The following is a 144,179-nucleotide window of genomic DNA, read 5'->3' on the forward strand; positions in this document are numbered from 1 at the left end:
TGCATTTTTTAAATAAAAAAATGACTTTTCTGCAACCAGTATTAGAAAAGTCTTGGCCAGGAGCTTTTGCAATAAATAGAACACATAAACAGGAAGTATAAAGTTGTTTGAACTATTATATAGGGTCTGTTCTGGAATTGCCTTGAGACTAAAATCTCAGGTAATGGGAAAAATTTGGAAGCCCTATAGCTTGGCAAATGTACTCTGAATCAGAAAAAAGCAGTCAAGCAAAAAACGGTACCTTACTGTACAAAAATATTAAACTCTGCCTTTTTACCCAAAAAATCAAGCAAATTTAGTTGAAAGGCCAAGATTAATCCAAATATTTTTATGAGAATTGGATAAATGTATCCTAAGGATACTGCTTATTATACTGCCTAACTAAGGATACTGCTAATTTATCTTTTTAAGCCATGTTAATGATAATGTGTATGAATCTATGCTAATTTTCAAAGTAATTGGCGATAAGTCACATTTTTGAGAAAGAACATTTATTTGTGAGAACAGTCCTGATTATTAGGGAAAAATTGCAAATTGGCAGGATAGAGGAGCTTAACCTCAAGGTCACTGAGCACCATCTATGCGACCACTGGCACCAGATATTTAGCAATATTTCAAAAAGTTTCATAATGGCTTTTTTGGAATTCTCATGAGTTGTAAAATGCTAAATTAATTTTTAAAATTATGTTTGAATATACAATTTTTATAAATATCTAATGAGATATGCATTAGTAAGCTTACTTTATTGAACAGATAAAGTCTGTTTTAGGGAAATTGCTATTCAGAATTTTATGAACCAAATAAATTGCTTGTTTTAAAATTTTTCATATAGGTACAAATGATATGACAAACTGAAAATTTTGACGCAGTGAATAAGGGCAGTCATCTTTTTAATGATAAAAAATGACCTATGAAGTGACTCAATTTTCATAGGTATTTTCAAGGCTAGACACACGTGAGTGTCAACTGCAATGCAAGACTAAGTATTTCAATGTCTCATGACAAGGTTGTTTTAGAGAAAATAAAATCTAAGGGCTATTTAAAAAGAGGACAGATATACCTCTTTTTAGAAACATAGGTCATTGATATTAGGAAAATGACAGTATCATGGTTAAAAAATATCAATATCAGGTACCTGATTCATGAAAGAATTTATCAAAATGCATGCAAAGAGGGACAGGTGAATCAGCAACATTTCAGTATTCCACAAGATACAAAATAACTTGATCTCTCAACACAAATAAGATTCAAAATTTCCACAAATCGTATGGAAGCGTTGAATTAAAACTCCATTTTTAATAGTGTCTTCTGGCCTGTTGCTCCTTGTCTGCTCCGAAATAGGCCATCCATGTGATAAGTATAGAACTATTGATGCATGTGGATACACTTGCCCTTTGTATACATGATCCTGTTTTGGAAAACACTATGACATGGAGGAAAAATAAGATCCTGAACTAAGCTAGTATCTTTGTTGCTCCTCAGTTCAGTACAGATTTCTAGAAATTGAGAAACTAAGTTTTTACTCTCCTAGAGAGTGATAATAGAAGAATTATCACTAAAAGGCATGCATTTGGAGTAGAATGTGAAACCTCTTTGAACTTGTAAAATGAACCCTAATCTCGAAAAGAAATTCGAGCTTCTGAAAAGATGCTTGGGGTAATGCTTTTAGGCTTTGGAAGGCAAGTTTGTGCTCTCTTCTGCCGGGAAGATGAATCTCCTCGGAAAGTAGGAGAGATGCATGAAGTCCAGACATCTTACAGTCTCTTAGCTTTTTGATTGTGTAATTAGTAATGAGATTTATTTGGTGGGACTTATTTAAGTAGAGACTAGATCGCTATTTTGATAAGGTACTATAGGGATAAATCAAGTAGATTTTTATCTGAATTCAGTAGGATTGGAATTCTCTCCAGCTTCCAGAATTAAATAAAACTAGGTCATCTTCCTGTCACTCCTTTAAAGAAATGAAATGTTACATGCATTTTCAGTACTTGGATCTTGGTTTTCTTTTATTCCCTTACCTGACAACCAAAAATCCTTAAAACTTCCATTTTTCACATTAGTATTTCAGAATTTAGCATGGAAAAGTAACTTCTTTTTTTTTTTTTAAGTTTTGTAAGTGTTGATGAAATTCCTTTAATACTAATACGTATATGGATAATGATAGAGACACATTTATATACATATAACAGACATATGTACACTGATTTTCTTTTTCATTTCAGCAATATATTTTGAAAAGCAAATAACAGTAGGTTTCATGGTAGCGGTAGTTCTATAATTTCTGCAGTGTTTGAATTTATTAACCATAGCATAAAATTCATTAAATTAAAAACTGATTTTCTAACATATTTTACTGATAGAGAAAAACTAGCTGTTTTTCTTTTCTATCTTTTTCATAGATTCTTCCGTATTTGTGAGGAATAGAAAAGTGTATGTGTAGTATAACCTGCAATTAAAGATATGTGAATGCCTATCACCTCTTACACTCTCTCAGGTAATACATATTCAGAGTTGCATGTAGAGTGTTTAGGGGCTCCAGGATCCTTTTGAATGCTTTGAGCCTTCTGATCACTGGAAATTAGTCATTAATAGCTCAGTTGTCCTCTAACAAGTATTTTTAAAAAGCTGAGAATAAACAGAAATCTCAATGGAAACAATGATTGTTTCCAACATTTAGGGAACCTGACATCTTTGAATTGTGGCCATTACTGATTATTAAAACCCTTTTTGTCTAGTTCTCCTGCTGTGCGTGGCATCTTACTGTGAAAAGCAGGTCCAGTGTGGCACAGCTGGAAACCACACATAACAGGATTCCAGAACCCAAAGCCTCAGAATTTAGAAAACTTTTGTTCCACAGAATTTAAAGTGCAGTGGTGAGTCTGGTTGTGTAGGTAAATTCTCTCACTGATTGGAGTTGAAGGTATGTTAACTATTTCAGGACATGAGTCATTTTTCTTAACAGGAAAATGCAGGCTATGCTAAGATCTCAGGTCTCAGACTGTACCTTATGTCTTCAAGTTTCTGAATTTATAGGTCCTTTTGTGATTGTTAACAGAAAATATTTCTTACTTTGTCTTATTTGAAAACCATAAATATTGAGTTCCTGTCTCTTCACTATTTGGTTTCCTCTAGAATAAGATAGTAAAAGCAGGCTCATTATTTATTTGGGGTCTTTAATATATTCAGAACTTACTGTAAGTATCTGATGTGGTATAAGTATGAAGGGAGTTAAAAATACATTGGGCCATACTGAAAATATTTGTCAGTGCGTGGAAAGAATATGTAAAATGCCAAGGTTATTGCTGTGCCTCTTCTATTTTGGAAATGATTATGTTAAAATAATGAAATTTATAATTTATTTTAAAATTTTTGAAGTCATGAATTTTTTTTTTCAGGGGATATGGGGTGCAAACTAGTAAAACTTAAACCTTAGGAAAAAATTTGACCCACTTTTTACAAACTAAGACACTAGATACTAGATCTAATCCCCCTGAGGCTATAAAAAAGAACATACCTAAACCAATTAATGCTAAAACCTATGCTAATTAAATGAACAATCAATCTCATGCAACATGGACAGAGAATTGTGAAGATGTGGGATACAGAAATGGACAAAAACATAAATAACTCCTGATCATTAAATTATTATTAGGAAATAATAAAATGTTTGAGAACGCTCAATAGCTTTACATAGCATACTGCTACTAACAATAACGATTTTATCTAATGCTCTTAAGCACATATTTTGTGTTGGGCACAATGTTTTAAATATTTTAGGAAAAAATTTACATAAAACCCAGTGAGAAAGACACTATTTCTGTCTCCATTATACAAAGATAAAGTGAAGCACGAGAGAGTAGGTGATTTGCACTTTGTTTCACAGTTGGAAAATGGCAAGAGCTTCAGGGACGTACGAGTGGGAAACATTTATAAGCTGCAGAGGCTAGTTGGGAAGCCATTTTTGTTACTGAATCTATTGCTGCACTAAATTTAGAAGTCACTATTTGTCCCATCTTAGCTTAAAAGCCTAGTCCTGTTGGCCATCCCTTGCTTTTTAATATAAAATTAGCTTTTTAAAAAAAAATTTACCTTGGGCAAGATAGGTTTGTTTTGTTTTGTTTTACATTAAAGGGAAGATTGTTCAGCTTCCATGGAAGGTCAGAGAAAAGACAGCATCTATTGTTTGTTTCTAAACTATGGTTAAAACCATGGAACTTCAGCTTTTAAGGAAGTATATTGGGTTTGCTAAGTGAGGTTCCTTTGGAGACTTGATTGTTTTGAATTATATGGGATCCCATCATGGCTTTTTTCTGTCTGTCTCCCTTTCCCTCTCTCTGGCCATCTCTCAGTTTCTCTCCACATATATACATACACACACACATACACACACATGAGGTTAATTTCATCTGAATCTTTTACAATTCTGCTTATCTCTAAAGAATGGAGTGAAAACATGGTGCAAACCATGACCAAATCTGAATAGAATATTCTAACTAGTGATTGGGGTATTTCTCGGTTAAGGTACAGAATACACCAGGGATCAATCTATACACCAAGGAGCAGCTGTCAGCAACTTTTAAATAGAAAATAGAAGACTGATGGATCATATTTGGTTCTTGTTTGTAGTCTTAGTTTCTGTTATTGAAACTGGTCATGCACACTTGTTTTGCCTACCTAATTAGAAGGGTATAAAATACTTTTCTGAGGATGACACTTATTTTTTTATTGAGATCAATGTATCTCACTCAGATCTTGTTGGTTTGTGGACTGAAGATGTAGTGCTTCCCGTGGGATGGAGGCAAGACTCTGAAAACTATTGGGCGGTATGAGACTTCTCCAATGTTTTCTTGTGGTTTCTTCAATTGTATTTTTTAACTTTTAAATTTTGGCAAGGATGTGGAGAAAAGGGAACCCCTGTGTACTGTTGATGGTAATGTGCATGGTATAGCCACTATGGAAAACAGTAGAGGTTCTCCAAAACAGTAAAAAAAAAAAAAAAAAAAAAAAAAAAAATAGAACTGTCATATCATTCATCAATCCCACTCCTGCGTATTACCTGAAGGAAATGAAATCACAATCTCTAAGAGATATCATCTGCACTCTGTGTTCATTGCAGCATTTTTTCTCAATAACCAAGGCATGGAAATGACTACGTATCCATTGACAGATATATGGATAAAGAAAATGAAGTATATACACACGGTGGAATATTATTCAGCCATAAAAAGGGAAATCTGCCATTTGTGACAATATGGATGGACGTTAAGGCCATCATGTTAAATAAGTCAGAGAAAGACAGATACTCTATGATCTTATATGTGAAATCTAAAAACAAAACTCAGAAACAGAGACTAGAATCATGGTTGTCTGGGGACTGAGGGAAATGGGGACTTGTTGGTCAAAGAATACGAACTTGAAGTTATAAGATGGTTAAGTTCTGGGCATATAATGTACAGCATGGTGATTACCTTTAATAATACTGTATTATATTCTTGAAAGATAATCTTAAATGTTATCACCACATAAAATATTATGTGAGGTGATAGATGTGTCAACTAACTTTATTGTGTTAAATTTTTCACGATACATACGTGAAATCATCATGTTGTACATCATGAACTTACACAATGTTATGTGTCAATTTTATCTCAACAAACCTTGGGGGAAAGTTTTAGGAGTTTTTTAAAAGACCAGAATTGGCATAATTAACACAACTATGATATATAAAGATATGCATATATATGCATATATACACATGCTCATATGTATACATAGTCACAAACATATCTGCTTCATTTTATTATATAATTAGTGAGATATTAAATTCAATATTGAAAAAACGGTGCAACACAAGCAAAATGTGATTCTGCCCTGAGATACTCAAACTTTTTTTTTTTTTTTTTTTTAGTATTTTAAAGTAAACTGATAATTATGATATCATGTGATTAGTTTTTTTGGTGACTCAAAAAAAAAAAGTCCACATATTTAGAATAGGGTTATAAAGAAAAATAAATATGATTTGGTCACATAATAATTGAATATAATAAAATGATCCTTCATAACTTACCATCAGATGGTTGAACCAAGGTTTGTTTTTATGCTGTGTTTTCACCCCAGCGGTTTGCAAGTTCTGAGTCCAACCACTTGCTGTGCCTAATCTCACTGTACATTAGGCTTCAACCATTTCCTTCTACAATAATGATCCTCAAAGCCATTTCTCTCATCTTAATCTCTTTTGAAGCTCCATAGTGAAAATTTTCAGATATTGACTGATTTAAGCCAATTGGTCACAACTATTTAAACTAGGGGAGGGTCCCAACAACCCTACTGTCAGGTTACAGTAAAAGTTATTTCCAGACCAACACATAGAGAAATATTATCAAGCAAGTACAAAGTAGTTCATATGATCCATTGTCTATCCTAGAAGTTTTGATTCTCTAGCATTTAAGATGATCTGACTCCTCCTTCCAGTGAAAAGGTCCTTGTAGGCAGGTGTTTTTCAACATATTTGTGGTAAGAGAGCATTCTGTTTGTATTTCTAATTTATCCCAGACAAATGCTCTTGCAAAATATATCAGTGTTTTTACAGGGTAAAAATATATACTATTGATTTGTAACAATGAGTGTCCTTTTATTCAGACAACTACTGGTCTAATTCAAGGATTTACTTTCATCAATGAAAACACATTTCTAAGATTTATTATTCAAATACCAAACCAGCCACTCACTGAAAGAGAGAGAAGATGCTGAAGCATCTGTAGTAGCCTCTAGGACAGCTCTTTCTGTTGAAAAATATTTGACTATCCCTGAAGAATGAATCATAAGTCATGATCAATGACTAGCCTAGCTTGTTAGCCAAAACATAATACTATCTAACATGAACTGTTTAGAAGTAAATTGTAGTTACCATCATCCATGGTCTAATACCTGAAACTTAGTCTTATACTCAATTCTTCATATCTTATAAATTTTGTCCTCTTTCTGTATTTTGTGTATATAGCTCTAAGCTCATGTATAGTATTATTGACTAGTCATGTATTGACTATACTCTCCTCTGTTGCCTGTCCTTGACCTGTTTATTCCATTTTGAAAACACAGAATGAGGTGAAAATAAAGCAAGCTGACCTTAGCTTCTAAGTATGTATTTGGTCCTCATACCTAAATCTCTAAAAATATTCTTGGGTTGAGTCTCCAGTAAACAGATGTAGATTTCTAGCTCAGAAATGAATTAAACCATGTTCTGAGTTGATCAGAATTTTGGTTTGTTTGTTGATTCCTGCCCCCCCACCCAACTTGCACCAAGTCAATTGGTTCTTTTTTTTTTTATCTACTTCTTGACTTTTTTTTTAAATTTATTTTTTATTGGTGTTCAATTTACCAACATACAGAATGACCCCCAGTGCCCATCACCCATTCACTCCCACCCCCCGCCCTCCTCCCCTTCTACCACCCTTAGTTCATTTCCCAGAGTTAGCAGTCTTTATGTTCTGTCTCCCTTTCTGATATTTCCCACACATTTCTTCTCCCTTCCCTTATATTCGCTTTCACTATTATTTATATTCCCCAAATGAATGAGAACATATAATGTTTGTCCTTCTCCGACTGACTTACTTCACTCAGCATAATACCCTCCAGTTCCATCCACGTTGAAGCAAATGGTGGGTATTGGTCATTTCTAATGGCTGAGTAATATTCCATTGTATACATAAACCACATCTTCTTTATCCACTCATCTTTCGATGGACACCGAGGCTCCTTCCACAGCTTGGTTATCGTGGCCATTGCTGCTAGAAACATCGGGGTGCAGGTGTCCCTGCGTTTCATTGCATCTGTATCTTTGGGGTAAATCCCCAACAGTGCAATTGCTGGGTTGTAGGGCAGGTCTATTTTTAACTCTTTGAGGAACCTCCACACAATTTTCCAGAGTGGCTGCACCAGTTCACATTCCCACCAACAGTGTAAGAGGGTCCCCTTTTCTCCGCATCCTCTCCAACATTTGTGGTTTCCTGCCTTGTTAATTTTCCCCATTCTCACTGGTGTGAGGTGGGATCTCATTGTGGTTTTGATTTGTATTTCCCTGATGGCAAGTGATGCGGAGCATTTTCTCATGTGCATGTTGGCCATGTCTATGTCTTCCTCTGTGAGATTTCTCTTCATGTCTTTTGCCCATTTCATGATTGGATTGTTTGTTTCTTTGGTGTTGAGTTTAATAAGTTCTTTATAGATCTTGGAATCTGGCCCTTTATCTGATATGTCATTTGCAAATATCTTCTCCCATTCTGTAGGTTGTCAATTGGTTCTTAATGGGATTTTGATTACTCTCACTATGCCAAATGGCTATAGGTGTTAAAAAAGCTCAAGATTCAATTGCTATTTCTGTCCGGGCTGTCCAATGAAAATGCTAGTGAATATGGAGAGATATTTAGGGGAGAATTCATCTGTGTGTTAGAGATCGGACATCTCTACCTTCTGATGTCTGTTAATAACTCTAGGTTACTGATAACACTGCACTTCACTTCCCTAATGCAAAAATTATGCTACCTTCTACTCATCTCTGGACATTTGCTAATTTATCTACTGCATGGACTAAAAACCCATGTTAAGTCCTTTCCTGATCTGCTTTCAGACATAAATTGTGTTGTTAAGCTTACCAGTATTTGACATTCTTTCCATCTATATAAACACTACTAGTTTGATTACTATTAAAAATGGTACTTGTCTTGGCTTTTATCTTGTTTAGGGTTTAAACTGAATGTTCAGTGCATTAGTTCCTATTTATTGATTAAAATAGTTAAAAGCTATACGTTTCATTCAGAGTATACCTTTCTGAAGTAGTATATATAAAGATATAAAGTATATATAAAGTAGTATATATAAAGTTAGTATATGTATATAATGAAGTATAAAGACACCATAAGAAATCATGTATTAAATACATATTAAACACTGTATTAAGGTAAGCACATGTATATACTTACAAATAGTCATTAATGTCTAAGTGGTCTCCATTCAATTTATTATTTTTTAAAAGATTTTATTCATGAGTGACACAGAGGGGCAGAGACACAGGCAGAGGGAGAAGCTGTCTCCCTGTGGGGAGCTCTATGCAGAGCTCGATCCCAGGACCCCAGGATCATGACCTGAGCCAAAGGCAGATGCTCAACTACTGAGGTACCCAGATGTCCCAGTCTCCGTTCAATTTAGATGGAGTTAATTTGTGTGTCATTTAGCACTTTTAAAACATTTTCAATGTTTTGGATTATTTGAGGTTGATTTTATTTGACTAGGATGCAATTAAGATTTTTTTCCCAATGTGTTTACTCTTGTATTATGTTTTTCTTTGGGTGTTTATGGAGATTTTATAGATTTTATTTTAAAGAGAGAAAATGCATGAGGCCACATAGGTGGAAGGATGGAGGCAGGGGCAGGGAGGCAGGCAGAAAGAGAATCTCAAGCAGACTGCACCTTGAGCACAGAGCCAGAGGGCAGAGTTCGATCTCAAGACCTTGAGCCTGACTGACTGAGCCACCCAGGCACCGCTGAGACTTTCTTTACATACCAATGTAGAAACAATTTTAGTAAATAGTTCTTGAACATTAGGAAAAAAAAAGATCTCTTTATTTGTAGGTCACAAAACTAAATAAACATAAATACACAAATATATACACAAACATTTAAAATCAGCCTCTGTAATACAGCAGTCCTCAATAGATGGCCCATGGCCACCTGTGGGACCTAACACTCTTCCAAGAAGTTCACAAGGTCAAGATTATTTTCATTATTACCAAATCTCATCAGAAAAGTCCTTAAGCATTAGGAAACTCAAGCTCTGGGTAACAGGTTCAAGTTTTCCCAATTCCAGCTTTCCCCTGAAAAATAAAAATTTGATTTTTGACTATAATACTGTCAGTTATTTTCTCTTTTAGTAACAGGCTCACTTTATTCTCCTTGGAAATCATATTTACAGCTTCAACAAAACATTCTTAATGGACTTTTTTTTTTAAAACCATGTGTGATGGTAAAGATTATATAAACCTCAGCACTTATGACATTTGGTGGTGATATTAACAAATGTAATTTTTGATGGTACTAAAAGTGCTTAATTGTCATCACAAATGTTAATTATGTGATACTTTATATTAACTATTGAAAGAAAATAGCTTACTCTGATTTATGAAACAATAGTAGGCAAATATGAACAAACATTATAAGATATTTAAAATATTATAAAAACTAGTGAATATACAAGTATCATTGTCACAATATATTCTTTAACAAATTTACATGTATATAATGTGCAAATAAATCTGTGATGGAACTAATTTTCTAAACAAAATGCACAGTTCAATGAACAGTTTTGTTTTCCTTTGGGAAAACTCTAGATAGGTTATAGATGAAAATGAAAAGAGTCAATCTATCAAGGATGACATTATAATTATGGCAAATGTCTTAGTAGAAAACATCAATTGATTCTTATACTTAGGATCTATTTTCCCTTTGGTCCAATTTATCAGCTTGGCAAGTGTGAATAACCTTCATGGCTTTTTAGTTTTGTTACCTCTTTAAACAAGAAGAAATTTTATATTTTATTTTTTTGAACAAGACATTTAGCAAATCCATTCCAGGAAGTGAAGAAGGCCACAAATATAAACAAAATAGTATACATTAAAGCTATCTTTCCAAGGGATGTCAAACTTTGAGCCAACTTTCCACAGTAAGACGATGATTAAATAATCAAATCTGTTCACACTTATACCTGGCTCTTCAGGTGAAATACATAAATAGTGATACTCATGTGTTACTTGAATTGCACACTTATTCTCTACTAGATGCCAACGTGGTTAACTTTAGGTGTGGTAATTATATTTACCAAGCATGTGTGTACGTGTAATTGAGCCTCATGTTCTCAAATTTCAAATTCAGATAACTGTGGGTGATCATGTGTGCCACGGACATGTAGATTTGTGTCTTCAGAAAAATTTCTAAAGAGCCTCCCACTGTCCCATAGGCTGGATAACATATAACAAAAATTGAATGGATACACGTGTCTCAGTACTAGATGAAGTAAAATAAACATATTTATTGCATAGCACATGGTAATCCTTACTTAGGGTTGCAAATGGGAGACTCCATGCAAGACTCAAGGAGGGATACAAAATATATATATGGCGCAGTTCATGCTCCCTAAATTTACAACTTAGTTGAGAAAGATCTTGTCTTTGAAACTTCTGTATAACAATGATTAGGTGTCAGTCCAAGTGTTACCAGGAAAAAAACCCAATGAGCATGTGGTGAACATGCTAAAGAAAACCTAGCTCCTAAGAAATGATTCTTAGCTAAGTAATAAACTCAGCTAAGTTCAACAGACTTTTCCAAATGCTACTGTGAGTATTCCTGAAGGTGACTACAGGAGACATTTTATACAGTTGCTTTTAGAAGATTTTATTAAGGCCACCTTTAACAATTTGTCCTACTCAGAAATCTCAAAAAATAGTACTGAGTAGTAACATATTTTTGTCCTTTTAATCAACACCATAGGTATCACTGTATGTGCCAAATTTGTTGATATTTCTTTTTTCCCCTCAAGTTTTTATTTAAATTCCAGCTAACACAGTGTAATATTAGCCTCAGGTGTTGAATTCAGTGATTTGACACCTACATACAACACCCAGTGCTCATGACAAGTACCCTCCTTAATCCCCACACCCATTCAGCTCGTTTCATAAGGTCCTGAAATCTACCATAGGACACACATATTATACTTGCTAACTCTGTGAAAATGACTGCTGCTTATTTTATACACCTTTATATAAATTATAAGACATCCTCTCAAAATGTTTATTAGTTGAGGGAGGTAGAGTAATGCCCTCCCCCCACAAGGTGTCTATGTTCTAAACCCAGGAACTTGTGAATATTACCTTACATGGCAAAAAGGACTTTGCAGATGTGATTAGGGTACTGACCTGGAGATGGAGGAGATAATCTTGGATTATATAGGTGGTCCCAGTTAAATCACTTAAACCCTTAAAGCAGAGAGCATCTTTCCTGATGGATACGTTACAGAGATGAGAGGGGAAAAGGAAGAGAATTTTCAAGCATGAGAGACTTGATCTGCCATTATGAGCTTTGAAAATGTAAAAGGGAATCATCAGCTAAAAAACACGGGCAGTTTCTTAAAGCTGGGAAGTCCCTCAACTAGTAACTAGCAAGGAAAGGAGGATCTCAGTCCTATAACTTCAAGGGACTAGATTCTATAAATGGCCCAAATGAACAGGAAGTGGATCCTCCTCTAGGATCTCTAGAAAGGGACACAGCCCTGCCAAGAACTTGATATTGCTCCATGAGACCCACATCGGATTTTTGACCTGCAGAACTGTAAGATAATAAATTCCCGTTGCTTTAGCCTCTAAGTTTGTTGCAATTTGATACAACAGCAATAGAGCACTACTACCTTTTACTGCCCCGGTACTCCTGAGGGACATGAGCCTGTCTCATCAGTCGTAGTTTGCTATAGAACTGCTGCCATCACTTGTGCAGCTTAATGTTTTTCATCTTTGCCCAGATGTGTGAAAAGCTAACTAAACCATCTCAATTTTTAATGATTAAGTATGAGTTGTCATTTAAAAAGTTGTCATTGTTCTTATATTTCAGCCATGCCTGGTGGCTTACCAAAGTCCCAACCTTGTTCACATTCATTCACACAGTTAAGTGATTGCAGTCAAGATTTACACTACGGTCATTGCCTTTTGATATCTTTGCTCGTACTAGAAAAAAAACATGTGTTCTGAAGATTTGGTGTTTTGTTTTGTTTTGTTTTGTTTTGTTTTGTTTTTCTCTCCCAAAGGTTCTCATGAAGGTTCTGGACTTTGCATTAAAAAGTTTGTCTTGTCAGGTAAAGTCCTTACTTGGTTGAGCACAGTAGAGTCTTAAATAGTACTTTTTATTAAAAGAAAATACAATGAATTTGAATTATAGGCATATCAAAATTCCAGACATAATACTTTACGTGCACAGTTATGCTGATAAGTCTTTGAAGAGACCTTCTCCACTCATAAATGTGGACAATTACAATAATCACTATTGTGAAAACAACCCATTGTTATTGCCATAAATAAGACATGTGAAAAATAGTTTTCTAATTTGTCTAATATTCTAGCAGTATATTTTATTATTTTAATCAGTAATAAAAAGATACAAAAAAGAAACTTATGAAAAAAAAGAAAGTCTATATTTTAAATGAAATATCTGGTCTTAAGAAACAATTTTTAGAACTCTATGTGGCCTGTGTCTTCCTCTTGATTTCAGCTCAGGTCATGTTCTCAGAGTCTTGAGATTAGACCCCACTTTGGGCTCCACTGTCAATGCATTCTACTTGAGATTCTTTCCCCCTTTCTCTGCCTGCACTTGTGTGCACACACTCTCTCAAATAAATAAGACCTTTAAAATACAACAATAAAAGTACAATTTTTCTCCCCATCTGGAAGGTGGTAAAGATCTATCTTTAATTGTAGATAACACGTATAACTAATTTTGTACTATCAGAGGAATTCATTTGTAAGGAGTGTGTTCAATGGCCCCTGCTAATTCTCAATTTTTACACTTTTTAAGTTACATCATGAAAACATAGACCATTAGTATCATGGGTCTTTCTTTGCCATTTTCTATTTCTTAAAAAATGCATTATAAACACATGATGAGAACATGCATGCTTTTTCATTTGGTAGTTTACTGGATTCCAAGAATATACAGTAACATCTGTGATCTATGGTTTGGTTCTTCTGCTTATCTCTTAAGATTGTGCCAACTACTCTTTTCTCTTGTGAATAACATTCCCTGGTATGATTTGGTTGGGATTTAGTATAATTAATTTGAATTTAATAAGTTGACTACTTATTGACATTATGAAATGAGCAAAGTGATGTGGGATGCAGAGTACTGAACAGTATGAGTTTTGAGCATATATGACCTCAAAAAATGTCCAGTGATACTAGCTCTACAGGTGATGGTCATGGTGGTGGTAAATATTTTGGATAGCTAATTGTTTTTTTTCTTTTTAGTAAGAGTTATTGCAAAAGGTATATTCAGTATGTAGAATGCTACTCACGTTTTTGAGAGTGTTTTTATAACCTCTTGATGCTAAGAAAGGCACTATGATGGTCATCATATACCACAAGAAATGATGGCCCTTTTCTTTGCTATTGTTTTTAAATCTACCCTTATGTATCCTTACCTCCAACTTTTTATTTGTATTAGTAACCCAAATACGTTATAATTGCCACAAAAACCAACAAAATGGATTATTTTTCTGTCTTAATGAATCTTCACCATACACAGATCTTGTAGTGATCATAATCCCGCAGGAATGTTTTCCCAAGTCATTTTAAATGCTTTAGGAGTCGAGCATCTAGCTTTCAAATGTCTTTATACAAGTGTATACAGCTCCTGTTTCTGCTTAGGAAAATGCCTTTTTGAATGTATAGATGAGGTTTCCTGTATTTTTCAGTATACGTGCAATAGTCTTGGGATGCCAGGGTGGCCCAGGGGTTGGGTGTCTTCCTTCAGCTCAGGGCGTGATTCAGGGATCCTGGATCAAGTCCCACATCGGGCTCCCAGTGAAGAGCCTGCTTCTCCCTCTGCCTGTCTCTATCTCTCTCTCTGTGTCTGTCTCTCATGAATAAATAAATAAATCTTTTTAAAAAAGTGTAATAGTTTTGTATAATAGAGTCATGTCACTTTCACTTCCATCTTCCCACTAATTGAGAGTTGCTAGGTAAAAATACAGGACAACCAGTCAAATTTAAATTTCAGTTAAACAATGATTTTAGTATATTTCACACAATATTTGGGTATATTCTTTTATTAAAAATGCTTTATCTGAAACTCAAATTTGACTTGGATAAATCATACCCTAATTGCTATTTCTAAGTGAGTGATGGAATACTTTACCTTTCGTTCACTTCAGGATAAAGTGGTTAATTTTGTCACACTGTATAATTAATTTTTTAATAAAATGTTAGAGAAATAATTGAACATTAGGAGATAACATGGCATAATTGTTAGCTTTTTTACTTGACATGCAAGCCATATAATAAACCTATTATGTTCTGCAGGAAGTTTCTAAAATACTTTTAGAACCACCACTACCACTAGTCATCCTGGACTTCATCCCATTTCACTGAGTTTGCGTGTGTGTATGTGTATGTTAGGAGGGTTGTGTCTAAGTTGGGAAGGAACTGAAGAAAGTGCTGGAGTATGGAAAGTATGTCATGCTTGTGGATGATTTTACCAAGTGAAGAACTAGACTCTGAGAAACTATAAATCTCACTAAAAGTTGATCAACATGTCAACAACGTTGAGCAATGGGTCTTGGGGATGAGGGGTGCCAACTCAACTGGATATTAAGTATTCTGTGGGCAAGGGCTCAGATCTGTGAGGCTCTGGATTGTGAGAAAATACTCCTTATTTTGGACATCTGTTTCAAAACTGGGATTTCTTTCCAGTTTGAGGTACAGTTGGCATACCGCACTGTTTTAGTTGAAGCTGTACAGCCTGTGACTTACAAATATGGTGAATGGTTACCACAATAAGTTGAGCTAACAACCATCATCTTATATAGATAAAAAAAAAGAGAAATTAGAAAAAAAGTTCACCTCTAAGATTTTATTACCTGAGAGAATAAGCATAGCATTAAGGCGTAGGATTTAAGCAGATGCCCTCCATCATCTGACTCATATTTTTTGGTCGTTGGACTGTCAAAAATCATGCATCAATTCTATAAAGTTATAATTTACAGAATTTGGGGGAAATTCAGTGGTGAATTTTTACAATCATTTAATTTTCTAAAAGACTAGTACTTTGGCTTGAATTTTATTACACCTTTGATTTTTATGGCCTGATATTTTTTTTTATTCGTGTCTTCATACCTAATGGTTTTCTCTGGCTTTTGCTCTAACTTATAAATGATTCCATGAGTTCTAAAGTTTTTATTTAATTTTAAAAAGTGACATACATGTATTTTTAATAGCACATTTTAATGTTGCTGCATGCCAAGTTTGTTGACTTCGGTGATTAAAATATGGAGATGGTATTAGAGGCCTGGATTTGGATACCTCAAGAGTCTGGGATGTGCACTGGTGGCAGGAAGGGCAATGCTAGGAGGTGCCAGCCCTCTTTAGAGACAGATAATGAGTTTTTAAAAGGTCATGAGTTTATATTGAGATCTGTTATTTTAACCTAAATTATAGTGTTCCCATCCTCTGCGGTTACAAACTTCAATCCATTTCTCCTTTTTTGAGGTACCAGCTCTCTCCTCTGTTTATAACTTTGCTTTACAAACAGTAACAGATCATGCTTTTCTTTGTGTATCAAGCTACATTTTTCCAATAATAGTTCATTTTCCTATGTTCTATCAAGACTCCGATGCCTAAACACATGTGAAATATTGAGTACCAATAATTGAATTTCTAACATATATTTTGAAGTATAGGAAATAACTTATTAATCAGCCACCTCCTTTTAAAAAACAGATGCTAAAATACAGCCTGAATGTAAGCCTTTGATTTACTGCTCCAACTTAAGTCTATTAGCACAAAGCTGCAGGGAGGCACTGTGACCTCAGGCAGCTCAACTTCTTGAAGGGGCAGGCTAGCAATAGAGCCGGGCAACTCTTGCTCTGTGAAATACATGGTTGAGTCACAACTACCAGAAGCAGATGGCTGGGGAAGTTCTATTTTAAGCAATGATGAATAGTCCATTTCTCTCCCTAATCATAAGGTGAAGGAAAGGAGCAGAGGCATGAAAAATAAATAGATAAAATGAAGGACCCTAGTGGAGTACAAGGACCTTTGAAACAAATGGAAGGGAGATGGATTAAAAGTAATTCACACATTTGTGTGCGGATAGCTCTTGGTACAAGCATTCGGGAGCACTAGAAAGTATAATAACAGACTAGGTATTAACCAGAGAAGGATGCATGCTGAATGATGAGGAGGCTCCTCTCTCAACATTGATTCAGTCAAGAATGAATGAATCAGTGATTAAATGAACAAAGGAACGCTTTAATGAATCACCGAAATGATTTTAATTGACTTGAATACTGTCAAGATTTAAAATAGTGGAGGTGTAGCCGAGAAGTCACAGGTGATTCAGTCATGGATATGGATATGCTAGGCCTTACAATTATGCTGAACGTTTAATCTTAAGCTGTATCCTTTTTGTCCAGCAACAGGAGTGACGACAGGTGTGACAATGAAAATGCAACACCATGTACTTCTCAAGCACTTTTTTTCCTTTTTTCTTTTCCTGTCCAGAATTCATGGTTATTTAAAAGCAGAGCAATATATGACCTAAGTAATGGATTAGACCTATGTGCTAAGGCCCTGAAGCTACCTCTGCATGGTATACAAGAATTAGTCTATAAAATTTTTTTTTTCAAAAAAAAATCTGATTTGATTTTAGCAAGTGCCAGGACACCATACTAGGTGGTAGAAAACCTTGGTGAATCTAGGATACATGATTTTTACATCTTAGAATTTACATGTTAATGAGAATTACAGTCAGCACATAAGTTAATAGAAAAGAAAATGCAATAATTAGTAATAGCTGATATGAAGAAAAAAAAAAGTTACCATATTAGAAAACAACAGGTACGTGTTGTATGTGAGCACTTGATGACTTGGTCAGAGAGGTTTATGGCAAGCTGAGTTTAGACAGAAATCTTTCGTTCTCATATCTATAGATCCCTGATCAAAATGAACTCAGATATCCCAGAAAAAGTTTACTGAAGAGGACATGGCAATTCTAGTTCAATAACAAATGATCATAACATACTTGGATATCTTGCATGTTTTTGCTGTGCTGAGACCAAACTGAGTCATGATAACAATTCATAGGAAATGCCAAGTAATAATATTAATAAATTATTTTATGTTGGGTTTATCTAATGGTTTGACATGCCATAAATTTCAAGTGCAAAATCATCAGATTTTTTCAGTGCATGGTAAGAATGTAAAGCAAGGTATCTAATTTCCTAGAGGAACATAAATCTTTGCTTTTAAATGACCTGATTTCTTTGTTATTATTTACTTATTTATTACAAGTTGCTCTGCGAAGTGGCTGCTTAGTTTTAAAATGGCAGTGTGTAATTTTCTTGGTAGGGTTTAGACTTTGTCCCCAGGAAATGGTTGGAAATATTTCCATTAATTTTAAGCTTTGCATTTGCTTCATCAGTTTTCAATTCCATGTCAGCAATAACCTTGTCTCTGTGCTACATGAAAGAGGGAAACAGCTATTAAAAGACTTGATTATGTCCCAGAATTGCTGCAAATATAGAAAAGTCTTTTACTGATTGATAGCAAGCTTTATATCAATGCAAGAAGCTGTCATTTGTAGGCTTAATATCATTATTGATAACAACATGCAGTTTGAGTTAAAGAAAAACATCAGAAGTGATTCTAGATACATACAAAAACGTTGGTAGCTTTGTAGGCTAAAGAAAATGTCATCTTTGAAGACAATCTGCAAAAAATAGGAGTAAACATGTTACCAAAAAGCAGAAGTTGGCAGCACAAGCATAGGCCTAAAACACTGTTTACTTTCGACTATGAAATTATGTATATTTTAATGGAAAAAAGTGCCAACCTCAAGAAGAGATAAAAATCACCCTTGAGAATAAAACACAAAGAAAGCATCTTTTCTTAAATTTTATTGGTAAGGAGCCTGCATTTATGGAAAATATATTTTTTAAAGATTTTATTTATTTGAGAGAGAGTGTGTAAGTAGGGGTACGGGAAAGAATATCAAGCCAACTTTGTGCTGAGCCTGGAGCCTGACATGGGACTGATCCCAAGGCTCTGATTTCATGACCTGAACTAAAACCAAGAATCAAATGCTTAACTGACTGAGCCACCCACGTCCCCTATGAGAAGAATCTTTAAATGCATTACAAATATCAGTAGCAATAGCATGTGTTGTGCAGGGACAACATGGCAAATTCATGCTAATCACTTTACACACATCCTTTACCATGAGACAACCGACCCCTAGGCAGGATAGGTAAGTTGACTTAACGTCATTAAGCTATTATGTGCTGACCTCTCTAAGTAGTGTTGCGTGCTTTCCCTGTGTACATGATATCCGTAAAATGTGTTTGGTTTTGCTATTAGGATGGCCAAAATGCATCCTCTTTGCTCATAGACACACTTATTTGACGTAAGCATATGCTCTAATTATCCTACAGAATCTGGTTCTCGCAATTGCCTTCCTATGTTAAGAGCCATTGGTGAATCTTCTCTGATATGCATTAATATTATTCATTAAGCTTTCTACCCTGGGAGGTATTATGCTAATGCTTAATTAGTTGTTTTTCCCCAGCTTTACAGAGATACAATTGAAATAAAATGTTGTGTAAGTTTTTAAGGGGAACGAAGTGACGATTCGATATATATATATATATATTGGAAATGAATACAATAAGGTTATTTAACACATCCTTCACCTTGCATAAACCTCTAATAGCAGCACCTTAATCCCATCCCCCTCTTCGATGGTCTCCTGAGTCCTTCCAGGCAGCAGTGAGTCTATACCCACATTTATTTGTTCAGAGCCTGTCACTTTGCCCTTTCATTCCATCTTGTCTCTCTACAACTGAGAGTATTTGCAAAGCATTCGGGCATGCACACAACAAAATAACTTAAAGATCTTTTGTTTTTTTTTTCTGAGTATAATTTTTGGAAAATTAATTTTGAATTGCAAAATCAGTAATGGAAAAAGTCTTTTATTTTTTTTCCCCTCCCAGAAAATGAAACATTATGGAGAAGACTAGGTTTACTTTTGTTGCCCTTTCCCCAAGCCCAATCCACTGTCTCCTGAGTGGTCTAGAGAGAGATCAATTTGTCATACATCCTTTCAGACCTTTCGTGTGTGTGTGTGTGTGTGTGTAAAATTCATTACAGTTTAATATAACTATATATATATATATATATATATATATAGTCAATTGCTTTTTACTCAGTGCGCCTTAGGGTTCTTTCTTTCTGAGTGGCTAACATGGTATAGTTTACTGGGCTCACCCCTCTGGGGACATTTATATAAACATTTACGAATATGACCGGTAGTGCTGAAGTTGCCTTTCAGAGTCTACACCAAAGCCTTGAGGGGTGCGATAGGCCTAGTGATCCTTATTTCCTCTTTTTTGATGGCTACATCGTACTCCATCATTTGCATGTGCCATAATTTATCTAAACATTTCCCCCATTGATGGGTGTTTATATAGTTTTGGGCCTTTGGCTACAATAAACATTGTGTACTGAGCATTTGAGCTGTCAAGTGCCCTGACTTCTGCTGACATGCAGCCGTCTCTCCAGGACAAATCCCTGCAGTAGTGCTGCTAAATCAAAGACTATTCAAATTTGCGATTTAACAGCTTTTGGCAAATTGACTCCTACAAACAGATTTTAAGAGTGCCATTTTCCTCGTATCCTCACTGACAGTATGTAATATGGAACTTAAAAAGTTTGCCAGTCTAATCGGTGAAATATAATCTGTTATCTTGATGCATATCACCTTAAGTGTGGCTAAATTCATGCACTCTTTTCACCTGTTGCTCAGTCATGCGTATTTCTTTTACTGTAAAGTGTCAATTGGTATAATTTGTCCTTTTCACTTTTTTCTTAGTGATTTGTAAGAACTCTTTAAATGTAAAGAAAATTAGCTCTTTTTCTGTTAAGCAAAAAAAAAAAAAAAAATCTTCCCAGATTCTTTTTATTCCCCCAGTTTTAATGCTAAATATTTTACATATACTATTTTATCACATAAACTCTGCAGAGTTAATGTAATTTCCAGTTTGAGATGAAGAAACTGAAGCATGAGTGAGTTCCTTACTCAAAGTTAAAGAATAATTAGGTGGTAGAGAGGCTGAAAAGTGAAAATCAGCCATCACATGTTAAAAGTCTCATGTGTTGACATATAATGATGATGGTGTTCTGGTGGCCAAATCAGTCCACTAGTATTCTTCTCACCTGGGAAAGAAAAGCAATATAGAAATAAAAGGCAATAATAATATTTCCTGGAACAAAGCTACATCTTGTCAAATATATAACATTCATCAAGTGGCATCCATCAATACAATAATTATGTCAAGCAAGAAAAATCTTGATGCTGTAATTGTGGTTGAATATTTAATGATGAAGAGATCGTATATACAATTATAAAATATCTCCTACCAATTACGTATCAATTACAAAGAGGGAAACAGTAAATTTATGGTGAATAGATTGGGGAACCACCAATCTTTGGACAAACTAACAGTCCTACCTGTCTCCTGATAAAACCTGCTGACAAGGATGCACATTACCTCTCTGTTTTCCTGCCAAATACACAATCTCAGTCTCAGTAAGAGGAAATAGCACTCATGTCCAAATCGAGGGACACTTAATAAAATGGTTAGTTTTTACTTTAAAAAAATAGTAAGGTCATTAACTATAAAAAATAAATAAGAAACCATTCTAGATAAAGCAGACTAAAGAAATAGGATAACTACATTGAATGCATAATCCAGGGAGAAAATAGTTATAATACACATTTTTTTGCAACATCTATGAAAATTTTATGTGGACTGAGGATTAGATAATAGCATTGTATCAATGTTAAATTTTCTGATTTTGGTTATTACACTAGGGTTGTAATGTAATGTAAAGAGTATCATCATTCTTAAAACACACAAGTATTTAAAGGTATGATGATATGATACCTGTAATGTGTTTTGAAATAGTTACAAAAGTATCTATGTAATTGACTTGTTATGTGTACATTTTGGGTACATTTATTTATATAAATATACATATATATATATAAATATATATATATACACACACACACACATACATACATACATACATACATGATGCCCTGTGGCTTATTGGTCATTTGATTAGATAAGAAATTATTTATACTTATTTAACAATACTATATTTATTAGTTAAAATATACTCACTACAATTATCTCAATAAATATTTGTTTTCATTTTCACATAATAGTGTTAATCAACTTTCAAGTTAATATGTTTCTGTATTCACCTAAAGGATATTTTATAGTACTATGTATGCATTTTGCCTCAAAAGCTTTCTAGAAGATCCAGTTGACTTTACATCTGTATATTTTTTGCCTAGACTGCTCAGTGTTTACTACACATTAGAATCCTTAGGAACTTATTAAAGTGAAGGTCTTGATTGAGAAAGTCAGAGTTGGAGCCTAGGATTCCTCATTTCTTCGGAGCTCGGTCATTATGCCTTTGTAAAGACCTTTCTCTCTAGACTTTACAGATTTCCTTCCTCTGAATGAACCCTCTTTAGTCCTCCTAACAAGTTATTGAGAAAATGTGATAGAGCCCAACATAGGCACAACTAGATTTACTTCAGAAAATATTAACTAGGGAATAATTTCCTTTGGAGTAAGTTTGGATGAGGAAAATGACTGGATTAGAATGGAAGAGCAAAATGAAGTTGCTGAATAGAATTGTAGGAAAGTTTGGAGAAGAAACTTGTCTGTTTAGCAACTACAGTGATAAAATGTGTGCAGAAATTTCTCAGGGAATGTGACCCAGATTGTTGCACTCCAGTAGCCAGAAACTTAATTTCTTGCTTATGAGAGGTCTTTGCAGGGTTCCAAACCTCAAAGAAAAGCATCCAGTGTCCAGCAGTTCCTGAGGAATTATAGCACGTTCAAGAAAATCTTTTTGTCTAAAAGTCGCCTTTGGGGGGCACCTGGGTGGCTCAGTCAGTTAGGTGTTGGCGTTGCCTTTGGCTCAGGTCATGCGGGGATCGAGCCCTGCATCGGGCTCCCTGGAGTCTGCTTCTCCCTCTCCCACTCCCCCTTCTTGTGCACACATGCACACATGTTCTGTCAAATGAAATACATAAAATCTTAAAGTAAAAATTGCCCTTATTTAATTGGACTTTCCTTATATTGACCTGCTGCATTTGCAACTCTATAGTTATTTGCTACCTAAGTGCATAGGATTCTTTGGTTTACTTAATTTTCTCTTTATCTCATATTTAGAAAAGAAGTAAACCCTGGGTTATCTGTGGTTTGTTGGTTAACTTGGAAATATAACAGTGGGATCTGTGTTCCAGCATATAGTGTGCAGAAGATAAAAGCTGAAGACACAAATAGACACCTTAGGTACTTCATAAAACTGTCTAGAAGTTTGTTTTGCATTATGGATATTTTTGTCAGTCATTTGTGTTCGGTTGATTTGGAGTCTTGACTCCTTTGTGATATTGCTGATGACAGGCTACTCTTAACAACAGAAAAATAATTGAATTCCATTCTGCTCTTCAGGTTCTCCTTTCTTCCCTTGGATATTTATAGGTGTGTTATTTACAGCACCATTTCATCTATTAGTTATTTGTGTGGCTTCAGATCTCCACCAGACAAAAGCAGTACACCATGAAAATATCTAGATTACATGAGATACATATCACTTGATAAATTAGAATGTTTCTTCCTTTTTGTTTTGACAAGGCCACAGATATTTTATCATGAATTCCTCCTAATAGTGAAAACACCTATAAAATGACTCTGGTAAAACTGGAGGTAAATATATGTCTTTTGATACATCTAATAAAATAATGAATAAAATCGCCACTAGTGCCTTCAGGATACCATATCATCCTTATTAAAATGAGAGCTTTTAAAGTACTTTTGCTACTATCAAATTGATTGCTGATTTTAGGAGAATGTGTTTTGAAGTCACTTGAATGTTTAGACATTTGCATAATATGTTTCGTAATATTAAATTTCACCTCACTGATTTATCTCAGTATGTGCAGTTTAATTAAATTAATAGGTGCACGATTCCATTTCAGAGAATAAAAACTAATGTTCTGCTTAATAAAAAAATTAAATAGAACATCTTAGGTTTTTGGACACGTATATCATGAGAAGAACAACTGCTGTTGGGGGTGCTGCTAAGATATTTATCTGGCCAAAGAAAGAGAAAATATTGAATGTCAAAAAGAACCAAGACATAATAATAATAAATTAATGTTAAGCTAAGAAAGGGGAAAAAAAACAGGCATAGTTAACTATAAATTAGGCAAGAGATGTAAAATAACTTTGGTTCCTGACTACCAATTCTGTAGGGCTCCACTGATTGCAGTGAGTTTTCTAGAACTCTGGAGAGGACCCAACCCTGACCTCACCCTGTGCTTTCCCATACAGCTTGTGGTATGAAATAGGAGAAACACACATTCACTCATCTTCTCAGAGACTTTTTTTTTCCTAATGAGTTAAGCTAGCCCATTAATGAGTCTTTTGTCAGAATATCATGTCGAGTAAAAATTTCGCATGCAAGTTGATCGTAGAACTGATGGAATTTCAGGGAGGGGGAAAGGGAGAGAGATGTAGCATGGGAGAAAATTAAGTTGGAAAGAAGAGTTTTTATCTACTTCAAATAAATGCTTGTTTGGGGAAAGAATTTATTGACCTTAGATGATAAATGAATTGGAAGAGAAAAAATCATAATGTCAATAGCAATTGAAGGATCTCTTGATTTTTCCTGCAGCTACTTAATTAATTTCTCTTTTCCCTTATACAGAAATTAAAAAAAAACGCACAAAACACACACACACACACATTGCAGCATCTTGTATTCTAGGATTTGAAAGCTTGAAGAATGACTACAATGCAAAATTATTTTTTTTATTATTTGAGCAAATTGAGAAAAATTTTCTCCTGTTTGAGACTTAAGGTGATATTGAAAAACTACAAATTGTTATATTTAATAATCAAGATACTATTTTAGAAGTTTATTTTTTTATCAATCTGTTTAAGTTTTATTGTGCTGTTTATTAATTTTCATATCACTGAAGTCAGTTGTTGCAAGTGTACAACCTCCTGATTACAGTAAATTAACACTGAAAGTACCACATCCCAGGAAACACTTTCATCTGAGGCAAATCCAAGTGGTTGTTTCCTCTTTACACTTCCATCATCCTGAATGGCGCCCCCTCTCTGTTTACAGTTAATCACTCCCATTCTCAGCCTTACAAAGCTACTCCTCGGTATTTATTTCTGTAAATTTGCCTTTTCTAAGCATTTCATTCAAAAAGAAACCTATAATACATGTTCTTTTGTATATTTTCAGCTCTTTCACTTAGAATAATATTTTTGAGACGCATCCATGTTGTAGCATTTATCAGTATTTCTTGGAATTATTGAATATTATTCCATTTTGTGAATTATACTCCCTTTTATTTTTCTCTAAATCATTACTAGAGGTTTTTAGATGGTTTCCTGCTTGGTCTCTTATGAGTGATTAATATTGCTGTGAATCTGCATACATGTCTTTGTGGACTTAGAAAAATTTTTCTTGGATAGAGTCCTAGAAATAAAAATTTCTGGCTTTATGATCCTTTCTGAATTAAGTTTTGTATATGGTATGCATAGGGGTCTTTTTCCTTCCTTTTCCTCCTCTTTTTTTTCTCTTGCAAGTGTACATCCAACTGTCCCAGCACCATTTATTAAAAAAAAATACACTTCCCTTATTAAATTGTACTGACATCTTTGTCGAAAATAATTTACCTTAAAGTGAGGATCTTTTTAAGAACTCCCAACTCTCTGGGATGCATGGGTGGCTCAGTGGTTGAGCACCTCCCTTTGGTCCAGGGAATGATCCTGGAGTCCCGGGATTGAGTCCCATATCCGGCTCCCTGAATGGAGCCTGCTTCTCTCTGCCTGTGTCTCTGCCTCTCTCTATGTGTCTTCATGAATTAATAAATAAAATCAAAAAAAAAAAAAAAGAATTCCCAATTCTGGTCCATTTACCTATATGCTTATCAGTGCTCTGACTGTCCTCTGTCTTCATTACTTTAAAGTAAATTGAAAACAAATACTATAATCCACCAAATGTGTCCCCCCCCCCCCCTTTTTCTTTCAATGTGTCTTAGGTATGCTCGTTCCTTTGTTTTTCTATATAAATTTTGGAATAAACTTTTCAATTTCTATAAATTAGCCTGCTGAGATTTTGATAAAGATTGTATTGAATTTATAGATCAATTTGGTGGTAATTGCCATTGTGACAATATTGAGCCTTCCAATCAATGAACATAAAACATCTCTCCACTTATTTAGATCTTAAATTTTCTTAACGTTTTGTTGTTTTCAGTATATAAGACTTATGCTTCTTTTGTTAAATTCATTGCAAAGTAGTTTACTCTTTCTGATGCATTGTGTATAAAACTGTTTTCTAATTTTCTTTCAGATTGCTGCTAGTATGTAGAGATAAATAGCAGTTGAATATCCAACTTGTATTCTGTGAGTTTGTGAACTCATTTATTAGTTCTAGTCATTTTTTCCCCTTAGGATTTTCTACATATAGGATCATGTCTCCTGCAAATGAAAACACTTTTACTTTTCCTTTCTGATCTGTATGCCTCTGGTATATTAATTTCTTTCAAAAAAATCTTCTGCTATCTAAGACCTTTAATACAGTGTTTATAGAAGTTGACAAAATGGATATCCTTGCTTTGCTCCAGAAACTAGAGGGAAAGCATCCCAGTGTCTTCGTGCCTACACTCTCTCTTGTGGGATTTCGGCCATTTCTTATGCAAGGTCAACCATTTATCTTATTGATGCTCCATAAATTGGTCCATTAAACATACATTTTCAAATTTTTTGGCATCATGTTTTTGTATTTTCACAATAGAAAAATGAATCCTGAAACAACTTAGCTTAGGCTTGAAAATAAGCAAGTTTGAATAAGATATAACGAATTTACATTTTAAGAGAAAAGATGATATGAGGGAGAAAGAAGGATTAATACAAAGGGTAGCAAGTTTAGGACAATTAAGCATTACAAAAGCCAGAGAGATGGCAGGGATGCAGAATAAAATTTAATACTGAAAGTTGTAAATTCAGTTATAAGGATAGGTCAGGTACATTAGGTATGTGGTACATTAGGAAAAAGAAAGTGATCTTTTGAATGTCTGAAAATATATGCCTTATTTCATAGAAATTAATTAGGGGCTTGAATAAGAAAGACTGTGTGTGTGTGTATAAATTATAAATTAAGCCAAATATAGTATTTTAAGCCAAATAAAATATTTTTGGTTAAGGACATAAACTGTTGATACTGAAGGCATTAAAAGTTAAAATTCTTTGATTTTTGTTTCATTTTAAAACTTTATATCTTATGCATATGAAGTCTAGAACATGTATATCATATATGTGATATATATAATTATACATGTTACGTGTATCCTTTATGTAAATTACACCTTTGAATGTCTAAATGTCTACCATTTGATATATTCTAGAACCCAGCATCTCCAAGTGTGGGTGAGGACCAGCAGTAGCATCATCACCTGAGCTCTTATGAAAAATGCAGAATCTGAAACTTAACCAAGAATCTGCATTTTCAAAGATCCCTATGTGATCTGTGTTGACATTAAAGTTTGAGAAGTCCTGATTTAAAATAATATGCTTTCTGGGGCACCTGGGTGGCTCAGTGGTTGAGCATCTGACTTTAGCTCAGGTCATGCCCCCGGGTGCTGGGATGGAGTCCCACATCAGGCTCCTGCATGGAGGAGCCTGCTTCTCCCTCTGCCTAGGTCTCTGCCTCTTTCTCTGTGTCTCTAATGAATGAATAAATAAAATCTTTTAAAAAAAATAAAACTGTATGCTTTCAACTAGCAATTACATCATCTTCCTGAGATGATATATATGCCATGCTAGACACAGTGAGTATTAAATTATTCCTTCGTGGAGGAGTCTCACAGTCTAGTAGGAAACCAGGCACGCACGCATAGTGATAGAGGGCTAAGGAAACACGACTCCTTTGTGATTGTCAGAGAAGATAGAAAGATCGACATTTTAACTGGGCTTTCAAAGATGGGAGTTTTCCCCAAGCCTTCAACTCTTCATCAGCAGAGGGTATGTGGGAATTCTGCTTGAGAAAGACCAGCTTTTTTTTTTTTTTTTTTTTTTTTTTTTTTTTGAGAAAGACCAGCTTCTGACAAAGCTTTCAGTTCCAACTATACAGTCCTAGCCATTGTCTGCACAGCCTCTGACAAGATCTTTATTCTTGCATGTTGGGATCCTCACTGCTTCACATCCTGCAGGGACCACATTTTTGCTAAAACTGTAGAACTTGATTCCACCAGGATTGAACTCAGGTTATTTCTGTAGTTGCCACAGGAAGCCTCAGGGTTTCTCATTCCTCCTGAGTGGTCTCCTGCTTATCATTTAACCCTGAAAAAGCCAATCCCCTTCTCACCATCTCTCTTTTGAATTTATCAGTAGCAAAATCTCCTATATTGTCAACTTCCTTTTTTTTGAGCATTTACTTTACCATTTTACTTTGAAAGAAACCTGAATCTCCACTGATGATATCCTTTCTCCTGAAGCTCTTCCAAAGACCACTCATTTTTCTCACACCCCAATACCCTCTGGGCTTAAAAGTGGAGTACTTTTTCTTTGGTTCCTCATTGAATTCCATTTCCCTCTCCTTCTATTTTCCTTACAACCATCTTAATATTTTTTAAAATTATTACAATTCATCACTACTATTCCCCGTAGTGTTAACATCTACAAGTATCTGAGCATTTGCTTCATCTCTCAATGCTTTTTCACCCTTTCACCATTATGGTGGTTTCCTCCAAACCTACTGATGTCTTATTTCTTAGTGATTTGAATATATGAAGAGAGGATCCTGCTAATTCTGGCCTCTCAGCTTCTTTAATCCCCTGCAAAGAGTGTAGCCATCACTTACCACAGCCAGTCATTCCTTTGGTTATACCCTAGGCCACATCAATCCCTACACCTGCGACCTTTCCATATCTCATTTTTATATAGCTAGTTATTGATTATTCCTTCTCCCTTCCAGTTCATTCCTCTAGAATTGTATGCCCAACAAGCTTTTGTTTTACTGCAACTTCTTGTCCACTGAGCCTACCAGTTTCATTGCTGAACCTTCCTCTTCTTTTCATCACCACTTGTGCCTTTTTTTCCTCTATCTACCCTTATTCCCTTGGTGATCTCATTTCATCTCATGCATTTAAATATGATCTCTATGTTGATGATACCCAAATTCATATCTCCAGCCTATATTTTTCTGTTGAGCTCCTAATGTGCTCCTTGGAGGCAATTATTTTTGCTTTCATTTTGTTAATTTGTATATCTCACCTGCTAGAACAGTGTCTGGAACATGGTAGGCCTTCAATAGATCCATGAACATATTTTTTTTGGCCAACTACAGCAAAGAACTTAGAATATATGGTTTACTGAAATAACTTTGGGCAGTAGTCTTTGGCTGAAATGAAAAGTGCCTGTGTGTGTATAGGGATGAGGAGTTTGCACTTGACCGTTCAGAGAGAGCAAGATGTCAGATGACTTTGTGTCTGAGTTTTCTATCTTCTGTCAGTGGATAGATGGTGACACTGTCAACACAGATGGTAACAGAGTAGGTGAGGTAATGTTTGTCAGGTGAGAAGAATGTACTTGTTATAACTTGAATTTGAGATTTCTATGAGATGACCAAAAGATGAGCCAGGATGTCAGCTGTAGATCAAACTGGGCAAGGAAGATTCAGATTTACATTTTGTGAATAATTTTCACTAGAGTATGAATTTTCTTCTCATAGAGTGCGTCTTTCTATCCATTTACTCATGTGATTCACTGAAACACTTTTCTTCTGAATAGATATCAAACAAAAGTAGAGTTTTATGGCAAGTGTAACAAATCTTTGAAAGTATGCAAAATTAATTTATTTTTAAGAAAATCAACTATGGCTATAAAATAAGATCCTTTGTTCTTGGCTAGTTTGAGTTCATTGAACAAAATTATTCAATTGTTTTTAATGGATATGTAAATGTAGATAGACATGGACACCCATTCATCGACTCCTACCCCCCATATTTTTGTATGTATGTGTGTATATATATATATATATTCAGACTATACTTTTCTGAATATATATATTTGTTCACATTCATAAGGGTTTCATGAATCAAAAGAGTAAGCCTCTTACTTAGATCATAGTATTTTAGGGTTTTATAGACTCATAGAGTCATACATCATCTTCAGAAGAGAATTCATAGCCTGAATTCTGCATGATCTCTGGTTATCAGGCATGTCATGTGTATCTCTGTGAATTTAGTAAGCAAATAACCTGACAAACTATAACTGCAAAAAGCAATATAGTAGGCAACAAATACATGGAAAGATATAAAATGTGCATGGACAGATGTATATAAAATGAGTATCATCTTTTAATTATTATAAAAATTTTAAATTATTGGCAGGAGAAAATTCACATTTGTGTGTGCTTCAAGGGAAGCACTTCCTAAGATTTTAAAAAGTATATCATACTTTATGCAGTTTTATTCCAGTATGAAAATGTTCCCCTATGGCTCTAATGAATGGCCCATTTTGTTACCAAGTAGAGATGAATGTGCAACAATTGAGCAGGTTTTATTGTCAGAACCCCATGTTTTCTGGTTTAGAACATCATCATAATACCACCCTGAACTGCCATTTCCCTTCCTAACAGTGTATCCACAGAAATTATAATTGCCCATAGGTGGGGGGGGGGTAATTAATAAAATTTCTTGGATGTGGGCTACAGGTAGAGAGCTGTGCCTCACTGAAGCAGGCATATCTGTCTTTACACATCCCAGCACTTGGTGCACAGTCAATAGAGCAGCAGAATTATGTTGATCAGATTTCAATTTTTATCCGGTTCCTCTTAAAAATATGTGTCTAGATATTACTAACTGCAGAGTATCCTTGGAAAAGTAGTTAATGGTTAGTCTGTGAATATCGTGTTCTTTTATATACAAACTCACTGTGTTTATTACATGTGTGTTCGCTTTCTACTACCAGATTACTTTTAAAAATGTTCCAGTACGTTTCTTGTTTAATGTAATTTCAGTTAATATACTAAGTGGAATTATAATTCTTTTGTTTATAGTTAAAATAACACCATTCTTTGAAAATGGAGACAGAATAAATCCTCATAGTCATATCACCAATATCATAAAGGGATATTCTCATCATCTTTATGCAAAAATTGACAATGATGAAAAGGACAGAAATAAATGATAAAACCTTATCTTCTATCTAGAGGGGGCTCTGACTGCACCAGTCTTTGAGTCTGGATTGGTCACGTGATTGATTAGGTCAATGGAACTTTAGTCAAAGTGGCAGATGCAGGTGCTTGAAATATGTTGGACATTGAAGCTCTTTTGCTGTTGTTTCCACAAGTAGAAATCTTAGCCACCAGGTGAATAATCTGGGTCCTGTGAGAGGATGGGAGGATGTGCAGAGGGAATCCAGAAGGATTCCAGCACATGTATGGAGACAGTTTGCCAACCTCCATACATGTGAATGAGGACATCCTAGATCATCCAGCCACCTCAGGGCTGGGGAGCTGACAACAGAAACACGAGAGGGTATAATAGAACCCTCCCACAACCATCTAGATTGTAAAAATCACACAGTTAAATTCAGAATTATGAGATAACTTAAATATTTATTTTAAACCACTGAGTTTTGAGATGATTTGGTGTGAAGAAATAGCTAACTGACAAAGCAATGTATTTTTCTTATTTGATACTCTCTTTACTATAAAAATAAGAAAAAAAAGAATTGTTCTTTGCTTGTAAATTATTGTCACAGGCCGATTTAATTAATATACTGATATAACATCCTTTCCCCATTTCCAGCTGGAAGATGAGGGAGCTGAAATGGAGGTGGAATGAGGTTCTAGATGTAGGGTTAAGGATCAAAAGAATGAAAATGCAAACCACATTTTTACTAATTCAGCAAGAAATAGAAAGACATCACCGATCTTTATGTATAAAATTACCCAGTTGGAACTGTGTTTAAGAATGTGTTTAGGATGAAAAAAAAAAAAAAAAAGAATGTGTTTAGGATGAACATGCACGTGTAGAGAGAGATTAGTAGAGGGAGAAGGGATAGAGACTGTATATGGGGATGTAGTAAAGGGGATATAAAGGTTGGAGGACAAGTTATAAGGCCCTTGCACTAATGTGAGCAAGAAAATAATGCATTATTCTAAAGGAAAGTCTGCATTAAAATGGACGAGGAGAATTAGAGGTCCATGACTGCTTCAAAAAGGTTGTGTATGGACTATGAGCTTATCAAAAAATTGCTATAAGGGCACCTGGGTTGCTTAGTGGTCAAGTGTCTGCTTTCGGCTCAGGGCGTGATCCTGGAGTCCTGGGTTCAAATCCCACATCGGGCTTCCCGCAGGGAGCCTGCTTCTCTCTCTCTCCCTATGTCTCTGCTTCTCTCTCTGTGTCTCATGAATAAATAAATACAATCTTTAAAAAAATTGCTGTAACTCAGAATCTGGTATTACCAGTGGTGAGCTGAATGAAGCAAATTTTTTTTCTGGGAGAAAATAGCAAAGATTAAAATTAAAATTAAAATTAAATTAAATCTAGAAAAATAATTTTCATACATATTAAAAGCTATAACTGTACATTTTATATTAGCTTATATTTATATTAAACTCCATTAAAATCATACATCTAAGTAGTTGTAATAGCATTTGTTTTATCAATATATTTTTTCTTTACTTCTTGGGTCTCCTGTTACTTTCCCTTTACTACCTCTTTTTCCTCCTCCTCCTTATTTTTATTTTGCATAATTTTTGGTTGTAATGTGGACTTGCCCCCATCTGTTTGCACTAAGCTGTGGGATACAGTGACCATAGTGGTGAAGAGAATGGACCCAGTGTTCATGCCTACATCCAACACCTACTAATTTGGTAAACTTGGACATGTGACTGAAGTTCTCTGCAGCTATTTCCTTTCTCTTTTTCAAATTTTTATTTAAATTCCAGTTAACATAATGTGCAGGGTTGATTTCAGGAGTAGAATTCAGTGATTCATCACTTACCTACAACACTCGGTTTTGTATATGTTTTCTTATTCATATATATGGAGTATTATTGGAGCTCACTTTGCTATGTTATATTAAATATTATGTAAGTTAGTACATCTAAAGCACTATATTTAATGTTCTTGGGGCTGTAATCACTCAATGTTATTGATTAATTGGCTCTATCACTATACTTCATGGAAAGTGCTGGAATAAATGATAGAACTTTCATCAGTGTCTGCCAAACAAATATACTCAGAACCATAAAAACATTGTTAAGTATTTTATTTCAGTTTTCAAGTACCACACCAAAACAACAATGAAAAAAAACAAAATCCACTTAAATTCTACCATCCTGACTCATCACATATCTTCAGTTTTTCCAAATTTGTTTTCATTTTTTCTATAGCCATACAATTACATATTTTGCTTAATTCTGACTTATTTACTCTAAAGGAGCTCTGTATGTTCCATTAAGTTTTCATGATTATGATTTTAATAAATAGGCTTTATCCAATAGTCATAATTTACTTGACTCTATTTAATTTTTTCATAATTTTAAATGTGTAAATGAAGATATTTATGCTGAGCTTTTTTAAAATACTGAGCAGATTTTTTTTTTTTTACTAAGTTTACACCTACAATAAGAATTGTCCCTTCCAAAAAAAAAAAAAAATTACAAAATGAACGGCAACACATTTAGCTGAACAACCTATGTTGGAAGCAGCAAATTCAAATAGAAATATATGCCAATAATAAAATTTTATCATAATTTGTTTCATAAAAGAAGAAATATTAGAATACTAAATAATGGATGCATCATTAAAATGAAACAATCTAACTTAAATTTTGAGTACTTGGATCTGGTTAAATATTTTTAAGACAGAATGGTAATTCATCACCTAAAATATAATAGAAATACCTCCAATCTCATGCAGGGAAGAACACCAGTACTTACTAACATTTAATTTTCCTCTCCTTCTGGATCTATCGGGAAGACTATAAACCAGAGATAGATAATTAATTCTGTCCAATTGGCTGTGAGAAGTGTGATGAGTTTTGCCTCTGGGATAAAGCTTTTGCTTTATAAGATTTGTTTCCTTTTGGTGAAATAAAGAAGGTGAATTCATGATCTAGATAAAAAATAATAACAAAAGACAGCATAACTTCCATTAGCCTTGGTCTCTTGTGTTTGTGAAAGGCAGAGCCATCTAAGACATGCATTACATGGGTAGGGTAAATGCAAAATAAACAAATGTTTACATAACCCTCTGTTGTTTGGAAGTTTTTGGAACTTTTACAGGTTCCAGGCTCTCATTGGTTGAGCAATACAATACAATATCTGATGTGTTTACGTATTTAATCAAATAATTCTCTCTCAGAATTTTCTCCATTTTCCTTCAAGCCTAAATTACTTAGTTTAATCCTCTTTGAATTAATATTATGTAGTAATAGTTTATGCTCCCTTTCCTGGTACTCTTTGAATATGTGATCTTTTCTCAGTTCCTTAACATTTTCCTATTTGAAAATGTTACACATAATAAAAATTACACAGCTTTACAAAAAAACACACAAGATTTTCAATAATAGAATAACTTTACAATATTATGATTCCAGATTGATGGAGTGAATGATCCCCCTTTTTAGACATTTCTGAATATTTATATTAATTGCATAATAAGGATTATTCCTATCCATGAGAAAGTGTGATAACATATTTAATTAGTTTATCCATAAAATATTTTCCTTTTAGTAAAAAAAAAAGAAAAATTTCCTTGCACCTTGCAGCAAAGTAACGGGTTAAACCTGTGACACACTCTAAAGTTTGAAATGGACGTGTTGTTGAACTACAGATTATGAAAATATTTCAGAGCAAGAATATATTCCCATAACTTGATAAAAATTGCAAGCCAATTACCTGCAAAAATAAGAAAGGGATTAAGTTTGATAATTTAGAAATATAAATGTCAGGAAATATGTAATTGTTTTCAATTTCATCTCTCATAACCATATAGACTCAATGATAGTTTTCCATTATAGAAGACTAATTAGTTTTGCAAAAACTGGCATGTTTGCAATGCAAGGTATCATAATTAGGATTTCATGTTTTAACTTATAAGTGTGTATCATTGATTTACTGCTGTGTGCTGTCTTCTTTTAGATACATCTTTTGAACAGCTATTTCTGAAATAGTCATTTTTGCTCTTTCCTTGAACCATATTTGTGTTTAATCAGAAAGCAAAGGTGCTATTTTTCAGAGGAATATTTAAAAATTCAAAAATAAAGAAAATCTTCGAAGATCAAGAACAAATTTTAAAAATTCCATCCTATATATTTTCAGTCATTTGTGCTGTTTTTTATTGTCCCAGAAAACTTCCTACTAAATTACAATTTCATCTCCATTTTGAAGAAAGATTATTAGAAAATAAAACATATAAAACAAGAGAAATGAATGAAATAAAACACATGGCATTGCAGAATGAGTGAAGAGGAAGATAATGTGTTGATGAATGTTTCATTAGGCAATATCTTACCTCCCAAATTGCTGCATTGCTAAATTGGATATTATTAATGTGAGTAAAGTGTGTCTAATGGGATATTAAAGCATACAAATACTTTCTTGAATTGACATAGGTTTAAATCTAGTTTAGAAGAGGATGAGGAGATAAGAAAACAGCTAGTAAATGTAAGCAGTAACTGATAATGCTACTATAAGAAAGAAGCCATCAGTAGAGGGAGAAATAATTGTGATATGAACTGGGTTAGTTCGTGTATGCCCTTTTCCTGCAGCTGATGAAAAAAAATTAGCTCTTTCATAAATAATCAGGAATTTAAGTGTCAATATAAATATCCTTTTTTCTGAATCTGGATATTTGATGCTTGTGTGTAAGAGTCAATGTATGCTCATGGTAAATGGATATGATATTTGACCTAAGATAGGTTCAATTTTGGAGTGTCTGGGTGGCGTGGTTGGTTGTGCATCTGACTCCTCATTTGGCTCAGGTCATGACATGAGAGGCTCCATGCTCAGCAGGGAGTCCACTTGAGGATTCTCTCCCCCTCCTCCCTTTACCCCCTCCTACTCACACCCTCTTTTGCACTCCTCTCTTTCTCTAAAATAAATACATCTCTAAAAAATATATAGGTTCACCTTTTCTAACATAATATACACCTGAAAACACTTAGTTTTATACTGTAATTAAATCTCTTGGAGTATTCCTTTCTGAATAAATTAATCAGAACACATATGTAAGAATTAGTGTAATGTCATCAGAGCTTAACTTTGTGCTAATGAAACTGAACTTAGTGTTTCTAATCATTTGAACCTAACTCAGCAGTTTAAGTTTAGGGGCAAGTATCACATTCTCACAGAGTGAAAACAAAATATCAAAAACAATAATCTTAACAGTGAGAAAATAAAGCTCCAAGATTAAAAAGATAGCAAATACTTGAATATAATTTCTAAAACATTGGAAAATATATCTTGGATTTTAAATACTACTCTGCTGAATTTACACTGCAACAGTGGTGGTTTATTTGATTTTTAATTTTTAAAATTTATATTGAAAATGGCAAGAAAATAGGCCATTGTTAAGAAGATCTTCTAGTGCATGTTTTGTGGAAATTAACAGTAACCTAGAAAAAAAAATAAAGAAAAAAAGGGACTCCTGGGTGGCTCAGTGGTTGAGCGTCTGCTTTTGGCTCAAATCATGATCCTGGGGTCCTGGGATAGAGTCCCACAGTGGGGTCCCTGCAGGGAGCCTGCTTCTCCCTCTGCCTATGTCTCTGCTTCTCCCTGTCTCTCATGAATTAATAAATAAAATATTTTAAAAATAGGTAAAAATAGTTTGAGTTTTTTAACACACAGCTGGCTACATAACACAACTGTTTACTTTGGATTGTTTACTGTTCAAAAGCTAATATTTTATATTTTATATACAATTTGAAAGAAAATTAGAATCTAAAGTTTTTTTGCTTCTGGCTACTATTTTCAGAACTGCACAAGAAGCAGATCTTCAATAGAACGGGGGAAATTCTGGGCAGCAAGGATTGCATATATGTGATCAGTTCAGTTAGATCAGTTTAGTTTGATTAGTAGCCAAATGTGAAAGGAAATAAAACCATGGATCTTATTTGACTGATTTGACCATATGATTCTTTTGAAATGCTTAATCTGGAGTTCCCACAAGTAAAAAAGAAAAAAAGAAACCCAGTATGTTTCCATAATGATATTTTCTTAAACTTTATCTGGGTCAACTTAATTATTTTCAGAATTTAGGAGAATCCTTTCAGTTCCTAATCTCAGTTGTGAAGTTGTCTTCCATTTAACAATGGAAGTATCCTTCCCTTGATTATCTTTCAAAAAAGGCATGAATATATATTCTTAGATATTCTATATTATATAAGAATATATAATATATAAAAAGGCATTTTTTTTCAAAAAATTAATATATTTCTAATGATTGTCAATAAACTCATTCCTATCATAACAGAAATGTATTTCCTCAATATAAGTAGTTTTATTTTGGTCAGTAGATCACCATTTCTGTTCTTGATAGTCGTGGAATCACAGTGTTTTGAACTATGCATTTTATAAATCATATTTATTTATTTATATAAAATGTCCTTGGGAAATTAATCTTTCCTTGTTATTCTCATGTAGTACTTCACCTTAAAAGGGCTTTTATTTTCCCTTTCTTGAGAATTACTAGAAAATGGATTTTTCCCCTAGAATTCTTGCATACTTCTAAACATGGCACATCAGTGGAACTTATAGCATGCCCAGTCCTTCTGTTTAAAATTCTTTGTACATAAAGTTGCCATTGGGTTGCATTTTTGTATGTAAAACAAAATGATGGGGAGAGACTACTGATTTGACATTATAATATAGTATAGCATGATATGTTTTTGTGGAACATAAAAACCTCCCTTTTGTTTTTGTGATGTAGAGTCACATGTGCCAACTCTAGGGATAAAAGTCGCATGATTGGTAGACCAATGGAATCCATGAGTGCCAAAGTCCTTCACAGCTAAGAAATCTATGATAATTTGTAATTTAAGATAATGGACATTCTTTGTAACTTTTTAGCACGTTGTTCTATTTTCTTTTCCTGGAATGCCCTCTTTAATGCCATGGAAGTTTCTTCAGAACCTATCCTTCAAATCCAAGGTCAGTTCCCTTTTCCCAGAAAACTTCATTGTCCTCCAGTGAAAATTTGTCTCTATAGTCCTTATGCTTCTCTAATCAAAATTGTAATCAAAATTGGCTATATCATGAAATGTTTGCATAATTGAATTGTGGAGAGAGGAAACCAGGAATATCAAAATCAAAACTTTGATTAAAGTCCTTGTTACTGGAAGAATCAGGTGACACGAAGAGTACAGAAAGAAGGCTTTAACATCCACTAAATTTGCTCTGTGTTACACATTTTAATCACCAAATCCTTCACGAACAGTTGGCCTTCGAAACCCCTGTTGTCAGTAACAAACTCTACTTGATGTTATACCATTTATGTCATACTTTATTTTTTTGGTAGTAGAAAAAATACATCAGATGGCTTTTTAATGTAGTACTTCAAGTTTCATGGACTGCTCCAAGTCAGATGACATCTTAGGCCTCAAAGAAAGAAGCAGCAAAGACTTCACTGCAGAGAGGTGCCTTTCTGCATTAAGCCATCGGCTTTATCAAGAAAATACATGCCTCAGCAATGTGAATTGGAATGAAGGTCTAAATCTTTACAACATCTTATTTTATCTGTTTACTTCTTGCTACCAGATAGCCTTGGACATTTGAACATGCTTTAATTCCTTGGGCTTATTTGTCTAAAATCTGTATTATAAAGAAATTCTGCCTAAAGGAAACCCGGAATTTGCCTGAGGGCTCTGTGATATGGTAGGAAAAAGATATGCTAGCCGAGTCCAGAAATGCATTTTTTATTCAGCTGCATTACAGTAAGGAAAGTAAGAAAACTATTAACATGGGGCAACACAATTGATGTGCTTACCTCATGAAACAAGCATGATATCACAGTTACATCTATCTTGAATACTCATTGTGTTTTGGCATGGTAAATATCAATACGGTGTGGACATAAAAGACTTCCAAATGTTGAGTAGATAAATCCCAACCTGATTTATCTTTAAGGAATCTAACAATGCTAGCAAGTAAATAGTGGAGATTTCCATTAAAGATAATGGAGGACTTGCAATTTAGCACAAAAAGAGTATTTTTTCTTATTAGAGAAAAAGGGATATGTATCACATTCATGGATTTATGTTGTTTTATATGTTTATCAAGATTGAAAGGGAAATGGTTTTGCTCTGGGGAAGAGGGTTCCACGTTTTAAAAATAATATCTCTCAATTATTCATCCACACATGCTGAAATAAAAAAATGGTTGTCTCTGAGTCAATCATATAAAAAACAAACTTACTATAAGACTTAAACCTGTAAGAGCCAATAACAAAATATAGAAGCAAATCTTATGACTTTGGCATGTAAGATTCCTCAAATAGAACTCCAAAAACAGAATTCATAAGAAAGAGTTGATAAGCTGAACTATAGCAAAATTAAAAACTTCTGTTCTTCAAAAGACACTGTAAGAGAGAAAGTGGTTGCAAAACACGTATCTATTCAAGGACTTGTTTTCAGAATAGAAGAGTAAACAAACACAATCTCTCCAGAAAGTCTCATGATGCAATAGTAAACAACACCAAATCAATATTGGGCAAAAGATTTGAACACACATATTAACAAAGGAGTTTTAATTTGTATTTCCCTAATGCCTAGTGCTGTGGAACACCTTTTCATGTGCTTATTGTTCATCTGTGTGTCCTCTTTGGTGAAACATCTGTTCACATCTTTTGCTCCTTTTCTAATTGAATTGATTGTTTTTTAAATGTGAGTTTTGAGAGGTCTTTATATACTCCAGATGCTAGTTCTTTATTGGATATGTGGTTTGTAAACTTTTTCCACCAGTTTGTAGCTTGTCTTTTCATCTTCTTCAGCCAAAGTTTTAACTTCTTTAAGTCCATTGGATCATTTTTTTTTCCATTAATGGACTGTGCTTTTTTTTTTTTTTTTTGTCAAGCCCTGGATCTTGAAGATTTTCTTTTATTAGAGACACAGACTGCTAGAGTAGGGTAGGTATTGTCAAAAAGGTTGTTTTTGTTTTTTGTTTTTTGGCGTGAAGGAACAGGGTTTTCCTATGGGTTTTCTTTCTATGCCTTATGGCTGTTCCAGGTTTGATGTCACGCACATGCTCTGGCTGGTGCATATGGGAGGCAATAAGAAAAGCGAAGGGATTCAACACCATCAAGTCTTTCCTTAAGTCCTGTAGTCCCTCAGCAGCCCACTCCTACTTCCTACCTTTGGGAGACTTTGTATGGGATTCCTTGAGTCCTTGAGGGCCTTCTATGACATTTGCCTGGAGCAGCCATTAGCCATTCTATTGGAAAATCTGAATCTAAACTTTCCTCTCATTCTCAATAGACTTTTTAATAGTGCAATTTTTATTCTCATTAAAGCATCATATGTTGAAGATCTGTGGGTATGCAATGTGTGTCAGTATCTCGAGGGTGGATGGATGCCCGGTATACCATAACATAGCTTGGGCTGTCAAACTGTATTTTTTACGTAATAGCTCAAGAGAAACTTTAATTTCTAAGACCTCTACTTTGTTGAAAGAAATCATGATTACCTCTACTCATTTCTTAATTAATATATCTCAGCCAAATTTCCTTTCAAATTGCCCTTTCAGTCTCCTTATTAGTGGGATTGTTATTCCAAACTCCCTTCAATTTGTCTCTGACCTAATGTACAGACATACTCAAATAATAATCTAATGCATCTTAATTGCACTCTGCAGGATAGGGCACCTTTTACAAGGCTCTGTAGACAAGACATGCCCAGTATCTGCATCACAATTCACGGTTCTCGGAGAGCCATCAAACACGGATGGATACTAGGATCTGCACTAAACACATGAAAGCACCATTTAATGATTATATACAGTGATGCAATTAACGTAGCAATGACCTTAAATACACTTGAGTATTTCTTGAATGTTAAAAAAAAAAAAAAAGGTAACCGATAATATATCATTTAAAAATAAGTTTCAGAGGGTAGGACTTTCGGTGATGACCAAGTGATAAATATTCTCTCAGTAAATACTCTATGAAAGCAACTATCAACTTTTACCAAATGAACAGTAACAATTAGGTCAATACACTAGAATTTGACTAGATATGTAGAAAAACCTGAGGAGGTTTGTCTTTGAAGATATGCTGAACATTAGAGTACAATAGGGAAGCCGATGACAAAGCAGAACTGTGCTTTACAGAGGAGTATGACAAAATCAGAGCAACTTTTTGGCTTGAGAACAATATCTACATAATTCTACATCTCAAGCTACGCAAGGTTAACAGCAACTGAAAAGCACAATCCACTTATGATAGTATTGATGGCAAAGTTTTCTTCTTCCCAAATCAAGGGGAACCCAGTTACCTGTGTGTGCATATGCAGTAAATACAGGGTTGGAAACATGATAGAAATATTTATAGAAACAAAAAGGCCCAGAAGAAGAAAACGTATATTTTCTAGGAAGCCTCAAGAATGGGAAGAAAGACTTCCTGGACATGATACTTGTAAAAATCCTGAAGTGGGGAAGGTGGATGGCTGTGGTGATATGTGTGGGCTCTTTCAGGTAAAGAGCCACAAGAGCAAGAGGGTGGGGTATACAAGTAGCTGGAGGGGAGTTGTCCTGAATTTTAGAGGCAGTCAGGCACTAGATCAGGATGGTTTTTAAACCTTGTCACCAACCTGGAGTTTTCCCCTACAGGGATAGAAAGCCATTATTGAAAGGTTGCTTACTGGGAAGTGTTGTATCAGATGCGTGCGTTAGAGATGCCAATCTGGTTGCTGGCTGCATGGGTTAGAATTAGGGAGACCACTTGAGGAGTTTGTTAGCATAGTCAGTTGGTGTAGGAGGAAAGGATGGACTTAGAGCAACCCTTCTGAAGCTGTTTGGTCTTGGACCCCACTACACTATTAAGAATTATTGTGGGCAAAGAACTTTTGCTTTTTTTCCTTCAAATTGCCATAGCAGAAAGTAATACCGATTTTTAAATTACTATTTTAATTATCGGTTATGAAACCACTACAGAGATGTTCTTTTTTATGGAAACATAAAACGTTACAAAAAAAATAATTCCAAATTAAAAATCTGTGAAAAGAGTGATATTATTTTATAGTTTTAAAAAACTCTTCAGCGTCAGACTTAGTAAAACAACTGGGTTCTCATATCTGCTTCTGCATTCAGAGCAATCTTATTTTAGTTGATGTATATTAAAAAATGTGATCTTAGACATGAGATGGAAGAGGAAGGAATGCTTTAATAACCTTTTCAGATAACTTTGGATATTCTTCTTTAATACTCCATTAAAATTTAACTAAAGGTAGTTTATTAAACTTGAGCTCCAGTGTAAAATCGGAAACTATATCAATAAATTTACACGTATTGTTACATTAAAATCCCTCCGGTGTCTTGCACTTTGAATGGATCTTCTCCCCGTGAATGATCTTGTAAAAAAAAAAAAAATTGTTTGGAAAATACTGGCTCATACCACATTAGTCATAACTTTCAAATTTTGACACATTTTATCGTATGGTATTTTAGGAAATCATACTTGTTATTACCTCTGATCTCATCAGAATATCCTTTAAAGAATCTAGAAGCAGTCAAGCTAATAGCGATAAATACTCGTTTTCCCAAATTCTAATTTTCAGTTGAAGGAAAGCTCAAATGTTATCAAGAGCAGTATATATTGTCATTTGGCTTACTTGAAGTTATAGGCTCACATTGTATATTTTTGAGAAAATGATTGACAAATACTCAAGTCTGAATGACTGTTGTTTTGTCATTCTAACAAATAGGCATCTTGTTCTATGAAAAGTGACTCAAAACTCAATCACAGAGAGGTTTTCTTCTAGATAACCATTGTACTGAAGTATACGACAGACATGTCTTGTGTGTATTTTCCATCTTCTCACACAGAAGATTGGAAAGAAATGTACTCATTGTTAAGATTTAATTAAATTTTACTCTTTTATCAAGGACAGTCAAGGCATGAAAGTGACGAATGAAATGATTGCTAATGTGCTTGGGTGTTACCAACCGCATCGTTTATAAGCAGTCGGCATCTTAACCACTGCTGCTTTTGCACCATTAGTTAAAATACCAATATGGTGGGAAAAGCACATAACATCATAAAATTACTGAGAATGTTTTTTTGGTCTTCGTAATCCCTGGAAATGTATCAGAGATTCCTAGGAGACCATAGACAATACTTTGAAAACCGCTGACTTAAAAAAGATCAGAAAAAAATCAGGGTAGAATGGATGCAAGAGATTTGGATAAATAAAATGTGTAAGAATTGTCTTTTTAAAAAAATCTCTCTCAAAATGCCTATGCAGTGTATTAGAATAACACAGTGCAGCCTTTTTTGTGTGTGTGGTTTTGTCTTGTCTTCTTTTCAGGTGACTTTTCTGTATCATTTGTCTAACTGATCAACTTAATGCTTTGTGAAACTGTACCTGCCTTTTCTATACTCACTCAGGATCTCCTGCGATATTATTACCATGTAATAATTAAGCACACAATCAATAAGACTCGATTAGTGGATTGGTTTCTAGCTTTTGAAACAGACTGAAAAAAAAATGGGCAGTAGACCTGCACTCTTCTGCAACCTAACATTATTATATTAAGCACAACTCATATTATTTTTAAATTAGTCTAAAATTGAGATGTATTCAAATATTAAAGTTATTGGCATCCTAATTCCTTTTCCACTTAATTACAATAAAATACCACAGAACAAATGGGAGGGTTTGCACAGTAAACAAAGCCTGGAGGGATAATATCTGCCTCACCTTTTCAGTTATTACCTTAAACATCTGTCTCTATGTTTGTGACCTACTTAGGGTTATAGGTTTTGCATAGTACTATATTTTGAGCCAACTTGGAAGATGGTAAGAACATAACAAAAGACATAATTGCTGATAGGCATAAGGCTTTATTCTACCACAATTTATTAAAAAGAGGAAAAGGCCATTTATCTCTGTTCTAGGTATAGTTTTGTTCTGATCTTGAGTCCATGACTGTGGACATATCAGTTAGTTGCTATGTGCTTTAACTGACTCATCTATAAAAAAGGTAAAGCTAGATAATTTGCCAACCCCTCTCTTCTTTATTATTTAAACGAGCTACAATCATCAATCTCTGACCATAGTGACCAAAATGATTACTTTATTATGTATTGAAGAACAGTCCATGAGCTGTTACAAAATGGAAAAAAAAATGAATCAGTTTGGTCACCTCTGTAATGCTGTGGTAATCTTTAAATTTCTTCCAGATTTTTAATATGTGCGATTCAATCCTACATGAAATTATTAGATGTATCTATTTTATCTCTTTTTAGCAAATGTAAATTTTCAGACTACATTTCTTTCCTTATCCCTATTAGAAAATGGTGGCTTTATTTCTACGCTTGTCCGTCACTGTTGATTGAGCTGCATAAATACAAAATTGATTTTGTAAAGGAATAAATTAAGCTTATTGAGTCAACATATGATGTTTTGGAACCCCAGACTGTCCTCCAAACTTAATTCTTTGAGCCCTTAATTATACAGTGTTGACTAAAATTTAGAGTTGGAATACAGCAACAACAAAAAATAACAGGTAAGTATAAATAACTAAGAAAATAAAAAGTCATAGTCTCTATTTCTCTATTTCTGCATAAGGAAGGGCCTACCTTAGTGGCTCTGGATGATAATTAGATAAATTAACTAACTCTCCCTTCTAGAGTGGTTAAAGGGTCTTCCAGGAGCACGGAGAATAACTTTTAGAATAGGTTGGTAGACCTGCTCTGAGTTACTTGATGATTTAATTCTGTTTTATAATCTTCTTTTTAAGTGTGTGATTTGTGACCAAAAAACCATGAGAGTGGTGAGCACAGGGGAGGAGCCCCTCTCTCTTTCCTGTCTCCTTCCATTCTCCCTCTCCGTCCCCTGCTGCTTCCACCGATCCTTAACCATTTGGCTTCTATTACAATAGGCAGCTGTGTGTGGTAAAAATTAGGCTCTCTTTCCAAACATAAAGCAAACCAATGCTAGAGACATTCAAAATAGGCATTTCTCATCCTGATCAAAACGGAACATTGTGAACCACACAATAAAGCTTACCTGCACTTGCTTATAAAGTGACCCCCATCAAGTTACTTTATCACTAATAGCATAGGAATTGAATGTATAGCACTTTTTGAAATAGCAGTGAGTAGTTACTGTTTCCTCTTTGTCACACAAAGAAATCCTGATTTTATTTTGAAGGAGCCACCTTTCCTACTCTGAGCCCAGTGTCACTGGTAGAGTTGACTCTATCCAGCATCATTGTGTGTTGCCACCAGAACCCAACCAACTGGTGCATCTCCTGGGCAGAGTGATTGTTTCAGAGAGGGTTTCTCACCTACTTTGGGCCAGCTTCCCCCAAAGCCCTACTTTGTTTTTAAATTTAAGTTCAATTAATTAATATATCGTATATTAGTTTCAGAGTAGAGGTCAGTGATTCATCAGTCATATATAACTCCCAGTGCTCATTACATCACATGCCCTGCTTAATGCCCATCACCCAGTTACCCCTTCCCCCTACCCCCCTCTCCTCCAGCAATCCTGTTTGTTTCCTATGATTAAGAGTCTCTTACGGTTTGTGTCTCTCTCTCTAATAACATCTTGTTTTATTTTTCCTTCCCTTCCTCTCTGCTCCTCTGTTTTGTCTTAAATACCACATATGAGTGAGATCATATGATTGTCTTTCTCTGATTGACAAAGCCCTACTTCTTATACTTGCTTTGAAGACAGCATCTCTCCTGCTGTGATTATAACTGAGAGAGACAGAATCCTTGAGCTACGTAGTAGACATCTTTTCCTATAGGGGAGCCAGCCTGTAATGTTTGATGGATGGGAGGAACAGTATAAAATAGTTCAGTCATAACAGAACTCACAACGAAAAGTAAAATTTTCTTTAAGCCACTTCAAGTAGGGCATCTTATTTTACATTTGAAATTTCTGCTCTAATAAACATAACATCCTACAACTCTGTGTTTTATTTACCTTTGTATTTCTTTGTGCATTACCTTAATAGGATTTTTTATTACTTCTATTAAAAGTAAAATTTGTCCAGTGTCCCTATGAACTGAGGACACACAAAATATTTATATACATAAAACAGATCACAAAAAGTCACTGTGGGTCTCTTGAATAATTCATTTAGTTACAAACACGGCCAAAAGAAATCGAATAGTTTATTTTTAGTCTATGATAGAAATTTGGTCTTTTAGAAGATTTTAGCTGTATGTTATCAAATTCTAATTGTAATATTGAGTTTCAAGGAGTATTCTGTATGCAATTATTTTTAATTTTTTTTCCGCATAGCTCATACTCTAAATGAATAGTTTTAAAAAGTGAATTTAAAAAATGGTAAAGACTTAGTATGCACACAGAAGTCCCATGAGGAGAATTTAATTTGGTCTTTTCTCCTGTCTTGAAAAATAATTTTTGATTATAATAAATGTAGCTTATGTAATAGCTAATAGAGTAAAAGCTAATTATATCAAAACTTCTAGCTATGTGGAACCTTTACTTAACGTTGACCTTGAAATAGTTTTTCTAGACTTTGCCAAGAGAAGATCTACCCATACTTTAAGTGCTGTAGCTTTCTGAACCTTGAAGGTTTGAAACAAACCCTCTGAAACCTCCATTATGCTATTTTCCTTGGAATGGAGCAATATTTTCTGACAGAGTAATTCAAGTTGTAGTTATGTGTTGATACTGAATAGCCTGAGGCTTAAAAGTTAGTGCTAGGCAAATTCTTATTATCTGCACTCACCAAAAAATAGGTATGACAGCAAAAAATTAATCTTATGCCTTATATCAGGAAGATGAAGGAAGCAAAAATGAAGAAGTTGAACCTTCTTATTTCAGATTTGGGAACAAAAGTTAAAACCTTCCCATCATGTCAATATGCTTGACTTTACAGAAAGGTGGGAAAATAGTGCGTGGAGAAAATGTATGTATTTCTAAAACAAAAGATGAGCTGACAGTCCTGTGAGTGTACCGTGATGATTTTTTTCACTTAGACAAGCATTTCTCAACATGGTTCTCAGACCAATTACACCAGAATCACCTAAGGAGCTTGTTCAAAAGACTGCTTTTTGGACTATTCTTGAGCTGCTAGATTTTCTGGGTTGGGAGTGAAGGGTCTGAAGTTTTAATAGGAATCTCCAGGGGATTGTAAACTGCTGGCTGAGAGTTTGGGGATGCCTGGGCCACAGTTATCTTTATATCATGATAGGAGTTTTGTTCCCCAATTTTGCACCTTCTTCGAGATAGGATTTTATACAGTTCACACTCACATATTTACTATTCTATAAAACTTCCTTTGTGCACCAGACTTGGACTTACCTATATCAGCCGGTAAAATCCATTATATTAGAATTGCCTTTCAGCCAACAGTTCTGCTTCACCAGAGTCACTTGCTTTGTCTTGACAGCGTTGCTGGCGTCCTTACAGGAGTATTACTGCCTTCATCCCATATGTAGCAAAAAGAATGTAAAACAAAAAAAGATTAAAAGTGAGGATTCTCAGAGGAGTAATGCCTATGAGGAAAAAAAGATTATTACAAGTACTTTAAATAATGACTTTTAATATTATCCTGACATAAATGTACTCTATTAAATTTGCAGGAAAAAATAAAATGAAGTATGTATATGACCTGTTAGAAATACATTTTTCAAAATAGTGTCTAAGAGACACCTTGTAATTAGAGATTTTTAAAGAACATTTTTTTTTTCTCTTTGGGATTGGACTCTACCTACCTACCTGTCATGCATATATACATATGTGTCATTCTAACTGCATCTCTTGCGGGAAGTTATTATGCATGAAATTAAGAGATTGCCTCTGTAAGCATTGGGTTTTTATTTAACAAATATTCCTCAAGCACCTATTATATTGCAAGCAATATTCTAGAAGCAGTATATAATGTAGGGAAAAACCCGGAAGTAATAAGCCTGAGGCCTTCTCATGTAGAAGAGCAAGTGTAGAAATAGAAATATTGTTCCAAGGCTTTTAGAATAGTCTCAGTTAAAGGGAATATTGTCTTGGTCCAGGGCAGTTGCAGCGGAAGTAGGGGGAAATGGCTGGCTTCCAGTTATATTTTTTAAACATGTGATTTGCTGTTAAATAAACTGGGAATGCAAGAGAAGGGGAAAAGAGGACTCAAAAGTTCTTGTTCTGCAAGATTGGGGTTGTTCCTTGCTGAAGTGAGGAAGACAGAGGAACATATGAGGTTTGGAGAGGGGAATGTGGGATAAACTGTTTCATTTGGAACATGGCAAGCTTAAGGTGCCTGTTGGTCAAAAAGTGGAAATACCAGGTAGGCTGATGGTTATATAGGACTGGAGTTCAGGGGAAAGGTCGGCTAAGGATATAAATTTGGAGTGATCAAATATAAAGTCTAGTCAAAGCCAAACAACTGCTGTGACCACCTAAGGGGCACCTTTAGACAGAGAACATACCCAAGAACTGAGCCCCCCTCCCCGCCCCAGCATACTTCAATGTTTAGAGATGCAGGAGATGAAATCCATAAAAGAAATCTGGAAGAAACCAAGAGTGTAGGGGAGCAAAACAGATAGTAAGACACCTGAGCAGACAAATGCATGGTTGATAAGGAAGGACTGAAAGCCTGAGGTTGCCAAGGTGGTTTGTCAGTGTTCAAAAAGCCAGTCAGGGAAGTATGTAAAAGTGGATTAAGAGAGGGTGATTTTACCAACCATTCCTGAAAAATGAAATTCAAATGCTATCACTACCTTGAGGTGCACAAAATGTGTTAATTGCACATGCCAATGTAATCTAACAGAGAATAGCCATTGTTTATACAAAACAAATTGCTGAAAACCCAAATATCAGTAGCTGATGTGTGATGTAATTTATGATAGCTTTTCATTATAATTCTTGGGGCAGATAGATAATAAATAGTAGTATACTGGTTAATATTATAAAGATATTTGTTTTCCTGTTTTGAAGAATCCAGTACTCTGGTTTTCTGTCTCATCGTCTGGCCTTCTCATTTTTGTATGTGTTGTACAAAGGTAAATAAGGTTAGTACTGTTTTTCCATTCCAGGTTAGAATGCTTTTTGTACAGGTTGTCATATGGATAAAAGGAGGTGAAATGAAGTAAATATTCGAATTTTTTAAAATATGGGTTATTTAAAGGATAAAACAAATCTATAAATTCTTAATATATGTTTTGAAATTTGTATTTTGACAGAGGCTGATGAATTTGATTGATAACCAGCTCATATGCTTCACTGTCCTCTATTAGACTGTGACTGATCTGTTGGGGTAATTAGTAGGTTCAGCTCTACTCCAGTATGTAATATTGACATTCTGAGGAGGGTAAATTTAGGTCAGGAAATCTCTGGATAGAGATGTCATGTTCCCCTCAGGCTTCTCCTCATAGGCACAGAACACCAGGGATTTCCAAATTTTTCACTTAGCAAATTTAAAAATGTGCTTGTATGCCTTCTTATAATTTCCAAATTTATAAGAATTTCATTTAGGATGGTCAGGCTTTTGTGCTTTCCACAGAGGAATAAAAATTCTCGCAAAAAACACCAAGTTAGAATTCCTAATTCCCTCTTGGCTAGAGATGGCATTTTTGCAAACCCAGGCCTCTGAGAGTTGCCCAACACCATGCATTTTCAAAACACGTGGTAATGCTTTCTAGATTAACATCTTAATTGAGCCTTGGGAAAACAGTATAATTAATGAGCTCTTTAATTATTTAGGCTTTAAAAAAATCACCCATTCATTCTTGGTCCCCACTTACAGTAAACAATAAATTAATTGGATCTCGTGGAATTTCATACGGACAGAGTAGGAATGTGATAGTTCAGAATGCTTCCTGAAAATCAGAACTATGAGAAGGTAAAGTGATAGTGTCGTCCTGTAAAACACACAATATTTGTTGTAATAATTACTCGTATACTTTTGTGTTACTGGGCATTTTCTCTTCTTTTTTAGAATAAATACATCTTTATACCATGCCAGAATAGATCGGTCTTTTTATAGGAAATAGGTTCTCTTTTTATTTGCTTAATTACACTTATTTATACATCACTCTTGAAGATTTACATTTAAAGCTAAGTCAGAAATTTTAGCATAAAGAATATAAAATTATAGTGTAATTTTTAGGCCATTTACCTGGCCATAACTGGATCATAACTTTTAATATGGCTTTTGGTAGACTAATTTTCTCATTATATTTCTGTTTAAGAATATCGTCTTACCAAGTGGACTTTTTCCATTCTGTAGGGTAGGTGATGAAAGCAGTGAAATCAGTGACCTTATCATTTAAGAAACTGGGACAGCCTTCCCTGACTACCTGGGTAATAGCAAATTATTTTTTGTAGCTGTTAGCTACAGTTCATGTTATTTCACCCAAAAAATAAATTCCAAACAGATATCCCACAATTGGCTTTGCTTTTAAAATCCTGTATGTCACTATATATTCATGTATCTTCCTTCCCCAGCTACCTCCTACAAACATTAGAAACGGTGACTTAAGGAAATACCTCCTCACTTATACTAGCATGTTGTTTATCAACTTTCCAGATATAAGTTAAGAGGGAGAATATAGTTGGTCTACAAGGGATTAAAAAAAGAAAGGTGGTGGTACAGACATGGCCCCAGGTTGGAGCAGAGTCACTTTGAGCCTCAGCCCATGGAGTGAGCAAGTGTTCAGAGAGGACCCAACCTCAGGGTCCTGTGGTGTGTCTTTCCCTGGTGGAAGGTTCCTCAGTCCCTAGCTGTGTCCAAGAAGAGAAGAGACACATTCCTAAGTCACTTCTGATTCGTCCCTCTCCCACACCCATATATATTTTCTTTTATTTTGTTTGGTTACCTTTGAAGGATGAACCATTACAGCCACTGAATTATGCGAGGGTACTGAAAGATGTGGTAGATTCTTTTTTTTTTTTTTTAGTTTTTATTTATTTATGATAGTCACAGAGAGAGAGAGAGAGAGGCAGAGACACAGGCAGAGGGAGAAGCAGGCTCCATGCAGGGAGCCCGACGTGGGATTCGATCTCGGGTCTCCAGGATCGCGCCCTGGACCAAAGGCAGGCGCCAAACCGCTGCGCCACCCAGGGATCCCAGATGTGGTAGATTCTAACAAATAATTACAGCAACTGCCTGGCATTGCTGTAAATTTTTCCTTCCACTTAAATTATGGCAAAAGAAGGAGAATCAGGTGGCAAACCTGGAGAAACAAGTATTTAAGGAAAAATAAGACTCATCGTAGCTTTAAGCAATTGTTTCCAAACCTTCATTTTCAGCCTCAGAAATCTTTGTAGATGTGAACTTCTTGCAGAAATTCGTTATGTGTCTCATAGTGGCGCATGTGGGTAGCCCACCCAACATTCCTCTTCCCTGACAAGTCTGCTTTGTGTGAATATAGCAGCCAAAGAACCTGCGACACATTTTAAAAAGCAGTGCCTTATGGTGTTAAATTTTTTTTTTTTAATTTTTTTAATTTTTATTTATTTATGATAGTCACAGAGAGAGAGAGAGAGAGGCAGAGACACAGGCAGAGGGAGAAGCAGGCTCCATGCACCGGGAGCCCGACGTGGGATTCGATCCCGGGTCTCCAGGATCGTGCCCCGGGCCAAAGGCAGGCGCCAAACCGCTGCGCCACCCAGGGATCCCTGGTGTTAAATTTTTAATATCCATTTTGACGATGATGATTATGAAATCTTTCTAACACAAGTAAGTATTTTGTTCACTTCAATTTAACAGGTGTTATTGTCCGCTCACTATGTTTTAGGCCTGTTGCTGTGGCCCTAAGAGTACTCTTCTTCTAGTATTACCATATTTTTACAAAAGTGTTGCATTGTATGGAAGTTTGCAGCTCTAAAAGCTTTTAATTGAACTTCTTGGTTTACTCCTCCAGATTAATGGGTTGTTTCTTCTGTTATTCTCCTTGTGATTTTTATGTGGGCTTGTGAAAGAGATCACAGTTGTCTTAGCTCAGGCTGTGGTAACAAATTCCCAGACACTGGGTGGCTTGAGCAACAAATATTTATTTCTCACAATTCTGGAAGCTGGAAGCCTGAGGTCAGGGTGCCAGCAGAGTGGGGCTCTTGGTGAGTGCCTGTTGCAGGTTTATAGATGGCTATCTTAATTGCTGTGTCCTCAGAGAGTAGAAAGAGAACTAGCTAGCTCTCTGGCCTCTTTAGGAGGGCTAACCTGGTTCGGGAAGGCTCCACTCTCAAGACCTAATTACCTCCCAGCCTCGAAATAAATACCATCACTTTGGGATTAGGGTTTTAATATATGAATTGTGGGACACGTATTCAGTCCACTGCAATAATGTTTTGAGTGCTTTGAATAATTTGAATGATGAACTGGTTGCAGACCGGAGGAGAGGAAAGGTGTACACAACATTGATGTGTGCAAAAATTCCCCCAATTTAGCTAAACATGGAAACATAATCTCTTCAGTGGCCTGTTTATCAGTGGTGTGAATCCTGGCATTAGAAGATAAGAATTCAACTCCCAGCTCTAAACTGGACTTCCAGTCCCTCAGCCCACCCTTTCCCTAGTCTTCACAAGTCAGTGGGCAAACCCAGCCTCCCAGCTGCTCAGTTTCTAGCAGCAACCTTAATTACTCTTGCTTGCACCTCCCACCCTGTGCCACCTATCCACATTCCTATTGACTCTCAAGCCAAATCACATCTTCGTTGCTCATCATTGCTGCCATCGTCATCCAAGACTGGAGCACATTCCTCTGAGCCTACTGCAGTGAGGTCTCAATTGCTTTCTGCATTTGTTACTCTTGCTCTTGTACAATCTGTTCCCTGCAACACAGTGATTTTTAAAGAACATTGTATTACATCCGCACCATAGCGTCCCTCTCAACCTTTACAATTCACATGAAATCTCAGCCTTTACCCCCAATTTTTTTTTACAAAGATTTTCATTTATTTATTCATAAGAGACACAGAGAGAAAGAGAGGCAGAGACACAGGCAGAGGGAGAAGCAAGCTCCATGCAGGGAGCCCGATGTGGGATTCGATCCCAGGTCTCCAGGATCATGCCCTGGGCCAAAGGCAGGCGCTAAACCGCTGAGCCAACTAGGCTACACCTACCCCAAATTTTTAAGCCCTAAATGACTAGTCCATCTACTGCTCTATCCTCTTCCCATTCCTTCCTTCCCTTTGCCACTCCAGCCACGCCGGCCTTTCTTCTCTTCATCCAAGGTGGCAGTCCTGCCTCCCAGCCTTTTCCTTTGCTCATTTCTCCCTCTGGAATGTAAGTTCTCCTGATCTCAGCAGATCTTACTTTATCTAGTCAATCACATACCAGTTAAAAAGCCACTTGTTCGAAGAAATCTCACTCTTTGGTCAATTAGGTTAATTGCATAGTTTGATTCTTTGTATAGTACTCGTGCTATGACTTTGTTAAATTAAACTTATTAAGTAGAGCCCCATGGTACCGGAGGGGGAGCGACCATTCAACAGAAGACCATCAGAGAAACAGAGATAGAGAGGTTTATTACTCACAGGTCCTGGAGGAAATATACCACCCCACCCCTCTGGATACCTGGGTGGCTCAGCGGTTGAGCACCTGCCTTTGGCCCAGGTGTGATCCTGGAGTCCCGGGATCAAGTGCCACATCGGGGTCCCTGCATGGAGCCTGCTTCTCCCTCTGCCTGTGTCTCTATCTCTGTGTGTGTCTCTCATGAATAAATAAATAAAATCTTTAAAAAAATTTCCATTTATTTGTGACTGTGGGTTGTCATTTAGGGCATGTGCTTGGACGAGGGGGCTGGTCTTAGTTTAAAGGTTCTGCAGGCCAAACACAACGAATACTGAGCAACAGCAACATGGACTAGCTTAGCTAAACTCTCTACAACTTGACTTTATTTGTTATTTGATTTCTTGGCTTGCATATTTGCTTATTTATATTATCTGTCCTCCCTACTAAAAAATAAGCTTCATGAAAGGAAGTTGTGCATCTTAATCACTGTAGGATCTCTAGCCTTCTAAAAGAGTCCATAGTAGTCTGTCAATTATTATTTACTATGAAAAGGAAGAAATTCCTCACATACAAAAAGGCCAACACAGTTTTAGGGATCTCATTGGTATTCTATGATAGCCTTATAGACTTCAGCAAAACCTGGCAAATATGAGGAGGTTAGAAAAAGTTAGCATCGTTATTGTGTCATTATCAAATGGATCAAGAGTTCTAGGGCTAGTTGATCACTTCCTGGAACCGGGTTTCTCTAGGTTAGTTCTTTCTAAAATGACCTGATGGCTACACAGAACTACCATTGATCATTCTAATGCTCTGGAAAACCAGTTTCAATACATAATTTACAGCTTTAAAAAAAAAAGCTTCAAAAAAATAAAAAAATAAAAGAGCTTCATTTTCAATGGTCCCTCAAAATTTCAGTGGAAATGTCAGCCTTTTGTAAGTTTTTCAGAAGGCTTCTGTACTGCACTTTATTCACAGGTCTTTATTCACAACCTCCCCCCCCGCCCCCACTACCACCAATTCCATTTCTTGAGGAAATGAAATACAGGGTCATAATTTTAAAGGGATTTGCATTAGCATCCTGTCAGCCTTCTCAGTGTTTGCAAGTTAGGATTACTTTTCTAGAACTCTGTTTCTTGAGGCCAATGCCCTTTGAACTCCATCATTCTTAAAATCAGTGACACTAAGTATATTTTTTTTAATGATTGCCTTTTAAGTCAATGGCTTCAGGAGATAGTTGTTGAACAGTCCATAAGGTGCGCCTGCCAGTCATTTGACTGAACTTTGAGCACAGATCTTCATGCCAGTACTTCTAAGGCGATGGGGTTAGTAGGTGGTTGTGGCCATAGTTTACCAAAGAAATAAAAAAGAAAATGAGACCTTGTTCATAAGAAAGAAGCTGAAATTAATCAGGGTAAATAAGGCTGGAATCCATAAGTAAATACTGTGAGATCAAAAACAGCTCTACTTAATATCGATATACTTTGTGATGAAGAAGATTCAAAGATTCACTAAGAAAAAAACATAGTTTAGGAAACTCACTTAAAATACATGCAAAGAATTAATTTGATATCATTAAGCTTCAAAAGTAGTATAACTTAGCTATGTATATGCAAATGTCAAGCGATCATTTTATTTTATTTTATTTATTATTATTATTTTTTTTATTTTATTTATAGTCACACAGAGAGAGAGAGAGAGGCAGAGACATAGGCAGAGGGAGAAGCAGGCTCCATGCACTGATAGCCCGTTGTGGGATTCGATCCCGGGTCTCCAAGATCAAGCCCTGGGCCAAAGGCACGCACCATACCGCTGCGCCACCCAGGGATCCCATAACTGGAAATTTCTAATAGGACTTTCCCAGTGGCCCTTGTGATAAAAAAAAAAAAAAAAAAAAAAAAAAAAAAAGTCTCTCCTGCCTTCCAGCCTTCTACCTATGGCTTCCCTTACATATGACCGCCACAGAGTTTACCAAAAACTTGCTCTCTGTGGCTTGAATTAGCCTATCCAGTGTTAGCCCAGGACTCCAAAAACATTGCATCTAGGACCCTAATAAAGGCATGTGCCCCAGCTCCTGCCTCTCTATGCCTACATTCTGCTTCTACCTCCCCATTTAGTAGAGTGACGTAGTGCCGAATTTCATGTCCATGTTCCTATTATAAAATGTTATTAAAAATGTCTCATTTGGGGGGCGCCTGGGTGGCTCCTTTGGTTAAGCATCTGACTCATGATTTTGGCTCTGGTCATGTTCTCAGGGTCATGAGATCGAACCCCGTGTCAGGCTCTGCACTGGGCGTGGAGCCTTCTATTGAGATTCTCTTTCTCCTTCTCCCTCTGCTTGCATTCTCTCTCTCTTAAAAAAAATCTCATCTGAACACTCTGTTCTCCTCATGTTTGGTACCCCAAATGATGGTGAGGGATTGGTTGGCTCTTAGATCGACAATCTGGATCCATTTAATTTCTTCTCTGATTCTTAGGGCTTTGTGATGAAAGAACCCAGAAGAATTAAATGTGCAGAGGTAGGTGCCAGGCATCCCTTAGCACATTAGTGTTTGGTGGGGCAAAGAGGCAGATAAACAACCAACCTCAACCCCTTCTATGCTATCTTTGCACTTGATATTTATAAAAAAGTAGCAAATGAACCTCGAAATTCCTGCTTTGTCTTTAGTACTCACCAATATTCTTGGCCTTTGTCTTAGCTCACCAGTATCACCTCCAGGATGCCTGAGCTTATGGCTCCCTCCACACTCCCTAATGGCACCCTGAAGAACTGCCTGGACCCCAGGACTCATGGATTCCCAAATCTGTGTCTGCTACATAAACTGAAGGCTCTGTCAGGAATACTGACTGAAGGCTCTGTTCAGTTCAATACTATTCTTATTTGTTGGGTGCCTAGTACATACCAAACTGTCCCCTAAAGGAGAGTTCAGGTAAAAACACCACATAAGAAAACACTTCTTCTTTGAAAGAGTTTACAACCAAGTGGAGGCCAATACGCACACAAACACATGGTTTCAAATTGAAGTAAAAGGGATAATCCAGAGCAGTTGTTTTTAATTTTGTCTACATTTTGGAATCCCTAGAGAGCTTTTAAAAATACCAATATCCAGGCTTCATACTTACCAATTAAATAAAAATCTTTAGTGCTTTCAAACACCCCCCATCTTCCCGTGATTCCAGGTGTATCTAAGACTGAGAAGTATATCCAGTTGCTAGTAGGAACATGAGAAAAATATGGAAGGCTTTTATTTTTTCATTTTTTATTTTTTTAAGGTCATGTTGGAACTAACTCTCATGGAATGGGTGAGAGTTATGCGAGACTGGGAAGGTGAAATGCTGGAGTGTACACTCCCAGGAGAGAAAATGGCATGAAAAACTGCCACAAACCCACTGGCTTACTTGAAATCTTGATATTTGTGTGAATGAACTTTGTAGACCTCTTTCATTCTAGCTCTTATTAGTGTTTCTCCAGCCTGGGTACCTGGATATATTACATAAGTTTGGGGAAGATAAAACACAAATATTTCTGAAAATATGAATATTTCATATTTTTCAAAATATTCTGAAAAAAAACTATGAAATCTGAAGATCTTTAACCTATTGCTTTAAGAAAGTTTCACTCTGTTGACATATACCTAACTTACCTAGACTTCACAAAATAGGTATTGTTAACTTTAAATCCAATTTATAAAATGAATAATCTTATCCAAGTTTTTATTGTGGGCCTATCTGTAAAATACGATAATTTTTTACTATGAATATAGTTTTTCCATTTATACATATGGTTGGGTAGCTGATACCTAAGCCAGGCTGTTTTGCTAGCGTGAACTAAAAACCAAGTAATTACAGAGTTGAATTTGTTTTCTTTGTAAATATAGCCAGATTTCCTATAAAATGAAATTTTTTTCTGATTTTCCTTTCTTTTTTTCTTCTTATCCCTCTTTGTAATATAAATTGACCAAAATGGGTACTTTTCCTGAATGGAGTTCTCTGTATGAGATATAATTCTATTTATTTTTCATATAAACTTGTTTTATATATAGTGGTCATATTCTTACAAAGTTTAAAACAAGTGCCATAATTAGTCCTTTATAACAAATAATCATATTTTTAAACTATTAAAAGCACTTTTTTGTTTTTTTTTTTTCATTTAAGTTTCATCTGCTGTCATATAACACCCAGTGTACATTTTAATACAAATCTCTCAAATACACAACTTATGCACACACACAAAACAGATTTTCACTCCAAGTTTATAACTGGAATGTTGTATCCTACCAAAATCTGTCTTTTTTTTTTTTTTAATTGGAAATTGAGCAAGAGTATGGATTGTTTGAATTTGAAATATGACCACTAGATGGTGCTCCGTATCATGAATATCTGAGAAATGACTGGCTTTAAAAGAACAAAAGTCTTGAACCTAGTGTTACCAAGGCAACCTGTGCAGCTTGGTCTGGTAGCTTTCCCTTGTGTTCCCCCCCACCCACCCCACCTTCTCTCCCTCCTCTATCCATGGATTTTCCTTATGCCTGCTAGGAAAAAAAAAAATGCATGATATACCATTTTGGAGTAACCACTATGCGCTATTTGATTTGAGGATAATCCAATGGAAGTTTTGGGCACAATCTCAAGTAGCTTGTAAGCTTATTTAGGATATAAATCGTAAAGGAAAAAAATACAGAAGCATAAAATATCCTGTTACGGTTTGCTTAAGGAGGCATCATATCATGAATTAGCAGAAAACCCATATGGAACTCTAATATCAGTAACACGGGACAATTTACTTAATCTCCCTAGCGTTCATTTTCTCAGATGTCTGGGTTAAACTAGGTGACCCCTATGACTCCATCCAACATGATACGACATTTCTAATCTCTAGAATTATATGAAAGGTTATGTTGGGCCACAGTCATCAAAAAAACCTGTGAATGGATAGAAAGTTACAGCACATATTTCAAAAGGCAAAGTCTGAAGAAGAGGATTGAGAGGAATCTGATATTGACTAATACCCGGACATGTGTAGACCTGAAGTGTGTTTGTTCAGCTGAGAGGTTTCAGGTGCTCACATAGGAAAGTGTACTGTGTACACTGGGGAGATTTATGCTCCCTCCCAAGTACTTGGAGATGAAGCATGACCTTAAGATTTACAGCAATAAAATAAAAATATAAATGTTTAGATGAACTTTCCACTAAAGTCCTTTAAAATTGTGGTGTCTGCTAAACTAAAATGGCAAAAGTGTAATTATGGTGTATATTCAGATGAAAAAGGGTAGAACTCGTCTTTATCAATGTGGTTTCTGACGATGCCCTGCATCGGAATCACCTGTGTGGTTTGTGGAAACGGTATATACTCAAAACCTACTAAATTAGAACCTCTGGGCGAGTTCTGAAAATTTTCTTTTTTGACGAGGTCTTTAGAAAATTCTCAGGGGCATCATAAATTGAGAAGCACCTGCTGTTACATACAAGAAGGCATTAATAATTTGAATAAAAAATGTATAATGGGTAGAAGAAGGGTCTGAAAACAGGATATTCTGTTTCTAAAGAGAAGATAGAGCCTTGAAAAGACCATCCACTGAGACAATAAGACAAAGGACTCATGGCTCTTTTGTCTCTATATGTCATTAAATTTCAGAAAAGTAGAATTTGATTAAATTTTTGTCCTCCAGTATGTGGCCCAAATCAGTATTGTATCCTGTTTAGGCTATTGTTTAGTAAGTATTTAAATGACTTAATGAAGAAGGAGAAATGTACTACACAGAATTTATAACAAAAAAAGAAGGGAACCTCATGGGAAGCCATTATAATAGCTCACTTTAAGTTCAAATGTCACATTCTCAGATAGTAACCTCCTCTATAACAATCTACACTCCAGCCTTCCCTCGTATATCTGTTACTTTAAAAAAAAAACAAAACTTATTTACTCATGAGAGACACAAAAAGAGAGGCAGAGACACAGGCAAAGGGAGGAGCAGGCTCCATGCAGGGAGCCGGACGTGGGACGCGATCTGGGATCCTGGGATCACACCCTGAGCCGAAGGCAGACACTCAATTGCTGAACCACCCAGGTGTCCCGATAGATGCAAATTTCTAATAAAATTTTAGCAAGTCAGGTCTAACAAAAGAAGGGCACCTGGGTGGCTCAGTGGGTTAAGGCTCTGCTTTGGGCTCAGGTCATGATCTCAGGGCCCTGGGTTGGAGCCCTGCATCAGCCTCCTGGCTCAGGGGGAGGCTGCTTCTCCCTCTCCCTTCCCCTGCTTTTCGCTCTCTCTCCTCTTGCTCATTTTCTCAAATAAATTTAAAAAATCAAAAAAAAAAAAAAAAAAAAGAAAAGAAAAGAAAAAATATCTAACAAAAGAATAGGATATGATGATGGCAAATAGGATTTATCTTTGGGAAACCAGATTGATTTAACATTTAAAAAAATCAATGTAAACTTCAGGGTGCCTGGCTTGCTCAGTCCAAAGACCATGTGACTTGATCTTGGGGTGGTGTTTCAACCCTACTTTGGAAGTAGAGCTCACACACAAACATACACACACGCAGTATCGATGTAAATTATTATGTCAAAATGCCAAAAAAGAAAAATCGTATGTTTGACTTAATAGAACAACAACAACAAAAAAAAAAAAGCACTTGATCAAATAGAACATCCTTACCTGACAAAAATTGTTAGCAAATGAGGAATAAAAGGAAACCTTTCCATCTTATTAAAGAACATCTGCAAAATCCTAGAACTACCATCTCACTGATGAGTAAAAGATGAATGTTTTCTTCCAAAGATCAGAAAAGAGAAAAAGGTGTCTGTTTGCACTATTTATTTTAAACACTGTATTGAAGCTTTTGTCCAGTGCAACAAGGCAAGGAAACAAAAAGTCATCTAGGTTGGAAAGTAAGAAAAAATGATTTTTTTTCTATTTTTCCATTTTTTGTATATTCATCTATATACAAAAGCAATTTTTCCAAAAAGAAAAGACAAAACAACCTAAGTGTTCAGTAAGTTTATTAGCAAGTTTTCAGCTTCAGTATACAAACACCAAATGTGTTTCTGTATGCTAGGAAGGAATAACGAGAAATTGAAACAAAAAGTCTTAAAATAGCATCAGGAAATAAGAGATAAATCTACAAAAAATAAACTTGTATCCTGAATACTATAAAACATTGCTGAAAGAATTAAAGATTTAATTGATTGATTTATATACCATTTTCTTAGGTCAGAAGACTTCCAGCAAAGCCCTAGAGATCTAGTGTATGGCAATTACACTACAGTTACCCAGACTATATTATATACATCATTTTTTTTATTTTTTTTTTATTTATTTATGATAGTCACAGAGAGAGAGAGAGAGAGAGAGAGAGAGAGGGTCAGAGACACAGGCAGAGGGAGAAGCAGGCTCCATGCACCGGGAGCCCAACGTGGCACTTGATCCTGGGTCTCCAGGATCGCACCCTGGGCCAAAGGCAGGCGCTAAACCACTGCGCCACCCAGGGATCCCATATACATCATTTTTTTTTTTTAAAGATTTTATTTATTTATTCATGAGAGACATACAGGGGGGCAGGGGAAGAGTCACAGGCAGAGGGAGAAGCAGGCTCCATGCAGGAAGCCCAACGTGGGACTTGATCCTGGGATTCCAGGATCACACTCTGGGCCGAAGGCAGGCGCTAAACCATTGAGCCACCCAGGAATCTCCATATATATTCATTTTTAAATCACTTTTATTTTTAGAAGAGTTTTAGCAAGATATAAAAATTGAGATGATACCGAGTTCTGATACACCCACACTCAGACTTTCTTGTTAACGTGTTATAGTTTGTTTATATATATATATATATTAACCTAAAATGAGCCAATACTGATAAATTATTAACTAAAATCCATACATTATTCAGGTTTCCTTAGTTTTTACCTAACAACATTCAAAATGACAATTCCATCCAGGATGTCACGTTACTGTTAGTAGTTGTGTCTCATCTCCTTGGTCTCCTCTAGATTGAAAGCTTTCAGACTTGCCTTGTTTTTGATGACATTGGCAGTTTTGAGGAGTACCGGCCAGATAATGTAGGAAGCCTTCCCTAGGGATTTGTCAATGTTTTTTTAGGATTAGACTGAGTTTATGGGTTTTTATGAGAAAGATTACAGAAGCATAGTGCCGTTTTCAATCCTATCATAAGAAGAGCACATCCTTATAACATGCTTTATCACTGTTGATGTTAGCATTCATTATCTAGCCGGGATAATGTGTGTCATGTTTCTCCAATGTAAGTTTACTCAGCTCCTTCTCCTTTATCACTGTAATCTTTGGGGGAAAAAAAAAAAAAAAACAAAGTCACTGTGTTCAGGCTCCACTTAAGGAATAAGGAGTTGTGTTTCCACTTCCTTCAGGGATAAGTAACTGCATAAATTATTTGGAATTCCATGCAAAGTTCTCTTCTCTCCACTTACTTGTTTATGCAATCATTTATTTTGGTTTTGACTCATGGCTATATGTTCTATACATGGGGTCATAATTTAACACTACTTCATTAATTTTGTTGCACAAATTGTTTTGGCTTTGGCTACTGGGAGCTCTTTCATTTGGACCCGGCCTCCTTTGATACTCCCTCATTATTGCAGCATTTACTTTCTTTTTTTTTTTTTTTTTTTTGGCACTTCCATATTTTATGCTGCTGGAAGATGTTCAGGCTTTATCTTATATATTCTCTGTCTCAGTCCTAGACTGAGCCATTTCTCCAATAACCATGGTTTCTTTTCGTGGAGAATAGTATTAGAAACCAAGATATAAACATTAGATACACTTAGTGCTACTTGTATATCATTACTTCTATACCTTGCAGCTCACAGAGCAAAGAAATAAATGCATATTTTAACCTGTACATGTATTTCTACATGTATTCATTTGTTTCTACATTAAGTTAAACATGAGTTCATATTGATGTTTCTAACTCTATCAGCGCCATTTGGACTATTCTTTCCTTTTTCTCTTGTCTGTAACTTCCCATTGTAGTGGGAACCTGGCTCCCACCATCCTCTAAGTTAGATTTCAGTTCATATACATGTATAGTACTTTCACAATTGTTAAACCATAGTGCAGGGGAAACAACTTTATAAACTGCAGGACATTGCTTTTATACAGTTCCTTTGTCTTTGGTCTTGCAGTCACCAATAATTCCCAAAGTTTCTTTAGAAACCCATCCCTTCAGTGAGGCTGTTGCCTAGACTTGTAATATCGTTAGATTTTATTGTCACAGTCTGAATTTCATCCTGAGGTTCTCCAACCTTCTAAATGATTTTTAAAATTTGCATAATTTGGGTTCATTTTTTAAAAATTATGTTTTTAATTTGTTTTTTGAAGTAAAGTTCCATGGGTTTTCACAAATACAGTGTCATGCATCCATCATTAGAGTAGCATACAGAAAGTTTTGCTACTTCAGAAAGTCCCCTTTCATCTACTCAACCTCCCCTCTCTCAAAACCCCTGGTAAAAACTATTTACTATCACTATAGTTTTAGCTTTTCCAGGATATCATACAAATGGAATTATATAACATAGAACCTTTAACTTCTTTCACTTAGCAATATGCATTTAAGATTTATATATGTTTCGGCATTTGATAGTTCATTAACTTTAATAATAATATTTCATTGTTTATTTTCTCACTTATTGAAGGATATCTTGGTTGTTTCCAATTTGAGAGGATTATGAATAAAGTTAAATGTAATTTTGCAATGCATGTTATTCTGTAGACATAAATTTTCAAAAAGTTGGGTAAATATCTGAAAGCACAATTGCTGGATTACATGTTAAGATTATGTCTATCTTTGTCAGAAACTGCTAAACTGTCTTCGAGTGCCTACACCATTTTGTATTCCAACTAGCAAATAATGAGAATTTCTATTGCCCCATTTTTTTTTTTTTTTTTTTTTTTGGATTTTAGTTATACCTACAGGTGTGTAGTGGTATTCATAATGTCTCCAATTTGATATTTTCCTGATGAAAAAGAACCATAAGTATCTTTTCATATACCTACTTGCCATCTATATATCTTTTATGGTGAAGGGTCTTTTCAGTTCTCTTGTCCATTTTTTAATTAGGTTTTTGTTATTGTTGAGTTTTAAGCACTCTGCATATTTTGGATACAAATCATTACTCTAATAGATGATTTGCATGTATCTTTCCCCCAGACTGTGGCTTATCTTTGCCTTCTCTTAACAGTGTCTTTTTGTATAACAATTTCTTCTTAAAGTTTTCATAAAGTTCAACTTGTCAGTGTTTCCTTTCATGGATGAAGGTCTGGCTAGGAGTTAGGCAGTGTTTAATGTTTATTTTAGTTATAGATACCAGAGTCTTCAAATTGCTTGAATGTCCTTGTTTTGGCTTCCTCTCTTGTCTTTGAGACTTTGCTATGTACTGTTAGTGAAAAAGACCACGTCTTACAACTCTTTCATTTGTAATACACTGTTGTTTTACTGGAGGCTTGTTGGCACAGTGGTAGGACATAGGCGAGGTTGAACATTCTAAAGTATTCTGGTTTGGTGGGTCTGTGTGTTGGGGCTGTAGCCTTCACAAATGTTTCTGTTACTTCTCCAGGGATAAATAACTTTTCTCTCCTATCATGTTCCAAATGCGGTTTTTGGAAGGCCTGTTCTCTTTTTGGTTTTTATTTTATTTTATTTTATTTTATTTTATTTTATTATTATTTATTTATTTATTTATTTATTTATTTATTTATTTATTTATTTATTTATTTATTGCCCTTTTAAGTAAGACATGAAGTCTGGAAGGGGCTGGAGTGAGGAAGAATTATCATCCTATACCTGGGATGGTTTTCAGAAATCTGTTCCCATGAAGTCCTTTTGTTATGGACAAGTCTGCTTGTGCTTCACAGTAGTCACTCTTGAATCCTTGAATCCTAACTGTGAAACCATGGTGAGGTCCTAAATGGAAAGCCCAGGTTAAGTGTGGACACATCTTCTCACCCCCAGTAAGAATGGAGACCCTAGAAATGTTTCACTCTCGTTGAGTTCTGGTAACTTTCCAAAATCATCATTTAAATATCCCTACCAGTTCAAGGCCTAAGTGGCTTCTGCTGAGTGGATCTTGGTTAGATGTGCATCTTTCTGGCTGTCCACGTCCCTCTGGATAGAGGTGGCCTTAGGCTCTATGATCTGTTTTCTGATGGATCCACAAAGCCATTGATTTTCAGCTTCTGCAGCTTTTTTTGATTTAAGGATGAGACTAATAATTCCAAACTCTTTACAGTTGGAGCTGAAACTGGAACTTCTCCTTTTATTCCTTTTTCAATAAATATTTTTTTAAAACCTTTTTTGTGCATAAAACTCTTAAGCACTGAGGATACAAAGGCAAACAATTGTACTTTTATAGACCCTGGTTAAAAAAAAAAGTCACACGTATCTAATCTTTATATTTATAATAATAAATAACAAAAGATAAATATAATGAAGGAAAGACAAGGGATGCTTTGAAAATGCATATTAAGGTAACCTGCATAACAGCTATGCTATAGTATCAAGAAATTCAATCAAATTGTTACTGAATTGCCATAATTATAAGATACATACATGTATCTAAGAATTTTTTTTTTTAGCAGCAATTAGGTGAGAGAAGAAAGGATTTGATATCTGTATTTATTCAAGATAATTTCTTTAATGAGTATTAGGCTCATTAAATTCTTGCAATTTTTGGAATATAAAATAATATAGGAGAACAATGTCAAATGCTCAGTTAAAAACATCTAATTTACTGTAAAGAGTATATCAGCTTAATTCTTTTTAAGGAATCAAAATGAACATTTTTGAGTTGAGAACTGCTAATGGAGATGAGGTAAAACGTGTTTTCTTTAAGGACAAAGCAGTTTTATGTAAACAGGTTTTAGCAGTAGCTTTTAAAAAGCCTGTTATGCATTAGAAAAGTAAATTGCATTATTCAAAAATGTTAGGCATTTCCCAGAACAACTGAGCACAAAACCATAATCAACAATTTCATCTACAATTATTCATAAAAATAGATTTTAATAGATGGCAGGATTCTTGGGTGGGTCTGGATATAGAATGCTCTATTTAAAGGTTAAACTGGAATTTTTAAAGCAGCATTTGGTCCTTGACTATTAAGCTACTGACAATGGAGCCAGCATTTCTTCACTAGGTTTACAAGTATTTACTGAGTCCTCACTATTTGCTTAGCCCCAGGGTGGTCATTTTGGCATATACCAGAAAACAAGTTTATGGTTCCTATGTTCTAATAAAAGACTGTATTTGGAGAAAATATGTACAATTCAGGAAATTCAGTAATAAATACTTAAATGCTAAATTGTTGGAGATAATAAGTTCAAAATGAGTTTAGAGAATAATTAATGAAGGATGGCTTCAAGACTAGAATTGTCAAAAAGGTTTGATTGAGGAGGGAGGACGTGTGCCCATTTCACTTGAAATTGCTTGGATCACCAGAAGAGAAGAAAAGACGTTATTTAAGGCAAGGATCCAGTCTGTCTGGATGTTGAGCTAAGACAAATGATCTCTGAAACCATTAGGCTAGGACCTGGGAGGGCCTGAATGGTCTGCATCACGGAACAGGGAATCACTCCAAGGCTTTATTTTGTTTCCCAGGCTAGAAACTACTCCGAGGAGACATGTGTAGACTCATTGATCATTTTGACTCTAGCAGATAAGTCTAATCCAAAACATTGCCAAGAACAGTGACCCGGCTGGTTGATGACATTTACTTGGGTGATTTAGTTTCTTATGTTTAAGTAAATAGACATTTCAATAAATAAAATGTTTGTAATCCCAGAGGCAAGGAATCTTTATCTCATCTTTAATTAGATCACATAGCCCTACTTTTGTTTGTTTTTTACTCTTTTGGTGGCCCCCCAAAATGGAGTATCAAAACAAGTTATTGACTGAATTTTAGCATGGGAATTATTATTTTTTTTTGTAGATTTATGTTTTATTGTTGTTCAATTTGCCAACATATAGAATAACACCCAGTGCTCATCCCATCAAGTGCCCCCTTCAGTGCCTGTTACCCAGTCACCCCACCCCCCGCCCACCTCCCCTTCTCCCACCCCTAGTTCCTTTCCCAGAGTTAGGAGTAGCATGGGAATTATAAGGAAGGGCACTGGTTCTCATAAACCCCTTAGGCAAATTATTGGTAAATAATTCGTAAAATGTTTAGTCTGTGCCAGCCTTTGTGAGAGAATGGCAGTGTTCTGGTAGATTATGTGAAGTAAGAGCCTCTTTTTTATTCCCTCCAGAGTGCTACAGACCTGTGTGAACCACAGGCATTTAAGCACACTATATGTTAACCACAAAAGAACACACATCCCTACAGAAATGCAATTTAGGTTTGAAAACTAACACAAATATCCAGCTCAAACTCTCCATGGAGTCCTTTTCTGGTTTTTGGTACAAAGTCTCTGAGTACAGAATGAAACAGAAAGCCATGCTGAGAGGGGGACCGGAAGATCAAGCTGCCAGCAGAAAAGGATATTTGAGCACCTCATGGAAGGGAGAAGATTAAAACTCCAGCTTTCTCATGGGTGACAAGGGTGCACATTGCTGCCTCACCCACCGCTCAGTGTTGTTGGGGGCTGATAACAAGGCAGGATAAAGCCAATGTAATAAAGCCTTTTCTCCAAGTTGCTCACAAAACCAGCTGGGCCCAAAGAGCTGGCCACAGAGCTGTGCTACTTAGGGCTTGTTTCCTTTTGTTGCTTTTCTTTAAATTTCAGTTGTCAGCGAAGCAGACCTTTGACCTTTGGCCCTGCAAGCCATCCCGGAGAATGCAGGAATGGGCATGGACCAATGGGCTCCTCTTCCTTAATCTTAAGCATAATACATATGTCCTCACTAGAGGTGACATAAAAATACCACGTAACTCTTCCAGAGGCCTCATATCAAGGAGCAGAATTGACATTACACATGAATCAGATTTTCCTGGTGTCACCTGGTTCCCTGCAAAATGGAGTCTACGATTCTTTTTTAAAAACTAGGATTCATGTGTAAAGTTCCTGTAATTGATATGATACTTTGCAGGCATTCAAATGAAGCAGCTCTCCTTATCCTGGAATATAGTAGTACTTTCTGAGATTTACTAAGTAAGCAAAGATACAGAACAGAACTCCTAGTGATCCGGGCCAGGTCCAGGGACCTGGAGAGGAATCCCAAGGCGGTTCTTGGTTTCATGCAGAAAGGAAATCAAATGTGAGCTAGTAGGGAGGTGAAAACAGAATTTATTGAAAATAGAGATACAGACTTGGAAAGGAACAGGAGTCTTGTCTTTGGGGGTGGTGGTGGTGGTGGTGGGGTTTATTGAGGACAGTAGTCTGATGTACCTGTCCCCTCTGGCATCCAGGAACCAGTTAGAACAAACACAAGGGCCCACGTGTTATTCTTTGGAGCCAGAGGGCCTTGGTCTGGAATACTCCAAGGTGATAGCTTCCTCAGGTCATTCTCACCTGGTCCATCCTTATATGAGATTCTAGAGAAATCATTAACTCCTTATCCTTTACTAGGAAGACCTATGCTATTTGCATTACAAAGCACGTGTAAAGTGGGGTGGGGTACAGCTCCTAGCAAGAATCCAAGCAGAAAAAGGAGCAAAAGCAAAACCTTCAGGTTCCCTGTCTCAATAGTAAGGAATATTTGTGTGGCAAAATGATAGATAATGCACGTATCTTATCTATATCTGGAATGATAATAAAAGTGATTCTCTACTATGTTCTGGTACAGGCAGACAGGGGAACCAAAAAGTGTGTGGGCAAGATGCTCAGCTCGCAGTTCTGTGAGTCCCGACTTTGAACAGTGGCATCAAGAATTTTCATATATAAATTTCTTAAATGCTAATTTTTTTTTTACAATGTGACACATGCATATGGAAAAACTTCAGGGAATACCAGGGAAATATAATACAAATATTAACATTTAATTAATTATCTAAATTGCAAATGCCGAGGCTGATTTTTCTCCTGTCTATATTTATAAAATGGTACAGTACTCTACATAAGCTCCTAGGGAAGTTCATGAATCATCATGAAGTTTCAAGAAAAGCAAACATCATGTCCTTAAAATTTCACATATGTTATAGGAGTCAACATTATTTGTTCAGGAGGAGTTCATGGACTCCAATATATGCAAAACAGAAAAATAATAAATACTGAGAGAAGGAAGATATAATGCTAGGTAGATATCGATGGCTGTAGGTTTATTGTGTTTTTTTTTTTTTTACTTCTGTCCTCTGTAATACCTCCTTAAACTCTCTTCCCATTTTAAATTCCCCCCTTTCCTTCCCCAAAAGCATAGAAGTTAGGAGTATGGTACTGTTTAATCATATGTAGTCTTCTGTGTGCTGCTGATAGTGAATATGAAAGTCATATTTAAGATAGGTTGAATATTTCATGATCACCTACTACTAGTTGATACTAGCAAATATCTCTACCTTCAGATCGTAACTGTTTTCTTTCCTCTTGCTGCCTTTAAAATTCTCTTGATCACTGCTTTTTGCCATTTTAATTACTGTGTGACTTGGTGTGGACCTCCTTGGGTTGATTTTGTTGGGGGTTATCTGCCTCCTGGACCTGGTTTGTTTCCTTCCCTGGATTAAGGGAGTGTCCGGCTATTATTTCAAGTAAATTTTCTGCCCCCTTTTCCCCTTCTGGAATGTCTACAGTGTGAATGTTATTAGGCTTGATGGTGTTGCTGAGTTGCCTTCATCTGTTCTGTTTTTCTCATTCTTTTATTTTTCTCCTGGTCAGTGTGAACGCTCTCCATCACTCTGTCCTCCAAGTTGCTGGTCTCTTCTGCTTCCTCTAAACTGGAGATTCCCTCTAGTGTATATTTTATTTCAGTTACTGAGTTCTTCATCTCTGTTTGGTTCTTTTTTACCTCCTCTATCTCTTTGTTGAAGGTCTCACTGAGGTCCTCCACTTTTTTTCTCAAGTGCAATGAGTATCTTTATGACCATCACTTTAAATTCTCTATCAGGCATATTGAACTTAAAAATATTTTGTTTTTTTGCTTAAACCAGGTCATACAGCCATAACCTTAGTAGCTGACAAAATAGTATTGTTATCCAAGAGGTGACTTCTCTGACTTTGCAAATAATGGAATAAGAGACAGTATAATTTAACTTGAATTTTTTTTACCTATTTGTATTTCTTTACTGTTTGCCTTATATAAGAATAATAGCTTTTCAAAAAGAGAAAATAGTTCTGAATTTATACTTGCTATATCTACAGTTGTCTTTGATCTTGCAGGTAAATCTATATAAAACCCTGTAAAGAGAAAAATAACTTTTGGTTTTAATGAGCCTAAAATATAACTCATATATTAAAATAACACATGAATGATTATAAATGTTATTTATTTAAGAATGTTTATGGTTTTGTCTATTTCATCCTGGATTAATAATAAAATCTGGTTGGACTGATACTACTTTTCTCCGTATAATTGTGAGGTTTCTGTATTAGTGCTTTCAGTATACAAAAGAAAATACTTAACAACCAGAGTCTAAGTTGTAGGCCACAGGAGCTACTCTAGAGCTTTTAAATAGAAACAGATTTAGCAGAGGGAGAATTAATGTCTTACAAAATTATTGGAGGGGCTGTGTGAATGGCTCTGGATACCAGGAATGTCTTTTTAAACAAGATCACTGAAGTGCTTACGGTAAAAATGCTGCCTCTGGTAAGGTGGAGAATCAGGGGATTGCCTTGGAAATTGTTAGAACCAAGAAGTCACTGTCTTAGTTTCGATCTAGGATGGGAACTCATCTCCCAACCCTGCCCTCTCCACTGCATCTGCTTCTTGAAACTCACGATGCCCACGTAGAAACAACTATCTGTCATTACAAACCACTGGACTGCCTCCGCAATATCACCTGGGAGCAGCAATCACCAGAGAGAAAAAGATGGTCTCTGCTCAATTCCGCCTTCTAAATGGAGCTGCAAGGAAGTGCGGACGTTTAGTTTTTAGCCTTACAGATTCTTTAGTACAGGAAAATGCACTAGAGGAAATTGAAATGGTTGTTGAATGCCCTGCCATATCCACGGCTTACATATTTGCCAGTCTCTGCTAACATTTTAATATGTTAGGGCCTCCAAGAGAGCACATAGTAATCAGGTCAAACTGTTATTCTGATGCAGTGTGAATTCCTTAAGCGAAGTGATTTTATGTTGTTTGTGGAGCCTTAGAATGTCCAGTGGGACTTGGTAGCGTAATGGCAAATACAAATTAAAAATAGAAGGGTTAGTTTTCCTTTTGGAAAATAAAGAGAGGGTGCCTGAGTCATTGAAGCATCCAACTCTGGATTTTGGCTCAGGTCATCATCTCAGGGTTGTGAGGTCAGGCCCTGCATTGCCCTCCATGCTGGGCGTGGAGCCTGGTTACGATGCTCTCTCTTCCTCTCCCTTTGCTCCTCCCCCACTCTAAAAAAAAAGAAAAAAAGAAAAGAATGGGAAGGACTTCTCTTTCCTCCCTTTTCCCAGAGCATTTACTTTAAAAAACCTGTAATTTTAAGTTCTTTTTCTGTCTCTTCAAAATGTATATATATTTTTTCAAAAGCAAAATAAGCTCCTTGTCAGTTTAATAATACAAAAATGTATTTTTCAAGGACCTGAGAACTAGCTCTTTAGAAAGTAAACACTTAAGAAAGATAGCACCTCTATCTCTTAGTTTCTGTGGGAATATATTTTTTTAATTTAGTTGTACATTCTTCATATAGTACTCCCAATACGTTTTCTTATAAATTGTGTTTGTTCCGTGAGCATTTAAATAGTAATCCCCAAGCTCTGTTCAAATTAATTTAATTCAAATCACTCCATTTTATTTCACTTTTACCTTACTTTTACTAATTGGTTGCACATTTTGTTATTTCCATGCCATGCCCCTTACCCTAAGTATTAAAGTTAAATTTCCTGAACCTGAATCCCTACCTGGTTAACAATTCTCCACTCATCTCAAGGCAATCTCACTAACTAAAACTATTTGCTTTCCTGTATTTATGTATGTATGATTGTTCCCAGGGGTCATCACATAATACTTTCTAACCCCATAGATTCACCTTTTGTGTGTTGTATGCTTTTGAAAAAGATGTCAGATCTAAGACTAGTATGTTCACGAATTGGTTTTGGTCAAGCTGATGATATTGCTAAAGAACCAACCAATGAAGGGCTCCTGGGTGGCTCAGTCCAGTAAGCCTCTGCCTTCAGCTCAGGTCATGATCCTGGGGGTCCTGGGATCCAGCTCCATGTTGGGAATCCTTGCTCACCAGGAAGTCTGCTTCTCCCTCACCCTTTGCCCCTCCACCCACTTGTGTGTGCTCTCTCTTTCAAATAAATAAAATCTTAAAAAAAAAAAAAAAAAAGAAATATAGTCAGTTCACTAGAAATTATGGTTTGGATCCTGGAAAGATCATTGACTTTAAAAAGAAAATATCAGTTTCTCAAGGAAATAGGAGATCAAACTGTGTTCTGACAAAGGGTCTAGGGAGGATTAGCAAATAGGTCAGGGATGGAACCAGTAACACGAAGAGGTGAGACTGTTCTAGAGACATTTCTAGCTTTTGGTAAGAAAGGTTCTTAAAAGTATTTGCTTTCTTTTTGATCCACAGATAGTGTAGGTCTTCCATAATTAGTTCCATTCCCAGAGTTATATTCTTAGGAAAACTTTATGAATTACATTCTTCCCGAGTCTCCTTGATAGAGATGAATGCAATTTCTGTGAGATTGAGAAGGTCAAACCCCTGTGGTAAGACTGTTTAGAAGGTTAAGAAGGTCCAACACTACCCTAGTCCCCTCCAGGTGCTGGGTAGAACTGGGAGCATTTTCACATTAGAAACGAAGCTACTCTGGAAAACTGTGTGGAGGTTCCTCAAAGAGTTAAAAATAGAGCTCCCCTATGACCCAGCAATTGCACTGCTGGGGATTTACCCCAAAGATACAGATGCAGTGAAATCCCGGGACACCTGCACCCCAATGTTGACAGCAGCAATGTCCACAATAGCCAAACTGTGGAAGGAGCCTCGGTGTCCATCGACAGATGAAGGGATAAAGAAGATGTGGTCTATGTATACAATGGAATATTCCTCAGCCATTAGAAACAACACATACCCACCATTTGCTTCGACATGAATGGAACTGGAGAGTATTATGCTGAGTGAAGTAAGTCAATCGGAGAAGGACAATCATCCTATGGTTTCACTCACACGGGAAATATAAGAAAGGGTGAAAGGGATTATAGGGGAAAGGAGAGAAAATGAGTGGGAAAAATCAGAGTAACAAAACATGAGAGATTCCTAACTCTGGGAAACGAAAAGAGGGAGGTGGGCAGGAGGATGTGGTGACTGGGTGATGGGCTCTGAGGGGGGGCACTTGATGGGATAAGCACTGGGTGTTATAATACTATGTGTTGGCAACTAGAACTCCAAAAAAAAAAATATATATATATATACACACACACACACACACAAAAACCCAAAACACTGGAAATCAAGGAAGTCCTTTGTGGAATATAGCCTGGAAATTGGTTTCTCTTGGTCTTCTTAAGGCTGCAGAGTACTTTTATTTTTAATACAGCAAGAATATCTTGACGGTGAAATATGAACTAGTGTCTCATGGGAAGAGAAAGACAAAGAGAAGGAAGGGAAATAAGAAATACAGACAAGTTGCTCCTGAGGCCCTGCCAATCTTTGCGTTCAGTGTTTGACTAACTCAAGACTCCATCACAGAACAGGATCTATACACTCTGGGGCAGGTAGTGGTTCTTTTTTGTGGGTTTGTGTGTGTGTGTGTGTTTTAACAATTCTCTTGTCTGCATTTAATTTGTAAGCATTCTAGTATGTCTGATCATTACCAAGGAAATCAGGAGAAAGTATTTTGCATCCAATTTGGGTTAGAGTATGAAAGAATGACACTGTTTGGGTTCTTACAATTTGCATGAAAGGGTGTGATGCTAAGTTTAATCAGGCTAAGTAGATATGTAAAGACTTTAATCCATTTTGAGTTTATTTTTGTGTGTGTGTGTATGGTGTGAGATAAGTGTCCAGTTTCCCAATAGCATTTATTGAAGAAAGTGTCCTTTCACCATTTTATTTTTTGTCTCCTTTGTCCTCAGTTAATTGATCATATATATGTGGGTTTATTCATGGGACTCTGTTCTGTTAATATATGCATTTTTTAAATAAATTACACATGTATAGTATTTGTATAGTCATATATATGACTGGCATTGTGGTAATATTTATGACATTACATAATAATGGTATAATAATCTATATTCATTATAGTGTGTGTTATATCTCTATGGCTTATTTGCTACTCATTATGTTTATACCTTTAAACACTATCAATCTTATCTCTCCAGTCTCCGTCTTCTGGTAACCATAATTTTACTCTATTTTTTGAAGGTTTTATTTTTTTTCAGATTCCATATATGAGTGATATCACACAGTACTTCCTTTTCTCTGACTTACCTTAACAATGTGATCAAGGCAAATGGCAAGATACCCACCTTTCTTATGGCTGAGTAATATTCCATTGTGTGTGTGTTGTGTGTGTATATATAAATGTATACACACACATATTTTTGATGCACTGATGGGTTATTTTCATATCTCAGCTGGGAATAATGCTGTAATAAACATGAAGGTGCAAATATCTTTTTGAAATCCTGTTTTCATTTTTTTTAGCTATATACCCAAAAGTGGAATTGCCAGATCATATGGTAGACTTACTTTTATTTTTTTGAAGAATGTGCATATTGTTTTCCATGGTGTTTAGGTCAATTTACATTCCCACTAATATGTGTAAGCCTTGCTTTTCACCATTTCCTCACCAGCACCGGTTGTTCTTGACTTCTTGATGATAGACGCTCTAACTGGTGTGAGGTGAAAATCTCATTATGGTATTGATTGACATTTTCCTGATGATTAGAGATAGTGAGCATCTGTTCATATGTCTTTTGGCCTTTTAGAGGTCCTCTTTGGGAAAATGTTTTGTTTTTTTTGCCTATTTTTCTTTTCTTTTTTTTTTTTTTTTTTTTTTTTTTTTTTTTTTTTTTTTTTTTTTTTTTTTTTAAGATTTTACTTATTTATTTCAGAGACACAGAGTGAGAGAGAGAGAGAGAGTGCATAAGCCAGGGGGACAGGAAGAGGGAAAAGCAGACTCCCCTCTGATCACAGAGCCCAATGTCCCAATGTAATATGGGGACTTGATCCCAGGATGCTGGAATCAGGATCACAACTTGAGCTGAAGGCACTTAACTGAGCCACTCAGGTGCCCTGTCTGCTGCCATTTTTTTATTTTTCTGCCATTTTAAAAATCAGATGCCTTTTAAGTTCCATGAGTTTTCCACATATTTTGGACATTAACCCCTTATGTGATATATCATTTGGGAAAATTTTCTTTTATTTGGTAGGTTATCTTCCCCGCCAAATTGTTTTTCTGTGCAGAAGTTTTTGAGTTTGATGTATTCCCAATTTGTTGATTTTTTTTTGCTTTCATTATTTGTACTTTTGGTGTCATGTCCAAAAAGAATCATTGCTGAGACCAGTACTGATGAGCTTTTTTCTTTTCTTTTCTCCTAGGAGTTTTATCATTTTTTATGTTACCTTTTTGATCCATTTTAAGTTAATATTTATGAGTGGTCTGAGATGGGGTCCAATTTCATTGTTCTGTATGTGTTTCTTCTGTTTTCTCAGAACCATTTGTAGGAGAGATTATCCTTTCATCCTTGGGTCCCTAATCACTTAATAGTTGACCTCATGTGCTACAATTTAATTCTGGGCTTCTGTTCTGTTAATCTATAGGTCTATTCTTGTGCCAGGACCTTATAACTATGTTTTTGTAACTATGACTTTGTAATGTAGCTTGAGATCAGGAACTGTGATACCTCCAGCTTTGTTCTTTTTTCTTAGGATTGTATTTACTCTTCAGGGTCGTCTCTAGTTCCATACAAATTTTAGAATTGTTTCTTCGATTTCTATAAAGAATGACTTTGACATTTTGATGGGGATTGTATTGAATCTGCAGATGGCTTTGGGTAGTATGGCCATTTTTACAAATGGATTCTTATTGTCATGAACAAAGGATGTAAAAATACGGAATTTTCCACAAATTTGCATGTCCTTCTTGCACATGCTAATTTCTCTGTATCATTCCAATTTTATGTATGTGCTGCCAAAGCAAGCACTGGGGATCTTATATAAAGCATACTTCTTATAGTATGTCCAGTAATGGAGGCTCTAAAAATTACGGCTGTCGTTAGTCCATAAGGAATCTTTATCCGAATTTAACAAAGCTCATGGACAAGGCCCTAAGCCAAGATGCCTGGTTCTGCATGTGGAAAGTGAGCTGTATTTTACATTTACATATTCATTTTTCCAGGTAGTTGAGTACAATGCATAACCTAAAAAATGCCAGGTATAATCCTTACTAATTCTTCTATTTTTATTCAACTCCAGGCCAAATATAAAAGGTTGGCAATATAATTTTAACAGAATGGGCTATAGATACACTCCTTTTGGTATTGTCCCAAAATCTTGCCTTGTTTAAAAATCATGGCTCATTTGCATAAGGAAAAATAATTCATAGGAAAATCATAACCTTTGTTGTAATCTGCACACCTTCAAAAGCAATAAAAATAAGTTGCTATGAAACAGGATAAGTGGAAGCTCTAAGAGAGAAGTATTAAGGCTTTTGTATATTTCTTACATACCTACTTAATAATTACTCTCTTGAACTGGAATGATGTATGTAATTTCCTGCTTACTCCCAAACACTATCTTAAAAGGCAAGGAAAATATGTTTCATCCTTGAATTCCAAGCAAAAAAACACAGCGCCACATAGTTGGCATTTAATGAATGCATAATGCTTATTCTTCACTGTTTTACTTCCTTTAGGAATACAAGTACAAAGGATCTGAGATAAAAATTTTGAAATAGCAACATGTTGATTCTTTCTAATGAGACAAACATAGAAGGATGGTTTTCTGTATTTATCCATTTCTTTCTAAGACTGCTATAGCTTGGTAGCATACCTTTATAAAAAATTACACCTTACAATACTGGTATTAACTATTTTAACTAATAATTCAATTTTAAAACCCAAGCTCTTTTGCTTTACGTTTTTTCCTATTATACTCCTAGACTTTGAAGAAATATTGTCAAGTTTTGTCAGTCATTACTAATTACAGTTGATCCTTGAACAACACGATGGTTAGGGGCTTTGACCCCCCTGAGAGGTCATGTATACCTTTGACTTCTCAAAAACTTATAATAGCTTATGTTGACCAGAAGCCTTACCTATAACATAAATAGTTGATTGACATGTATTTTGTATATGTATAACATCCTGTTTTCCTTCAATAAGGTTAGTGAGAGAATAGAAAATGTTATTAAGAAAATCATAAGGAGAAAATACATTTACAGTACTGTACTATATTAAAAACAAGCTGAGTGTAACTGGGCCCATGCAGTTCAAACCCATGTTGTTCAAGGGTCAACCGTATATGATATTAATTTGGTACTTAAGGACTCTGAGCTTAGATTTGTATTTCTTTATGTTGGAAATATAGGAGAATATACTTTGACTTGCAATTGCATTGCACTTGTTGATCTTCTACATAAATGCAATGCATAATTATTCGTTGTACTAGTATTCACTAAATATCTCTGGTAACCTAGCTCTAAGATAAAATACAACCTGACAAGTTGTAGCTTGGTTTGGAAATAGGAAAATGGACTTGAAATTGTCTAGCATAGAATTAAACATTGGAAGAAACAGACCGTATTCAAAGTATGATTGTATTCAGCACATATTTCACATAATTGCACTTTGTCCAGTGTTGCCCTTAACATTTACATAATGTAGGTGGTGGTCATTTGTTTTCCTTTTGAATTCATTAAAATATTCTTCTGTGAACTACCTCATAGGAACTTTAAAAAAAAATACAATATAGTAAAAATAGACTGTAAAATGCTTAATCTTATTTTATTCCAGAAGTACCATGATCTCAAGGCAACAATTTGAAGTGATCCAATAAAATAAAACTCATTCCTCCTCTTCTATTTAGGTTTAGTGCCTATAATAGGAAGACACTTTTTGTAGCATTGCCATTGAAATCTACCGGGTTTAGATTCTTTCTACTTGCAAGAGAGCTTCGTTGTGGGTGATAAAGAATCAAGTAGAAAATACGGAGGCTTGGATAAGAAGCTCTCTGGTGATTTAGCACAAGTGAGCATTTTTGTTTTGGGACTGAAGTAAACTCCTTTTATCAATTTTGAAGAAATGCTTATAGTGTAAATAGGTCATTCGCAATTCTTCAAACATGAGCTTTCCAAAATGAGCTTGGAAATGGTCTATATTTAAATCTAAAAAGAACCCATGACGAAATGATACTAACTATAGAGTTTCCAATGTTTTATGTCATTTATAGAGAAAAATATAAAGCTGTCCCTGACTTCCTCTGGTAATTAGTGCCTCTTTTATGGTAGCATAAAATGCTCTAATGGTAATGTTGTGTGAAGTCATTTGGTTTTTATCAACTACTGAAATTAAATGTTGTCACTAAAAATAGTGAGATATATAGGTGTGTCAGACTTTCAGGGTGCAGCAGTTTGGCATATGACTGCCTGAACCAGGCTTTCTTTTGAGGTTCAGACTGAAGGCCTGCCCTGGTAGTTTCATCCCTCATACTACGGGAAAGTTATTGACTGCTATTCATTCAGTTGCTTTTGCGGAGGTAACAGAGAATGTCTGAAAGAAAGGAGATCAAAGTCAAGGAATGAGGAAGGGAGTAGGGAGACACTTGAATATTTTTTATTTATTCTACATTACTTTTACCTTGCAACAAAGATTAATCTAGTACATTTTTCCTAAATGTAATAGCTGAATCCATCCTTTTAATAAGCTTTTCCTAAGGAAGAGAATTTTCAATTCTATTTTTACATGATGGTGAAAAAGACCAATGCCAGAAAAGAACAACAAAGCAAACTAAAGGACAAGAGGGAAAGAAAAGAGAAATAGAGTGAAGAGTTTTCTTCAAGCTTCTGTGTTGTTGGAGACGGTGAGGTTCTCTCTGCTGTTTTTCAGCACAGGTTGTCTGTTAACTTCTTTTACTGCCACTGTTCTTGTCTTTGTTCATTCCTATCTTTTCACTTGCCTTTTTAAACTTTCATGATTGCAAAGGCCCTCATGTTACACTTTACAATTATAATGATGACTGATAGAACTTTTCCCTTTATTCCTGTTTCCATTGGACAATTATGGCTAATGAATCTGTGGACACCATTCCCTTTCTACATCTGGACATGGCAGCCCTGCCCAAAGAAAAGGAGTTTCCTAGAGTTCTTGCCTGAGAGCAAATATTGAAGTCGAGCTAAATGTCACATGATGATGGCCAGTTAGCTAATCTATTTCTGGGAACAGTTAAAACTTTGCCATTGTCCCATGATTATTCAGTGGGTGACATGTAGAGAAAGTACTCCAGATAAAAGTCTGAGATGGTTTGCAAATAGGAGCCCTAAGAGTAAGTTCATAGAAATGAAAATGATTTCAAAGGAAACATTTTATTCATTTAGTAGAGGCAGTTCTAACTGTTCAATGGACTATTCTCATTTTCTGGGAAGAAAGGATGACAACATGCGTAAGCCTAATTCAGAGTGGAGGACTGGGGGGACTGTGCTCTGGCAAATGAGAATGTGAGAGGAAGTGATGTGTCACATCCAGTCTGAGCATTTAAGGGTTAGTGTGTTTCTTCTTTCTTCTCTCTCTTGCCCTGCCTCATCAATCCTGGAAACCATAAATAGCAGACATCAGGAAATGGAGGGAAATCCCTGACTTACTACAAAGAATTTTTCATAAATGAGAAATTTTTATAGTAGTAAGGCTTTGATATTTTAGGATTTAAGATAGCAGAACCTATCTGCTCCTGACAATTACTTTTAATACAGTTCTGTGGCACCTAGTGTCCATTAAATGATAATTATCATTATTATTATAGTAGTACGGGAACCTAGTTGGAGATTAAATTAGTAACTCTTTCACTGATCATGATCTGTTGAAATGAATTAAGACATATTGGCCAAATATCATGGAATACACAGTAAGTTCTTTTGGCTCATTCTGTGGTATATTTAAGGATGAGAGCAATGGAATCATTTTCATTTAAGTATACTATGCCTTTTTATTTATGCAATCTTACGTAAGCAGCAATATCTATAGTATAATTTTCTGAACTATGACCTAAATAGTTAAGAAAAATAGTTTTAGAAGAAAGGGGAGAGAAATAGGAAAAAAAAATAATAGAAGAAAAAAGAAAAAAAAAAAACTTTCTGTGTAATTATATCCCCTACCTCAAAAGACTAGTATGGTACAAATGTATGTTTTCAAAACTACTAACTAGGAGAGCCCAAATCACTGAAATCACTGAGTATATTAAATGACTCAAGTAATAAAGAAGCTAAATAGTGAATCACACACTTTTAAGAGTTGGGGTCATTAATCATGGTTTGGCCACCTATATTGCTGGAGCTATAGGAGAAGATCTAGGAAAAATGACTGCACACAGGCCCTAGAATTAAACAGATATGTCCGTAAACAGATAATTTAAAGTTTAAGTATGACTTCAGTTTTCTTAAGTGAACTTCATGCAGTATACATTTACTATGATCTCAATACCCCAGCCATACACTTTGTTGACACCCTCAAGGTACACTCCACTTAGAAAAATATAGCAGTGTGCTTTAGCAGTGAATGTAAACCCTAGTTTCCCTTAAAATGTTCATGATTAGCTTGACATCTGGAAAATTGCTCTTTAACACAGAGAGAATAGTTTAAAACTTTTTAATACAAGATACCTAGTTAGATCTTTTTGAAACTTTTTATTATGCTTTTCATGTCACCCTGACAGAAAAATGGCACTTTGAAAAGTCAGAAAGAGTTCATGTATCTGTTAGTCGAGTTTGGCTGTGGCAACACCTATTTTTTGCCCTTGGATTGGATAATCAATCTTTGCCTTGGCTGAGATTGGCTAGGCTTGCATTCAGGGTTGCTTTATATGGTCTCATTCTAAAACTTCAGTAAAAGGAATAGCAGTCACTGGGGGGTCTGCTCTTGTCATGGAGGGTGGTAGGAAGGCAGGAGTGGCGGCAAATGGAAACACGTGATGCCTTTCAAAGTCTCTCTGCTTGACCTTGCACCATTTTGTATCTTCTCAGGTTACTTTGGCCAAAGCAAGCCTTATGGGCAACACCCAAAGTCAGTGGAGTAGAGGTGTATAGTCTTACTCTACTGAGAGGTCTCAAAAAGTTTTTGACCTTTAATTCCATTATTGGGAGAGAAGGTAATAGCAATGAACAGAAGCCATTCAATCACACTCGCCAACCCTGCATATGATTGTGGATTCTAGACACACTAACATCTAAATATAAAAGGCAAAAATAGAAAGTTAGTTTAGGAGACCATCTAGCATAGTAGAAAGAACTTCTTAAAAATGTAAAAATACAAATGAAAAGAAAGAGAATTAATACATTTGGTTACAGCAAGATAGGTTTCTTTTTAATAAAGGGCACTGTGTACAAAATTAGTAAATAGATAATTATTGATTTAGATTTATAAGTATCTTCTCCCAATCTAAGAATCAATGCCTGGAATAGTATAAACTCTTATGAAAAGAACAATTCTTATACAAATATATGTAAAAGATGTGAAAAGGGATTTTGAAAAGATTAAAGGGAAAAAGTACCAAACACAAATAAGGGGAAGTCACAGAATTATTAGTAATCAAAAAATATGTTAGAACCATTAGACTGGCTAAAACTAGAGTGCTAAATAATACTAATAATACGACAATGTAATAGGAAACTTCATGCACATCTCCTGCAGGGTAGATTGTTGTGGACATTTGGACCGTAGTGTAGTACCAGCGAGTCAGTTGACGTATACGTAACTCCATGATATGGCAATTCTTACATGGAGTATCTAATCCCAAACCATCCTCACATAAAGTCAGAAGGAGAAATACTGTGTGTGTTCTCTTAGGAAAATTTGGTTGAGGACTAAAATGAAGTAAGGGAGGCAGCTTGGGTGCAAAACTTAGGGTAGACACTCACTCTCAAGGTCACATAAGACATGAGAACAGGGTGGTGTACTTGCTCTGAGAGTGAGAGTCTCCTGAAAATTCGTACTATAGTTGCCTTGCTTGCCTCACCCTAATCTCTTTGTACCCGGATCTCTCTAGGGAGGCACATTGGAGTCGAAGTAAGGGTCTATCCTTTGGACAGTAGGTAGACGACATGAGGTAACTGCATAGGATGGATGGAGAATCACACATCATTTCAAAACAATGGTTTTGTGGTAAACACAACTATAAGAGTGAATTTGAAGTTGTTTAATCATAGGAAACATTCACCGGTTGCTGTGATTTTGAAAATGAATGATCATGGCATTTTATTTTAAAAGCAAATATTAATTAAAACAAAGCAAAATAAATATACCAAAAGGAAAATTAAAATAGTATAACCTATTTAAAAATGTTTATAAAGCAATATCTTTAAAATTGTAACACTAAAATGTGTATCTTTAGGATCATAAAATGAAAACATTTTACGGATCAGGATCTTTTAAATATCCAGGGAAAAGGTTTATGTTGTTACATAAAACAGCAGCATATATCTTTAGATGCTCCCCCAGAGAAATGTCACATCTATTTCTCAGTCCAATTTAAAGCTAAAACACTGTAAACCTGATGAGAGGGCTCACTATCATCTATTTTGCCCAAAGACTTTGCTGAAGTTTTGGTGAAGATTTTGAATGGTTTAAAATAACACTATAAATTTGATTTAAATATGGATGATTTGGAGACCTATTAGCAGAATTAGGAGTTGGAGTTCAATGTTGTGGTCTATTTTAAATCCGACTTTTAATAGCTTTGTTAAGTTTCCCTACCCTACCCTGGATGAGAATAGTAACTAAAGATGGGAACCTGACAATTGCCAGATATCCACAAAGAAATACTGAATGTTTGGAAGTCTCTGAGTGATCCCAAAACAGACAATCTGGTCCATCATTTGCTACAATCCAGATGTTTCCTTGTCCTCATTGCCATTCTTCATTATGTACATTTACACAATATACTCAAATGTGCCATATATCTCCGAGGAAGTTGTTGGCATAACTGGAATTAATAAATTGATATGAAACTGTTTTTAAAAATGTTTATATTCCATATTTAATGATACCAAGGGTTGAAATAGATTAGGTTGCAATATGTTCTCAAATAGAACAGAAAAATAAAATCATAATCTAAATTCTCTTGCAAAAGAGATAGTAACTCTCAACATGAGTTTTAGTCCTAATTTGGAAACTAGCTTATTTGCATACCTATAGCAGCAACCTTCCCTACCCAGAATAAAGAATGACATAATGTCAGATTTAAAAAAATATATATTTATTTATTCATGAGAGACACAGAGAGAGGCAAAGACCTAGGCAGAGGGAGAAGCAGGCTCCATGCAGGAGCCCGATGTGGGACTCGATCCCGAGACTCCAGGATCATACCCTGGGCCGAAGGCAGATGCTCAACTGCTGAGCCACCCAGGCATCCCCATAATGTCATATTTTAAACTACTTTGTTTTCCAAGTACTACAGCATTGTTATCTCCTTCTTTAGGTGTTTGTATTTTTATTTTATTTTTATTTTTTAAAGATTTTATTTATTCATGAGAGACACACCAAAAGAGGCAGAGACATAAATAGAGAAGCGGGCTCCCTGTGGGGAACCCCATGCGGGAGACTCGACCCCAGGATCCCTGGGTCAACCCTGAGCCTAAGGCAGATGCTCAACCACTGAGCCCCTCAGGCACCCCGATAGGTGTTTTTAATTGTAAGGATTGGTGAGACTAGGCCACTGACCAACCTACATTAAATTTACAAGATTTAAACATTCCAAGATTTATAGTTCATAAATTACACTATTTACAAGATTTACAGACATCAGGTAACGTCCTGTGCAGAGTAAAACATGGTAGGTGCCACACTCATTTCCTTTTCCTTCTGCACAGATCTCATGTTCATTAGATTATTGTGATGGCTATATTCTAATTTGGGACAAATGGAACAGACTTCACGCCGGTCTTGTGGACGATAAGTCACTTGGCTGGAGCAGTGCTGCTTCCTGAGAATGCCACAGAGAAGATTCTAGATCTAGCCTGCATACCGTTTCTCTTCTTCAACAGGCACAAGACTCGTAAATGTGAGGGAAAAAAAAATCAGGGGTTACAAAGTAAGCCTCATCTTTCCTTGTTGCAAATAATGACAACTGACTATAACCACTACTAATACCGAATACTTATTTTTAAAAAGATTTACATGGATATTATATTTATAAAGATTATGTGAATTATACTAGGGCTATTTTACAGGTGAAAAAATTAAGTTTGGAGAGGTGAGGTGATTTACTCAGTGTCATACTTTCAGGGTTAAACAAGGAGCATTCTGATTTATGAATTCACATTCTTGGAAAATTATAATGAGGCTATTTGCACCTTTAACATTTATTTAAAGATTTTTTTTTATTTCACTACAATTATGTACTTGTTTCATAATACTATCCCGGAGATTAACCAGATACTAGAAAATACTGTGCACTGTTTCCATGTATATACTATATCCATTTCCTATTAAAGTTGTACTATAACTCATGATTCTATATTTCATTTGATGATGCTTTTTAAAAATGAAATATTTTCTAACTGTAAGCTATAATATTTAGTCAGTCATATAGCTAATTAACATAGATGTCACTATTATTTATGTCACATTAGATAATCGCATGTATCTTATTTCACATTTCCAACGCTAAGAAAAAGTGAGTTAATATGATAAGCTATATTTCATTTAATATTGTTAGAGAATAAGGTGCTATTCTATTAGGTGAAAATTCTAAATTATTATTTAAATGCACTCATTTGCAAATTAAAGTTAATTATCTGCCTTCATTAAAGTTACACTTACCTACAATGATTGACTTGATGAAGAATATTATGATTGAGTTATAGTTAGGCAAATCCCATTTAAATTTATTTTCATGAATTATAACCTCATAATCACAGTAAAGTTACTTAAAATATAGTGTCTTGTAAAAATACAACATAAGAGTCTATGTAGATTTTTGTATCTATTTCAGTATCGTTTATGACTAGAACTTACTAATTTCTCTAATAACAAGTAATATCTTTTATGAGAGTGATGAGTACTGGAGTTTCACTATGGTTGGAAGTATATACGGTGTTTTACAAAATATTACAAGACTAAGTGCACCATCTATGTAGTCTATGGTCTGTACAAGCTTTCCCAACATAAAGAGAAATGCAAAGCCCCTGAGGTAGGACCCTGCCAGGATCGACAGACCTGATGAGTAGAGGAGTGGTGGGAGAGAAGCTTAGGGAGGCAACTTGCTCCCAATCACATGACCTAGATGGTAAATGGCCAAAGCAAGGATTTGTAATTTTTTAAAATATTTATTTATTCGTGAAAGACACACACAGGCAGAGACACAGGTAGAGGGAGAAGCAGGCTCCATGCAGGGAGCCCAATGTAAGACTTGATCCCAGGACTCCAGGATCACACCCTGAGCTGAAGGCAGACCTCTACCACTGAGCCACCCAGGGATCCCCTAGGGATTTGTAATTTTAAGAGATAAATGACAGGCAGGCAATCAGATTAATGAATAAAGCAATGGATGGCTGAATGACTTAAGTAGATGGAAAATTTGATTAATAGATAGCCAATTATTTAGTTAGTCCTTCCAAGAACCTTGTTCAGTCTACTTTGATGTCTAAGACAGTGGGTACTTCTAACAGGAGAAAGAAACCGAGTAACCACGTATAAAGCTGCCCAATATTACAGCAAGTGTTCACATCTGAGTTAGATACAGAACCGCGATTGGAAGGAATTATACCCCGGAATTTGATAGTCCCAAGATACGAATATAAACAGTAGGATACTTTTACATTATACTCTAATAACGACAGTGGCCTTTAAAGCACATATGGGTTTTTATATTTATAGTCTGGCAGCGTCTTACTGTAGATCTGATGCCTTTTTATAGTTCAGGAATCTTTGATTTTATAAAGAACCATGACAGCTTCTATAGAACAGCCTGTTCTGTACCAGTACTGCTCATAGATGATAAACAGAGAAGTCAAACACAGGGCGCTAAACAGCAAGAAGCAAGCTAGAGGGGACAGTAGGACATAGTAATTGGGCAGATCCTGGCCAAGGGGATGAGAGAAATGGAAATCCTCCCTTATATTACCTGAAACTATGGTATTTGTTAATATGGAGCAGTAAAAAGGTGAGCACTAAGAAGCTAGGTCACGTCCTGCAAGAACTAGTATGCTGGTCAAAGGACATTTTTCCCAAGTGTAGGTCGTTTGCAGAATTTACCCATAAGATCTCAAATGGAAAGGTTCTCTATTTTTGTAATGCTAGTTTCTTCGTTGCTGTCAAGGACTTTTAGCCAAAAGTGGCCAGAGAGACGTTGGAAGTGAACAAGGTGTGTTCTCACCTCAGGGAGGGAGGGCATGCACACCATCGAGGAACGGGGAGTGTCTCCGAAGAGGGTGTTCGAATCCATTTCACCATTTAGCTTTGGTCGAAGGAAGAGTGAGCTCTCTGAGATGGACACTCGGAAAGCAGGGACAATTCTAGGATTAGGAGTGGGGAGAAAAGATACTCTTTTTTTTTTTTTTTTTTTTTTTTTTTTACACTAAAAGCGTTCATTCTCTTGTAAATGGTACGATGACCTTGTTTTTTTATTTGCACTTAGAATCATGAACTGGCCTTTCCGTTTCTCATTTGTGTCTCAAAGTGACCTTGGCCTAAGTTGGTAAATTGTGAGATTGTTTATCAAATGGGAGAATAAATGGCCCTCGGGCACCAGACCAGCTTCCGAACATGAGGAGCTCTTGTCTCTCATTTTCTCACATTTCTCAGAACTTTCTAAGGAAAATTAGCCTACATATTGCAGACACGAGTAATTTTGGTAAACTATGTAAATTCTATGCAGAACTCTAAAATTATCCCACTTCCTCAATATACAGAAGAAATAAAAGTGATTTATGTCGTAGAGTTTTCAGTGGACTTACCTTGAAAGTGTTTTTTTTCCTCCATGTACTGAGATATGATTTTTATCCTTAATTTTGTTAATTTGGCTTATTACATTGAGAATTTGTGGATGTTGAGCCATCCTTTTAGTTCTGCAGTAAATCCTATTGCATCATGGGGTCTGAATCCATTCTTTGGTTTGCTGGTATTTCATTGAGAATTTATGTTCATCAGGATATTGCTCTGTAAGTTTCTTAGGGCATCTTTTCAGGTTATGGTCTCAGGGTAATACTGGTCTCACAAAATGAGTAGGGAGTGGTCACTGTTCTTTTACTTCCAAGAATTTGAGAAAGAGTAGAATTCATTAGTGCAGTGGTTTGGTCCTGCAGTTTGGTTTTTTTGAGAGTTTTTTGATGATAGACTCAGTCTCCTGACCATTAATTGGTCTCCTCAGATTTTCTATTTTAGGTTTTTTTCAGTCTTAGAAGGTTTTGTTTCTAAGGGTTTATCCATTTCTTCCAGGTTGTCCACTTTGTTAGTATACTCTTACAGTCCTTTGTATTTCTGTGGTATTATGATTTTATTGTATTTTATTTCTGACAGTACTGGGGTTTTCCTTTGTGAGTCTAGCTAAGGGTCAATTTTATTTGTTTTCAAAGAACTCAGTTTCATTGACTTTGTACTTTTTTTTTTTTTTTTTTTTTAGTATCGATTTCATTGGTTTCTGCTCTGACCTTCATTTTCTCCTTTCTACTAACTTTGGGCTTCCTTTGTTATTTTTCTAGCTCCTTGAGGTATAAACTTAGGTTGAGATTTTTATTTCTAGAAGTAGGCCTTCATAACTATGACATTTTCTCTTAGAACTAGGTTTGCTGCATTCTAGAAACCTAGCTATTTTTTACTTTCAAATATTTTTTTGATTTCTTCTTTGCTTCATTTGCAATTTAATCTCCTCACCTATGAATTCTCCAGTTTTCTTCTCATAATTGACTTCTAGCCTCATACCACGGTGGTCATAAAGGATGCTTTTAATCTTAAATATGTTAATGTTTGTCTTGAGACCTAATGTATGATCTATCCTGGAGAATGTTGCATGTGCTCTTGAGAAGAAAGTTGCTTTGGGATAGAATGTTCTGCATACATCTATTACGTCCATCTGGTCTAACATGTCATTTAAGGACAAGGTTTCTTTATTGATTTTCTATCTGGATGATCTATTCATTGGAGCAGAGTACTAAGGTCTCCTACTACTAAGGTATAGCTATTTCTCCCTTTAGGTCTTCTAATATTGCTTTGTATATTTGGTTGCTTTTCTATTGGGTTCATAAATATTTATGTTCTGTCCTTTTCTTAGATTGACATTTAAAAAAAAAAAAAGATTTATTCATGAGAGACACACAGAGAGGCAGAGACACAGGAAGAGGGAGAAGCAGGCTCCCTGCTGGGAGCCCGACACAGGAATCCATCCTAGGATCCCTCCAGGATCATGACCTGAGCCAAAGGCAGACGCTCAACCACTGAGCCACCCAGGTACCCCGTAGATTGACATTTTCATCAATATGGAAAGCCTTTTATTATTGTTATAATTTTGTTGTAAAGTCCCTTTTGTCTCATACTACCTTTTGTCTCATAGCTACCTCAGCTTTCTTCTGATTTCTATTTTCATGAAATAGCTCTTTTCCGTCCCTGCAGTTTCACTTGGTATATCCATATATCTCCTTATATAGTATGGACAACATATACCTGTATTGTTTTAAATCCATTCAGCCTATGTCTTTTGATTGGAGAATTTAGGTATGTACTTACTGCCTTTTGTGTAGTTCCTCTTTCTTTTTCTCTTATTCTCTGATTTTGTGGTTTGATGATTTTCTTTGGTGGCATGCTTAGAATCCTTTCTCTTTTGCGCATCTGTTGTAGGTGTTCCTTTGTGATTACCATAAGGCTTATGTAAAAATGTTATTTATAGCACTATATTTTAATTTGATAAAAACAAGTTCACATACATTTTGGAACTATTTTTTCCTTTCACAACATTTTGTTTTGGTATCACCTTTTACCACTTTTTAATTTTTTTTTTTATCTATTCATGAGAGAGAGAGAGAAGCAGGCTCCATGCAGGAAGCCTGACATGGGACTCGATCCTGGGTCTCCAGGATCACACCCTGGGCTGAAGGCGGCGCTAAACCGCTGAGTCACCTAAGGATCCCTTTTACTACTTTTTATCTCCTTTCTACCTTAATATAGTTATTTTTACCACTTTTATTTTAATTAGCACCCTTTCTTTACAGCTTAAACAATTTTCTGTAACATTTTTTAAAGGCTGATTTAATGATGAACTTCTTTAGCTTTTGCTTGTCTGGAAAAGTTTGTCTTAATTCTGAATGGTAGCTTTGCTAGGCTTAGTATTCTTGATTGGAAGTTCTCTTCTTTCAATATTCTGAATATATCATGACTTTCCCTTCTGGCCTACAGTTTCTCCTGAAAAATCGGGTAGTTTATTGAGTTCCCTTATATGTAACAAGTTTTTTTCCTTTTTAGATTCCTGCCTTTTCTCTAATTATAAATGTGTCTGGGTTTGCGTCTTTTGAGGTTCATATTGTTTGGAATCTGAGCTCCCAGGAACTGTAGGTCTGTTTCTTTCTCCAGGTTAGGGAAGTTTTCAGCCATTCTTTTTTTTCCCTTTAACTGGCCTTACCCCTTTGTCCTGTTAGCCATCTGAAACCTCAGTCACTCTGCTGTGGTAGCAGAAACTCCAGGCTCAGCCATGCCATCTGGAGCAGCACCTACCCTGCTCTGAATGTCCCTCATCCCCCACTTGTCTCCCAACCCAAATGCTGTCATTTTTTTTATATTCTGACTTTGGTATATTTGCTGCTCCAACTCCCTGCACATACAGCCAAAGGACAGATCCTGGCATTCACTGCTGTGAGGTGTGCACAGCAGCCCCCTGGGTCCTGTCCTTATGGTGTCCACTTCAGCCATTGTTACTTCAAATACGTTTTCCTCTCATCTCTCTCATCTCACTGCCATTACAGTGTTAATCTGCTTGACGTCCTTTATCTTCACTTTTTTCCATTCTTTTTTTGCTGCTCTTGTGGGAGTTTCTCTGCCTGTCTTAAAGTTGACTGGGACACTTCCTTCTGCTTCATCAAATCTGTTGTCGAACCCCTTCTAGGGTTATTGTATTCTTCAGCTCAGTGATTTCTTTACAATAATATAAAACACAGTCCCTTGCAGACCTAGTTCAGATGCTTTTTTTTAAAGATTTTTTATTTATTGAGAGAGGGTACATGCAAGTGGGGAGAGGGGCAGAGATAGAGTGGGGAAAGAGAATTTCAAGCAGACTCTCCATGCTGACCATGGAGCCTGACTTTGCGCTCAATCTCATGACCCTGAGATCATGACCTGAGCCCAAATCAAGAGCAGGCTGCTTAACTAACTGAGCCACACTGGCACCTCACCTGGTACAGATTTTAAAATACTAAATACATTTTTATTTTTCTACATTAGTGTCCAGAAGTTACTTTTATTTAAAATGAAGCTACTTTACTTTTGTACAGTAGTAACTGAATACCAGGAAAACCAAGATAAACAGAAATAAATATAGTTTTCCAAAAGTTGCAGCCTAAAAAGTTGATCCTATATACATGAATGGGTTTCTTTGCTGGAAAGTCCAAAGGATATGAGGAATATAAAAAGGTTTCTTAAGGCAAAAGAGGAAGATAACCCTTTATGCATTCAGTTTTCTGTCCCTTTGCCACATTCATATTCTTTCCCTGCCGTCTGTTGTCCACTTGTTGTCTCTAAGCAACTAATGAGAATGCTGTCTCTGTAGGAGCTTTCACTCAGAATATCAGCTATCAGGTTCTGCAATGGCCTCATCAGAAGTCATTTTAGCTAGTGTGCAGGCAAGGTCTAGGTTATTAAGGATCTTAAAGACAAGTTAAGAGCCAGCCCCAGGCAGATTGTATGTCAATTGCATCTCTATTTTGTTTTTTAACAAAAGCCACTGAGTATGCTCTTTGGAAACTATCATTTGTTTTTGATCATCACCATTTGGAACTTCAACAAAGTGAACCAGAAGTAATCCCCTTTCATTTTCAGAGAGGGCACATTACTCTCTGGATTAGTTATATTGGCTTCAACTACTTATCCAACAATTCCAACACCATGATGCACATGGACTCCAGTTTAGACTCCACTTTGTCCTGACAGTCTTTAATCAGCTGCAACTCTTTGTAGGAGGACCTGTTTTCTGATCAGTGTTGGAGAGATAGCACTGAACAGACCCTTCTACCCCTGACCATTTTCTTGTAGGCCACTGAGAGCATGTTGCACCCCCTGTTGGACAGCTTGGTGCCTTATTTCATCACTGCCTTCAAGGACGTGTCTGTACCATTGTAGTGTTCTGCCTCCTTGGCAGCCTCACCTTCTGTAACTGCTCTATCTTTTCCTTGGGAATACGGAAAGAAGAGCAAGGGCAGATAATGTAGAGGCATGCAGAGGGCATTCATGTGCCCTGTCGGCAGCTCAAGTCCCACCAATTAGATCTGCTTTTGGCTTTACCTGAGGATCCCTCCAGTCTCATCCTTCCCTGGAGCCAAGGGGTGGGCCACCACCAGAGGGAAGCTTTTAAAGTATCCAAATATAGAAGGCAGTCCAAGATGGCAGTGGAGATGAACCCTGAATTCACCTCCTCCCACAGACACACACCATCTACATCTACATTTGAAGCAGTTCCCCTTGAAGAAGAACTGAGATTTGTCTATGCAACAAACCAGAGGCGGACCACATAGAAAAGAGGAGAGACAGAGACACGGTAACAACAGAGACCCCATCTCCAGTGCAGAAATGTGCAGTAGGAGGGTTATCTGTGAAGGGCCCACACCCAGACTCACCTGCCCTGGCACACCACAAAGAACCAATAGCTTAAAGAGCAACTAAACTGTAACTGAAGGAAATCTATGTACTAATCCAAGAGTGTCTGCCAAATTGGCTGGAACTGTTGGAACTCAATACTGTCAACTGAGGCAGGATCTAGGCACTCTAGCCAGCATACTAGGGCTAGACCAGTGTACCCGGAGACCCTAGCTCACATCAGGTGGCCCCAGCTCGTGTCTGCTTGAGCTCCAGCCAGATGCTGAGGCAACCCCAATGCAGCACGCCCTGGCAAGCCTGCCAAAGCTGCACAAGCCGTGGCCCCGACCCAAGACTACTACTTCAAGACAGGGAGAGGTAGAGAGCTGTTCTGCCTAATTCAAACACAAAAAGTCAAACCAAAGAAGTAGACAGAAGATTGACTTTTTCATTGATTTAGAAGTTAAACTCCAGGTTGGGGGGGGGGGTGGGATCTAACAAAACGGAAGTATTTTATCCGACAAAGAGTTGAAGGTAATGGTCACAAAGGTGCTCACTGTAAGAAAGAGCCAATCAGAGCTGAAGAATACAGTAAATGAAATGAATAGACTAGTGGGAATCAAGAGCAGGTTAGATGAAAGACAACAGTGGTAATCACCTAAGAGAATAGCAAAACAAAAACAAAACAAAACATTAAAGGCTATCTATGTATAGATAGAGATCATTTTTAAAAACTTTAAATTCTTTTTAAGAGGCTTGTGGCACAACACCAGGCATAGTAACATTAGACTTCCTTTCCCAAAACAGGCCCCTTCCTGCCACATGTTTCTATCCAGACTTTTTGTCAGTGCTGAGGTAGGAGAATTCTTTACAAGGTCCAGTCCAGGATAGTCTCAGCAGGGGAATAGGATTTTTTTTTTTCCTGGAACCTAGTAATTGTACCATATATATGGATATTACAAAAGGAGATGTGTCCCAGAAATAAAAATATTCTAGAGCTGCAATGCATTTGTTTTATTTACATTTGTTCACAGTTTTAGTTACAAACAAAAACAGTAAATGTGTTGTGCAGTGGGCTTATCTGCTATTCTTGTATATGACAATGTCCATCCTGATGCCTGAAGACACAGGGGCTCAACGATCTCATCTATTAATTGAAAGCTAAGTACTCTCCAGCTACTTGACTCTCTAGTGTTGCTAGGGTTCAAAAATGAATGGTTTCTGGAGTACCTGAGTGGCTTAGGGGTTCAATGTCTGCTTTCAGCTCAGGGTGTGATCCGGGGCCCAGGGACCGAGTCCCACATAGGGATCCCCGCCAGGAACCTGATTCTCCCTCTGCCTCTCTGTGTCTCTCATGAATAAATAAGCAAAAATCTTTAAAAAACAAACATAAAAGAGTGGTTTCTGTTATCTACAACATTAATCTGAATCAAAATATATAGCAAAAACTGTACAGAAAGAATATAATTTGGGTTATAATGGAACACATTGTCAGTGTCCAAAAATTAGACATTATCTTTTGAAACAGGCTTTTTTTTTCTTTTTTGAAACACTAGGAAGATTAAGTTTGTTGGCACTGTTTTCTCACTTTTTCTTGCGACATGAATGTAGATGGAGGCTTTTAAAACTGAAGACTATTGGTGGTGCTGCGAGTTCAGAAAGGATGAACTTGGATTGTTATGAGAAAGTTGATGATTCATTACTTTATCAATGCAGGCGTTGAGAAAATGCACTTATAGAAATATTCTGATTTTTGTGTCAGAGTGATAGAAAATACAGTAATATTCCTAGCATTAAAATGAGTCTATTTGAAGGAGTTTGCTGAGCTTTCTTAAACTGAATCCTTTATAAAAACCCTTTTGGCAAGAAACTTAACTTAGAATAAGTGTATCACTTATTTATGAACATGTATATAGCAAAAAAATTTACTTCAGCTACCTGTTTGGTTCTTCAAAGGTACTTAGCTTTTTGTTTCTTTCTTTCTTTATATTTTGTGGCCACTCTAGATAATTCTTAAACTGCTCTGGCAGGCAGTATTTGCACTTGTGTATATTTAATGGTAGTTTTCAAGTAAATGGAATCGTCGTTGGATTCCTTTCATAGTACTTCTGCTCCCCTTTAGATATATTAGTTTTTGAACTTATAATTATTACTAATAAACTAAAAGCTTTGAAGGTAGAGATTTGCCTTGCTTTTTCATTAACTGCGACACTGGGGATATTTCATTGCTTATTGTAATAATGCAAAAAAATTGGCTAAAGTTTAGTCAAATTTGGTAGGGCACAGAAATAAGATTTAATAGTAGCTAAATCCCGTTTCCTACACGGATCCTGGCAGAGGGAAGCTAGGTAACTCTCAACAGTTACCAGCTAATTTTCACTCCTAGGAAGGAAGCCACTCAAGCCGGTGGTTCCTTGGCACAAGCATTACCGTGGTCTTGTCCTGCCTAGTTTGGGTAGCTTTATTTTTTTAGCTGCACATTGTCCTTTTCCTAAATTCAGAGATTAAATTCTGTCCCTGAGAACTGCCTAAGTTTGAAAAATTACATGAAGTCCTCCTTCTTTCTATTCAATATGGCCAATTCTTGGTGAAATTTCAGTGTTCTATTATGTTCCTTTCCAGAGGGCTTTTCTGTTTATTCTTTGGTTGTGTGTTAGAGTGTTTATTTTTTAGTAGAGCTCTCCGATGGCTTTCTCAAATTCCAGTTTTTACAGTGTATAGGAAGTTGGCTGGCAGTTGAGTAGTGGGTCTTGTCCATAGCGTATCTAGTTGCCTTTTTTCTGTGATTTCAGCTGTGCCAACGCATTGCTGTATCTCAAGAATTTCCCATTCAGCTGTGTGATGGCTGATTAAAGCAAGAGTCACAGGGAGCCACAATTAAATGTGGGATCCAAGTAAGTAATAACTAAGACTACTTCTGACAATGTATAAAAAATATGTTTCAATTATAATGTGGCTTTTCAGAGGACATTCTCGGACATAAATATTGGGAACCACGGAACCTAAAATTGTGTGATAAACCAAAAAGGCCTAATGAACCCAAGGGGAAAAAAAGTTTCATAACCAGAGATTCCAGTCTAATGGATACTGTTCATGTACATAGAGATTATTGAGGTCATTTGTGAAAAAGGTAGACTATTTTTGTTTTGTGTTTTTCCCCCTCTCACTAGCTGTGTGTGTAGGGGATGGAGGGAGTGTGTCCCTGGATTTGGCATAAGCTGTCATACAAAGCTGTATGCCTGTGTATATACCAGGAGGGGTATTAATCACAGATAAGTTCTAAAAATCTTATGCCTTTTTTCCTCCCATCAGCCCTTAGCAAAGGCTAAACAAAATTAAAAAAAAAAAATAGAGCTAGAGAGTTACACTCTACTTTAAGCGTGACTTAAATGTTTGCCAGCCTCCATTCTGCTGCTGATGCTTACCTGTCCTTCCTGAGTAGTGAGCCACCTGCGCGCACACACACACACACACACACACACACAAAAAAAAAAAAAACCCTGGAATAGTCCACATTGAAAAAAGGCAGCTAAGGCTCTCTGTATAATTTAACACATGGGGGTGAAATTCTTTCCATTTTTTTTTCTTTCATTTCCTCCCTTATATTGAGGTGATTGTGCAAATTAATCTGTAAATCCCTTCAGGAGAAAGCATTCTAATTTTCTTTTAAGAAACTCTATTGTTCCACAAGAATATCTCATTAAGCTTTACTTTTCCAAGGGAACACGAAGGCAGCAGGTGATGATAAAAGAAAGAAAAAGATTTTTTTAAAGTTAGGCTTTTTACCAATGAAAATTAAAAGGTGTTAAATACACTTTTAAATTAAGCATTTTCTTAAATTCAGGAATTGAGCATCTGTTTGACTTTCTTTCTAGGAGCTTTTATGGCAATTTCTTCTCTATCAGGTGGCAACGTGAAAAGCTTTGACATTATTAAACCTCCTAAAGCTTATTCCCAAGTTTAGGACTTATCTGGTAAGCTGACTAAAGAATAGTTTCCCTTTTGATTAGACTCCGTTATATAGAAACTTCTCATCTGACTTTTAATATCTTACATTTATCATTTTTATTCAAGTCTAAAGTAGAATGTTTTTGTAGCCTCGAGGCAGAGATTATAAGCGAGATGAGCAGTAAAGTCAAATTCTTATTGTATATTAAAAGCCTAACACGTTTGAAAATCCTTTATCATACAAACTGGTATTCCTGAATGAAACAACAGTGGAGGTGAAGTTTGCATTCCTTTAAATTCTAATTTGTTATTTTCAAACGAAACTTGTCTTTTGCACTTAAACAAACATGCTTGCCCTATCACGTATCACATATTTTTACAATATATTGCTAAAACGTTGACTGATTCTTAGGATTTTGCAGGTGGTATACAGTCATGCAGTATGTATGATTTTCTTTATCTCCTGAGATTAGATACCTCTTATCATTCTAACTTCTAAAAAAAAAAAAAAATCAATTCAAGAAAGAGTTATAATGGATTGACAGTGATTATATGAAATACATTTTCCCACTTAGTGTGTTACAGGATGGTAAACGGGTATTTAAAATATATTGACCAAGTTTTGAATACAATCACACACATAGCTATAGAGAAGTTCAGTAAAACTATAAGTGATCATTGATGAAAAAACCTTGTTTTGTGATAAGTGTGATTTTCTTTATAAATGGAATCAGACCATATGAATTTTCTATGATTTTTAATAGGACCACAACTGCCCTGATGCACAAAAAACCCCTGACTATTTAAAAGAACAGCGAGCATATAAAAGAGCCAGTTCTAGAACTCTATCAAACCAAGAGCTGCTGAAACTCTCTCCTAGGGGAGGGGCTGACAGTCTCCACTGCTCTCCCTTGAAAGCATAGACCAATGCACAGTCCAGGCACCATAACCAGCCTGCCACCTCAGTGATTCCAGGGCCCTTCGCCCACAGCAACCCCGGCTACCCCAAAGCTGCCATAGGACCATGGACACTGAGACAGTCCTGGTTAGAATTCACCATAGCTCTAGACGACTTTTTTGCCAAGGTGACATAGGTAAAAAGCACACTAGAACACTCCAGGCCCTCACCGTTTTGGATTTAGGCGGATTGCTAAGGCATCCCTGGTGCTGAGTGCTCTGGTACCTTCTGGCTGATGTCTTCTTTCATTCCAGCCATCAGAGTGCCCCCTGCATAGAGTACCCTAGAAACCCCTGGCCCATGCCTGCAACAGTTCTAGCCACCCCATCAGGAACCCTCAACGTGACTCCACTTTAACTGCAGCTAGCCAGCCAGAGTGCTTTCAGCATAGAGAATCCTGGGACCCCCTAGCTTGTACCTGCTTCAGCCTAAGCTGTTGTTCCAGGGTGCCCAGTGTGTATGAAGCTCCAGGAACCCCAGCCCGGGACAGCCGCAGCTCCAAACAGCCAGTGAATTCACCAAGTATCTACAGTCTAAGTAGAGAACAACCATCCATGAGACCATTCCTTCAGGATTAGGAGAAGTAGCTCTTCCACAAATCCATAGAAACACACAGAGAATGTTCCAAAAAAGAATAAGACAAAGCCTCAGAAAAAGAACAAAATGAAATGGAGATAGGCACTATACCGGATAAAAAATTTAAAGTAATAATTGTAAAGATGCTCACTAAGCTGGAGAGAAGAGAAAAAGAACTCCGTGTGACAGGGCGACAGAGAGAGAGAGGCAGAGACACAGGCAGAGAGGGAGAAGCAGGCTCCATGCACCAGGAGCCCGACGTGGGACTCGATCCCGGGTCTCCAGGATCAGGCCCTGGGCTGAAGGTGGTGCTAAACTGCTGAGCCACCTGGGCTGCCCTTATTTTATTTCATATTTTTTGAGAAAAGAATTTTTAAACAATAAAATAGGTTAAGGGATTTCTTTAACATCAATGTGGTTCACCTAATGTTTTAGGGATCCCATTAAAGGAATAGAGAAAGAGGCATATAGCTTACTTTAAGAAATAATAGCTGAAAACTTCCCTAATCCAGGGGAAGAACTAAATTTCCAGGTTGAAGAAGCACTGAGCATTCCAAACAAGATAAACACGAGGAGGTCCACACTGCCACACATGATTCAAGTGTCAAAGGGTCAATAGAATTTTAAAAATAGCAAGAGAAAAGTAAAATAAAATATTATGTTTACCCTTGTACCCTTGAAGACTACTGCTTTTTCAGCAGAAAATTTGTAGGCCAGGAAGGTGTAGCATGCGTATCATTTAAAATTGAAGGAGACAAAAGTTTAAAGACTTTTTCACCACTAAACCAGATTTACAACAAATGTTAAAGGTACATCTTAAGTGGAAAAGAATGCCATCATCAGATGTAAAAACAAGAGAGAAAAGATGACAGTATACATATAAAAGGGAAGTAAAAAGAAAACTTAAAATGTATTTGAACTTCAACTTAATAGAGACTATCATATACCTAGGGTGTTGTATATAAACCTCATGGCAACCACAAATCTAAAATCTTAAGAGATACACAAAAAAGGGAAGAAAGCCAAACACTACAGAAACTCATCAATCACAAAGAGGAGAAGAGAAAAATAAAGGAAAAGGGAGCTACCCGCACAACAACCAGAAGGTAGGTTAACAGTGTGGCACTAAGTACGTACCTATCAGTAATTTCTTTAAATGGAAATGGACCAAACACTTCATTCAAAAGGCACAGGGTAGCAGAATGGATGAAAAACCAGAACCATCTATATGCTGCTTATGAGAAATTCACCTCAGATAGAGAGACGTAGCTTACAGAACTTAAGTGAAAGGGTGGAAAACCATTCACCATATACATGGAAACGAAAAAAAAAAAGAAAAAAGAAAAAAAAAAGGGTAGCAATACTTCTATCAGACAAAATAGACTTTAAAATAGATTGTAGCAAGAGGCATGGGAGGGCAGTGCATAATGATCAAGGGATTGAATCAAGGAAAAAAGATTTGGCAAAGAAATCGAAAACAATATTTTAGTAGTGGGGGATTTTAACATCCACTTTTATCAACGGAGAGACCATCCGGGCAGGAAAATCAGCCGTGAAACCGTGTCCTTGAGGGACACACACGGGTTCCGAGAGGAAGCGCTTGCGGGAAGTGCTCAGGGGCACAATCGGGGTGGGTGTGGGCTGCGGCCTTTCCTAGGACTTGCCCCCATACCCGTGAAAGCAGAGACAGAGGCGACCTTTCAGTGTCTTTCTCGGGGACCGCGTTTTCCCTGGACACAGACCTTGCGGGGGCGTTTTCGAGCTGAGAGTGCAGCAGCCCCAGAAAGTACGGCCAAGGGGAGAGCCAGGTTTGCGGGCAGCAAAAAGGAAAGCAGCTTAGGGGCTCGGGGAGGGGCTCGGGGAGGGGCTCGGGGAGGGGCCTGTCCAGGTGAGGCCACGGTTAACCTGCTCGACCTCGGCCGGAGGGGCCTCGCCCCCGGGGCCCCCCGCTGCCCCCCGGACTGCAGCCTGGCGCCACTCGGACAAGGGGTTCGCCTCTCACGAGGTAGGAGGGCGGGGAGGGGTGGGCGGAGGGGGCTGAGCCCGGATCCCTGGAGATGGCGTCTGCGGGAGGAGGGGCTGAGCCCCGATCCCTGGAGACGGGGTCTGTGGAAGGAGAAGGCTGAGCCCCGATCCTTGGGGGGAGCTCCTGGCGGAGGAGGCTGAGCCCCATCCCTGGAGACGGGGTCTGCGGGAGGAGGGGCTGAGCCCTGATATCTGATCCCTGGGAGGAGGCAGCCCCGAGCAGGTCCAGCAGCATAGGGCCCAGATTCCAGGGCACATGTGGGAGCACATGTGGGAACACAGCCAGGATCCTCCTCCCCACCAGGGAGAGGGGGGGATAGGGCGAGGACCCCCCTGCCGGGGAGCGGGGACTCAGGCCGGAGAGGACCCTCCACGTGCCGGGCACCCAGCCATGAACAGCACTCCGGCCCCAGCACCCAGGCCAGTGTGTTACTGGCGGGGAGCTGACCCTGGAGCTGGAGACCTGGCCCCGGTGTGGTCGCTCCTCCATGTTCCACGGGGCGGGGGTGGGGGGGTGGGGGAGGGCAGGGTCCCAGGGGACAGGGCCTCCCGTGTCCACAGCTCACCTGAGCTGCACCCGGCAGGGACGAGGCATCTCCCCAGGTGCACACACCTGAGCATCCGCGGCAGCCCCTCCCCCAGAGACCCGCTGGGAGGTCGGGGAGGAGCAAGTTCCCGACCCAGCAGCGCTGAGAAGCTCCAGGGAAAGTAGAGGGATTTACACTATATAGAACCAGAGAGTACCCCTCCTTTACCCCCCGGTTTTCCAGGATAACTCGTTTTATTATCAGACTATAAATTTCCGTATTTTTCCTCTTTTCCCCCTTTAACTACAATATTACCAGCTCTTGGTTTTTAAGATTCTTCCTTCTTGGCTTTTGTATTTCTACAATTTCAGGTCCTAGATATATTTTCCACTTCTAAAATTCCTTTCAACATATTCAACCTAATTTTGGGAGATATACAAGATACTTTTGTTTTGTGGTTTTTGTTTTCTCTGCTCACTTTGTTCTATGATGGGGGGAAGTTAATTCCTTCTAAAACATGACCAGCAGCACCCACAACCAAGGGGTATACCGTGCAGGTTCATTCTGTGAGGTTATATTTGCTCTTCCTTCCCATCCTGCCCCTCTTTTATCTCCTGTATGTTCTGATGGTCAATGGTGGGGCTCTCTACAAGTATTGCTGGTTTCTATAAATCTGGGACTGAGCATCGCCTAACATACAGAACTGAATACACTCAGAACCAAGAGGATCGCCCTCTAGGACCCCTCAGGTAGACTACTCTCTCCCTCCACTATAACTTCCTCACCACCACCATCTCCCAGTACCCCCTGCCATTCTTCTCTTGTTTTTCCCTCTTTTCTTTTCTTCTCCCTTTTTTTCTCTTCTTCTTTGTGATTTTTTTTTTTTACTACTTTATTTTAAAATTAATTTTTCACTTTAGTGGTCCTTTTGTATTTTTTCATTCTGGTCTTTGTTTTCACTTTCTGGTCTCTGACCTTGTCAAAATCATCTAGGGTGAAATTTACTTAGATTGTGGTTGGTAGTCTTGATTCAGCCCACTCACATAGCCACTCTGCACAGAGCAAAATGACTAGAAGGAAGAACTCACCACAAAAGAATCAGAAACAATACTCTCTGCCACAGAGTTACAGAATTTGGATTACAATTCGATGTCAGAAAGCTTCAGAAGCACATTTATAAAGCTACTGATAGCTACTGATAAAGCTACTGATAGCCAGAGAACGCCAAGAGGGACACAGGGTCAGAAAACATATTTGAACAAATCATAGCTGAGAACTACCCTAATTTGGGAGGGAAACAGGAATTCAGATCCAAGAGATAAAGAGGTCCCCCCCCCCAAAAAAAAAATAAGAAGCATTCAACACCTCAACATTTAGTAGTGAAACTTGCAAATTACAAAGATAAAGAGAAAATCCTTAAAGCCGCAAGAGACAAGAAATCCCTAACCTTTATGGGGAGAAGTAATAGGCTAACAGCGGACCTTTCCACAGAGACCTGGCAGGCCAGAAAGGGCAGGTTATATTCAGGGTCCTAAATAAGATGAACCTGCAGCCAAGAATACTCTATTCAGCAAGGCTCTCATTCAGAATAGAAGGAGAGATAGTTTCCAAGACAGGCAGAAACTGAAAGAATATGTGACCACCAAACCAGCTCTGCAAGAAACTTTAAGGGGGACCCTGTAAAAGAAAGACAAAGTCCAAAGAAATAAGCCACAAAAACAGGGACTGAATAGGTATTATGAGGACACTAAATTTGCATCTTTCTATAGTAACTCTGAGCATGAATAGGCTAAATGATCCCATCAAAAGACGCAGGGTATTAGATTGGATACTAAAGCAAGACCCATCTATTTGCTGTCTACAAGAGACACATTTTAGACCTAGGAACACCTCCAGCCTGAAAATGAAAGGGTGGAGAACTATTTACCATTCAAATGGTCCTCAGAAGAAAGCAGGGGTAGCAATCCTCCTATCAGATAAACTAAAGTTTATCCCAAAGACTGTAGTAAGAGATGAAGAGGGATACTGTATCATACTTAAAGTATCTATCTAACAAGAGGGCCTAACAATCATGAATATTTATGCCCCTAATGCGGAAGTTGCCAAATATATCAATTAATAACCAAAGTAAAGACATACTTAGATAATACTTAAGTGTAGGAGACTTCAACATGGCATTTTCTGCAAATGACAGATCTTCTCGGTAAAACATCATCAAAGAAACAAGAGCTTTAAATGATACACAGGACCAGGTGGATTTCACAGATACATACAGAATTTTGCATCCAAACACAACTGAATATACATTCTTCTTAAGTGCACATGGAACTTTCTCCACAATACACCACATACTAGGTCAGAAATCAGGTCTCAACTGATACCAAAGAGTTGGGATTGTCCCCTGCATATTTTCAGACCACAATGTTTTAAATTAGAACTCAATCACAAGAAATTTGCAAGAAACTCAAACATATGGAGGTGAAAGAGCATCCTGCTAAAAGATAAATGAGTCAACCAGGAAATTAGAGAAGAATTAAAAAGATTCATGGAAACTAATAAAAGTGAAGATACAACCGTTCAAAATCTTTGGGAGGGAAATACATGGCAATACAAGCCTCCCTCAAAAAAATTGGAAAAAACTCAAATACACAAGCTAACCTCCCACCTAAAGGAACTGGAGAAAGAACAGCAAGTATAACCTACACCAAGCAGAAGAAGAGAGTTAATAAAGATAGAGACCAGAAGAACTGTAGAACAGGTCAATAAAACCAGGAGTTGGTTCTTTGAAAGAATTAATAACATATATATGCCATTAACCAGCCTTCTTAAAGAGAAAGACAAATTAGTAAAATCATTAATGAAAGAGGAGAGATCACAACCAATACCAAGGAAATACAAATGATTCTAAAAACGTATTATGAGCAGCTATATGCCAATAAACTAGGCAATCTAGGAGAAATGGATACATTTCTGGAGATCCACAAATTACCGAAACTGGAACAGGAAGAAATAGAAAACCTGAACAGGCTGATAACCAGGGAGGAAATTGAAGCAGTCACCAAAAACCTCCTGACACACAAAAGTCCAGGGCCAGATGGCTTCTCAGGGGAATTCTATCAATACATTTAAAGAAGAAACAATACTTATTCTACTAAAGCTACTCCAAAAGATAGAAAGAGATGAAATATTCCAAACTGGTGTTATGAGGCCAACATCACCTTAATTCCAAAACCAGACAAAGACCCCTCCAAAAAGGAGAAGTATAGACCAATATCCCTGATGAACACAGATGCAATAATTCTCAACAAGATACTAGCCAATAGGATCCAACAGTACATAGGATCATTCACCATGACCAAGTGGGATTTATTCCTGGGATGCCAGGCTGGTTCAACACTTGTAAAACAGCGTGATAGATCACGTCAACAAGAGAAAAAAAACAAGAACCATGTGATCCTCTCAATAGATGCAGAGAAAGCATTTGGCAAAATACATCATCCATTTCTGATCAAAACTCTTCAGAATGTAGGATAGAGGAACATTCCTCAGCATCTTCAAAGACATCTATGAAAAGCCCATAGCAAATATAATTCTCAATAGGGAAACACTGGGAGCCTTTCCCCTAAGATCAGGAACACGACAGGATTGTCCACTCTGACCACTGCTATTCAACATAGTACTGGAAGTCCTAGCCTCAGCAATCAGGCAACAAAAAGAAATAAAAGGCATTCACATTGGCAAAGAAGAAAAACTCTCCCTCTTCTCAGATGACATGATACTGTACATAGAAAACCCAAAAGACTCCACCCCAAAATTGCTAGAACTCATACAGCAATTCGGCAGTGTGGCAGGTTAATCAATGCCCAGAAAACAGTGGCATTTCTATACACTAACGATGAGACTGAAAAAGAGAAGTTAAGGAATCAATCCCATTTACAATTGTACCAAAAGCCTAAGATACCTAGGAATAAACCTAACCAATGGAGTAAAGGATCTATACCTTAAAAACTACAGAAAGCTTCTGAAAGAAATTGAGGAAGACACAAAGAGCTGGAAGAATATTCCAGGCTCATGGATTGGCAGAATTAATATTGTGAAAATGTCTATGCTACCCAGGGCAATTTACACACTCAATGCAATCCCTATCAAAATACCACAGACTTTCTTCACAAAATTGGAACGAATAATCTCAAGATTTGTGTGGAATCAGAGAAGACCCTGAATAGCTAGGGGAATATTGAAAAAGAAAACCAGAGCCGGGGGCATCACAATGCCGGATTTCAGGTTGTACTACAAAGCTGTGATCATCAAGACAGTGTGGTACTGGCACAAAAAAACAGACACATAGATCAGTGGACCAGAAAAGAGAACCCAGTAATAGGCCCTCAACGCTATGGTCAACTAATATTTGACAAAGCAGGAAAGATTATCCACTGGAAAAAGGACGGTCTCTTCAATAAATGGTGCTGAGAAAATTGGACAGCCACATACAGAAGAATGAAGCTAGACCATTCTCTTACACCACACAAAGATAAACTTGGATGAAAGATCTAAATGCGAGACAAGAATCCATCAAAATCCTAGAGGAGAACACAGGCAACAGCCTTTTTGAACTTGGCCACAGCAACTTCTTTCAATTCACATCTATGAAGACAAAGGAAACAAGTAAAAATGAACTATTGGGACTTCATTAGGATAAAAAGCTTCTGCACAGCGAGGGAAACAGTCAACAAAACTAAAAGACAACCTACAGAATGGGAGAAGATATTTGCAAATGACCTGATAAAGGGCTAGCATCCAAGATCTATAAAGGACTTATTAAGCTCAACAGCAAAGAAACAAACAATCCAATCATGAAATGGGCAAAAGACATGAACAGACATTTCACCAGAGAAGACCTACACATGGCCAGCAAGTATGTGAGAAAATGCTCCGCATCACTGGCCATCAGGGAAATACAAACCAAAACCACAATGAGATCCCACCTCACACCAGTGAGAATGGTGAAAACTAATAAGGCAGGAAACAACAAATGTCAGAGAGGATGTGGAGAAAGGGGAACCCTCTTGCACTGTTGGTGGGAATGTGAACTGGTGCAGCCACTCTGGAAAACTGTGTGGAGGTTCCTCAAAGAGTTAAAAATAGACCTGCCCTATGACCCAGCAATTGCACTGCTGGGGATTTACCCCAAAGATACAGATGCAATGAAACGCCGGGACACCTGCACCCCAATGTTTATAGCAGCAATGTCCACAATAGCCAAACTGTGGAAGGAGCCTCCGTGTCCATCGACAGATGGATGGATAAGGAAGAAGTGATCTATGTATACAGTGGAATGTTAGCCACAAAAAATGACGAATACCCACCATTTGCTTTGATGTGGTTGGAACTGGAGGGTATTATGCTGAGTGAAGTCAGTCAATCAGAGGAGGACAATCATCACATGGTTTCACTCATATGGGGAATATAAGAAACAGTGAAAGGGATTAAAGGGAAAGGAGAGAAAATGAGTGGGATATATCAGAGAGGGTGACAAACCATGAGAGACTCCTAACTCTGAGAAATGAACAAGGGGTAGTGGAAGGGGAGGAGAGCGGGGGATGGGGTGACTGGGTGATGGGCAGGGGACAGGATGACCACTGGGTGTTATACTAATGTTGCCAAATCCAATTCCAATTAAAAAAAATACAAAAAAAATGACGGATACAGAATATTCTATCCAAAGCCTACAGAATACACATGGTTTTCAATGCACACGGAACAACCTCCAGAATAGAGCACATGTCAGGCCACACATCTCAGAAAGTTTAAGAAAGCTGAAATAATAAACTCATGCTTATCAATTAATCTATGACATAGGAGTTAAGAATATATAATGGCAAAAAGACAGTATCTTCCACAAATGGTGCTGAGAATACTGGACAAATGAAACAGGACTATTTTCTTATGCCATACACATAAAAATAAACTCAAAATGGATTAAAGGCCTAAATGTAAAGCCTGAAACCACAAAAACCATATAAAGGAACATAGGCAGTAATTTCTGACACATGGACTCTAGAAACATTTTTCTATGTGTGTCTCCCACAGCAAGGGAAACAAAAGCAAAAATAAAGTATTGAGACTATGTGAAAACAAAAACATTCTGTACAGCATAAAAAAACAACAATGAAACAAAGAAGCAGCCTATTAAATGGGAGAACATATATGCAAAGGATGTATATCATAAGGGGTTATTTCCAAAGTACATGCAGAACTTCCACACTCAACACACACACACACACACACACACACACACATCCCATCTGATTAAAAAATGGACAGAGGACCTGAATGGATATTTTCCCAAAGACGACACCCAGATGGCCAATAGACACGCGAAAAGATGCTCAACATCACTCATCCTCAGGGAAATGCAAATCAAAACCAAAAGGAAACCTCACATTACACCTGTGAGAATGGCTAACATCAAAGACAAACCAGTTTTGGCGAGGATATGGAGAAAATGGAGCCCTCATGTACTTACTGTTGATGGGATTGCAAAGTGATACAACCATTATGATAAATAGTTTGGGGTTTTCTCAAAAAATGATAAATGGAAATACCATAGGATCCAGTAATTCTGCTACTGGACATTTACCCAAAGACAATGTAAGCACTAATTCAAAAAGATGCATGCACTCCTGGTTATTTCAGCAGTATACACTGTAGCCCAGAAAAGGAAGCAACTTAAGTGTCCATCAATTGATTAACAGATAAGGAAGATGTGATATGTAGGTTGTGGATAATCACACAGCCATAGAAAGGACGAGACTGTGCCATTTGTGACAATATGGGTGGACCTAGATTTTATTACACTAAGTGAATTAAGTCAGGCTGAGAAAGACATACCATATGATTTCAATCACATGTGAGATCTAAGGAACAGATAAACAGAATTATCCACATAAATTGAAAAAACTGATGATTGTCAGGGGAAGGAGGTGACGGGCAAAATGGGTAAAGGGGAGGGTAGATACAGGCTTCCACTTTAGCCAGTTCTTAGAATTACCAAATATTTTAAACCTATCTTTTTCTTCATTTTTCCTTTATTGTGTGATTGAGGAAGAAATTTTCTTTTTATTTCCCTGATAGCATGTGAGGTTAAATATTTGCTTATATTTAAAAGTAATTTTAATACATTTTTAATGGTTTGTTTAAAACTTTTCCAATTATTGGGTCATTTTTTCATTCCATTTTTTAAATAATTTTTTCTCACATGGGTCTTAAATATTTTCCTCAGTTTATTACTACTTTGGAAAAAAAAACTTGTTCTTGATATACTTTTATAAAAGTTTAATATTATGTAATTAAATTTTTGTCCAATAGTTGTTCTTATAGGATGCCTTCATATTTTAGCTTGTTAAATGGGTTTTTATCCTTTAAGTTTTGAACATTTAATTTTCTAATATTTTTAGGGTTTTATATTTTATGTTTAGTATCTGTAATTTATATTATGAGGCAAAAAGTAAATTTCCAACCCATTTTTCTTCTAGCAGTTTGATAGCTTAACTCCAATCTTTTGGTCTATGATCCATTCGGAATAAAGTTCATTTGTATTTTGTATGTGATAAAGTTTTTGTTTTGTTTTGCTTTTTGGTGTATGTTTATCTAGTTTTTCTAACATAATTTATTGAAAATATTTCCTTTCTTCACTGGCAACTGTGTCAGAAAAAGATGGAAGAAGGAGAGGAGCAAGAACAGGACAAGATGATGCCTGTGGGGAGCCCGAGGGGTAGCACAATAGAGGTAAACCTCTTCTGCTGGTCAAATGTACACATGTGAAAACTGCACAGAATATACATACACACAGAATGCATGTAAAGATTGTGAAACCTGAATAGAATTGATGTAATTGGTGGATTTTAGCTGTAATATACTGTACTTATACAATATGTGACCATTAGAAGGAATTGGCAAATGGTGTATGGGATTTACTTTTTATTTTGTAATAATACTGACCAACATTATCTGTGAAAACACTAAAATAAAAGGTAATACTTTTAACAACAGTAACTTTGACAATTATCGAATCCTTGAAGTTAAAACCAGGAAATATTGAACAAAAAATGTGTTTATTAACGACCAGAGGAGCTACAAATTTTCAAGTCAAGAAGTATTACATAAACAAGCAACTATTTGAGGAAAAATTGTTACTAACCTACTCAGTGATCTCATTTGCTAGAATAAGCTTTTTTATCTCAGTAAAATGGTCCAAAAGGTACAATACAGGGTGAAGAGTTCAATGGAAGTAGTTGACTTTCATAAAACATTTGTGTATCTAAATGGAATGGATCAAAATGCAGTTGCAATAACAAATTAAATGGGTTTCTATTTCCACTGCAATTTTAAAAATTTATCTTTTTTGAGCAATATCTGTCTTCAGAACATATATAAAAATGCCTTCGATAATGATTGTACAACTTCCTAGGATAATTTTTTTTTTTTTTTTTTAATTTTAGAGAGAGCACTCGTGTGAGTAGGCCGAGGGGCAGAAGGAGGAGATGATCTCAACATTGAGTGCAGAACCCAACGTGGGCTCCACCTCAGGATCATGAGATCATGACCTGAACCAAAACCAAGAGTTAAATGCTTGACTGTACCACCCAGGGGCCCCTCCCATGACATTGTTAAAAATATGTTATCACCACATCCAAGGGGATGCAACAGGAAGACAGATGCCCATTCAACATAAAATAAATGTTTTATCATTCAGACAGGATTACACATGAAGCTAACAGCTTTGAAGGTAGTAGGCTCTCTTTTCTGAATGTGTTCATTCACAGATGCAAATGTTCAATCATAGCAGCAACAAATTTGGACTGGAAGTACTGCAAATAGCTTTAAAAATGTAGATTATATAAAAAAAATGGTCCTCATTCATGTATTTTAAAAAGAACTTCACAGCTGGATGGATTGCCTAATTATCTATTAATTCCAGTCCCAAACTACATTTGAAAACGAGAAGAGGCCCAGATATACTAGTGGTGTAGCTCAGAATAAAGCCCTACCTCTTTTTATAAATGAGGTTATACTTTGCAGAACGCTTTCACTAGGTTACCTCATTTGATTATACTGCTTAGAAAAAGGAGACATACGTAGAATTAGTGATGTATAGAAGTTGTCACAAGGTGTCCGTGAGATACTAGCGGAGCCAGAGCTTAGATCCAGCGCTTTTTCCCTGTACAACACTCTAGGGTACTGTTTTGTTTTCCATAATAAGCAGTGCGATGAGCTTGTGGTAGGCAGAGTAATGGTATCCCAAAGGTGACCACTTCTGATCTTTAGATCTGTGAATGTTATCTTGCGTGGCAAAAAAGTTATTTATTTTTTTAATTTGATTGCATTTAGGATCTTGAGATGGGATACTATCCTGGATTATCTAACCTTAGTGCCATCACCAGGGTTCTTCTAAGAAAGAGTCAGAAGAGTCACAATCAGATTCATCTAATGGAAACATATTTGTCTGATGTGGGGCTACAACCCAGCAATACAGGGCAGGCCTCTAGAAGTTGAAAAAGATAAGCAAATGGATTCTTCCTTGGAGCCTTCAGAAAAAATAGATACCAAATGACATTGATATTTTAGCCTTGTGTAAACCATTTCAGAATTCTGACTTCCAGAACTACCAGAGAATTAATTTATGGTAATCTGTTACAGCACTAATAGGAAACCAACACAGAGCTCTTGAGGTAATACTTCTTATTGATAAATACCTTGGTAATTTTGTTGTAGGTTTAATATTCTGACTAGGAATTTGCTTTGTAATAGAAAAATCATTTTAAAAAAGATTTTGATTTACTGCTTCTTGTGTTTTTCTTTCGATTTTTTTCACTACTCAATGAAAAAAAAAGTTTTGATTTCTCATACCTAAGGATGTGTTTTCCACATTGTGAATACTCTTTCAGCCTGTTGATTACTTCTGGGTTATTTTACAGAAAAAAAAAAAAAAAAAGTTACCCTTTCATGGTTGTATGACTTGTTGGTGAATTGTGTGTGGTCCCAGTAACTTAGTATCAGCAGAGACCTATATGGCATGGGATTCTTAGAACCTTATTTGAGTTCTCTGTAAGATGAGGAGTATTAATTTCATATTTATACACATGTATAATAAAAATGTTTCATTTTAAATTATTAAGATTAGTTTTCCATATGGGGCCTCCATTATATTTTGCCTGATTTTTTTAAATGATTTTATTTATTTATTCATGAGAGACACAGAGAAATAGGCAGAGGGAGAAGCAGGCAGGGAGCCTGATGCCAGACTCCATCCCAGGACCCTGGGATCACAACCTGAGCCAAAGGTAGATGTTCAACCACTGAGCCACCCAGCTGCCCCATGCCTATGCTTTAATTAAACTAGTCAACTGAAGAGAATTCTGGCCATATCTATTTATATACTGTTAATACAAGGTTCATTATCATGAATTTGTGCCATACCACCTTTGCTTCTGATATGCATGAAGGTACCAGTAGTGCTTATGCAGGGTCCTAGATTCAAATATAGGCATTTTTTTTTCCTCAGGTCAACAACTGCTGAATTATAAACCAGCCACTCAATCTATGATTAAGGGTCTATAGAGTCATTTCTAAGAGAGAAGAGCCTTTACTGGAGTTATCCTATCCCAATAGGAGGCACTGTTTGCTGGGGAAATAAATGGTGGTCTGAATAAGCCCTGGAGCCCCTCTGGATATTTCTGGATCCATTTACTGTAGATTACAAGTGAACTTTTAAAATTTTCCTTAAGGATTTGAGGAAGAATAACCATAGGACATTCAAATCCTCACTAACTGACCTTATTCATGCATTCAAAAGTAGTAATGCTCAACTTTTTCCTCATTCAGTCACTATGAAACCATGCTTAATTTCTTAAAGCCTTAAGAAGGCTTTCTTTTTTTTAACAAGAAAATAGTATGTATAGGTTATTTAGTTTCTCATCTATTAAATATTCAGCTATAAAATTATAAATTATGATCCTTAACTCACAAATATTGTGTCACACAAAACAACAGTTATGACAAAAACATGTCATGTCTTTATCTGGAGTAGAAATTACAGAAGGAATGAAAAAGACCAAAAGTAGGATCTCTATTTTCAATTAGCAATAATCACGCCTCAGGTAAACCTCATTGGCTATGATACTGCCACAGTGCAAAGCTAGTAGGATCTCTATTTGAAAAAAAAAAAATTTACTCTTGTTCTCATGTATATATGAAATATATTTGAGAAAATTTATTAACTTATTATTTATTAACTAATTCATCAGACCATTTAATAGACCAGCTGGCTTGGACTTGAGAAGTATTAGCCAACTCAGCATTCATTCATACCTTTGAAAAAAGCTGTCCATATTTAATGTATACAACTCAATGAGTTTGAAGATAAATACCCACCTGTGAAACCATCACCACAGTCTATGCATTAACATATCCATCACCTCTAAAAGTTTCCTCCTGCCATTTTTATTCTTGGTCATTGTGGTAACAACACTTAATATTGTATATTGAAAAGTTTGCTAGAAGAGTAGCTCTTATGTTGACTAGAGGTGCTATTCTGTACAGATCTCTAGGACTTATTCATCTTGTCTAACTGTAGTCTTTGACTAATTCTTCCTCCTTTTCCTGAGGCAGTGTTGATTCTTTACCCATACGCTGTATATATCCTTCAAGCATCAAAAGAATAACCCAGTGTTAAATTACCATATCTCTTTCCTGCTATTTACCTTCAGTTGTCTTCTGTGCTTTTATGAGCTCACTGACTACTCTAAATCAATGCACTTAAATAGTCTTATAAATATCCTCTTGCCTACTCATCCAGAACTCATTATTATTTATGTTGAAAGAATAATGAAGCTCTGGTTCATCGACATTATGATTTATATCACTTTGAGGAAGGAAGGAGATTACAATAACTTAAACTCACTGCTGTATAGTTTTTTTTTTTTTCAATATAGACTTCAACATTTTTTGTAGGTAATGCTTTATTTTTTTTTCTAGCAAAGCTTTGGAAATTTGCAGGAAATGAATATATGACAATTTTTGGTTTACTGAGCCCATGTTTTTATTTTTACACTCCTAGATTACAAAGATTAGATTTTATGATTTTCAATTAACTCCACATGCATGGGACTCCGGTCAATAATGCTGATGATATGGGCAAAATATTTGTACTTTAGGATCAAGGCTACATAATGTACTAATTCTTATTGGGGTAAAAAAACTTTCAATAGTTTCAAACATACAGCAAATCAAGTAATACTTTAAAAAATGTTGCAAATGCCATCAAAGGAAAGACAGTGATTAAATCATACAGTATTAGGCAAATATAAGTCCAATAGTTTTACTGTATTCATAATGAAACGATTATGATAAGAAGGGTTGTCTCTAAATTGAATATGGCACAGGAATCCATGTATTCCATAAAGGTATCTATTGAGTATATAATACTGTACCCATTTTTACCTTATTAACTCACAAGTTGTTTCAATACACATTTTCCTTTGTCAGAGTAATCTGTGTGCAAAAAAGTAATCTCAGTTAACTAGAATATGCCCAATAGCATGTTCTCTGGCAGTGTCCATCCAAACTAAGGTTGGAGTTTTCATTTTATTTTTCAAAGGAGAACACAGCTCAAAAAAAGTTTATCTATTAATATAAGCTGCTCACTCCAAATGCCATGTTTGGGAAATTTTATAACCTGGTTATTCACATATAAGCAAACAACTTTTACCCCTGCAAAAGATTTGACTACTCTTTAGCTGAAATTTTAGTCATACACACAAGGCAACACACACATTTATATTCTAAGTGTTTTCAATTGTTGTATGTAGTGCACTTAATTTTGCAACCTCTCATCTAGTTGTAAAATATGGGACACAAGCAAGTAATTAAGTCACTATTTTAGATGGCATTCAGAGAAGTAGAAATATAAAATTCAATAGGATGTACAATTCTCTTGGAAGAGGTAACCCAGCAGTCAGGAGATAACATCTGTAAATATTTATGCACTCAACATAAGAGCACCTAAATATATAAAGCAGATATTAACAGACCTGAAGCAAGACCTAGCAATACTATAAGAGTAGAGGACTTTAATACCATAGTTTCATTAATGCTGATATCATCCAGACAGAAAATCAACATGGAAACATCAACTTTAAATGACATATCAGGCCAGAGGACTTAACATATGGAGAATTTACTATCCAGAAGCCACAAAATACACATTCTTCTCAAGTGCTCTTGGAACACTCTCCAGGATAGATCATATGTTAGGCCACAAAACCATATTAGAAAATTTAAGATTAAAATAATATGAAGCATCTTTTCTCAACACATTGGTATGAAGCTAGAAATAAATTACAAGAAAAAAATAGAAAATTCACCAATACATTTCTATTAAGGAACAGGTTTGAACAGCCAATGAGTTAAAGAAAAAAAAAAAAAATCAAAAGTTAAATTTTAAAATACTTGAGACAAAGATAAATAGAGATAAGATATAGCAAAATTTATGGAATACAGTAAAAGCAGTTCTAAAAGGATGTTCATTGTGTTAAAGCTTACCTTAAAAATAATAGAAAAATCTCAAGTAAAGAACACAAGAAGAATAAAGCCCAAAGTTAGTAGAAGGAAAGAGACAACGGAAAAGTTAAAAAAAAAAAAAAGTTCTTAGTTTTATTTAAAATTTTATTATTTGATTAAGAGAGAGAGCAAGCACAAGCAGGAGAAGTGGCAGAGGGAAAGTAGATTCCTGGCTGAGCAGGAGCCCAATCTAAGGCTCAATCCCAGAACCCTGGGATTATGAACTGAGTTAAAGGCAGACACTTAACTGGCTGAGCTGCCCAGGTACCCCCAAAAGCTTGTTCTTTGAAAAGATAAATAAAACTGAAAACCATTAGTCAGACTCATAAAAAATAATTCAGAAATGAAAACAACTAATACTACAGAATTACAAAGATCATAACAAAGTGCCACAATTATATAGTCAACAAATTGGAACAACCTAGAAGAAAAGTATAAATTCCTGAAAACATAGGACCTCCACGACTGAATCATGAGAAAGTAGAAAATCTGAACAGTTCAAAAACTGGTAATCCGTAATCAACAAATTCCCAACAAATAAAATTTCAGGATCTGACGCTTTAATAGTCCATTCTTTCCAATAGTCAAAGAATAATTAACACCAGTTCTTCTCACATTAGAGGTATTCCCTCCTCTTATATTTTTTTGAAACAAATTCATTTTTTATGAGGCCAGAATTACCCTGATAACAAAAGCAGGTATGAACACAAGAAAGTAATAGATCAGTATCCCTGGTGAACATAAATGCAAATTTTTTTCATAGAACTAGAACATACATTTCTAAAATTTAATGGAACCACAGAAGACCCCTTAAAGCCAATGCAATCTTGAGAAATAATAAAGCTGAAGCATCACATTGCCTGATTTTAAATTATATTACAAAACTGTAGGAATCCGCACACTATGGGATTGGCATTAAAACAGACAAAATGGGGATCCCTGGGTGGCGCAGCGGTTTAGCGCCTGCCTTTGGCCCAGGGCGCGATCCTGGAGACCCGGGATCGAATCCCATGTCGGGCTCCCAGTGCATGGAGCCTGCTTCTCTCTCTGCCTGTGTCTCTGCCTCTCTCTCTCTCTCTCTCTCTCTCTCTCTCTCTCTCTCTCTCTCGCTGTGTGACTATCATAAGTAAATAAAAATTAAAAAAAAATACCCATCTATTAAAAAAACAAAACAAAACAAAACAAAAAAAACAAAACAGACAAAATGATCAAAATTACAGCCCAGGAATAAACCCATGAAAACATGGTCAATTAGTTTACAATGAAAGCAGCAAGAAAATACAATGGGAATGGCATAGTCTTTTCAATAAATGGTACTGGGAACACTGGACAACCACATGCCAAAGAATGATACTCCTTACTACCTTACCCTACACATACAAATAAATTCATGGTGGCTTAAAGAATTTAAGACCCGAAACGCTAAAATGTCTATAAGATAGTAATAGCAGTAAGCTCCTTGGCAATCAGTGTTGCGGGTAACTCTGAGTAAAACACTAAAAGCAAAGGCAAGACAAGCATAAATAATTGGGATTCCATGGAATTAAAAATCTTCTGTACAGCCAAGGAAACCATCAACAAAACATAAAGGCCAGCTATAGGATGGAAGGAAATTTTTGCACATCTTATGTAATAAGGGCCTAATATCCAAAATAAAGAGCTCCTACAACTTAATAGCATAAAATTATCTAATTAAAAATGGATAGAAGATCTGAATAGACATCTTCAAATTGAGCCATATACATGTCCAACAGGTGCACAAGATGTTCAACATCAATAACCATCAGGGAAATACAAGTTACAGTTGAGAGGAGTTATTACTTTAAACCTGCTAGAATAACAATTACAAAACAAACAAAACACCCAAAAAAACAAAACCAAAATCAGAAACCCAATCTAATAAAACCAACTAATAAACACAAAAAACACCCAATGAAACAACTGATAGGGACAAAAATGGAACCTCACGTACGGTCAGTAGGAATGTAAAATGGTGTAGTTACTAGAGAAAACAGTATGGAGTGTCCTCAAAAAATTAAAAATTCAACTACCATGTGATCTAGTCATGTCACTTATGGAAATTTAAAGAAAATGAAAACACTAGCAAATAGATCTTTTCAGAATTCTGTACAATAGCAAAGACATAAAAATACCCGAATATCTATCAACAGATGAAGGGATAAAGAAAATGTAGTACATAGACACAAGGAAGTTTTATACAGCTATTAACAATATGTATGGACCTTGGAAGTATTATGCTAAGTGAAATAAGTCATTCAGAAAAAGACATGCCATATCATCTCCCATAAATGTAGGATCTGGGAAAATGAATCAAAACCTCAGCTCATGGATATAAAGGACAGATTGGTGGTTGCCCGAAGCAAGGGGTACAGAGTGAGTAAAATGGTAAAGAGGGTCAAAAGATTCAAGTTTCCAGTTAGAAGATGGTAACTCATGGGGATTTAAGAGACAGTAAGGGGACTACAGTTAATACCGGATTATCTATATTGAGTGTACCATGTGCATAACTAGGTGTGGTGATGGATATTAACTAGACTTATTATGGTGATATTTTGCTAATATACCAATGTCAAATCATTACATTGCATATCTGAGAGTAATAGGTCAGTTAAATTTAAAAAGTTCACAACTGAGTACCAAAAAAAAAAAGGGGGGGGGGGAGGGGCAAAGAGTGAAAGAAAACTTTCCTGTCTCTTTTTATAAAGACACTAATCCTATCTTATCAGGGCCCCACTCTTATAACCTCATTTAATGTTAAATTAGCTCTTACAGGACCTATTTTCAAATATAGTTATATTGACAGTTAAGGTTTCAACATAGGAATTGGGGAAGGGGGGATCGCAAATCAAGATGAAGCACCAAGTACACAATTTTATGTGGTTATTTTCTTTCATGCCATTATTTTGTGGGATTAATTTAAGCAGAAAAAATATGAGAGTTTTGTTGACCTCTTAAAATTTTTATTTTTTCTTTTTTCAAGTCAGAAGCAGCAGAAAAGTTGGCTTGTTGTCATTGTGTTTTCTGTATTTGGTTTTTCTTTATCTTTCAGTGATTTAGCTAATGAGTTGGTTGATTTATCTTCCAAAAGGCACATCTCTGGTCTAAGTTCCATCAGTAAGAATGGGGGGTAGGCACTCCTTTCTCCGTATGATGGAGTTTGTTACTTTGTTCCAGCAAAGAGTATAAAATGCATGTTGACACCTATAGGGCTTCTGTTGGACTAAATCAGCAATTTTGGTTCACATCACTTTTAGAGCCACTAATAGGTTTTTTAAATTCATAATTATTTATTCTTTTACATCTTTTGCTAAGAAAAGTTAGTGTATCTTATGTTGCAGGCCCCTCACATAAGACAGTGGAATTCTCACTTGTTCTCCTATAAACTGAGACTTGACTTCCAAGACCCACTTGCAGACTCAGAAGAAAATAAGAAATCCAATAACGCACATCAAGGAGCCCATCTACTCCATCTTGTTTGCATTTATTATATCTTAGTTTTACACAGAGTTATAAGCCTAACAATTCTATCCATAGTTTTATAGTTGAATTTACATGACAAACATTTTGACAAAATAATTTAGGCCTATTCTGTGGAGGAGGAAAAGTGGGAGATCCATGGATATTCTGTGGTTATAAACTGGGTCTATTTCTATTCCAACCTCCCGAGTTCTGTATATTAGCTACTAAATTTGAGGAGACAGCACATCTTAGGGATCTCCTGTAATCTGCAGAAACACATAGAAGACTTTATTTCATCCAGTCAGTCAGGGGCTGGGTGGCTCTCAAAAGTTTTTCAACTTGTACAGTAAGCTTTTGTTGAGTGCTATATGCATAGTAAACATGCTACTGTGCTAAGTACTGGTTATCTGTAATCATAAATAGGCTACCTGACTTTGAGAGATTTACAGCTTATAAAGTGTAGCAGGCATGTAAAGAAAGCATGCAGAAGGGGTGCCTGGGTGGCTCAGTTGGTTAGGCATCTGCCTTTGGCTCAGGTCATGATCTCAGGGTCCTGGGATTGAGCTGGGAGCTTGCTTCTCCTTCTCTCTGCCTGCCCCTTGCTTGTGCGCTCTCTCTCTTCCTCTCTCAAATAAGTGAATAAAATCTTAAAAGCAAGCATGCAACAAGATTAGAAATTTCACAATAAAAGCAGGTAGATTGAACAGTAAGAGTACAAAGAAGAATGAGATTGCAAGTGAAATTTGAAAATTACATATGAAATTGGTGGTAATATGATGAGAAAGGCCTATGAAATACACACCTGTAAAACTTCCTTGGATAGCAAAAGAGTATCTTTAGGATTCATGGGCAGCAGGACTTGTGGAGATATGAAGAACATTCCCGGAGTAGGAAGTCCAGGATTAGTTCTCTAGAGTAGTTAAGGTCTGGATGTAGGCATATTTAAAGAATTATAGTTCATTTTATCAAATACATGGTGAGAAGTCACTATTCACGTCACTGGACAGAACTGGCAAAGTGAAGTAGCAGCTTGGTTTTCAAAACCATACTCCTATAAAAATTTAGTCTTATTTTTGGCACATTTCTGGCCTTAATTTTTTTTTTATTGGTGTTCAATTTACTAACATACAGAATAACGCCCAGTGCCCGTCACCCATTCACTCCCACCCCCCGCCCTCCTCCCCTTCCACCACCCCTAGTTCGTTTCCCAGAGTTAGCAGTCTTTACGTTCTGTCTCCCTTTCTGATATTTCCCACACATTTCTTCTCCCTTCCCTTATATTCCCTTTCACTATTATTTATATTCCCCAATGAATGAGAACATATAATGTTTGTCCTTCACCGACTGACTTACTTCACTCAGCATAATACCCTCCAGTTCCATCCACGTTGAAGCAAATGGTGGGTATTTGTCATTTCTAATAGCTGAGTAATATTCCATTGTATACATAAACCTTATTTTTTTAACAAAATTTCTATAATCTCTGACGCCTGGTCAAAAATGATCCAGTGTCAACTACAATGTCAGTCTCAGACTGGAGTATTTTTTCCCCCCCCAAAGATATTTGAATAGTATATACATTCACAAATATTGGGCTGTTCTAAAACTTTACAGTTTTTGACAAAGGGGGAGTAAACTCCCCATGCAGGAATTTATCATTCATTGTGATAGGGAAGCTGGCTTATTTGATACCAAAGAGAAATTGCAGAATTCTGGTAAACACTCTTAAGTATAGTGAGGTGTGATTTCGGTTCATTTTACAACTAATTTTTCGTCAAGTGTCCCTGATTCTGTGTTATCATGAAGAGAATATTCCAGAGTCTTTTAAAGTATTGCAAACAAATGAGAAATGCCCACATGACCATTGATACTCATGATTAAATATCTCAAATAATTGAACTCCCATCATACTATTTCCCCAAATATTGCCTGAAGAAATTCCAGATAGAATCAGATATTGGTAATTAACTAGATCTAAGAAATGTACCAAATACCTTAGTGTAGATATTCTATATATATTTACCCTTTATTTATTTTAAAAATAATTTTACTTATGATTTTTGAGAGAGAACGTGAGTACACATGGGGGTGGGGAGAGGAAATGGAAGGGGAGAGGGACAGTTTCAAGCAGACTCCCCACTAAGCACGGATCTCAACGGTCTTGATCCCATGACCCTGAGATCAGATTATGACCTGAGCTGAAATCGAGAGCTGGCCACTCAACTGACTTACCCATCCATTCAACCCTTACACCAATTTAAAATAAATAAATAAATAAACATCCATTATATCTCAATAAGGTTGAAATTAACACTTTAAGTTTAAAGTGTACAACAGGATGATTTGAAACACATGTATAGTGAGAGATTACCCTAAATAATGTATTTGCAGTTAAGTTTTTAAATCGTCTTTGTGTCAAAAAATAAAATGGTAGAATAAAAATTTATCAGTTCAGCCAAGATGGTTAGATATTCACTTTCATTATCATTAACTTCAGCTCCCAAATAAAATACTTTTAAAAACTGGTGACTTTAGGAGCACCTGGGTGGCTCAGTTGGTTGAACATCTGGCTCTGGATTTCAGCTCAGGTCATGGTCTTGAGGTCCTGGGCAGGCTCCACACTCTGCTGGGAGTCCAATCAAGGATTCTCTCCTTCTCCCTTGGCTCCTCCCCACATCTCTCACACATGATATTCTCTCTCTCTCTCTCAGATAAAACTTAAAAAAAAAAAAACTGGTGAATTTGTTCCCACTTAATAATCACCTGGCAAGTCTGATAGTTTCAGATTTGAACACGTGAAGTAACTCTCCATCTTACATACAGAGTAATTGCACTTTGAATATGTTTCTAATACAGAGCTCGAGTAATTAAAAACTTTGTTTTTGAAACACTGCTTTCTAGTGTTTTTTTACCTTTAAAGCATAATGAAAATAAAATGAAGTAACTTTCAGGTTTTTTTCTGGAATAGTTTGTAACAATTTACCGAGTACAGGACACACAGTGTAACCAGAATACTCATGCTGTTTTAATGCACTAAAGACACAATTCTACTTACTGCATTTTGTATCTCTGTAGAAAAATTATTACTGTTTACGTAAAAATGTCATCTAACACTCAAAGCTTTATTAGGTATTCTTCAAGCACATCTTAGATTTAGGCTGATATTGCTGTATCCATTTTATCAACTTGTTCACAATCTCTTTCTTTAGGTCTCCCCTGACATCAAGAAATTTTGTTTTGGGAATGACTATGGCAGTCAATGAGTGAGCCAAACTAGCTGAGACAAAATAAGTCTATGTCTGGTCTAAGCAACACATCTCATGGGATTTCTCAGACAGGGGTAGTGCCCTCCGAGTTGTCATACTTACAGGTATAGCTCTGAAAAAAGATTCCAGAAGTAATGACTTGCCTTCATATGCAATGCCCTAATATACTTTATTATCTGCTCTATACATGCCTGTTGGAAAAAAATTACAATAATCCAATAAATGAGTATAATTTAATGTACTATTTCTTGGATTCATGAAAGTTCTAGTTTTTTGTTTGTTCGTTTTTTTCCTCTTGTAAGAGGGGATAGTTTGCTGGGTTAGGTTGTTCAGTATTCTCTCACCTATCCTTATTCTACATTCATTCAACCTTGCTACTCCTCATTAACTTAGATAAAAGAAATGAGGAAAGGAGTATCTATTTGTAAACTTTATAAACCTAACCCATTGGGTCTAACTGTGGAGTGGTGTTTACTTCGAGTAGACATTATCTACAACTCTACACTGGTTTTGCCATAGATCCGTGTATTTTAATATATTTTTGAAACCAAAGAGTGTCGTTTTAGGGATAGCTTTTTAAAAGGTAGTAAGAGACAGTCTTTTAGTTAGGATGTAGATTATCTAGTAAGTTCTTTACATAAGAAAGTGAATGAACTAGAACAGCTCTTCTGGACAGAAGGGTATTTGACAAAGTACCTCATATTGTATTCAGAAAGAGAAAGCCGTTATCAGATACTGCTTCTGCTGAGGAGATCACTGTTTTTGAATAGCTTTAAAAGTCTGGACACCCTTACCCCTAATTAGGATACATATCCAAGTCTGATCCTTATTCTAGTCCTTATTCCACTATGTGGCATACTTTTTTTTTTTTTTTTTTTTTTTATACCCAAGGCCATCCACAGTAATTCAAGTGCAGTGTGGCCTCACTGTGCTAGGCATCCTCAGGTAGTTTTCCAGTCTGTATTCACAGAGGGACTGAGTGTTGCCATACAGCAAGTAGCCAAGCCTGGGCCTTTCAGAGTATTGTGCTAGTGTTCCATCGTCTAGGAAACCAAGTATGCAATCCATAAAACTTACTAAAAACTCCTTTTAGCAACCCATACATTCTTTATCTACTTCCCAAATCTTAAGGATTTTCACTACCCAAACTCGGGAAGCCCATCATCACCAATGTCCTCACGGCCATCTTCGTGCTTCAGCCTTAGCACAGCGCACCTTGTCCTCCCTCACCTGCCTATATACCTGGAATTTATAGTGCTGCTTTTGCTTTTACAATCAAGATTATTTTTGTTGTTTCTATGCCTCTACTTTTCCTCAATGGTACATCAAAGATTTCTAGCACTGGGACACTTCTCAGAAGCTTACAGTGAGAATGCACTACCTGAAAGAAGACAGAACTCCCCTTCAGATGGAAAATGAAGGGAAATGAGTGGCAAAAAAAATACATGTTAAATTATGTGTTATTAATTTATTTTTTTCTTCTTGTTCAATACAGCTCAACTTGAATAAAATGGGGATGGTTATTTGGTGACTTGTGGTTAAGTAAAGAGCCCTGAAATCAACTGCTCTTTGGAGTCCAGTAGGTATATATTCACCAAGGACAATTACTGAGTTATTGACTTCATGAAAATTATCGTAACTTAATACCCATTAACACATGAAACCAAAGCAGACTAATCATATAAGACCAATTGGGATGCCTGGGTGGCTCAGCAGTTCAGTGCCTGCCTTCGGCCCAGGGCGTGATCCTAGGGTCCCAGGATCAAGTCCCACATTAGGCTCCCTGCATGGAGCCTGCTTCTCCCTCTGCTTGTGTCTCTGCCTCTTTCTGTATCTCTCATGAATAAATAAATAAAATCTTATAAAAATAAGATCGATTAATTCATTGTTCCTGACATTAAGTCTTCTAGTGGCAACATGGCACAAAAGGAAAAACCATGGCTTTGGGACCATAACGACTCAGTTCTGAATCTGGTTTCTTCCAAATCTTTAGTCCTTTAGCTCAGCCAAGTTTCTCTGAATGTCTGCGTTGCATCTATGAAGGGATAACACTGTATAACAGCTTTTAGTTTTGAAGATAGCACATATTCAGCATCTAGCCATATGGCTAGCAAAAAAATGATGGCACCATTTTTTTTATTTTTGTTAGTTGTCTATGCATTCATGTACCTGTTTATTCATTTTTATTCAAAAAGATATATTTTTTCTGCTATAAAACATAGGTACAACAATAAAGAACCCATTTATTTTAGATTTTGAGTTATAAAGCATCATCTTAAAGGAAATCCCAGGGGACTGAAACATTAAAACTGAATCAAAGAAGGAGGGCAGCTGTTGCTGTTAAAGATAACTAATCACCAATATCACAACTCTCACTTCTGGAGTAGAACTGTAAATACTTAGAAGCTAACGATGGGGCATCTTAAACTTAAAAGATAAATGTAACTAAGGCAATGAATATTTTAAAACCATTAATTAAGTCTGCTATTTGGGACCATATGATCAAATTTTTATTTAATGAATTCCAAAGGTTAAAAGCTTTCAAATCAGTCAACTAGAAATTTCTAAGCAGGTGAACATATGAGCAGTTCAAAGTCAATTGAGCAATGAATATAAAATTAGACTTCATATTTATACACAGGTTTTTTTTTTATTAAACATGCATTTACTCCAATTATGGGAAATTATTGAATGATTTAAGTTAAATCAAAAGAGCAGTTGCTGCTTGAAGTAAAGGAAACCTGCTGACATTTTAGTGGCCTAACTGCTGTTTTCCTGAACTTCAAATAGCCTAGGATATAAATTGTCCATATGTACACCCTTGCTTCAGATTAACAACATACTGCAATTCAGTTCCTTAGGCTCTATGTTCGGTTAATGAACATCTCCAACTTCTAAACATGTGTATCTAATCAGCCAGAAAAAATACTGATCTTGTACTTTAAAGTAGTTCTGAATTTTACAATTAGTTTTTTAAGTGATGCTTAAAGAAAAATTTTTCCATTACGTTCTCAAATTTTATTTTAGCTTTTATGTTTTTCCCCCAAGAATGTCCATTTTGTAGTGTTATATGCTCATTTTTAAAGCTACTATTTCTCAACAACTAGAGTATAAGAAATTTTAGTTGAAAAATCCAATACTGCTTAGTAAATTGGTTAAATTAATGAATTGTCTTTCACACAATTTCTTCCCCAATTTCAACCCCAACTTGATCCCCCAACTTCAGGCTCAATGGTCTCCTTTCTTTCATCTCCCTTATGAAGCTCATTCTGTTGTCTGGCACTTTGCATTTGCCAACTATTACCTGTGTTTCTAATGTTCTTCCTGGAAATATTCATACAAGTGATTCCCTTTCACCCTGAGGTCACAGCTCAAATATCATATCCTCAAAAGCTTTCCTTTCGGGAAGCTCACACCTACTTAATTTTAAGTAGCCACCCACCACCTGACACTACTCTCCTGTATCACTTTGTTTTCCCTTTAAAGCTTTTAGAAATATGCAAAACCAAACAAAAAGTCTTCACATAGTTAATTTGCCTGTTTTTTTTTTTTCTTTTCAAGCTTTTATTTATTTGATAGACAGCACGAATGCTGGGGAGGGGGGAGAAAGCAGAGGGAGAAGCAGACTCCTCACTGAGCAGGGACCCTGACGCAAGCTCAATCCAAGGACACCAAGGTCATGACCTGAGCCAAATGCAGACCCTTAACCAACTGAACCACCTAGGAGCTCCTGTTGCCTGCTTCTATTGTACTTTAGTAAGAGCAAAGACCATATTGGACTTATTGAATGTGTATCTCAGCACCTGAAACAGAGAGTGAAGAACTCAGATGGTTGATAAACAAGTTAGGCACCCTTGAAAATCACATATTCAACAATTCTTTTCTGAATCACTATTTGGTTTGTACAATTATGTAAAATAAAGCAAATGACTTGATTTCTGTGTTAGATCATCAAATCAACCATGATCTCTAAAATTTTGATCACTTATATTCGCCCAAAGTTCTGTAACCACATAGAGGTTTGTTTATTAATACCATAATGGTATCAATATTAGTTTTTGAAATATAACACAGTAGGGGGTACTTCTAAAAGATATTGAATGAATTTTATTTTAGTCAAAGCTATGTAAGATTGTTAAATTTGGGTTAACTTGATCATTTGTGCCTGAGACAGGCTAACATTTTGCATCCTAAAGGCTTAAAACTTTAAGTTTTAAAGACACTTGCCTCGTGGCCTTCTACTGCCCTCTTTGTCCCCACTGGAAGGTATTCACCTGTCTCAAATTTATGCAAGTAACCCTTGAGAAACATCCCACATGATTAAGGATAATGACATCCATATATATTACAGATGCTATCATTTGAATTGAGATAATATGTGTATACACATTTATAATATACAATAACCTATATCAATTAGAATTCAGATACACACATGAACTACCACTACAATCAAGAGTCAGAGCATTTCCATCCTTTCTGCAAATCACCATGAGAAGATTTTTGTAAAGATAGAATGCAAACCATAGGCAACCACCGAGTGGCTTGTTGTCATTATAGTTCTACATTCTCTGGAGTTTTATAACTCTAGAATAATAGAATATTATATTATATATATTAAATATAAATAATATATATTTAAATAGAATAATAAAGTAAATATTTGAGTATGGTTTCTTTTGCTCAGAATACTGATTTTTCTGTCAATCCATGCTGCAGTTTTCAGTAGGTATATTTTAAATTACTCAACAGTTTTGTTATGAAGCTATACCACATTAAGTTTGAGAGGTATCTAGAGGCCCCCCTTTTTTCTCACTGTGAATAAAGGTGCTATGAGCTTTTGTTTACAAATCTGTGTTTTTATTTCTTTTTAATACCTATGACTCTTAAGATATAGGAGGAAAAATTGACAAAAATCCAGAGTACAAAATAATGAAGACTAAAACTTTTTGATACTCCATTTTCAATAGTTGACAGAACCACAGACTATCAGAAGGGTGAAACGAACGTTATTAGTAACACTATCAAACCACTTGACTTAATTGACATTTAAGGCAAATGAATGTAGGATTTGTTTTTAAATCACAAAGGAACATTTTCTTAGATCCTCTGGCTCTAAAGCATATCTACAATTTAGAAATATGGCAATCACACACGGTATGTTCTCTGACCACAGGGAATTGTTAGAAATTACTAACATAAGGAAACTTGGGACATTCTCAATCATTTGGCAAACTGCACAGCTCTAAATAATCCATGGGTCCAAGGAGAATTAGTAAGAAAAAGAATATTCTGAACTGAATTAATTTGAAAATATATCAAAACTTGTGGAATGCAGGTAAAGCAGTGCCTAATGGAAAGCTTATAGTTTTAAACTTTCATATTCAAATGTCTCCAATTAGCAAACAAAGCTCCAGTTTTAAAGCTAAAATAAACATGTAAACAAAATTAAAAAAAAAAATAAGTAGATCAAATTAACCAAAAGCAGAAAGGCAGAAGGAAGTCCTAAAAGGAGTGGAAATAAAACAGAAAATAAAGGAAAACAGAGGAAAAAAAAATAAAAAATAATAAAGGAAAACAGGGATGCGTGGGTGGCTCAGTGGTTGAGCGCCTCCCTTCAGCCCAGGGCGTGATCCTGGAGTCCCAGGATCGAGTCCCACATTGGGCTCCCTGCATGGAGCCTGCTCCTCTCTCTGCCTGTGTCTCTGCCTCTCTGTGCCTCTCATGAATAATTTTTTTAAAGGAAAACAATAGAGAAAAGAAACCAATAGTTGATTGGTAAGCAGCATCAAAATTGATATATCAAAAAAAAAAAAAAATCCACCAAATCTGCTAAATCTTTAGCTAAATTGGCCCAGGAACAACATAGAGGGGGGCAGGAGCGGGGGGAGAGAAAGAAAAAAAAAAAAAAAAAAACACACACAAGGAGTCAAAAGAGGATCTATCACAACTCAGCTACAGAATTTTTAAGATTTTTATCAGAATTATGAATTTGGCTTTCTGCAAAAACTAGACAACTTATGTAAAACAAATAATTAGGTTCTTATTTACCAAAATAGAGTCAAGAAACTAATGGACAATCTAAATGAAACAATTACCAGTGAAAACATTTAATTAAAAATTTTCCCTCAAAATGAAGTCTAAGATTAGGAAAGATTTTTTTTAATAGCTTTATTGAGATATAATTGAGTTATAAAAAATGCACATATTTAATGTCTAAAATATGATGAACTTGGGCAAGGGAAAACATGAAATATCACCACAACTAAGGTAAATACGCACTTTGCCTCCACAAGTTTCCACACGTTTTTTTTGTTGTTGCTGTTCGTTCTTTTTGTGTTAAGGGTGCTCAACATGAGATCTACTCTTTCAAGTTTTTTTTTTTTTTTCTTTTCTTAAAAAAAGTACCAATCCTACAAAACTTTCTCCCAAAAATAAAGAAGATATGCCCTCCAATTCTTTCTAAACCTCTAATATTACCCCAACAATAAAGTCAGAAGAAAAAGAAACCTCAAAAAAGAGAACTTTATACCAAGATCCCTCATGAACCTAAAAACTCTTAAATGTTAGCACACCACATCAAGCAACATAAAAAAAAAAAAATGAGCATATATCAAGACCACATATTTAGCATAGGATTTCAAGATTGGTTTAGCATCTGAAAATAGAGTATTTAATATACATTAATATAACACAAAAATCATATTGCTATCTTCATACAGAAAACATACATTTAAACATACATTCATGATGAATACTCTTTCAACATGATGAAGAGCACCAACAAAGCAAATACAGCTATGATTATATGTAACTGCTAAAAAATCCGAACATTTATAAGATCAAGAACTAAACAAGGAGTCAAGTTCCATCACATTTAGTCAATAATGTACTGGAAATCCTAGCCACTGGAGTAAGGAAAAAAAATAAATGCTTGCTGGAAAGGAGGAATATTGTTTTTACTCAGACAATGTAATCTTTGTTATAGAAAATATTAAGGAGGGATGCCTGGTTGACTCTGTTGGTTAAATGAATGACCCCTGATTTTTGCTCCTCATGGTCTCATGAGTTGTAAGATTGGGTCCCACATGGGGGCCTATGTTCAGCAGGGAGTCGCTTGAAGTTTCTCTTCCTCTGCCCATCCCCACCTCCTTCCCTCAAATAAATATATCTTTAAAAAAAATCTTAAGGATACTTAAAAAAAAAAAATCACTATATATTAGAAATTGTTTTATCAACATCTTAAGATTCATCGTCAGTGTTCAATAGTCCATTTTTAATACATGAGCAACAATCTGAAAAGAATGTGCTTTCATTCTCTGTAGTATTGAAAATGATACTTATGAATAAATTTAACAAAAAAGTACAGTATGTAAACTTATGTGTGCAAAAACCATCCTGGTAAAAATTAAAACCTAAATAAATGGAGACATACCTTATCCATGTATTAGAAAACCAAATATTATATATATATGGCAATTATCTCCTAACATGTAGATTTAATAAAAATCTCCATCTAAGCTTAACAGATTTATAAAAATTCTTAAGTGGGTCATAAAATGTATTCATATAGGGAACATTTCTTGTATAGCCAAGCAATATCAAAAACCACCCCCCCACCAACCAAAACAGGGCACTTTCACTTCATTTCAAACCTTATTGTGAAGCTGAAGTATTCAAGACAGCATATTAATTGCATAAGGATAAACATTTATTTATTTTTAAAGATTTTATTTATTCATGAAAGACACAGAGACACACACACAGAAAGAGAAACAGAGAGAGAAAGAGAGGCAGAGACACAGGCAGAGGGAGAAGCAGGCCCTATGCAGGAGCCTGATGCGGGACTCGATACCAACTCCAGGATCATGCCCTAGGCTGAAGGCAGGTGCTAAACCTCTGACCCACCCGGGGATCCCCAAGGATAAACATTTAGATCAGTGGAATAATATAAGGTATCCACAAATAGAGCTTTACCTATACACTCAATTTATTTTGACAAGACAATGTGACTGAATGAAGGAAGAAATGGTATTTTCCAAAATGGTCTTGGAAAAAAATAAGCTATTGATATAAGATTATTAATCTCATCCCTTAGCTCATACTATACAAAAATAAAGTTGAAATGGATATAGACCCAAAACCATGAATTCAACTTAGAAAGCATAGGAGAAATTTTTAGTCATTTTTAATCAAACCAAGTGTTCTTAAATAGGACTCAAAGTATGATCAATAAATAAAAAGTACATTTTATTAAACTCAAAATGTTTGCTCTTCAAACCCATCATTTAGAAAATGGTGAACATATTTTTAAAGCATGTATCTAATAAAAGGCTTTCGTCTAGAATTTGTAAAGCACTCTAACAATAAAATTGCCAAACGTCATTAGAGCAAAATATTTGAATAGGCACTTCAGTAAAGATGATCTATAAAAGACTCATCATTAAACCCTAGGGAAACATATATTAATGCTACCATGAGACAACATTACAGGACTGTAAAGTAAAACCAAATGATATACTGTTAGAATGGATAAAATCTGAGAGGCTAATAGCAAATGTTGGCAAGAGTGTTGAGAAACTCAAACACTCATACATTGCTGGTAGAAATTTAATATCCTTTTTACAGTAGTTTGGTTCTTTCTTAAAAAGTTAAGCATTTAGTTAAATGATCAAACTCTGATGTGACTAGCCACATATGGGAGAGACTTGATAAGCAGGTAGAAATGGGAGGATCAGACTCCACACCAAGAACCCCTAGCATTGGGGGCCTTCATTGAGAAAAAGTACCTTATATTGTCTGGCTTTGAAAGCCAGGGGAAGAGCTCTGAAAAACAGTGGGGCTTCCCTCTGGGACAAGTGGTTGATAGGAAAATGAATCTCCACTTTTCAAGAGCCAGCCTACTTTGTCAGAGACATGGCACAGAAGGGACAGTTTGGAGAGCACCTGGGATATATGTGAACATTTCTTGACTCATCTTAGAAGATGTGCTGGAGGCGCAAAGATCTTCATATTTCCCCAGGAACACAAGTTCTGGGAAGACACCATTTCTCTTCCTGTATCCCAGCCTAGATAGTTGGACACTTCTGAGAACCAGTGCTAACACTATCCATTGACCTTGCTAGAACTGTGTGCTATAGCCCAGCATTTTCTTGCAGACCCACCCTATCCAAATCCCTACCTTGGAAGGCATTCCTTAAAGACCTTCCTATCCTACCACACCCAGCAGGCAGCCTTAGATAGGACCTGTAGGACTTCAAAGTGACTCCTGTGCTGGCAGGGGGTGGGCAGGTTGGGGGGTGAAAGGGGAGGCAGGCCCAAACACCAATATGCCAAATTATGAAGCCACTTATCTGGCTGAGCAGGGAGCAAACCCCGACCTTCTATTCTCCAGCAGCAGTGGCAAGGAGCCTAACTTCTAGGCTGACTGCCAACCCCACCCACCAACAAGCCCATAGATGCCACAGGCCTCTCAAGGGTGCAGGTATCAGACTCTATCCAGGGTTTCCACAACAAGCAAAGCCTCAATAGGAAGGCACACACAGCACACATAGGGCATCTTACAGCTCTTGGTTCTGGGGTCCAGGGATATTGAGCAATATGATGCTACAGGACATCTTCTACACAAGGCCACTACTTTCAAGACCAAGAGACATAGCTCACCTCCTTTATAGAAACAAACATATAGTTAGACAAAATAAAGAGATAGAGGACTTTGTCCCAAATAAAAGACAAAAATCACAGAAGATCTAAATGAAAGAGAGATAATCAGTATGACTGATAAAGAATTCAAATAATGGTCATAAAGATATCATCATTAACACTAAACTAGCCTCATAAGAAATGTTAAGGGGAATTCTTTAAGTGGAAAGTAAAGGCCATAAATAAAAGTTTTTTTAAAAATTGTGAAAGGAAAATAATTCAGAGGTTAAAGCAAATACTAGTTGACTAAAGCCATCGGAGGTTAACACACAAAAGTACTAAAATAAGTTCTATTTACAAAAATTTGCCAAGAGGTACAAAAAATAAAAAAGATAGAAAATTTGACATCACATGCATAAAGGTGGAGGAAGAAGTAAAAATTTAGTGCAATTAGAATGTGTTTGAACTTAAGTGACCATCAACTTAATATAGACTACTCAATGAATAAGATGTTATATATGAACCCAGTGGTAACTACAAATCAGAAAATTTTGAGATACCCAAATAAAATAAAGGTATCCGAGCATTACACTAAAGAATGCTATCCAATCACCAAGAGAGTAAAATAAAAAAAAATAAAATAAAAAAAAAACAGAAAAAGTACAAAACAACCAGAAAACAATTAATAAAATGGCAATAAGTACATAACGGTTAATAGTAATTGTAAATGTAAATGGACTAAATGCTCCAATCAAAAGACACAGGATGACTAGATAAAAAACAAACAAACAAACAAGGTGTGTCTATTCATTGCCTACAGAAGACTCATTTGAGCCCTAAAGACACATGCAAACTCAAAGTAAATGTATAGACAAATATACACCATGTAAACGTAAGCCAAACCAAACAAGTGCCAGGATAGCAATACCAGGATGAAATAAACTTTGAAACAATCCTGGTAGCAATAACAGGATCAATCCAAGAAGAGGATATAGTAATTTTAAATATTTATGCACCTTATGTAGGAGCACCTCAATACATAATGCAAACATTAGTAGGCATGAGGGGAGTCTGACAGTGATACATGAATAGGAGAATTTAAAGCCCCACTTATATCAATGGATACATCACCCAAATAGAAAAATCAATATGCAAACAGTGGCTTTGTATGGCACCTTAGACCAGATGGACCTAACAGATACATAAAGAACATTCCATCCAAAAAACAGCAGAATATACATTCTTTTTAAGTAAAAATGGAACTTCTCCAGGAGAAATCACATGTGAGGCCACAAAACAAGTTTCAATAAATTTAAGACTGAAATCACATCAAGCCTATTTTCTGATCAGGATGGTATGAAACCAGAAATAAAGAACAAGAAAATACATTGGAAAAAAACATTAATACATGGAGGCTAAACAACATGTTACCAAGCAACCAATGGTCCAATGAATTAATCAAGGAAGAAATTTAAAAAATACAGAGCAACAAATGAAAATGAATATACCATGGTGCAAAATATTTGGGACTCAGCAAGAACAGTTTTAAGATGCAAGCTTAAAGCAATACAGGCCTACCTCAACAAAGAAAAACTCAATCTACCATTACATATAAAGGAACTAGAAAAAAGAACAAAGCCAAAGCTAGTAAAGGAAATATTATAGAAGGGAAATAAATTAGAGAATAAAGAGAAAATAGAAAATATCCATGAAACTGCTGGTTTTACAAAAAAAAACAAAAAAACAAAAAAACAACAAAAAAAAAAGCAAAACAAAACACACACACACACACACAAAATAGACTAAACTTTAACCATACTCAGCCAGAAAAAAAAGGGACACAAAATCAGAAACATTAGCAAAGTAGCAACCAATATCACAAGAATATAAATTACAGGAGATGATTATGAAAAATTATATGACAATAAATTGGACAACTTAAGAGAAATGGATAAATTCCTAGAAACCCACAACCTTACAAAAGTCAATCAAGAAAAAATAGAAAATTTGAACAGACTGATTACTAGTAATGAAATTGAATCACCAATCAAAACACTCCTAATAAATGGGGACCAGATGGGTTCACAGGTGAATTCTACCAAACCTTTAAAGAAGGGTTACCTATTTATTTGAAACTATTCTGAAAATAAAAAAGGAAAACTTTCAAATATATTATATAAGGCCAGAATTACACTAATAACAAAGCCAAAGATACTACAAAAAAAAGAGATGAAGAGAGGGACAGAGAGAGAAAACTATATAGACCACTATCTCTGATCAACATAGATGCAAAAATCCTCCATAAAATATTTGTAAATCTTATTCAATAATAAAGAGCTCCTTCACCAGGATCAAGTGGGATTTTTTCCAGATATACAAGGGTGGTTCAATATTTCAAGTTAATCTATGTGATATATCACATTAGTAAAGGAAGGATAAAAATCATATGATCATCTCAACAGATGCATAAAAAGCATTCGACAAAATACAAGATCTACTTATGATAAAAACTCACCAAAAATGAGGTCATAGGGAACAAAGCTCAACACAATAAAGACAATATATGGAAAAATCCACATCTAACACCTATTAAATGTTGAAAAACTGAAAGTTTTACCTCTAAGATCAGGAAAAAGACAGATGTCTACTTTCATCAGTTTTATTAAACATTACTGGAAGCCCAAGCCATAGCAATCAGACCAGAAGTAAAAGCCACTGTATTGTTAAGGAAAAAGTAAACTGCTACTATTTGCAGATGACATAATATTTTGCATAGGAAATCCTAAAGACTCCATCAAAAAACAATTAGAAGTAGTAAATCAATTTGATAAAGTTGCACAACATAGAATTTACAGGAATCTATTGCATTTCTATATATTAAAAATGAAGTAGCAGAAAGACAAATTAAGAAAACAATCCCATTTACAATTGCACCAAAAAGGGTGAAATACATAGGCATACATTCACCCAAGAAAGTCAGAAACCTATGCACTGAAAACTATAAGCCACTGATGAGAGAAATTTAAGGTGATACAAATAGGAAGACATATCCATGCTCATAAATTAGGAGAGTATCATTAAGATTTCCATATTATCCAAAGCCATCTACAGATTCAATGCAATTCCTATCAAAACACCAATAGAATTTTTCACAAAATTAGGATAAATGATCCGAAATTGTATATGGAATCCCAAAAGACTTCAATTAGCAAAGAGAGTCTTAAAAAGGAACAAAGCTAGAGGTATCACAATGCCAGATTAAGATAAACTACAAAGCTACAGTAATAAAAACATTATGGTAGTGGCATAAAAACAGACACATAGATTAATGGAACAGGACAGAAAGCCTAGAAATAAGCCCAAACCTATATGGTCAATTAATCTACACTAAAGAAAGCAAGAATATACAATGGGGGAAAAGACAATCCTTTTAATAAATGGTAGTATAAAAATTGGACAGCTATGTATAGAAGAATCTAACTAGAGCATTTTCCAACACATATACAAAAACAAAGTTAAAATACAACAAAAACCTAAATTTGAAACTTGAGATCATTAACTACTGAATGGGAGAGGATATTTGTAAATGCAAAAAAATCCCAAATATATACAAAACTTCTACAACTCAGCACCAAAAAACAAACAGTCTGATTAAAAAAGGGTGCAGAGGTCCTGAACAGAAATTTTTCCAAAGAAGACATACAAATGGCCAATTGACATATGAAAAAATTGCTAGTCATCAGGCAAATGCAAATCAAAAACTGAGTTATTGCCTCAGACCTGTCATAATGGCTAAAATCTATAAAAGAAGAAATAATAAGTGCGGTGAGGGAGGATGTGGAGAAAAGGGAACCCTTGTGCACTGTTGGGGGGAATGTAAATTGATACAACCACTATGGAAAACAGTATGGCATTTCCTCAAAAATTTTTGATTAGAGATACCATGTGATTCTGTAATTCCACTACTGGGTATTTTCCCAAAGAAAATGGAAACACTTGTTTGAAAGATATATACAATCCCAATGTTTATTTCAGCATTGTTTACAATAGCCAACCTATGGAAGCAACCCAAGTGTCCATCCATAGATGAATTAAAAAAATGTGTATACATACAATAGATTATTCCTCAGCCATAAATAGAATGAACTTTAGCCACTTGGGACAATATTAACGGACATAGAGGATACTAGGCTAAGTGAAATACATCAGACATTGAGACAAATACTATATAATTTCATTTATATGTACAGTTTAAAAAAAAAACCAATAAATAAACCAATTAAAAAGAAAAAAATACCCTTAAATACAGAGAACCAGTAGTTGTCAGAGGAGAGGTGGAGGGGACAGTGGGTGAAATAGGTAAAGGGGATTAAGAGATACAAATATCTAATTATAAAATAAGTCATGGAGATGAAAAGTACAGCATAGGAAGTAGAGGCAATAATGATGTGGTAACTTTGTATGATGACATTAATTACACTCACCATGGTGAACACTGGGGAATGTACTCAATTATGAGATCAATACATTAAACACTTAAAACTAATATAATGTTATATGTAAGTTTCATATCAATAAAAACCCTTAGAGACATGCAGCAGCATGGATAAATATTAAAGATGCTAAAATAAAAGAAACCGGACAAAAAAGACCATAATTTGTTATATAAAGTTTCTAGGAAAGACGAATGCGGCTTTCCTAGAAAATCCAAGACGGGTAGTACAACAGTATTTCTGAGTGTGTCTGTGAGAGCGCGTCTGGAAAGTTAGCATTTGAATTGGTAAACTGAGTAAAGCAGATGACCTTTCCCAACGTAGATGGGCATCATCCAATCCACTGAGGTCCTATAAAGAACAGAAAGGCCTATGAGGGGCTGATTTACTTTCTCTGTGTGAGGGCAGACCTGTCTTCCACTCTTGAACCCTGGAGCTCCTAGTTTTCAGGCTTGCAGGGTCAGCCCAGGTTCGCACCATCGTCCCTCTATGCTCAGACTTACAGTGAATTGCACCACTGGCTTTCCATGGTCTCCAGCTTGTAGATGGCAGATGGCGGAAGTTCTCAGCATGAGCCAATTCCTATAATAAGTCTCCTCTTATATATTGGTTTTCTTTCTCTGGAGAACCCTGACTAATAAAACTGCAAACCATCCCAAAGAAACACTTGGTGTGATTACAGAGCCCTAAAATTGGATTGTGGTAATTGTTGAACAATTGTAAAAAGTACTAAAAATCCTCTCCTTCTGCACTTAAAATTAGTGGATTTTATCATATGGAGGTATTGAGAAGGACCATCTGTGTTGAGTTATAGTAGAAGTTGGAAAACCCATGCTTTGCCTCAGATACCAAACTAAAAAGGGTGAAGAATGTGTCCTGTAGACGAGACATGAAAATTAGAATACTGGGTTAAAGTGTTTATGAAGAAATAAAATGTGAGGATTAACCACTCCAGTGTAGTAGGAGCTGATGCTAATACAAGATTAGGTTGATAATTTAGGAAACATCTCCAAAATAATTTTATTGAAATTGAATGTTCCATCGACTGAACTGTCCAGCTTTTCTACAGTCGTTTTTGGCAATTAAAAAACTAATCGTTACTAAATGTACTTTATAGATATACTTACATACAAGTATTTGTTTTCATATATATATTCTTAAACCTTTATTGAGTGCTTCCAGTTAGAGGAGATTAAAATGTGTATTTACTAGGAATTTCTAGGAAGGTTGTAAGACTATAAAACAGTAAAAGATTATTTGGTTTTTAGCTACTTTTAATCTATCTTGATTTTTGTGAAGCATCAATTTATATAGTAAAATTCTATACAAGTTTATTAGTCCATATACTTTGTTTTTCAAAGTCCCCTAGGACATGACCTCTATATACTTACTGAGTAAAAAAAAAGAAAAAAAAAAGGTGAATAATAAAATTTTAACTTCCTTCCTAGAAAACCGTCAAGGGAATTCATGGGATACAACCAAAAGTAGATAGAAGGCAGTGAACCATTGAAACTACATTGTGCAATTTGCACAGAGCTGTCAAGTGAACTCACTCAGGAGTACAGATGGTAGGGAGAAAAAGCCTTTATTTCATGGTTTAAAAAACAAAACCAAAAAAGAACTGTTTTTAAATAATTGAAATGGAGGGGTAAAAACGGACTTAACTATATGAAAATCATGGTTAGTAAGTAGTGGTCCCCAGTATTTTTAGGATATAGAAAACCAATACTTGGTCAGTATTCCAAGGGAAATATCACTAGTAGTGTATAAAAAGTTAATTTTAAAGAACAAGCTCTATATGAACTTGGAGATATGCACTGTCCTCACTGTGGCAGGTCACCTCAGAAGTCCCAAGACACTGGAGTAAGCTTCAATAACACTATTATTGGTTGCGATTAGGATATAGTAACTTCTGAATCAAAATTCGTTTGGTTTTCATAGGAGTTTATCCAAACATCTCCCGACCAAGTGTTAGCTGCACAACTGCTGAAATCATGGCTTCTACATCTCCTCTCCTGGTTGAGTTCCAGGTCTATTTCAAACAAATTAAAGGTCTCAGGCAAGTATTAAGAGTAGTGTTCTACTGAGCATGTTCTCTCAAAGTGGGGACTTTCAACAACCATTTTTGGGCAGTTGGTTGGTTAGCCTGTTAATTTCTAAGAGCAGTTTGAAAAGATGTAGGGTAAGCAACGTGCAGGCAAAACGGAGATGTAACAGGTAGTCATTTTATGTGTCACTTTATGGGACACTCCCCCAATTGGCCCTGGGCCATCTCATTTCTCTAGCTTGTTTTCCTGATGCCTCTGTAATAACAAGTGCATTATGGAGTGTTCTGTCCAGTTTAGACTTTTTCTTTTAATTTTGCCAGACAGAAGAAAATAAATCACAAAACAATTCTGGAAAGAACCTTAAAAATATTTTATGCCAGCGTTTTGATGTTATAAAAGTGAACATTTGAGTCCAGGTAGGACACATGACTTATCTTAGCGTCAGAAAGAGGTACAAGCAAAATCTCCTAAATCATGCCCTGAGGTTTTAATTTTTTTTTCTGTTGTTCTTTGAATTTTCAACTATAATGCTACAAGAAGTCGTTTTTCTTAAAAAAAAAAAAAAAAAAAAAGCATATAGCTGAGGAGATCTAGAATAATGTATTGTTTATATTAAATATGTGAATTGTTAGTTTAGACAGTTCAATTGGTGTCTCCTTCCATTTCTTCAAAATTATCTTGAGCTTAAATATCCACAAATGTGGCAAATATTTATATGCCTATAGTACTAAATTTTACTTTTTACCACAGATATCTGAATTATATACTTAAGTGAATTTAACACTGTAATATATAATGTAGATGGAATAATCATTTTTAGAGGAAATTTCAGGTTCAGATTGCATTTAAAGAGATTCACTTACAAAAATCACAAAACTTTAGTATTACATAACATTAAAAGCACGACAAAAGTATCAATTGGTTACAATTGTAGAGTTATAAGAAAACTCTAGGGTATTTGTTTTAATTCTGATTTGGTCCAGTTGATTTTCAGTCCCATTCAGAGAAAGTTTTTTTTTTTTTTTAATTTTATTGATTTATTCATGAGAGACACAGAGACATAGGCAGAGGGAAGCAGGCTCCCTACAGGGAGCTCCATGTGGGACTCAACCCCAGGACCCTGAGGTCATGACCTGAGCCAAAGGCAGATGCCCAACCACTGAGCCACCCAGGTGCCCCAAAAGTGGTTATTTCTGTTAGATAAAAATTACCTTTGTAAACATAGAAGAATAAACCAGATCTTTGAATCTCCCTCTTCAAAAAGAGTAGAGGATTATGTAGAAGTATGACTAAAGCCTTTAATTTTCAAGTGCTTCTGTTTATTGGCTGAGTGTTTAACAGGCCCGAGCAGAGATTATGTGAGATTTTTATCCTATTGGATAAATGTAATAATATAGATATATGTTGTTTAATGTTCTTATCTGAAAAGGTTTTAAAAATCTTGTCAAATTGTTAACCACTTATCAGCATTATGAAAGTAATTAAGGTGTACAGTTAAGAATGTTTGCCAATTATTTCTGCAAAAATGCAGAATATAAAATGAACACATAGATTATTTCCTGTACGACTATGCAAATGTGTGATAACTAGGTTATCCTTATTTTAACAGGGCCAGACTATCACAAGTTTTCAGAAAGTGACCCAAGTCCATTAATAATACTTAAGGATATGGTTAGTGCAAAATATTAGGATTCTTTAATACCCTCTTATCGAAGCCCTTTAGAGAATTGGTTCATGGAGTTACTGTTCTGGAAAGGACCTAGAACGGTTTCTCATCCCAGTTGCCAAGAGGACCACCTTCTAACCAATTACCTCCTCTAATAACTCCACAGAACCAAATTTAAATTCCCTTTACTTAAAAGAAAGGAACATTTTTAGAAGGGAAGGGATACAAGAGCAGGACAATGAGAGAATGCTGCAGAGTCCCAAAGGAAGGATGTGACAAGCCAAGATGCAAGGTAGTGACCGACGGCAGGAATCCTTAGGGACGCAGCCCAGGACCATACCCACTAGGGAAGATCACTGTGCTGGGTGACAGGGTTTCTAGTTACTTACTCTTAGAACTCTCTCAGGTTTTCAGAAAGGCTGAAAAGGAGAACCAGTCTCCTCAGGAAATAGTTAATCCTACAGGAAGGCATAAACAGAGAAAAGTCCGTTCCTGATGTGGAGATTTCAGAGTAGACTTTGGAGGTTATGGCAGGGAAAAGCACCCTTTGTTGTTGTTTTGGTCATGGTCCTCCCTTCCCGCTCCCTCCCTCCCACCTCTGTCAAGATTAGCTTTGTAGCATCTTGAGAAAAATTTCTCAAAGTCCCAGGCATAGAGCTTATGGAGAAATGAAACCATTTGGCATGATGCTGAAAACTGTACAAGTCACTTTTTTTGTGTGTTAGAGAATGAGTAAAATGGTTCCATCAGAAGAGAAAAACAAATCAAGGGAACATGATTTAGCTGGGTAACCCTGAGAAAACAGTCCCTGACCACTGCGCTCCCTCACACCCCACCCCTCTCAGATCCCGTCCTGGGAACAGGGCATCCAGAGATGAAGACACCCATAGTAGACATCCACAGGTTCAAACACTTTTCTTACATTCAGGTTTGCTTACCACCTACACACAAGCCTGGCAACACAAGTAACTAGACAACTCTACACAGAAAGTGTGATCACCTAACTAGTCAAAGTGTTTAGAAGTATGCTCTGAAGAATCTTCTAGTCTAGAGAGAACAAAACATGCAAACGTGGCTCAGGCTGATGAGTTCCCAAGCTTCTGAATTGGCCCCTCTAATCACAAAGTTCTCCTCTTTCCCACCGTGATGATGCATCGGTGCCAAACTTCTCTTTCTGGAAAGGGAACAAAGTCATTCTTCACTTGGAACATCTTTAGGAAGTCCTAGGACATCAGGTTATGATTCAAACTGTTTAGCTTACAGAACTTTACCAGCAGACCCCATCTGTATTAGTTGAATCTGGCTTCATTTTCTCCTCTGTCCAAGTGTACGACATGTCCCGGTCATAACAAACATCTTATTTGGGGAGTGTGTGAGATTATCTAAGGTCTCCCTTGCACAGTTTTCTTCTTTTGCTATTTATCCTGACTTTCTATTCCCCTTTCAAACAATTACGCAGTTCAAATATCCATTTTTCTGTTATGTCCTCCCCTAACTTCCTGGAAAGTAATTGGCATTTTCTACCCTGTTTAATCATAAAATTGTGTGTACTTCTTTATTAAACCCTTATTCAATTTTATTTTTACTTATCCCTCTATAAGCCTCCGATATGGTACAGTATTCAAGAACAGGGAGTATGTATTATCTAGATCTTAGGATCAACCATGCACTCAATTCACACCAGTAATTCAGACTAGGGCGTGTATATGTGTATAGGTCTGTGTGCTTCATTATATAAATAACTGAGTTTTATATCTGAAATCACTTATACATCAGAAGTTAGAGCCATAAGTTTCTATCCACACAAAGGTAATAACCTTACAGAAATAGAAACCCTACAGCTATGACTTTCATGATGAGGAAAGGGCTGTCAGGACTCTTCAGAGAAAGAAAAAGAAGGAAGGGAGGAAAGGAAGGAGGGCTCTATCTATCAAAGGAACTGGTTCACATGATTGCATGTGACTGAGAAGTTTCATGATCTGTGTCTGGAGAACCAGCAAAGCTAGGGTGTAATTCAGGCTCAGTGTGAAATCTGAGAATGGGGGTGGGTGGGTAAGGGATGCTGGTGGTATAAATCCTGATCTGGACATGAAAGCCTGAGAACTAGAAGAACCAATGATGTCTGAGGGCTGAAGACGGGTCTCTGCTCAGGCAGAGTGCAAATTAGCTTTTTCTCTGTTTTTTGTTCCCTTTGGGCCCTCAGTGGCTGAACGCGGCACAGTCCCCTTTTGGGAGGGCTATGTGCTTTACTCAGTTCACTAATTCAAATGCCAAGCTGTCCTAGAAACACTTTGACAGATACGCGCAGAAATGGTTTACCAGAGATCTGTGAACTTCTTAGCCTAGTCAGACTTACACGTAAAATTAACCACCATGCTCAGAATATTTCATATTATTTTGGAAATTTATGTGTATGCTTTTTAGGGAATGCTTGGGAATATAGGAAAATTGAATGAAAAGTAGATAGAACCACCACAATCCCAACAAAAGTCACATCCATCACTAACATGCTTTCTCTCTATCACTTCTTCCTATGTAATCCAATCAATTCTAGTTTTTTTGTCCTCCCCCCCCCCGCCAATTCTACTTCTGTAAGAATTCTTCTTTTGGGTATTTAAGCATATAATCTTGTTTTTGTGGAGTGTTTAACAAAAAATTAATGATATTACAAGTTCCATTTTTCTGGAAAAAAAAAATCAAATCCTCCAGTGTGTAATAGATTTTTAAACCTTTATCCTTAATAATTTTTAAACCCTTCATGTTTGTGTCCCAGGAAACATTTACTAATTTCCACGATAGATAACAAGGTTAGGTGGGAAAATTGCCTACCCTCGATTATAGCGTAGTGTTATAGCACGTAGCACCATAGTATCAAGCAATGAACAGGACTCAAATAATGTTAAAAAAAATGAGTAAACATTACTATGCTGGGATACTTTTTTTCACCTAACAAAATGATCATCACATATGAAAGAAGACTTTTAAAAATATTAGCCTAGATTAACAATGACTATTGAGTACACATGTGCTTCTAAACTATAAATTTCAGAATTTTTATAATTCAATTCTCATAGTATTTCAGGATAATTAGAAAACAGCCAAAAGGAAAAACATATTATTGATATTACCTCCCAGAGAGCCTCCTTATTGTTCATATTTGGCATGCATATTTCAGTGTTTCTACTATAGGTTAGGTATATAGGAAAAATATGTATACTTTGTTTTTCCTAACTATATAATTGCACATATACTTGAAATAATACATATTAAACCTCTGACTCTATACCATAATATATATAATTATAATTATATATATATATATATATATATTCCATGTAAACGATACTGAATTTCTCACCTCCTTTTTTGTAGCTTCTGCTATCCTATTTCAGATGCTCATAATTTTATTTTTTAATTTATTCCCACATAACACAAAACTCCTTGCCAGATTTGGCAACTTATACTTCATCTCTGAACAAATCTTTGCCTGCTCAAAATTGCTATTTACCCCAATCCAAATTAAGTACAAAGCACACAAAAACCTCATTTGTTTCATCACCTCTTTCTGCCCTATGCATCTACAGCCAGACAAAAACTACCTACCATCCTGAAAAATGTATCCTATCCTGACTCCTTGCTTTTGCTCATGTGGCTTCTATGTTCTTAAATGTCCCCATGCAACATGCCCACCGGAAATACTGCCACGGTTCAAGAGCCACAGCCAACACGACATTTTCAGGTAACCGCCTAGACCTCCCTCACCACAGGTGTTTCCCTTCTGCTTTGATCTCTCATACGTTTACACATTTTAAGAACATTTATCTCAGCCTGCATTATTATTTATACACTAATTTCCTCAATGTTTTTGTACTGTTTTTTTATGTATTAATTATAAAACTCCTTTTTCTAAAAATATAAGGAAGTCAGTACTACCAATCTTATTTATATCGGTGTCATATACATCAGGTGCTCAAGACAGTAGTGTAATTGAATTTATGAAATTTCAAGAAGTCTTACTAAAAACCATAATTTTTATCATTTTATAACATTTAAAATCTAAAGAATTATAAAATGAAATGAAAACTTAGCTACAATTGATAATTTAAAATGCATTTTTCTTTCATTTTAAATGAAGCGGCAGGATCAGCCCATTCCCCTACAACTAATATGTAAAAATGCCTACACTTTTCTTGGACAACAAAGTCAAAGCAACTGCAACATACGTGTAATTCATGATAGTGTCATTTGGACATTGTCAAAAAGAAAAACCTCCCACAGAAAATGGTCTAACTCTTACCTGACAAGCAAAGCTCATCCAACTCTCAGTTATCATTACCTACAGATCCCAGGTCAATATTACAAAAGAGCTGTTCTTACCTCTGTCAGAAGATTGTAAAAGCACCGGATTCTGAGAGGATACCTCGGGTGAAGATCCTGCCTGGTGACGCCACGGTGGTGATGCTAGAGGAGGGAGGACGCTGAGCACATTTAATGGCTTACGCAGGTGGAGACAAGGGAGAAACTAGAAAGCTTCCAGGTGAGGCTATGGGTGGTCTCTTGAGCACTCTCAGCTGTGTCCCTGAGTTTATTTATTTTTTTTTCTCCCATGAGAGAAACAGTCAAAGTAAATTTATCTGAGTTCAGGGAAAAGGAAGTAGATATAAATTTCAACCTCTTAGGATATTTGTGATTCTTTTGTAGGATAGCTTAGGTCAGTGACTCTCAAAGTGTGATTCCTGGACCAGCATAGGAATATCACCTGACAACTTATTAGAATTGCAAATTCTCAGGCTCCATCCTCTGTCTACTTAATCAGAAACTCAGGAGCTGGGGTTCGACAGTCTATAAGAAACTCTCCAAGTGGCTCTGATGCCTGATAAAGTTAAAGAAGTAGACTTGGATAGTGGTGGGAGATGTTCAATGAGGACATCAGTGTCAGCAAAAGTTTTCTGTAAAAAACTGGATGGATAATAAATATTTTAGACATTGTGGGTCCATACATTCTCTGTCACAGCTCATCTTCTTGATCACTGGAATTCAAAAAAAACACAGATAATAAATAAATGAGCACAGTATGTTTCAGTAAGATTTTATCAGAGCAGGTGGTGAACTGAATTTAAACTATACATCTTAGATTGCCAGACTCAAGTATCTAGTACATATCAAAGGAGGGAAAATACAATCATCTACATCTTACAGGAAAATTATTGCTCTCATTTTGTAGAAGAGACACTGATGCAAAGACCGGTGAATTGTGTTCCCAAGATCTTTGTGGAAAATACAATAGTTAGTCATGGAATGTGCGATGTAAATCTGACTTCCTAGCCTCTCATCTGTATGCTGAAACTTACCTTTCTTTCTTTCTTTTTCTTTTTTTTTTTTTTGAAACTTACCTTTCAATGGATAAATGAAATAGAGTTCAGAATGGTTTTATTTTAAACATGCTAACGAGTGGTTTGCTGAAAAGATTAAATATAAAATGGGCTAGCCTGACATGTATAGAGTTTGGAAGACATCAATTCCATCTTCACATCAAGAAAAAAGCCTGAAATTCAATAGTTTTTCTTTAATCTATCAGAAAACTGAGCTCACAGGGCAGATTGCTGCTCTGGATACAAAAGAGACAGGTGAAGATAGAGAATCACACCTTACAAGGTGAGTAAATGCCGTCAGCTGGAGCCAGTATCAGTAAGAACCCTTAAAGGGTAAGAGACTAGTAGCTGGAGACTGGACATGGACCAGCTTAAGAGAAGAAACCTAAGTTCTCAGTCATAAATGGGCTGGCACACTTTCATGAGTCTGACTGTGAGAAACCTCACCAGGTTCTTTCTGTGAAAACTGGAGAATGATCTCCTCACGCTTCCAACAGAGGGAAGAGAAGAAATACCTTGAGCTTATGCCCTCCTTTAAAAATGTCTGTCCTTAAAGAAAGCCATTTTACCAGAGCCTAATCAGTTTGGATTTTACCAGAGTCTAACAGAATTGGGAGTAGAGATGTACCCAACCCTAGCCCCCTTTAGCTTTCCTGTGTCACCTAAGGTGAGGGAAACAGAAAAGGTGAGAAGCACCTGTGAAGGTCACAGCATGGGGACAGAGGTTCACTCATAGAAGGAACCTATTTGTAGGATTGTAGATGTTTCTTGTTCTGTATATCTTACCATCACATCCATGGACATTCTGTATAATAACAGGAGATTAAAGCTGGAAGAAGTGTAAGGCTCAACCCAATTTAAGGTGTCTCTAGGGAAACCGAAAGACAACATAAGACTTTACACTAAAGGCCAATTTACCCAGGTTCCTTTTACCTGATACATCATGCCTGGTTTTCAACAAAAAATTACAAGGCATTCTAAAAGGCCTAAACAAAACAAAACAAAGCAAAAACAAAAGCAAGAAAAC

General features: G+C 36.2%; 3 long non-coding RNA genes and 2 pseudogenes across 7 annotated transcripts; 2 read left to right on the forward strand and 3 right to left on the reverse strand.

Moving 5' to 3' along the window:
- The first annotated feature begins 2,839 nt into the window (after positions 1-2,839).
- Positions 2,840-99,767, forward strand: LOC140612279 (uncharacterized). Of its 4 annotated transcripts, XR_012013558.1 has the most exons (6): positions 2,855-2,920; positions 44,428-44,642; positions 94,324-94,425; positions 95,407-95,505; positions 97,965-98,119; positions 99,623-99,767. It is a non-coding gene; the product is annotated as an uncharacterized lncRNA (long non-coding RNA). The 4 variants fall into 4 exon arrangements; XR_012013560.1 differs by lacking the exon at positions 44,428-44,642 and having other exon boundaries at positions 2,840-2,920; XR_012013563.1 differs by lacking the exons at positions 2,855-2,920; positions 44,428-44,642 and adding an exon at positions 83,633-83,849.
- On the reverse strand, positions 75,660-75,757 carry LOC140623756 (U6 spliceosomal RNA; annotated as a pseudogene).
- Positions 99,768-99,783: 16 nt separating the features above from the next.
- Positions 99,784-109,677, forward strand: LOC140612292 (uncharacterized). The gene is made up of 3 exons (XR_012013565.1): positions 99,784-100,314; positions 107,276-107,353; positions 108,067-109,677. It is a non-coding gene; the product is annotated as an uncharacterized lncRNA (long non-coding RNA).
- Positions 109,678-110,609: 932 nt separating this feature from the next.
- On the reverse strand, positions 110,610-110,764 carry LOC140623999 (U4 spliceosomal RNA; annotated as a pseudogene).
- Positions 110,765-116,536: 5,772 nt separating this feature from the next.
- LOC140609843 (uncharacterized) lies at positions 116,537-120,936 on the reverse strand. Of its 2 annotated transcripts, XR_012011570.1 has the most exons (4): positions 120,628-120,936; positions 120,034-120,122; positions 117,468-117,591; positions 116,537-117,311 (listed from the first exon to the last, which is right to left on the reverse strand). It is a non-coding gene; the product is annotated as an uncharacterized lncRNA (long non-coding RNA). The 2 variants fall into 2 exon arrangements; XR_012011571.1 differs by lacking the exon at positions 120,034-120,122.
- Between the last annotated feature and the right edge of the window lie 23,243 nt (positions 120,937-144,179).

The sequence above is a fragment of the Canis lupus genome, chromosome 2 (genome assembly GCF_048164855.1).
Source record: "Canis lupus baileyi chromosome 2, mCanLup2.hap1, whole genome shotgun sequence".
Classification (NCBI taxonomy): Eukaryota; Metazoa; Chordata; class Mammalia; order Carnivora; family Canidae; genus Canis; species Canis lupus.